The 119,085-nt window shown below is 48.4% G+C and overlaps 4 protein-coding genes across 6 annotated transcripts; 1 reads left to right on the top strand and 3 right to left on the bottom strand.

The window, feature by feature from the left end:
• The first annotated feature begins 25,234 nt into the window (after positions 1-25,234).
• Positions 25,235-40,332, top strand: DRC2 (dynein regulatory complex subunit 2). 2 transcript variants are annotated; one of them, XM_028721376.2, is made up of 10 exons: positions 25,237-25,411; positions 27,472-27,596; positions 28,317-28,456; positions 30,535-30,702; positions 31,171-31,340; positions 31,456-31,594; positions 33,119-33,316; positions 35,119-35,337; positions 38,668-38,820; positions 39,905-40,332. In XM_028721376.2, exons 3-10 carry the CDS (start codon positions 28,325-28,327, stop codon positions 40,196-40,198), a joined length of 1,473 nt encoding a protein of 490 aa, XP_028577209.1. In that variant the 5' UTR covers positions 25,237-25,411; positions 27,472-27,596; positions 28,317-28,324; the 3' UTR covers positions 40,199-40,332. The 2 variants fall into 2 exon arrangements, with proteins under 2 accessions (XP_077779920.1, XP_028577209.1); XM_077923794.1 differs by lacking the exon at positions 35,119-35,337 and having other exon boundaries at positions 25,235-25,411.
• Positions 40,333-41,533: 1,201 nt separating this feature from the next.
• FKBP11 (FKBP prolyl isomerase 11) lies at positions 41,534-48,312 on the bottom strand. The gene is given in 9 exon segments (XM_028721375.2): positions 41,534-41,773; positions 43,986-44,056; positions 45,350-45,383; positions 45,905-45,992; positions 47,489-47,554; positions 47,894-48,034; positions 48,036-48,173; positions 48,176-48,219; positions 48,222-48,312. Coding segments are annotated over 9 exon segments (891 nt in total). The 3' UTR covers positions 41,534-41,555.
• Positions 48,313-64,427: 16,115 nt separating this feature from the next.
• Positions 64,428-77,667, bottom strand: ARF3 (ARF GTPase 3). Its single transcript, XM_028721372.2, has 5 exons — positions 77,539-77,667; positions 73,244-73,454; positions 71,075-71,185; positions 68,592-68,716; positions 64,428-66,349 (listed from the first exon to the last, which is right to left on the bottom strand). The coding sequence occupies exons 2-5, from the start codon at positions 73,389-73,391 to the stop codon at positions 66,188-66,190; spliced, it is 546 nt and encodes a 181-aa protein (XP_028577205.1). The 5' UTR covers positions 73,392-73,454; positions 77,539-77,667; the 3' UTR covers positions 64,428-66,187.
• An 8,787-nt stretch (positions 77,668-86,454) lies between these two features.
• WNT10B (Wnt family member 10B) lies at positions 86,455-108,273 on the bottom strand. 2 transcript variants are annotated; one of them, XM_077923793.1, is made up of 5 exons: positions 108,043-108,273; positions 106,448-106,601; positions 101,091-101,353; positions 93,462-93,796; positions 86,455-91,029 (listed from the first exon to the last, which is right to left on the bottom strand). In XM_077923793.1, exons 2-5 carry the CDS (start codon positions 106,510-106,512, stop codon positions 90,571-90,573), a joined length of 1,122 nt encoding a protein of 373 aa, XP_077779919.1. In that variant the 5' UTR covers positions 106,513-106,601; positions 108,043-108,273; the 3' UTR covers positions 86,455-90,570. The 2 variants fall into 2 exon arrangements, with proteins under 2 accessions (XP_077779919.1, XP_028577203.2); XM_028721370.2 differs by lacking the exon at positions 108,043-108,273 and adding an exon at positions 107,462-107,515.
• Between the last annotated feature and the right edge of the window lie 10,812 nt (positions 108,274-119,085).

Genomic DNA, 119,085 nt, shown 5'->3' with positions numbered 1-119,085 from the left:
AGGGAGTAGGGTTGCCCGGGGCTTGAGGAGCCGTCGCCGGGAGTTGCTGCTGCTGCTGTTGCTGCTGCTGCCCGGACATGCCGGCCTCCTCCTCGTCCGCTGTCTCGCGCTCCTCCCTTTTGCACGCGCTGCCCCGCCGCCGCCCCATTGGCCGGGTCCTGTCAGCTGATCCTGTGTTATTTCCTGTGTGTGTGTGTGAGGGGAGAATGGAGAGAGAAACCTCGGCACCACCACCACGGAGCCGCCCCCGGCTCGACGCGGATCCTCGCCGCCGCCGCCCCGCCTCTCGCCGCCCGACTCGCCCGCCTCCCTCCCACGGCACACCAGGCAACGTCTCGCGGCACACTAGTGTGCCGCGGAACACCGGTTGGGAAACACTGACCTATTTATCTACTTGCACTTTGACGTGCTTTCGAACTGCTAGGTTGGCAGGAGCTGGGACCAAGCAACGGGAGCTCACGCCGTCGCGGGGATTCGAACCACCGACCTTCTGATCGGCAAGTCCTAGGCTCTGTGGTTTAACCCACAGCGCCACCCGCGTCCCTTTGATAGAATTATACAGGGCAATAATATCCAATGCTGGCTATAATCAGAGCAGTGGGCTTAAGTCCATTCACCAGTGGGTGTACTCTGAATATGACTTAGTTGAATATCACCCACAGTTCAATGAAAAACATTTTTTTAAAGTCATGGTTGGTACTCCCTTTGCTCCAGATGTTCCCAGATAATAATTGTCAATATCTGAGTCTGTATTTCAGACGAGAAAGAATCTTTGTAGGTTCAATAAAATAAGTTTGAGAAAGACATTCAGTTTTCCCTGTCGTTTCTCTAAATGTTGAGAAATTTATACAAAATTTCATTTCAGCTCTAAGAAAAAAAGGAAACAACGCCCCCTGTAGGAAACACATAGAAACAGCCGAGTGACACAAAGCGAAACTGCTACGTGATTTAATTAGTAGATCAAGTCCTGACTTGTCCTGTTGCTGCTCTGGTTAATGCATACCAGTTTCTGTGGCAAGCTAACCTACTTGTTACATTATTCTTTTCTTTTCTTTTATCAGTCTTGTTCCTGTCATAGAGGGTGGGGCCCAATCTGATGCTGACCTCCTGATCCAAATTGGTCCCAGCACCACTTTCCCACCAAAAATTGCTCTTCCTGGTGGCAATTGTTTGCTGAATGTGCTGTTTATAGTATATAGCAAAGGCACTCATCCAGGTCAGGAGTGTGTTCCCCCATGCCTGCTTTTGGTTAAAAATAAAAGTATAGTGTGAGTGATGTGCCTCATCCCACATTCAACCAATTTTTAGGTTCCATACCCTCCAACATTTCTCCAATGAAGATAGGGATGTCCCATTCCATAATGAAAAATTTACTATTTATACCCCACACATTTTATTTGTTTGCCTCAGCACTCTGGGAAGCTTGCAACGTATATAAAAACATCAGAAAACATTGAACATTTAAAAAAAACAACCCTTCCCTATACAAGATTGCCTTCAGACAGCTCAGGAGTTGGATAGCTCCATACCTTCAACATTTCTCCAGTGAAAATAGGGACATCCTAAGGAAAAGCAGGGATGCGGGTGGCACTGTGGGTAAAAGCCTCAGCGCCTAGGGCTTGTCGATCGAAAGGTCGGCGGTTCGAATCCCCGCGGCGGGGTGCGCTCCCGTTCTTCGGTCCCAGCGCCTGCCAACCTAGCAGTTCGAAAGCACCCCCGGGTGCAAGTAGATAAATAGGGACCGCTTACTGGCGGGAAGGTAAACGGTGTTCCGTGTGCGGCTCTGGCTCGCCAGAGCAGCGATGTCACGCTGGCCACGTGACCCGGAAGTGTCTCCGGACAGCACTGGCCCCTGGCCTCTTGAGTGAGATGGGCGCACAACCCTAGAGTCTGTCAAGACTGGCCCGTACGGGCAGGGGTACCTTTACCTTTTAAGGAAAAGCAGGACATTCCAGGATCAAATCAGAAACTGAGATGGCTTCTCTAAATCAGGGATGTCCCTCGAAAATAGGGATACTTGGAGGATCTGAGGTTCCCAAGTGCGCATATACCATGAGAAACTCTATGCTCTATGCAGACTCATGGTCACTGGTGAATGATGGTCAGATTGTGGCTAGGAATGGTGAATCAGGTCAGTATTTTAAAATAACTAAGTGTCCCAACCTTTTTTGTTTTGGGGACCCGTATGTGAAGCAGTTGAAACACCTTTACTGGACCTTGGGTCAGTGACTGAGAAAACACAGACTAACATGGTAACCCTCTTCACTGTCAAGGAAATTCTGGACGACCTGGTGATTAAGGGCCAAGCTGCACCATTATATTATGGCCACGTGTGTAATGTTAGCCATTTCTGTTGTCACACCAACAATTGTCAGGCAACCCCCCAAAACAAACCCTGATTCTTTGCCCCTCCAAACAATCCGTACCGTGACAAATTCCACACCTGCCTCCCGCAAAGTCACCTCTCTCTCAGGCATGGAAGCAGATTGCTCTAATAACAGGAGAAGCAAACAGACTTTACTGGGAACTTATGTGGGGCTTGGATGGCAAACAGGATATGAGCCCCAGCAGCAGTAGCAGTCCTGAGGACCATACACATAATTAAGTGTAATATGACAACATGGCAGATGATGGCACATTGCTTTGAACACATTTGCCTAAGGGGGGGGGGGCGTGTAGTTTTCAAGCTTGCAACTTCTAAGGACCAAGTTGGCTCAGCAAAACATACCGTTTTAGATGTGTTTGTGTCTTAAATGGCTCCAGAGTAAATATGATGATGTAACTGCCCAGGAATGGGCAGGGATAAACAATAAGACCAAGACCCGGAATGGGATCCTGCCTCTAATCTAGGGGGATCACACTCATCCTATTCCCAGCAGTGATCTAAGAATGTTGCCTTCTTATACTTGTCCACAAACTGTGACTGAACCAATCTGAGTTTTGAAGGCTGTGGTGGGCATTTGGTTGCCACTTTTTAGTCAGTGGTCCCAACGCCACTGATGTTTGGTGAACTTCTCACCTTGCTTAATGCTTGTGAACTGACCAAGTATCTTTCCGGTGAGAGGGAGGTAATCTTTGTTGCATTTCTAATAGATAGTTTTTACATTCCCATGTTCCAGCAGAGAGGAATCCAAATTTGGGTGATGTTTGCTGGACTCATGTTTGCTTAAGTGGCTCACTGTCTGAGCTGTGGAGACTCACTAACTAAACTGAGTAATTTGAGAATAATGTCACCCAATTTAAAGAGCTGTCTTGTGCGAGTGAGTGTTTGTGTATGCTTAGGATCGCTTTTTTTTTAAAAGATATTTATTAAGATTTTCAAAATATTACAAAATGAAAAAATAAAAAATAAAAATACAAAATAAAAATAGTTAAAAAACAATTCCATCTTTCCATCACTTATCTTTCATTTGCTTGTTTCCCGGACCTCCACACACCTCCCTTTTTGTATTCCAATTCAATTTGTTAGTTCAGCAAATCCTTTCCCTCTTTGTTTATCCTAGTCTTTAATCTTAAAATATTGTAACATTAAATTTTTACCTGTTAATAATCCATTTTTTTCATATTCCTTATAGCGTTATAGCTAAAAACCACTTAACTTATGCTTAGGTTCTCAATAATTTACTTAGGCTTTAAAATGCAGCTAGATTCTTTCAACTAGAGATTCTCCTACGAAGTTCCCTTATATATGGCAGAGGGAGAAATCATCTGGTCCCATCCACCGTCCTGAGAAGGAGAAGCTATACAGAGTTTTCTTTCAACATCCCTGTCAAAAAGAACACGTAAGTACCAACACACAGTTGCCCTGGGCCTGTACATACAAGAGGAGACTGGTCAGTTTCCCAGTCTCACAAAATCTTACTCAGTTATTATCAGTTATTGAACAACAACACTTGTTGGCATCCAACAGTCTTGAAAGACAATGAAATGCATCTCCAGGAGTGAAGTCAAACTGTTGGAGAATCACAGTACCTTCTGTGGCTGCAGAGACCGCTAAGCTGTAACTGCTGCCTCCCTAGTGGTTTTTGCTGTTAGCAGCACCGAAGTGACCTCTCTGGGGCGCAAGCCTAGGCAGTGCATATGGAGGTCCAAGGCTGCCCAGACAACAAGACCCCCTCTAGAAACTGCATGCTAAGGAAAGCTGGAGCTGTTGAGTGTGTGCTGGGCATCAAGCTGTCAAAGATCATAAGAACAGAAAGAGAGTCCTTCTGGATTTATTTGTTTGTTCTGAATTAAATGTCTACCCTGCCTTTGCTCCCAAAGGTGCCCAGGGATGGGGTCAGCAAACCTTTTCAGTAGGGGTCGGTCCACTGTCCCTCAGACCTTGTGGGGGGCCAGACTATATTTTGAGGGGGGAAATGAACAAATTGCTATGCCCCACAAATAACCCAGAGATGCATTTTAAATAAAAGGGCACATTCTACTCATGTAAAAACATGCTGATTCCTGGGCTGGATTTAGAAGGCGATTGGGCTGGATCTGGCCCCCGGGCCTCAGTTTGACTACCCATGGATTAGACTAATGGCACATCTAGTCTGGCCAACCAGTTGCCTCTGGGAAGCCCAAAGACAGGACATGAGCCCAACTGTACTCTCCTATTTCCCCAACTACTGAAATTCAGAGGCAGCCTCAGATACTGAAAGCCCCTGTGACCAGTAGCTTCTTATTAATGATGTCACATATCACTGCTGCTCACTGATGGCACCCAAGGGTGGGGCTGGTGGCTAAGCGAATTGCACAATAGCGTACAATAGCCAGCTGCAGAGCATTGATTTGGGTTATTCCCCCCTTAAGTCCTTAGCCTTAGGTCTCTCACGTACGTTGCAAGAGGCAACTCCCTCCGAGTTTGTTTTGTGACCCTGTCCTTGAGGCAGAGAGGCAGCAGCTCTGCCCATTGCCCTGTGCAGTGACATTTATTATTTAGGAGTGAAGGACCCTTCTATAGGGAGGAAGGAACAGAGGAGAGAATAAGTACAGACCCTCCAAGTGTCCCTTTTTTCCAGGGACAGTCCCAAATTTAAAGAAGCCATTCCGATTTCTGATTTGATCCCAGAATGTCCCACTTTTTTACCTTTTTTATAAATATTTTTATTAGTTTTTACACATATTTTATTATGTTTTATTATGTTGGAAGCTGCCCAGAGTTGCTGGGGCAACCCAGTCAGATGGGCTGGGTAGAAATAATAAAATTATTATAATTATGGAATAGTATGTCCCTATTTTCATTGGAAAAATGTTGGAGGATGTGTAAGGGGCCACCCACTTTCACCAAAAGTAGTGGTTGCCAACACCAGACATACCCTCCAACTATGTGCATGTGTTGCAGTGAGGTTAAGGGTGCAATCCTAAGCATGCTTGCCAGGATGTCTCATTGCACATTGATACTGGAGATGGACTGCAGTGCCATGCTAAGGCAAATGGAGAAGGCTGTTGGTTTCATTCCTGGCGTCTTTAGTTACAAGCTTCCAGGAGCAAATATTATTATTATTATTATTATTATTATTATTATTAATTATTATTATTATTATTATTAATTATTATTATTATTATTATTATTTATTATTTGTACCCCGCCCATCTGGCTGGGTTTCCCCAGCCACTCTGGGCGGCTTCCAACAAAGATGAAAGATACACTAAAATGTCACATATTAAAAACTTCCCTGAACAGGGCTGCCTTCAGATGTCTTCTGAATGTCAGGTAGATGTTTATCGCTTTGACATCTGGTGGGAGGGCGTTCCACAGGGCGGGCGCCACTACCGAGAAGGTCCTCTGCCTGGTTCCCTGTAACTTGGCCTCTCGCAGTGAGGGAACCGCCAGAAGGCCCTCGGAGCTGGACCTCAGTGTCCGGGCAGAACGATGGGGTAGGAGACGCTCCTTCAGATAGATATACTGGACCAAGGCCGTTTAGGGCTTTAAAGGTCAGCACCAACACTTTGAATTGTGCTCGGAAACGTACTGGGAGCCAATGTAGGTCTTTCAAGACCGGTGTTATATGGTCTCGGTGGCCGCTCCCAGTCACCAGTCTAGCTGCCGCATTCTGGATTAGTTGTAGTTTCCGGGTCACCTTCAAAGGTAGCCCCACGTAGAGCGCATTGCAGTAGTCCAAGCGGGAGATAACCAGAGCATGTACCACTCTGGCGAGACAGTCTGCAGGCAGATAGGGTCTCAGCCTACGTACCAGATGGAGCTGGTAAACAGCTGCCCTGGATACAGATTTGACCTGTGCCTCCATGGACAGCTGTGAGTCCAAAATGACTCCCAGGCTGCGCACCTGGTCCTTCAGGGGCACAGTTACCCCATTCAGGACCAGGGAATCCTCCACACCTGCTCGCCTCCTGTCCCTCAAAAACAGTACTTCTGTCTTGTCAGGATTCAACCTCAATCTGTTAGCCGCCATCCATCCTCCAACCGCCTCCAGGCACTCACACAGGACCTTCACCGCCTTCACTGGTTCTGATTTAAAAGAGAGGTAGAGTCATGTGGGAAAGACCTCTGCTCAAGACCTTGGAGAAGACCTGCCAGTAGACAATACTGGACTTGGTGGACAAATATTCTGGTCTGGAATAATGTAGCTTCCTGTGTTTCTATCTCCGTGGGGCTTTACTGTGAGTAAACAAGCATAGGATTGCAATGTTCATGACTGTCATTTCAGGATTTTTGGGCAGGAAGAAGAAGTTCAACGGAGGTGCCAAGTGAAATGAAAAAGAACTGCCCATCTTCTTTTCAACGTAGAGAGAAAAGGCCTATGCCCCATAGGAGAGAAAGGGCGATACTAGTTGCAATAAAAATAAAAAAAAGATTTAGTTTTCGTTTATACTATGAATTTTTATGCTCGAAACAGCTTACGAAATAGAACAGTGAAACCCAGCAACCCCTTGTTAAAACATTTTGTTACAGATGACAAAACAATAAAGAAAAAGAGAATAATGCCAACAACCAAATAAAACATATTAAGTGGTTCTTCATCCACCCACCCCTGACCCAAAGCCTAGACTTGTTTTCTTAAAATTCAAATAGACCTGGCTCAGTGGATTTCTTTTGGGAGGGAACCAATGTTGCTGCAGAGAGCAAGGGGGGGGGTTAGTCCTGGCCACCCAATATGCTGTGGAAATTCCCAGTGGCTCTTCCCTTTAACTGAGCCAGAAAGCAGAATTCCAAAATAGCTTATCATGGATAGACACTTGAAACAGATTTGGCCCTCATGTGTCAAAGAGGTGTGACATCTTCCACTTTCTGTTCTAGGTGTTGATTCACAGTCTAGTTCCTGTCATTAGCAACATCAGATAATTCACATCACTTTTGCAGCTGGGCTGCAAATCTGTCTGAGCATTTGGGGATGAAAAGAGCTTGCTCTCTGCTGTTCAAACAGTTGAGCTTATGAATCGCCTTTCATAGAACAGATAGGGAAACTGAGGCACAGAGCTATAAAAGTGATTTCCCTACAACCCACAGGCAATAATTTGAGATCAATTATACAGACACCTGTTACCTATATCTTTAGCCCTTGGACCCATTTCGAAGATGGGCAAGGAGAGAAACAACCCTGCCGGCTCTCAATCTCCTTTGTGTGACCAACAGTGGCCTTTGACCAAATGGCACACTACAGAAATCATCTCGTGTCCCATCCCTGTTGATTCAACTTTTGGATACCTTGTGCTGTATATGCAGCCCATTTAATGATTTTAATGTAATTTAAATACAAGCTGATCACAGTTGCATACATTGATCTGATCACAATTGCTTGTGTGTGTGCACCCAGTTCTCAAACAGGCATTGATTATGTAAATAAAATAAAATAAATGAACATCAGTGGAATGCTGGCCACACTGGTTAGTGTCACCGGCTTTACAAGGGAAAATTAACGATTTGGACTACAAGTGGGACCTGCCACAAAATGCGTGGAATGCTCCTGTTCAGTATTCCAGACACACAACCTTCTTCCAGGATACTTCATTCCTTCTCTCTCCCAATCTCTGGGGTTTTCCTCCCCCTACCCCCCAACATTCACTGAACATGTTGTGTCCACTGAGCATGCTCAATGCTGATTGGGTGGTTCTGCAGCAATCCCTCCCCTTAGTTTTTCTTTTTCTTACAGGGCCATCTTAAGCATATCCAGCGCCATGGTGCAAAGATGCCTCAGGCGCCCTTCCCCACCCCATTTCCCAGAGTTGTCAACCTTTTCCCAAGCCCACGGAGGCTTGGGAGGCAAGCTGCACACCTGCCAGCCATATAGTTGGCGGGGCGCAGCTGGCGGGCGTGCAGGGAAAGGGGAGGCCGCCGGCAAAGCCGCGCAGCTCCCCCACTCGCTGGAGCGCCCCTGAGAGGCCAGCGCCCTGGCGCAACGCGCCAGTAAGCCCAATAGGAAAGACAGCTCTGCTTCTTGCACACAGTACTTTTTGTACTCCTGCAAAACCTGGGGTTCCACTGAGCCCACTGATACCTCCCTCATGTGTGTTTTGGGCTGCATAAGGATGTACACTCTGAACTTAGGAAATTGTCATCCTCCAGAAGGTGCCCTCAGAGACTTGGGTCCTAGCTGCAGGAGGTATAAGCCTCCAGGGCCGGATTTAGGTTTGATGAGGCCCTAAGCTACTGAAGGTAATGGGGCCCTTTATATGTCCAGCTGTCCTTTCTCAACCACAAATTGTCGCTGTTTCTTGTGTTGAATATATGCTATATTACCGGTGATATTTTAGGGAGCAGGCTAGCAGGCGGGGCCCATTACTTACATCATAGGAGCCTACACAACACAAAATACTGTTGCTGTATGTAAGTTTGATTTTATTTGTTTTTTATCTTATATTTTGGAAATGTACATGCAGTTCTTTTTTCCTTTAATTTTTTGGGGGGCTTCAAATAGAGTGGGGCCCTAAGCTATAGCTTGTTTAGCTTATATGTAAATCCGGCACTGTAAGCCTCTCACCTAAGCACACACCGACTCAGGAAGTTCCCAGTGCAGTGCTCTCTAAATCAAATAAAGGTTAAGTGCAGGGAATCAGTGTAGGTCCAAACATGATTAGAAAGCAAGCTCAGGAACCAGTCCAATATCAATATCACAGAGAGTTTGTAGCACCCTGCTTGTGGTTAACGCTTAGCTGGAATGAAATATTCAACGCAGCAATAGAGAAATTAAAATAATAATTTATTTGTCAGACAAATAAATGAGAGGCACAGTGGTATATGGTTACCAAGCTCTGGCCTGGCCTCCTGCCATTATGGCCAGCACTTATATTCCCTCAGCCCAGCTCCCTTGCTCCTCCTTTGGCTGCCTCTGTCCAATCAGCCTGGTTGAAATTCCTATTGGCTGCCTGCTATATCCAATCACAAAAGATACACCCATATCCTCCTGTCCTTATATGGAACACAAAGAGCTATATATTGTTACATCTATAAATGACAAATAAGTAGTAATATATCTTACATGTGTCTCAACAAGGAATCTTAATTACCAGCTCACCTCTTGCCCTCCTTGCCCTATTGCCTTCTAAAACAAATGGTTAATCTTAAATTTTTATCTTAAACATATGTCAAGGATCTTGAGTTTCACATCAACATTGAAAGATCTCCTTCATTTGAAGGTTTCTAAACAAATGCCTGACAACTATATATCAGGAGTGCTCGATTGGCGTCTCCTGTCTGGCAGGGGGGCTAGGCTGGTGGCTGACTTAATTTCAGGATAAATACAACTCTTACAACTATATGAAATAAGAATCTAGCATTTCTTAAATCCTTTGCATAATTACATCTATGCCAATATACTTAATACACAACACAGGTAGCCTCTTAAAAGGAATAAGGCCTTTGTAAAGTAGAAAAAGGAACTCAGTAAAAAACAGCTTCAAAAGAAGCCTCTTCAGTCTACACCCCCTCCCTCAGCCAGCTGCTTTCCCCATTAGCTCTTTCCAACATTTATTGCCCTTCAACTCTCTCAGTTTAAGAAAGAAACAGCTTTTAAAAAGACTTCTCAAAAATGCTCTTTTTCTGCCAGCTAGATGCTTCTCCATTGCTCTTGGCCTTTTAACCTTAGGAAGAAGATCTGGCTCATTTTACTGGGAGGCACATTGGTATTATTTTACTATTTACTCATTCCTAATTATGTTTATCTCTGCTTTTTTTATCTTCTGTAACATGTAGGGTCAATGTCCTCGCTCTTAGCCTGTAATTCCCTTTTTACGACTTTGAGAATTGTTTTCTGCTATAAATCAAGGGGCCCCTTGTCTAGGAGGAAAAACATTGCCAAGGTTCTCTAAGCAGCTGGTCTTCTGCCTGGCATGAAACTTTTGAAAATCTAAGCCCATTTAATTTAGGAACCTGATCAAGATATAAGCCAATATAAGTCTTGATTAAAAATGCAGTCTATATTCAGATGCCACAAGTTCAGTCAGGCAGGGGAACTAGACCAACAACTTGAAGGCTCAAGAGGGAGGAGGTGCAAAAAAGAGAAATGAATCTCACAGATGGCACAAAAGGGATGGGTTCTTTAGGTGTTTCAGCCAAAAATGCCTTTGCCAACTTTTGGCTTATTCCCTTGTTTCTTACCAGACCAATCTCAAAACTTTCCGTTAAGAAAGAAACAGAAAGGGTAACCTCTAAGAGAGAGGACGCCTTATGGACTCTGGCCTCCTGACCTCAGGTGCTGGTCAAGGAGTTTCAGGGAATGCTTACTCGCAAGTAGACTCAGGTCTGTAGAGGCCTACTATGTCATTGCTCTTCAGCCTGAACCCAAACCTTTTGGCGCCAGCATCCTTGAGAACCAGAGGGGTGGTTCCATTTCCTCCTCCACAGCTCCAGGGATTATCCAGCAGGTCTAAACAGCCCCTGGGGTGCCACAACCAGGATTTACAATGGAGCGTGACAGGTGGAGGGGCACCAGAATTTGGCGCCGCACAGGGCGCTGCTGAAATTTAAGACCCCAAGACTTGCCACTGCCTCAACACTGCCTTGTCCACAAGGTTCTTGACCTGTGGGGTGTTGGGTTTGTCTTCAGAGGTTTCCATGCCTGGTAGCAGGTCAGAACAGGGCAGAAATAAAGGAAATGCTTTGTTCCAGGTCTTCAGTAAATAGCTGAGTAGAGAGCCCATGAAAACTATCTGATGAGCTGGCTCCCCCAGCAGTCAGCTGGGCAGCTTGTCACTAAATTTGGCTCTGGACATTGTTCCTGAGTAGTTCCACATACATCTCCCAAGGCAGAACAAGCACTCAGTAGTCTTGGTTCCCTGCTACCAAAGGTGATCCGATGGTAAGGTTGGTTATTGGTTCCCTGCAAACTGCATTTCAAACTTTTGTGAAAATAAAGAAATAGGAACTAGTAATAACCAACTTCATAACATCAAAACTCTGCCGTCTCAACCCTTCCTTTTTATCTTAATGGTTCAAATTCATTTTCTCCCAAATTTATTAGCCTTCACTTCCAGCAACATTGTCACCAAAATACACGTTATATTTCTCATACTATAAAGAAGAAACCCAAATCCTGCTTAAGCCGGCCACTTTGATTTTGAATTTAAAAAAATAACAGCTGGGGGTCCCAATCTAGAATGGGCTCTCATTCCAGATTGGGGCCTTGCACCTGTTTCCTTGTGAAAAATGCTGACAGCCTGGATAGCTCAGTTGGTTAGAGCTTGGTGCTGATAAAACCAAAGTCGCAGGTTCGATCCCCATTTGTGACGGCTGCATATTCCTGCATTGCAGGGGGTTGGACTAGATGATCCTGAGGGTCCCTTCCAACTCTACAATTCTATGAATCTATGATTCCCACCTTCTGTTTGTGTCCCCCCCCCCCCGCAAAGGTAAACAGGAAATAGCATCATTAGGGGCAAAAAATATATATATAAAAAATAGGGGGGATTTTCAGCAGAAAACTCACTGTGTTCAGCTCATCTTGAGTTAGGGGTAGGATTTTCAAGCTGATGTAACTTCCAGGCAGACTTAAATCCTGCTTTGTTTGAGTTCAGAGCCTAAGCCTTGCATGGTTTACTCAGAATTTCATGTATGTTGCAATGTTGTCGTTGAACATTAACCAGAGTAGGAACTCCCCACAGAGAGAAAATCCCCGAGCTGTACAAACTTTTCCTTCCTACATTCCAAGATAGTTCTTAAAATGTCAGTGGTGTGGGAGAGAAATATGGTTAGATTAATAATGGGGGAGGGGAGGAAAGAAACTAGTTTAAGCACCACAGTACTGTCAATATCTCATTTGCTTCTGTCCCATAGAAGTGAAAGGGAGCTAGGAAAGCCTTGGTTACATTTGTGATATTTTGGTTGGGCTAATAAAGGTTTTAGTTACCCTGATATAGATTTAGGGATTTTTCTTCGGGTCAGCTCAGCTATCTTTAATTATTTTAAATTTTCAAATATATGAGGAAAAGAAACAGAATAAAATCCACAATCCAACCGAAACCAACCCTTCCTCTAACAAAGGATGCCAGAGATCAAGGTCAAGACATATATTGCCAGTAAATCACATTTCAACCTCCAGCATGCAGGAAGAATTACTGGTAAATGATGCATATAAGAAAAACATATGTAATGAGTTCCATACTGATAAAGATGCAGAAGAACATATAAACTCACAACATATTGCTTAGAATTTATCTATCTTTGCTGATCCATTAATAACTCTGATATTCCAAGTATTTTTTCCCCTATTATTGCAATATTCCAGGTACAGTGGTACCTCAGGTTAAGAACTTAATTTGTTCTGGAGGTCTTTTCTTAACCTGAAACTGTTCTTAACCCGAAGCACCACTTTAGCTAATGGGGTCCTCTCTGCCGCTGCGCTGCCAGAGCACAATTTCTGTTCTCATCCTGAAGCAAAGTTCTTAATCCGAGGTAATAATTCTGGGTTAGCGGAGTCTGTAACCTGAAGCGTATGTAACTCGAGGTACCACTGTATTAGTCAGCTATCTTTACTTTTTGTGTTACATTTGTCTAGCAGAATATCCCTATTGCAACCACAGCATCACACTGCCCCCCCCCCTTTGCTCCCTCCCCACCTCCCTGCCTTCCAGCCGGAGTCATCAAAGGATTGTGAGCTCAGTTTCTGAGAAAACAAAAGCCCACTGTCTTGTGCACAAACAAATCCAAGGCGAGGTTGATGACTTGGGATAACAATTTCAACGCAAACTGTTTGGCAACCGCCCCTCTCTTTTCTCTAACTCCACCCCAGCAAGTAATGCAAAGAAGCTTCAAATTTACAAGCAGGGATGTCAAATACTCTTCTCTAAGGCTGGGTACACACTACTGTTTATTCTGGCTCCAATGCACTCCTATCGTTGGCATTGAAAACCGAGTTTGAATCCTCTGGTTTCTTGAGAAATGCAGCTGATTGGTGTACTGTCCCTGAACCCAGCTTCCATTCAGTTTGAAAATGTAAGGTGTGTACGTACATCTGAGACACCCATCACATATGCTCAGATGATAGCTTCATTGAACAGCAGCTCACGGGGGTTAAAGGGAAAGGTAAAGGGACCCCTGACCATTAGGTCCAGTCGTGACCGACTCTGGGGTTGCGGCGCTCATCTCGCTTTATTGGCCGAGGGAGCCGGCGTACAGCTTCCGGGTCATGTGGCCAGCATGACTAAGCCACTTCTGGCGAACCAGAGCAGCGCACAGAAACGCTGTTTACCTTCCCACCAGAGCGGTACCTATTTATCTACTTGCACTTTGAGGTGCTTCGAACTGCTAGGTTGGCAGGAGCAGGGACCGAGCAACAGGAGCTCACCCCATTGTGGGGATTCGAACCACCGACCTTCTGATCAGCAAGTCCTAGGCTCTGTGGTTTAACCCACAGCGCCACCTGCGCCGGGGAAACAAATCAGGCAGTCAAGTGCTGGTGTGTGCAGCAATGTTAAACATGACTTGAAATGCACTAGAGGAAAGCGGAATGACCTTGATGCATTTGCACTCATGTGCACATGGCTAAGTGTGTCTGCACCAAGGGACAAGCCCATCTGGGCACATGGAAGGGGATCCATTGCGTCCCCATCTTCATATTCTCCAGTTGCCCCTGTTTATGAAGCACAATCCCTGTTTCCCTTGTAAAAACACTGTCCTGGTTTTACCTTTTCTTGGGGGAACGATGTGTCTTTAGAAGTCAGATCTCTCAGATGCAGATGCATCTTAATTCAAGTTAATACACATGTAAACATGTGGATGGGGAAATGCCACTGCTGCACTGCTTTCCTTCCTGGCCATTTCCCTTAATAGCCTAATTGACAGTGGAATGGAAAATAGCACAAGGGACAGTCGACAAAACAAAGGGAAGACAAATTCCTTGCTTTATTTCTGAAGACTCTGGAGAAGACAAATTATGTGCCTTATTTCCTGGCAATGCTTTCTTGGATTTGGGACCGCACATGGGAATTCTGATGTTGTTATGTGCTGAGTGAGATGTCTTCCATATAAATATGCAATACAGTGGTACCTCGGGTTACAAACACCTTGGGTTACAAACACTTTGGGTTACAGACTCCACTAACCCGGAAGTAGTACCTTGGTTTAAGAACTTTGCCCCAGGATGAGAACAGAAATCCCATGCCGGCGGTGCGGGGGCAGCAGGAGGCCCCATTAGCTAAAGTGGTACCTCATGTTAAGAACAGTTTCGGGTTAAAGAATGGACCTCCAGAGCGAATTAAGTTCTTAACCGGAGGTAACACTGTAGCAAAAAAACACAACACCTTCCTTGCCTGGTAGTGGAGGAAAGGAATGCATGGATCAGAGCCAGCCTAATGAGAAAGTGGGAAAGTCCAGGCTGAGGGTTTTTTATATCATTTACTTAGAAAGTCATGTTCTGAGCAAGTTTAGCAGCTGACAGATGGAACTTGCTCATCAGGAAGGCCCTGGTTAAAATCTCACCCCAGCCAGGAATTCACTAGGCAAGCAAATCTCTCAGCCGCATTTGAAATTTGGGGAGAATAATACTGACCTGCTTTTAAAGGTCATTGTAATGTTTTTTTTAAAAAAGTATTTATACCAGGACAGGGGACCCTTTCAGACCAAGGGCCACATTCATGGGTGTAGCTTGTGGGGGGCAGCTGACCCCATCCAGTAAAACAATAGAAATACTTAACTAACTGACCAGTTGGTTCTCCTCCACGCACAAAAGTCCTGTCCCCCCCCAAACAAAAATCCTGGCTATGCCTATGGCCACATTTCCTTTGGTGGGAAATTCCAGGGGTCAGAAATAGGAACAACAATACATATGTGGTGGAGGTGTGAGGAAATTAAGAAATTTTGAACAGTAATACATGAAGAATTAAAGAGTTCAAGGACACACCCTAGGCGAGTGTTTCTCAAACTTGGGTCCCCATCTGTGGTTGGACTACAATCAGCCCTGAATACTGGTCCTGCTAGCTAGGGATGATGGCAGCTATAGTCCAACAACAGCCGGTGGCCCAAGAATGAGAAGCACTGCCTTAGACAGACAAAAACTCTGAAGGAGGGTGTGGCGTTTGCACTTTCTTTTGAAAATGTCTGTACGGGGGAGAGAAAGAGTTAATAGGTAGACCAATAGAAAAGCCAGAGGCGGAGCCTACCTGTTTATAAAAGGGATTAGCCCTGAGGTTTAGTTAGAGTTGGTTGGTTGGTTGGGAAAAGGCAGCTGGGAAAGCAGTTGGCAGACAGATGGAAATACTTGTAGAGAGACAGTTAGTGCAGTTGGTTCATGTGTGAGGGGAGGTAAAAGAGTTAGAATAAAATAAGATTAAGAGGGTAAAGGGTAACAGCGTTTCAAATGCATTTAAAGTTTATTTGTGTTTGCAATAAACTACGATCTTCATTGTTAAGAAGCTGACTGAGATTAAGTGATTTACCAGGGAGGACCTGGTTGGTGGCAGCGGATTAGTGGTGTACGGGTCAATAGTCCCTGAGACGACGGGGGCTCCGTACGAATGCCGCAGAGGGTGCAAAGGAAAGGAAGATTGGTGGTGAGTCGTGTAAGGTAAAGGTAAAGGGACCCCTGAGCATTAGGTGCAGTCGTGACCGACTCTGGGGTTGCGGCGCTCATCTCGTTTTATTGGCCGAGGGAGCCAATGTACAGCTTCCGGGTCATGTGGCCAGCATGACTAAGCCTTCTTCTGGTGAACCAGAGCAGTGCACAGAAATGCCGTATACCTTCCCACTGGAGCGGTACCTATTTATCTACTTGCACTTTGACATGCTTTCGAACTGCTAGGTTGGCAGGAGCAGGGACCGAGCAATGGGAGCTCACCCCGTCGCGGGGATTCGAACCGCCGACCTTCTGATCGACAAGTCCTAGGCTCTGTGGTTTAACCCACAGCGCCACCCGCGTCCCATGAGTCATGTGGCTTGAGGGAAATCCTGAGAGTCAGATAGAAAGACCTGCTGGGTCACATTGCCCTATAAAAGTTCAGGGCAATTCACAAGAAACATCGAGCACAGCATAACTGTATCTGAACCACTTTGGACATTCAAATGTGCTGCATGTTAAGAAAGATGATGCTCTGGGCAGGAGGAACCCCTGTGTCACCCCCCCCCCCCCCGTGAGTGTTTGACAGAGGTAGAGAAGTATGGGAAATGGTGACATTTGTGAAACACCAACCTGTTCAGGCAGCTGCAGCAGAAAGAGGGGAAGCAATGAATTGCGAACAGGAATCCATGAGAGATGCAGAGATGGCTGAAGAGATGCTGTTCAAGAAGCATGCTGAAACGGAGGATGAAGCAGAGCTCTTGATAAGGGGTTGAGAGGGGAATGAGAGGAATGATTTTTTCAAAAGAAGAATTGCGCTGCTGGGTGAGGACAGAGATAGGTGGCTGCATCCAATCAAATCCCCACCTGTTGCCATGGCAAACTGTGCTCTTCAAAGATGGGAACAAAAGTAAAAAATATGCTCTAATGTGCCACCTCTCAATGATGTCAGGCCTTGAGTGGTGTGCTGGCATTGTGGAGAAGCCTTCTAGCAGGCAGTGCTGTGTTTGGGTGATCAGTGGCTGACAAGTTCTGACGGAAGTGATTCTGGACTGTATCTAGAATGATGCATGTTCAACAAGCTTTCTAAGAAAAATATGAAGGTTCTTGAGTTTATTTTTTGTTTGTTTGTTAAATGTATATACAGTGGTACCTTGGGTTACATACACTTCAGGTTACATACGCATCAGGTTACATACGCTTCAGGTTACATACGCTTCAGGTTACAGACTCCACTAGTCTAGAAATAGTACCTCGGGTTAAGAACTTTGCTTCAGGATGAGAACAGAAATCGTGCTCCGGCGGCACGACAGCAGCAGTGGGAGGCCCCATTAGCTATAGTGGAGATTCAGGTTAAGAACAGTTTCAGGTTAAGAACGGACCTCTGGAATGAATTAAGTATTTAACCTGAGGTACCACTGTACTGCCCTTCATCTGAGGATCATGCAAAAATATATAACATAATAACAAACAAAACAATAAACCCCCAGTTATTTCACACCTCTTTCCCCGACCTGAGATCACTGCCAAAGTCTCCCCTCCCCTTATCCTATCTACATTGGAAGAACATAAAGGCGAGACCAACTTGGCTCCCACCCACAGGCCAGGGAAGGAGAAGCTGCTCCAATGTTTGCTTTCCTCCTCCTTTTTTGCCTTTTGTGTGGTGTATATTAGATTGCGAGCTTGCAGACAGCAACTGTCCCATACAGTGCTTAGAAGATTTTAGGCAATTTTTAAGTGAGTCACATGACAGAGAGAGTTGTCATGAAAGAACTTTGACGGCTACTGAAATATACTCAGAGTCGAGAGTGGATTTCATGCTCTTTATTCAGCTCATAGTGGTGAGGAGGGAATGAAAGTCCCCTCAAAGTATCTGCTTTATATACATTATTTACACAGTGGGCTGCACATGATTGGCTAATTCCGGAATTCTCCTGTAGGCCAATCAGGTTGTAGATTCACTTCTATCTGGAGCTGGATTGGGTGGCTCCTGCTGACCAATCATACTGCTGCATTGTTCTAGGACCAATCAGACTGCTGTATTCTGAATTCTATTGTTCCAGGACCAATCAGACTGCTGCATGTTGGATCCTATTGTTCTAGGACCAATCAAACTGCTGCAGTTTGGATCCTATTCAACTCAGTACATAACAGCTACTAGCCACGATGGCTCTGCTCTGCCTCTAAGTTGAAGGCACCAGCGCTTCTGAATACCAGTTGCTAGAAACCGAGGGTGGCGAGAAGGCTCTTGCTTGCTGGTTTCCCACACAGGCAACTGTTCAGCCACTCTGAGAACAGGATGCTGGACTCGATAGGGCACTGGCCTGATCCAGCAGGCTCTGCTTATGTTCTTATGAACTTACACATAAGGACTGAAAACTTAAACAGACAGTAAACAGTAACCCCTAAGCCAACTTGTATCAATACCATGTATTAACCAACCGTCTCAACAATCCATGGCAGTAATAGTTCAGAATAAAGGCTATAAACAACTAAAAAGTACCATATTTTTTGCTCTATAAGACTCACTTTTTCCCTCCTAAAAAGTAAGGGGAAATGTGTGTGCGTCTTATGGAGCGAATGCAGGCTGCGCAGCTATCCCAGAAGCCAGAACAGCAAGAGGGATCGCTGCTTTCACTGTGCAGCGATCCTTCTTGCTGTTCTGGCTTCTGAGATTCAGAATACTTTTTATCTTGTTTGCCTCCTCCAAAAACTAGGTGTGACTTGTGGTCTGGTGCGTCTTATAGAGCGAAAAATACGGTATTTAAATTCTCCTGCTATCTCTTGCCCTACATTGACAGGAAGCTCTCTTCCCGAACTGGCTGTAGCTGCCTTTGAATGCTCATCATTCTTCCTCATCCGTGTTCTAAAAAGGCCATGGCATTCGTTACTTGTAAGTAAAGCAATGATAGCAACAACCCTTTGAAATATATTTAATGAAGTAATCAATCTGATTAAACTTATAAGGAATAGCTGTAACATAAACACATCCAGAATCTCACACTCCAGGAAGAGCCAACATTGTGCTTTCCAGATGCTGCGGAGTACAACTCTCCTCATCACTGACCATGGACCACGCTGAGCTTTCAGGAGTTGTAATCCAAAACATCTGGAAGGCACCACATTGGCTTTGCACACTTACCTGGGAGCAAGTTCCATGTAGCTGCTTTATAGGGACGTTTCATGGGAAGTGATTAAAAAGAAAGGAAAACTCAGGCAAAGCTTTCTCCTGCTCTTTACCATGCTGGGGAAGCAGCATCTATTGAATTTCTTCCTGCATTCACATGTCAAAGATACACAAGTTTGCCAGAAAAGAAAATGATGGCCTGCAAAAGAAGGAAAACAGCCTGGTAACTCTTAGGACGTGCTGCCACCTTGTGGTTTGTTTTGGCATTTTCTGACACTGGAGAAGTGTGCATGCACACAAAAGCTTATACCCAGAACAAACTTAGTTGGTTTCTAAGGTGCTATGGGACAATTTTTTAATTTTTTAATTTATTTCAAGTGCGTCAGACCAACACGGCTACCTTCCTGAATCTTTAGAAGTCCTATTAGGGCTCAACTCCTGCCTAAAGGTTTCAAATATTGTGAACAGTGATCTCTTATCCTTCTGAGCAGTTGGGGTACAGGCACTGAGATAAGGGGTGGACTAACTGAATCTTTCAGAAAGCTGAGCCTTCATTCCACTCCCTCCAACATTTCTCCAATGGAAACAGGGGCATTCGATTCTCACCACAGGGGTGTATAAGGAAAGGCTTGTAGCTGGGGTGCAGGACACATGTGGGCTTCTGGTTTAGATTTATAGGGGTGCTCAGCACTGGCACAAAGTTCCATAGCAGAAAAAAGCTTCAGACATTCAACATTTCTTCAGGCAGGGCTGTTTCTTGGAGCTGCGGTTATTATGTTCTGCCAGGGGCACTCCTCTCTCACCCTGGTGCTATTTATCCTAGAGCTGGCCCCAAATTATGTGTCATAAAAGTGTGTGCCAGCGATACACATTTTTGGGAGGTCAATAACAAAATTAAATGATCTAACAGAAGCGTAATACAGTGGTACCTCGGGTTACATACGCTTCAGGTTACAGACTCCGCTAACCCAGAAATAGTACCTCGGGTTAAGAACTTTGCTTCAGGATGAGAACAGGAATCATGCTCCGGCGGCACGGCAGCAGCAGGAGGCCCCATTAGCTAAAGTGGTGCTTCAGGTTAAGAACAGTTTCAGGTTAAGAACAGACCTCCAGAACGAATTAAGTTCTTAACCCGAGGTACCACTGCAGTCATTATCCTTTCAATTTGTATACTAACAAACTGTTTTTCAGTCATCACCTAGCATTGCATATTATTATGATATTATTATTTTAGCAGTAGTAATTATTCCTGTTGTCATTATTTCCTCGCCCATGAACATGACAGGTCCCTGCCCCAAGTAGCTTCCAGTTAGAAACAGATACAAGGGAGACAACAGGGGGGAAAGAAAGAAATGGAGGCAGAAGTAAACTGGTGGTGCAAGTGTAATCATTGCAGTTCATATATTTAGTGTTATATATTTACAGCAGGGTGCGGCGACTGGAGTTGGTTTTTTAGTGATTATAAAAAGAAGAAAAAGTACTTTGCCACACCACTCACTATAGAATGCATTTAGCCAGGATGCTGCGTCTGCCCAGGGCCGGATTTAGGTTTGATGAGGCCCTAAGCTACTGAAGGTAATGGGGCTCCTTATATGTCCAGCTGTCCTTTGTCAACAACAAATTGTCGCTGTTTTTTGTGTTGAATATATGCTATATGGTAATTTATGGACTTAATAGGTCCATACACAACACAAAACACTGTTTCTGTATGTAAAGGTAAAGGTACCCCGGGCCAGTCGTGTCCGACTCTAGGGTTGTGCGCCCATCTCACTTAAGAGGCCAGGGGCCAGTGCTGTCCGGAGACACTTCCGGGTCACGTGCCCAGCGTGACGAAGCTGCTCTGGCGAGCCAGCACCAGCGCAGCACACAGAAATGCCGTTTACCTTCCCGCTATAAAGCGGTACCTATTTATCTACTTGCACTTAAGAGTGCTTTCGAACTGCTAGGTGGGCAGGAGCTGGGACCGAAAGACGGGAGCTCACCCTGCCGCGGGGATTTGAACCGCCGACCATGCGATCGGCAAGCCCTAGGCACTGAGGTTTTACCCACAGCGCCACCCGTGTTTCTGTATGTAGGTTTTATTTTATTTGTTTTTTATCTTATATTTTGGAAATGTACATCCCGTTTTGTTTTTCTTTAATTTTTTTTTAGGAGGGGCCCAAAAGAGTGGGGCCCTAAGCTATAGCTTGTTTAGCTTATACGTAAATCTGGCACTGTGTCTGCCCATTGTAACAACTTCACAGGGAATAAGCTCCCACTCCAGTGCTTTAACCTATTGTGTTCATCATCCAAGTTCCTACATTCTGATGAAATTGAACAGAGCTTGTGGTCTGACAGTGAAAGGAGGACCCCAGGTTATTTTTAGACAGCTGTTACCTCAAATGGGCCAGGCTGTGTCTGGATATCCAATGTTGGGTACCACAGGCAGGTTCTGTTGTCATGACAACTGCAGTCTTTCATCTCCAAAGAGGCTCCAAAGCAGGACATTGCTCTTAGGCTCTGAAGAGAGTCTAGGGATGCCTTAGGTAAGTGGGTTGGATGGATTAGCAGGTGCGGGGATGCTTCAGGACAGGGAGTCTCGCCAGGTGTTGCTGGACTCCCAGCTCCCATCTGCCCCAGCCAGCATGACTAATGGCCAGGAATGATGGGGGTTATAGTCCAATAACATATGGAATGCCACGGGTATAACGTAACAGCCTTAGGCAACTGGACTGCAGAGCATCTCTGCTAATAACATAGGGGCAAAGACCTGGTTGAAAATTGAATCCTGCTACCAACCAGCAGCTTTTCAACCAGGTCTTTGCTCCTTTGTGGACTGCAGCACTCATTTTATTGATTTCTTGAAAATATTTCAATCCCACATTTTTAAAGCTCGGAGCAGCTCACAAATGAGTGTTAAAATTGAAGCAAAACAAGCCCCTGTTCAAAACTAGCAGACCAATTTCATTGGGATCCTCATACCCTTTATTTATTTATTATGTTTCTACCCCAGCTTTCCTCTAGGGAGCTCAAGGGGGCGAGCATAGTCCTCCTCCCCTCACATTTTTATCCTCACAACAACCCTGTGAGGTAGGTTAGAGCAGACAGCAGCTGCAAGAGAGAGAAAAGAGGGCTTTTTCCAGCCTCCGCTGTGAGGCTGCTACACTGGCTTCTCCAAAATACTATCCCCCCGAACCCAATTATATGGGACCCCCCTTTTCTCCCCCCTTTAAAAACATCTCAGCTAGCTGGCTAAACCAGATGAGAGTAGCCAATGGGTCTCAAACCCTCTGTGAGTTAGGGACTTGCCCTGCATGCGAAGACAGGCACTTTCTGCATGTGATGTAGAGGGACGTGAGGGATGGATGGGGCTCACTGGAAAGGTAGCCTATCTCAGAGAAGGAAAACTCTGATCCTAAACCTCCTCTGCCTTGAGGGATATCATAGAAGAAAAGGCTATGGAATAAACCCTGCACAAAACCAGAGTGGAGTCCCTAAGACAGTTGGGTGGCAACTCCTGCAGCCAAGCTGGTGCCAAATATCTTGCTCCTTTGGACCACATCAGTCTTGTTGTCTGGGCAGCGCAGGATATGTCCAGCTGTCCTTTGCCAACAACAAATTGTCGCTGTTTTTGTGTGTTGAATATATGCTATATAGTAATTTATGGACTTAACAGGTATCTCAAGCCATTTGCACATAACAAAAGACGTATTTTATCAAAGTAACTGTTGAACTGAAATACAATTAAGAAGAAGTATATTAATAGATAAGATAAAACTTTATTCGCATTAGCCAATGGCCATAGCAACAGTAAAACATTACAGTATATGCAGAAAAGGAAGTTTGATACAAGAGCACAATTTAAAGTCCTGAATCAGCCGCCAGTTAGTGGCCCTTATTCTGATTGCCTTACAAACGAGGCCTTACAAATAGCAAACGAGGCCTTACAAATAGCGGGGGAGAGAAGGCAAGCAAAATGCGAGGGAGATAGTGAAAGATACAGGAAATTGAATGCAGATTTCCAAAAAATAGCAAGGAGAGACAAAAAGGCCTTCTTAAACGAGCAATGCAAAGAAATAGAGGAAAACAATAGAATGGGAAAAACCAGAGATCTGTTCAAGAAAATTGGAGATATGAAAGGAACATTTTGTACAAAGATTTCCATAATAAAAGACAAAAGTGGAAAGGAGCTAACAGAAGCAGAAGACATCAAGAAGAGGTGGCAAGAATACACAGAGGAACTATACCAGAAAGAAATTGATGTCTCGTATACCCCAGGTAGTGTGGTTGTTGACCTTGAGCCAGACATCCTGGAAAGTGAAGTCAAATGGGCCTTAGAAAGCATCGCTAATAACAAGGCCAGTGGAAGTGATGATATTCCAGCTGAATTATTTAAAATTTTAAAAGATGATGCTGTTAAGGTGCTACACTCAATATGCCAGCAAATTTGGAAAACTCAGCAGTGGCCAGAGGATTGGAGAAGATCAGTCTACATCCCAATCCCAAAGAAGGGAAGTGCCAAAGAATGCTCCAACTACCGCACAATTGCACTCATTTCACACGCTAGCAAGGTTATGCTTAAAATTCTACAAGGCAGGCTTAAGCAGTATGTGGACCGAGAACTCCCAGAAGTGCAAGCTGGATTTAGAAGAGGCAGAGGAACCAGAGACCAAATTGCAAACATGCGCTGGATTATGGAGAAAGCTAGAGAGTTCCAGAAAGACATCTACTTCTGCTTCATTGACTATGCAAAAGCCTTTGACTGTGTCGACCACAGCAAACTATGGCAAGTTCTTAAAGAAATGGGAGTGCCTGATCACCTCATGTGTCTCCTGAGAAATCTCTATGTGGGACAAGAAGCTACAGTTAGAACTGGATATGGAACAACTGATTGGTTCAAAATTGGGAAAGGAGTACGACAAGGCTGTATATTGTCCCCCTGCTTATTTAACTTATATGCAGAATTCATCATGCAAAAGGCTGGGCTGGATGAATCCCAAGCCGGAATTAAGATCGCCGGAAGAAATATCAACAACCTCAGATATGCAGATGACACAACCTTGATGGCAGAAAGTGAGGAGGAATTAAAGAACCTTTTAATGAGGGTGAAAGAGGAAAGCGCAAAATATGGTCTGAAGCTCAACATCAAAAAAACGAAGATCATGACCACTGGTCCCATCACCTCCTGGCAAATAGAAGGGGAAGAAATGGAGGCAGTGAGAGATTTTATTTTCTTGGGCTCCATGATCACTGCAGATGGTGACAGCAGTCACGAAATTAAAAGACGCCTGCTCCTTGGGAGAAAGGCGATGGCAAATCTAGACAACATCTTAAAAAGTAGAGACATCACCTTACCAACAAAGGTCCGTATAGTTAAAGCCATGGTTTTCCCAGTAGTGATGTATGGAAGTGAGAGCTGGACCATAAAGAAGGCTGATCGCCGAAGAATTGATGCTTTTGAATTATGGTGCTGGAGGAGACTCTTGAGAGTCCCATGGACTGCAAGAAGATCAAACGCATCCATTCTTAAGGAAATCAGACCTGAGTGCTCACTGGAAGGAGAGATCCTGAAGCTGAGACTCCAGTACTTTGGCCACCTCATGAGAAGAGAAGACTCCTGGAAAAGACCCTGATGTTGGGAAAGATGGAGGGCACAAGGAGAAGGGGACGACAGAGGATGAGATGGTTGGATAGTGTTCTCGAAGCTACAAACATGAGCCTGACCAAACTGCGGGAGGCGGTGGAAGACAGGAGTGCCTGGCGTGCTCTGGTCCAGGGGGTCACGAAGAGTCGGACATGACTAAACAACAACAACATTCTGATTGCCCCTGCTATGAACCTAGCAACCTTTGCTGTTATCGGCTCATTTTGATCTGATAGAAGAAAGGACGTTGTGGCAGTGGCTGTGTATATTAATAGTGAAATACAATTAAGAAGAAGTATATTGGGGGGGGGGGGCAAGAGAGCTTGTTTAGCTTATCCGTAAATCCGGCGCTGCTCTCGAGACAGACGGAGTCCAGCAGCAGCAGCAGCAGCAGCAGCAGCAGCAGCAGGTACAGCAATAAAACTGCCAGCAGCTTTGCAGCGCAAAGCAGGGTCCGGCATGGTTGCAAAGCGGACTGGGGATCCTGCGTCGAGATCCCTGCATGGCACGGGGTTGGATGAGACGGCCCGCCCCTCAGGGACCCTGGAAAAGTCTCCGGACGCTGCTGGCCGCGTCGGAAGGATCGTCAGAGGCCGCTTCGCCCAGCGGGCCGCCCAGAGAGGGCGCTCCGACTCCGCCCTCCACGGCTGCGCCGCCCTCGCTCTGGCCGGGGAGGCAGTTGCTAGGAGACCGGAGGGACTCGGCCGGCAGCAACAAGGGGGAAACAGAGAGGTAGGCGCGGCGGCGGGGTAGCGAAGCCGGGGGGGGGTGCGCGGGAGGGGGGGCAGGTTTAACCACGACAGGAGACTGGCTGGGAAGATGTTTTGCGCCGCATCCAAGATCCGAAGTTCCTGCCTGCCTGCCTTCCTTTCAGGGGGTGGTGCCACATCACCATATCAAAATTAGGACTGCGCAAGGGGGAGACAAACCTAGACAGCATCTTCAAAAGCAGAGACATCACCTTGCCAACAAAGGCCCGTATAATAAAAGCTATGGGTTTCCCAGTAGTGATGTACGGAAGTGAGAGCTGGACCATAAAGAAGGCTGATTGCCGAAGAATTGATGCTTTTGAATTATGGTGCTGGAGAAGACTCTTGAGAGTCCCATGGACTGCAAGAAGATCAAACCTCTCCATTCTGAAGGAAATCAGCCCTGAGTGCTCACTGGAAGGACAGATCCTGAAGCTGAGGCTCCAAGACTTTGGCCACCTTATGAGAAGAGAAGACTCCCTGGAAAAGACCCTGATGTTGGGGAAGATGGAGGGCACAAGGAGAAGGGGACGACAGAGGACGAGATGGTGGGACAGTGTTCTCGAAGCTACCAGCATGAATTTGACCAAACTGCGGGAGGCAGTGAAAGGCAGGAGTGCCTGGCATGCTCTGGTCCATGGGGTCACGAAGAGTCGGACACGACTAAATGACTAAACAACAGCTAAGGGGGAGCATCCAACATGAAGCATTTCTGTTGGATCCATGTGGTTTTTTTTTAAATTAAAATCATGCATCGTCATCCGTATACCCAAAAAGCCTTTTCCTCCACCTCATTTATGTAAGAGTGAGAATTACCCAGGCTCAGGGGAGCTGTGTGTTTCTCCTCAGCTTCAGGTGCCTGGAAGCAGGTGATCCCAGAGGAGCGACTCATGCAGAGATGCAGCCCTCCTTCCTTCTCCCCAGAGGCTGGGTAATTGGGCCTAGGGCAGGGGTGGGTGAGCCAAAGGCATCTGATGGAGAGACGCCACAGAGAGAGACGGGCACAGTGAGCAATCTTTGCTTGGTGCTTTGGGCTCTCAGGAGCCCTTGATTATGCCAATATATTTCCTGTGGCCATTAGCAGTTATGTCAGGCCACACCTTTTGGGAATTAGTGCTTTAAGAGCTTCTGACAACAGGTGTCGTATGCTTTGTTGATGGGAGAAACCAGAAGATAGTCTCGTGAGCGTGGGTTAGATGGCAAAACTGATCCCAGGAGGGAGGGATACTTTACAGGCAGGATAACACATCTAACAAGAAAGAAAAAGGGATTGTCTCCAACTTATTTGCCACTTCTTTAAGGACAGAGGCTCTGCTCCTTGAACAGATGCATGACAGGTAATCATTTAAAATGGGAGCATTACCTGGCATGAAAAAGCAGTGACAGCAGGAGACACGACTTGTTGATTTCTGACCTCTACACACTGCTTTAAAGAAAGCACAGAGCATCTGTCCGTAAACAACGTGGCAACGCTACTTTTTAGGAAGTGGGGCCACCCAAAGGACAACCAAGTCAGGTGTAATGGTTCTAGGGGTTGCTCGTGCGTAAGCAGGTGCCTATCTCCCCGGCTGGGTGCAAACACCTGGCTGGGTTGTCAAAGTGAACCTTTTCTGTCTGGACAGCCACTCACCCGTGGCTGACTCAATCGCTGGAAGAATCCGTCAGTGGGCATTTCTTAAACTTCTTCCAGCAAAGAAGTTCTTTGACGCCTAGTCTCTGCCTACCCTCTCTGCGCGGAAGCCTTCTGCACAGGGAGGGCGTGGGCAATGGAGGACCCCTACTCTCCCCGCTGGTCCCAGGCAAGGAGTCATGAGACCACCTCGCCACTTCCCCCAGCTGCCCCCCTTCTCCACTGGTGCTACGCTGATTCTCTGCCCCAGAAGATGGGCTGCTCCTCCCGATCCCTGGACGCTCTCTGGAATCCCTCTGGCTTTCGCTCTCCCCCTCCAGTACTGATGGCAGTTCCCTGACATCAGGCCACAATGATGTTTGATTATTTGCCATTTCTAAGCTCATCCATGCTTGCTTCCTCTCCTCTAATAGGCATTCCTGGCAATTCTGGTCTCATCAGACGTGTCCCTCACAAACCTTTGGTAGTGTTGGTGGAAAAGCCTTCATAGCTAGCCTGTGAGGCAGTGGATTGACCCAGATTTGAAGCTTCAGGCAAGGTGAGTTCTAAGAATTGCGATAAAAAATAATGGTGAGGGAAGGAAATAAAAGGCAAGAAAGAGAGAGCTAGTAGACTTAATCTGAGGAGAGCCAGGTTCAAACAGGGACTTCGCCATCAAGCTCCCTGGGTGGCTTTGGACCTGCCATGATTTCTCAACCTAATCAGTGTCACAGGATTATATGTGGATGAAAGGGGGAGGGACCATGCACACTATGCGTGGGGGATCTGTGGCCCTCCAGATGAGGTTGGACTACAACTCCCATCATTCCTGGCCGTTGATCATGTTGGTGGGGGCTGATGGGAGTTGGAGTCAGCATCTGTAGGGCTACAGGTTTCCCACCTCTGATGTTCATAATCCTGAGATCCTTAAAGCAAGGCCAGGATAATAAAGAAGGAATGGGTATGGACAACAAGTGAAAGGAGGCTACAATAGAGCCATATTGGTGTGTCTATACCAGTGATGGCCAAACCTGGCCCTCCAACTGTTTTGGGACTACAACTCCCATCATCCCTAGCTAACAGGACCAGTGGTCAGGGATGGTGGGAATTGTAGTCCCAAAACAGCTGGAGGGCCAAGTTTGGCCATCACTGGTCTATACTGACAAAAGAGGTATAGGTACAGAAGTGGTCTGACAATTAGAGCTGCCCCCCTTTAGCATAGACCAAAGGGGTAGGAGGAGGCTTGGGTTCCTCCTCTTTGTACTTTCCTCCATTATAGGTGCAGTCATGCCGAAGAAGCGAGGGCGCAAGCGGGCGGCCCTGACTGATGAAGAACGGCTGATTATGATGCAACAGAAGCGGCTGGCTGAGGAAGAAATGACGAAGAAGAAGGAGGACATGCTGGCCCAGTTCCTAAAGGTACCATTTGTTTGCCTGGACATAAAGGGGTTTGTGCTACAAGGAAGCATGAAGATATGTGGCATGTTGTGGGGAGAAGAGTGTCAGCAGACCTGCTCACAATTCAGAACAGTACTCCAGGGGTCTTGTTTCCAAATGTGAGAGAACAGGGTGAATCACATAATCTTAGGGTGTTCTCAGCAGTGACGCTAAGAACATCTTTTAGTCTGCAACGTGCCACTTGTAAGATAACGCAGGATGGAAAACAGAAAGAGTTGTTTTAAAATTGTATTCTCTGACCGCAGCATTTTATGCAGCCAGGAGGTGAAAGAGCTTGAATCTAGCATGGCAGATTGTAGTGAGAGTTTATATGTAATCTCTGGAAGGCAAAAGGTCAAAACTAGGTTAGTGGTTTGGAGGCAGACACAATCTTTATTGGGAAATCCTAGAATCTCAACACATTTTGAGCTCAGTGCTTTTCCCCAGAGGAGAATTTCTTTGAGAGCAAAATAGATGTTTAATTAAATGGCTGCCTGTATTGCTGGAGTTTATCTTAAAACTACTTTGAGGAAGTCTTTCAAGCTCAACACCTTTGGGATTTTTCTATAATTACTGTTCTGTACCATTTTGGGGGCCTTTGCTTCTGTTCTGCTGTAAGACGGAAGACATAGAAGGCAGGCAGATGGGTAAATAGCTTGATGTAGGCAGGCAACAAGTTACTCAGATGGAAGAATAGTGAAAGGCCTTGGAGCCTATATTGGAGAAAGTGAGCTGTGGATGATTCTCATGGTCACCTGACTTCTTAACTCATGAAGATTCAGACCAATGAGCAGAGTTACAGTGCAGCCCTTATTGAAGCTTTTGATATTAAATTGAACTGATTGCTGCTACAACAAGCATATACCCCGCCCTCCCCAGCCAAGGCTGGGCTCAGAGCGGCTAACAAGCAATAATAAAAACAAGTTGAATGAATACAACTTAAAAACAAGATTAAAATACCTTAAAATATTGAAGCATTAAAATATTAAAATGCAGCCTCATCACAGGAGGAGAAAGGAAAGGAAAAAGAAAAAAGAAAGAAAGAGAGGGAGGGAATCAAATTGGCTCCAAGCCAAAGGCCAGGCGGAACAACTCTGTCTTACAGGCCCTGTGGAAAGAGATCAGATCCTGCAGGGCCCTGGTCTCATGAGACAGAGTGTTCCACCAGGCCGGAGCCAGTGTTGAGAAGGCCCTGGCCCTGGTTGAAGCTAATCTAACTTCCTTAGGGCCTGGGACCACTAGGGTGTTGCTATTTATGGACCTTGAGGCTCTCCGTGGGGCAGACCGGGAGAGGCGGTCCTGTAGGACCCTATGTGTGCAATAGAGGGCCATGGCAACGGGTGAATTTAAATTTAGTACCGGAAGCTTAGATTGTGTGTCACTCTAGTTTTTATCATATCTCTTTTCTTCTGACCAAAGGTTTCTGCCAATTAGCCTGAAATGCTTTCAGTTCCTTTTCTTACCAACTGACTTGGTAGCATATTGAGTATGAAACTGGAATTGGGTCATGTAATGAATAGTTTCAGGTAAACATGGCAATAGAGTTGGAAGACCCCAGTGATACAAATCCCTAAATTTAAAGTGGTCCTACAGTGTCTTCATGAACACCTCCAAAGACGTTTCACAAGTCCCCCAGTCTGTCTGCTATATTGACATGACCTAAGGGGCTTTACATTTGGGAAGTCTTTCCTGATGATCATTTAAAGGCACTCCCACATCACTCTGAAAGGATCAGTGCTATTTCAATGCAGTTGATCAGCACAGAACATGTTCAGGGTGCTCAGTTGACACTGGGGCTAATATGTGACCAGTGTAAGTGGTGTCTGACTTGTGGAGAAGGTTCCCATCTTAAGAACATAAGAAAATTCCTTTTTTATCAGACCAAAGGCTCATGTAGCCCAGCATCTTGTGTTTATTGATCAGTCACTAGTTTTGTGATCAGAATGGTTTTAGGAAACAAATTTTACTGCCTCCTACCTCTATTCTTTGTCTGGTTCCTTATCTTGCGATGTCTGGGCTGTGTTGGGCTTGCCTGGGTAAAGTTGTGGCTCTCAATGCAGGAAAAACTGGCCAAAGAGGAGCGCAACAGTGAACTAAACCTGCACAAGATCACCCTACAGTGGCGCACGGTGCTCCGTGAAGTCAAGGCCAGGGAGCTGCGTAAGGACATCGAGATTCTTAGCCAGACCTTTGAACGTGTGGTGGACTGCAAAGACAATGTCATTAAGGTGAGCCCTGGCTGGGAAAAGCCCTTGGAAGGAGACTGTGAAACTGTGAATGGCTCTCTTAGAGATTGGAGAGGGAAGTCACACAGCTTCTGAGACTCACTGCAGCTCTGTGACACTTGCCAATAAGGAGCAAAGGGGAATAACAAAGGGCACATCTGTATTGTAGGCAAAAGTGGTTTGCACTTTGTACAATTCTGCAATGACCTCTTAACAGTTCTTTATTATTGCTATCAGTGGGTCCCAGTGGTATAAGAACTGAATGCAGTGTGGAATGCCAGGGCCAATCCACAGCAGATTCAGTTCAGAAGCTTTATGTGTGTTTACCAGCTTAATATAAGTTATTTCAGATACCACAATTTATTATTTTAGGTCTTAGCATTCTCAGTATTTTTAGTGTGGAATTCTTTAGCTCTTTAAAACAGATTGGTCTCCTGCTGTGGTTGTCTAATGCATCTCTGTCCCCTCCAGTCCCTCGCTAAGGACCTCACGGAGGCAGAAGCTCAATATGCGCATGCTTTGCGCAGCCACTTGCACAACATAGACCAGCTGTTGGAACTCCAGCGCTGCCGCATTGGCTACTTAGAGGAGGATTACCAAACGGAGCTGCAAGCTCTGCAGAAGGAGTTTGACACAGAGAGGTAGAAGGGAAGGAGGGAGGGAGGCGGGGCTGGGAAAGATGGTGGCTCAGCAACTGTGGAAAACTGTGTTTCGTTGGACTCTTAGAACTCACGTGGCTTTTCATATTTTCACCAGGAAGATAATTATAGGTCACCATAATCTAGAGAGCCGGTACCTGCAGGATGTGCTGCTGGCCATGGAGCAAAACTTTACTGACAGTGAATACGAGGCCAGGCTCGACTTCCAGAGTACAAGAGATGACGTCAAGAACAAGGTCTGGGTTAAAACTCAGGGAGGAACTTACGGCAATTTCTAAGTTTGCTAACGAATGGGAGGATTTATCATATTTTGAAACGGACAATATCCTCAGGAAAAAATATATGCACGTTTTAGCAATGGCGTATCCCTGAAACCTGCCTTTCATAGGTCTTTTAAAAGTTATTTAATATGCAAGTTGGGGCCTCATCCAGCAGGCTCCTTCAGTGTTCTTATGCGTCTGCTTTGTGCCAATATGTTTATATATTGGTTAATTTAAAAAAACAAAGGAAGAAAGAATGTGGGACGGGTAGAAGCTACATGGAGATGTTCAACGGAGGTTTAGTCATGCCAGGACTTCCTTGAAATTATAAAGGTTCTAAATATATCCTGCACCCAATATCGGGCATTGGCACCTCATTTGACTGGAAGCCTATGTGTATTCCTTCAACTCTTTGTCTGTTAACACTCATCATCATATACTTCGTTTGGGTTTATTTCCCCTCCATTGATTTGTAGCTGCCTCTGTGATGAAGGGCCCCAGCTCAAACACATTTTATGTAATCAAAATACACCCATTACCATCCCTGTGTTTTCTTGCACATATAGCTGTAGTCAGTGGCTGAACTGGTCTACAGACAGAACTAGACACTGAAAGAAACATGGAACCACCTCTGCTGTATATTTCTTTCTCTCTTCTTCCCAGTAATGTGTAGCGAATCAACTCATGACCTGATTTTGTAGCCCCTTCACACACACCCCCCCCACATAATTGGCTCGCAGGCTGGGGGAATGCACAGGCGCATGGCGTCATTTTCATGCATTGTGTTATGCCACACATTACTGGGCGGGGAGGAAGAAAGAACCCACAGAGCTGATGCTGTAAAAACCAGTTCCATGTAAGATCCCAAGAAGAGCCATATGAGAGATTCTAGTGATTGGGGAAACAAGACTGTAGCTGAAACTATGTGCAGGTCCTCCTTATTTCTCCAGGTACAAGGTTTCTTGTTGCTGGAGCCCATACTCATGATTTTAAAAACCCCAAAGAAAACCAGTTGGGCATACTAAGGCTTTTTATTTATTTATATTAAATTTCTGTACTGCTCTTCATCCAAATATGACAGGGCAATTTATAATCTAAAATTACACAAATATATAGCATAATAACAAACAATAACTTTTTTTTAAAGGGCAGATCCTCCACACCGTACATTTAGAGCACATCCAATGCACATTTAAAGCTCACGACTTCCCCTAAAGAATCTTCCAAAGTGTAGTTTCCTCCCATAGAGCTACATTTCCCAGCATCCTTAACAAACTACAGTTCCCAGGATTCTTTGGGGGAAGTCATGAGCTTTCAGTGTGCATCTGATGTGCTCTAAATGTATGGTATTCTTTTGCTTGGGAAAGGAGTTCCTGGGCAGGCAGGCTTATCTAGGGTTAGTCCAAAATCAGTCAGTTGACTGGAAAACTCCAGAGCAGACCAGAATAGGACCGGCTGTTCTGCTAACAGAATACTAATCTGTGTTCATTTCCGCCCCAGAACTTGGAGGAGAAGCATTACCTGCGCATGCAGTTGGAGGGTAAAGTGGAGGAGCTGTGGAAACGCTTCCAGCAGGCCTTGCGTACTTACACAGAGGCAACGGAAGACCGTAAGTTTGCCTTTGAAGGCCTCAAACGCAGAGATGAGAAGAGCACCAAGGAGATTGAGATGCAGATGAGGAAACTGCAGAAGATGCAAGTGAGTGGCCCTGCTTGGGCTGGTCAAACCAGGGAAACATTTGGGCTTTATTCAGGCATTGTTTTCTCCTGCAGCTGAGATATTGCTGTGCTGTCCCTTCTACGCAGTGGTGTTCTTTCAAAATGGCAGCATTAACAGCCTGCCCAAGTTACCTTCATTGACCTATATCCCCCCACCCCTTGCAGTTCACCATCAAGAGAGATACCTAACCGGTGGCCCAGTTTCTAGAATTGGCAGTCCACTTGCAATGATCTCCAGGAGTGTGTGAGGTTGCCACTTGGCTCACAGCTTAGTTGGGTTCCCATGGTGAAGACACTCTTTGCAGGGCCTTTACCTGCATTGGTGATTATCATGGCCTTATCTTGAAGTGTTGCTGTTGATTGCAGGAAACAGGGTGTCTGTGGATTAATTTATATGAACTATCCCCTCTATGTAAGGGACGCGGGTGGCAAGTGGCGCTAAACCACTGAGCCTCTTGGGCTTGCCGATCAGAAGGTCATCAGTTCGAATCCCCGCGACGGGGTGAGCTCCTGTTGCTCGGTCTCAGCTCCTGCCAACCTAGCAGTTCGAAAGCACATCAAAGTGCAAGTAGATAAATAGGTACCACTCCGGCGGGAAGGTAAACGCCGTTTCTGTGTGCTGCTCTGGTTTCGGTGTTCCGTTGCACCAGAAGCAGCTTAGTCATGCTGGCCATAAGGCCCAGGGGGGGAAAACTCTGTGGACAAACGCTGGCTCCCTCGACCTGTAAAGCGAGATGAGCGCCGCAACCCCAGAGTCGTCTGTGACTGGACTTAACTGTCAGGGGTCCTTTCCCTTTGTATCCCCTCTATGTGGGTAGATCCTGGTCTGGCTGCCATTCCAGTGGTAGCCGTGGACGTCATGCCCGATGGAGGGAGCACTGAACATTTGATTTGGGCCTGCAAAGCTCAGTGGACAGAATTGGAAGGCTGGAAAAGATAAAAAATTCACCAGCCTCCAGCACTCTTCTCCATAAATCGACCTTCTCCCCCTCATCCCACCAACAGAAGAACCTGGGGAAAAATAGATTCTTTTTTTTAATTTTCCCCCCCAATGCATAATCATAACAAAAATTACAAACATTGAATCCAAAATAATACTATACAAACAAAAAAGAACAGAACATACAAAAAAAAGCAGAAAAAAGCAAAAAAAAAAAAAAGCAAAGGAAACAAAACAACACTAAACAAAAACGAAAAAGCACACATCTACAGAAAAAAACCTTATCATTACGTACATATACACATATTGGGGTTGTGCTAAAGAGTATATGAAAAAACATTGTTCTGGAGTAAGTATATTGGTATGTAATGAATGATGCTTTACAGGGTTAAAGGGGGGGGGGGAAATGGTGTTAAAAAAAAAAAAGTACAAAGATAGATGTAATCTAACCAGAAACAACAATATAGTAAGAGTAAAATTTCTGAGGTCTTAGAACAAAGGAAGGAAGTCAATATGTGTATATGTACGTAATGATATGGTTTTTTTCTGTAGATGTGGGGAAAATAGATTCATGGGCAAACGTCTGGTGATGCATACCAGTGGTGGGCGGAGCAACAGATCCTCCTGAAACCCCGCCCCCATCTCCCATGCCTTATAAATATCTGCAGTTGTTCCTCATCCCATTATTAATCTGAACCCCCACAACAGTAAAATCTCACACCACCAAAGCTGCAAACCAAAATGGCCACCTAATCGCACCTCTTCCTGCAGCCATGAGTTTCAGTTTATAGTTGCCACAGAAGCCCTCCTGTCGGCTGGCTAGATCCCTCTCTTGTCACCAGGACCTCATTGGCATCCTGAAGAACAAGATTGCTCTTCATGCACGGGAGAGCGAGGAGCAGAACCGGCGAGTCCGCGATGAGAAGGAGGTGGTGCTGAAGCAGCTGCAGAAGCTGAAGAGCGAGATGAACCGGGCCAGAGCCAAGGCCCGTAGCAACCTGGCTAAGCTGTCCAGGGAGAGCAGCGGGGCTCTCAAAGTGTTGGAACGTGTTATGCAGAAGGTAAAACTGTATGCACTTTTGGTTAATCATGGTCTACCCATGTGTGGTGTAGAGAGGCAGTGTGGTGTAGTGGTTAAGAGTGGTAGACTCGTAATCTGGTGAACTGGGTTCCCGTCTCCACTCCTCCACATGCAGCTGCTGGGTGACCTAGGGCTAGTCACACTTCTCTGAAGTCTCTCAGCCCCACTCACCTCACAGAGGAAGGGAAAGGAGATTGTTAGCTGCTTTGAGACTCCTTTGGGTAGTGATAAAGTGGGATATCAAATCCAAACTCTTCTTCTTCTCCTCAGGCTCCTTCCTCCCACAAATTGAGAAAGTACATAGGATGGGGAGAACGAAGTTGGCTGAAACAGTGGCGTCGCAATGGGGGGGGGGGTGATGGTGCGCCAGTGTGCCCCGGGTGCCATGTCTTGGGGGGGGGGTGTGAAATGAAGGCACCTCATGGCGGCGCAAGCAGCCATTGTGCCATCGCCACATGTGGAGGATCCTCAGGGGCTGCAGCTGAAAGCAGAGGATTCCGGTGCCAGTGGCAAACCGCTATGTACAGCGCACATGCGTCGTCGCATGCATGCGCTGTATGTAATGCCGCCGCACATGCACTGTACGTAGTGGTTTGCCACCGGCGCTGCTTCAGCGCCGTACGGATGGCGGTGGGATCCCTCCACTACCGTCGCAAACGGAGAATCCTGCAGCCGCGAGCAGAGGATCCCAGCACTGTCTGTATGGCGCTGGAGTGGTGCCAGCAGCAAACCGCTATGTACAGTATACGTGCAGCGTCGTTACGTACAGCGCATGCATGTGCCGCTGCACATGTGCTGCACATAGCGGTTTGCCGCCCTGGGTGTCACGACCCCTTCGTTCACCCCTGGCCGAAGAGAACATGCAGAAATCAAACTTTTGGTGGTCTCTGGTAGCCCTTGGGATTCCCAAAATGGAGTTCAGATCCAGGAGAGTTCTTGCAGATTATGTGCAAGCACAGCTTTGGTCTATAAAAATAGCACCTGGTTGGCTCCAAATAAAGCTGTTTTAGTGGAGACTAGCTTTCGGGGGGGGGGGGCTACCGCCTCCTGAATGAACACAGATGCCTATACTGCTGACATTTCCAAGGCAGGGAGGAATGAGCCAGGTTTTACCTCCCTTGCTGAGAAGCTCCCTTGCTTAGAGGAATTGCCCTTTGTTTCCCATGTTGCATATGAGATATATTACACTCGTGAGCAGCTGAGGTAGAATAATAGGGTTAAAAACCTCCCACCTATTTCCCCCCTACCTTTCTTTAAACTATTTTAAGAAGCAATGGCTACTCTGTGTGCATGTGCTCCCACATCACCTTGGAGAGCAGCGGAGCTTGACTCCTGCCTCTCTTAGTCCTAGCCACGCTGGGACAGAAAGCACTTCCAGAGGAGGAGCAGGGAGGGAGCTGCACAGTCTATTGGGGGCAAAGATAAGGTGTGCTTGACTGGGGAAAGGAACAAACAGTGGCTGGGACTGTTCAAACAGAAGAGATGGCTGGGAATTCCTGCAAAAATAAGAAATGGTGAGAGAGAGAGAAGCAGCAGTAGTGAAGGCTTCACCTTATCCTTCTAGGCTACATGGAGGTTTTTAGCATGTGGTTCCTTTTAGCCACCACCCCGTTGAATGCATAGCTTTCTTGTGCAGGTTTACCCTGATTATTAAAGTTGGACCCTTTACTTTTCTATCCTATGATGCTCTGTTTCATTTTTCAATTTCAGATCCTGGTTCGTTTTTAGTGGTTTTATATCAATGGGGGTTTTTGTACTTGAGTTTTTGTACACTTGAGATCATCTATCTATTTATCTATCTATCGGTTTAGAAAGGTTCTTTAAAAAAAATAATGCTGGTCCTCCCAGCCTCAGATGGCAGGAGAGGATGCAAGCCTTCCCAAGACTCCTTGTCTCCTCTGTCTTGAAAGGATGATGTTCTTTCCAGACACTATGGACAGCATCGAAAGCACTCATTTGATCAGCACAAGGGAGTTTTGGCTGTCCTCCTCTCCCTGTGCATCCCTTAAGTCTGTTCTGGGATTTCCCCCAACCTTCTGGAGCAGATTTGGGGTGGGTGCAGGGCATGCATGCGGGGGGTGGGGATTCCATTGTGCAAACCTAATTCCTTGCACTATAATAGAACAAGTGCTTTGCATACTATACCGTGTGCCTGTAAATCTTGTCACATAATCTTCCCTCGCCAAGGAGCTGCCCGCAATTCTGGCTCTCTTTTGAGTGTCCCGGTGTGACAGACATGTTGCCACAGATGTGTTCGTCCCAGTCACATGATATTTTAGTGTACATTTAAATAACTCCAAATCTTAAATCTCTTCATGGTGCGGGGAACCCATATGGACTCTTGTGTGAAAATTGTGCATGGTTCTCATTTTGTCACAATAATCCGCTTAGAACCCAGGGTGCTGAGCAGCTTTCAGAGGACAGTTGTGTTTTCTCACAAAGTGGTGTACATGTCCCTTCTTACACAGATTACTTCAGCATGGGGGGGGGGGACATCATGTGTGGTGACTCTTAAAGATACAGGAGCCCAGGGATGATTGTAATGTGGCAACGAGATACAGGCTGTGTTCACGCTGCACCCATGTGCTCCCACCACAGGTTAGAGAAGTAGTGTGCACATGGCATTATCCACAATTCATATCTATGTGGTGGTTTCTTACGAAATACTGTGCTTTGTTGTGCTTCCCCTCAAACCAGCTTCAATCTGGATTGAGAAAAAGAACAATTTAGCTGCATTTTGAGCCATTAATGTGTACACAGCCTATAGCCTCTTCTTCCCAAAGGAGCCATGCATGGCTTGAAAGTGCCCTGACATAGTGGTGGAAACTCAAAACTCCCAGAGAGCAAAGCAGATTCCGTGCATGCTGCTCTTTTAGCCGAGATGTACAGTTCAGAGTTTCCCTCATGTGACTGTAGGCAACTAAACCTACATTACAAACTTTTATTGGTTTTATACTCATTTAATTGCCATGGCTTTCCCTAAAGCAGGATTGAGGAACTTATGATCCTCCAGTTGTCAGAACCACCAGTTCCACCACTCCTGACCGCTGGCCAGGCTAGGAGTTCTGGGTGCTAGAATCCAGCAACAAACATCAGGAGGAGCAGAAGCTCCTCACCCTGCTCTAAAAAATCCCGGGAATTGTAGTTTGGTAAAAGTGCTGAAAATCCTGTGAAGGCATTCCTAGCCCTCCAGAGAACTAAAACTCCCACTTTAGAACTATACAGAGACACTCCAGTGCAAGACCCAACCCTGGGAAGTGTATCCTGTGCCAGATAGAGGAAAACAAAGTCTGATTATTGTTCCCTACAGGCAGAGCTGATCCTGCGCCTGGCTGAGATGTGCCGCAGGCTAGAGTCGGAGGAGGAGAAAGTGCTGCCATTTTATGCCAGTTCCCTGACCTGGGAAGAACAGAAGACTGTGGATAAGGTGGTCCTGGAGAAGCCGGAAGAGCCACTAGCCCAGGTGAATTGTCTGTGTGTGGAAAGGGGAGGAAGGCATGTGTGCCTGCTTCACCAGCAGAGGAGGAAACAGTTCTTTTGCTTCATTGTCAGGGTTATTCTGTGTCTCCAGTTTAGCATTCAGGGCTGTTCGTTCCCAGAAGGAATGGTCAGATTGAGGCAATACAGCCCTGGCACCAATGGGAACACCCACCCCAAGGCTAGCAGCAGCAGCTGGGGTGGGTTTTCATTCAGACCATGGCAGGGGCAGCATTAACCCCCATGTCACATCCCCAATCCTGATCAGGCTCCCTATGTCTGCTCTTCACAGCAGGGGAACCACCATGCAACTTCAAGTGATGCACTTAGCATCATGCAAAGTTTTCCCCTTTGCCTTTGGTACTTTCCCAGAATGCATTCTGCCTGCCTCTCTATCCAGGCCCACCTGACTTTGTGGCGTTTGCTTGCCACACAGCTATAAGAAATACCGTATTTTTCGCTCCATAAGGCGCACCTGACCATAAGGCGCACCTACTTTTTTTTGAGGGGGGGGAATTCAAGGGGAAAAAATGTGACTCTTGGGGGCTTTCGCGGGAGGTGGGGGAAGTGAGAGAGCCTCGCTCTGTCCCTTCCCCCACCTCCCACAAAGGCCAGGGATAGCCGCGCGAAGCCTCCCCAGGGCAGTGGGATGAAGGCTCCCCGCTGCCCTACGGAGGCTTCGTGGGCTACTCCAGAGCTGCTCAGGAGCTTGGCGGGGCTGGCGGGGGAAACCCGGATTTCCTCCAGCCCCAGCCCCAAAGAGCAGGTCAGGGCTGGCAAGGGAAGCCCGCCCCCCCCAGCCCCAGGGACCACACATTCACTCCATAGGACGCACAGACATTTCCCCTTAGATTTTAAGAGGAAAAAAGTGTGTCTTATGGAGCGAAAAATACGGTAATCTTTGCTACAAGACCTTTGGGTGCTACATTCACAAGAAGCATTTCCCGACTTAGTGACTGCTCAAGAGCGCTTTGTTTCTCCCAATGGAGCCACTGACTCAAAGCAGGGATTCTTGTCCAAAGACAGCGATGCAGCTCCTTAGAACCAACCCAGAAGCCTGTCTTTTCCAGATGATGCATGATTACGTGGGGCTGGAGCGCTTCTGGCAGAGATACAACAAGGTGAGGCTGGAGCAGCTTTCGCTGGAGCGGACGAAGCAAGCGCTGCTCCAAGACAACCTCAGGCTGAGGCAGCTGCTCAAGCAGTACCTGGATGGCATCTCGGTGAACGACGAGGTTCTGAGCCAGATCAATCCACTGATGATTGTCAACCAGCAAAACATTGCCCCACCTTCGTCCCAGCCTGCCAAGCCGCCCATCTATAACGTGGTCGAGGCAGCACTCGAGGTCAAGCGGATCCTCTAAGTCAGCGGCGTGTGATTTCAAACTATCCTCCTCTGTCATGTTAACAGGCCACTGGGCATAAAGAAGAGTGAGGCCTGTTGGGGGGCCTTTGGGGAAGGGCCAATACCTGCCATTAAACAGCTGAACAGAGCTGAGCTGATGCGTACTAGAGCCTTTTCTTCCCCTCTGCAAGCAAAGCCCCCGAGGCCGGTATATTGGGAACTCTCATTTATGGTGGGTCTACTGCCAGTGGTTTCTTTTATAGGCTTGTGCACAGGCCTAAGAGCTGTTTGCAAAGGAGGCGGCTACGCACTTGCGCAGGTGCCAACTTTTGTGTGTGATTCCTTTCCAGCGTGCTAGCTTTTTATTTAATTCTCCATCCTAGAGTTCAGAGGTAGGTTTTAAAGGTAAAGGTACCCCTGCCCGTACGGGCCAGTCTTGACAGACTCTAGGGTTGTGCACTCATCTCACTCTAGAGGCCGGGAGCCGGCGCCGTCCGCAGACACTTCCGGGTCATATGGCCAGCGTGACATAGCTGCTCTGGCGAGCCTGCACCAGCGCAGCACACGGAACGCCGTTTACCTTCCCACTATAAAGTGGTACCTATTTATCTACTTGCACTTTAAGGGTGCTTTCAAAGTGCTAGGTGGGCAGGAGCTGGGACCGAAAGACAGGAGCTCACCCCGCCGCGGGGATTCGAACCGCCGACCATACGATCGGCAAGTCCTAGGCACTGTGGTTTTACCCACAGCGCCACCCGCGTCCCTTAATACCCCTGCCAAATGCTGGGAGATCAGATCTATCACGTGTGCTGCAAAAAGCCCTTCACTTTGCAGGACTACAATTCCCAGGGCCTCCAAGGAAGATGTAATTAGTTAAAGCTCATTGTGCAAATCAAGGATGCCCTTCAGATGCTGCTGGGCTTCTGCTCCTGGAGTACCTGGCCTTTGTCCATGCTGGCTGGGACTGGTGAGAGCTGGAGGCCACTGACGTCTAGAGAACATATTGCAAATATACCTGAAGGATTGCAAATGCACCACTCTGCCCCCTGTTGCAGCACAATCTAGGCCATGGGAATTTTAAACTTTGTAAAACAATACATGAGTCCTGCTCAATGTATATTCTGAATGGCCTGCCAGTGCTTTGCTAGACGTGACTCTCAGAAATAGGCAATCTTCGATTGACCAGCTCGACTGAGCTGCTTATATATTGCAGTAATACCCCCTAGATACCCTTCCCCGGTTAAAGACTGTTCTACATCCTAGGAGGTGAGACCTACCCCTACCCTCCGCTTTTTCGTGAAGGTGCGAGCACAACAGAGCAGAACCCCACAAGAGAAGCAACCGCAAAGCCATGTCCAAAAAGATGAGGAGGCACTTTATTTCTTCTTAGCCTTGTTTCTCTTCTCCTCCTTGAGTTTCTTCTTGGAGACACGGGGTGCCCGGGCTTTCTGGTACAGGTGGTAGCCAATGAGCCCCAAGAGCGCAGGGACAAGCCCGATGCATAGCAGGGGCAGCACGTCATTCAGCATCTTCTGCCAGTAGGTGGCTCTGGACAGCCCCACCAGCTCCACCTCAAACTGCAGGACTGCGTCAGCTGGAGAGAGAGGAGGGAGTTGGGTGAAGCAGCGCTGGGGGACAATTCAGGCAAGGCAGGTCCCTAGGAAACCTGTCCTGTCAGTGTTAAGCATCTATGGCAGCTGGAGAAGCACAAACAAGGCTTTGCGCTGCTCAGTGGTGCTGTCAGGACTTTGGGGGCTCACTCAAAAAAATTAGCAAGAGGCCCTCCTCGATATCATAGTGCAAACTGCACCACTGGTGCTGCTGCAACTAAACGTCATTTCTAGCATGGGAGAAAAGAGAAACTTAGTTCTGCTTCCCTGTGCTAGGCAATTGGTCCCTCCAGCCCCATATCCTGTATTGGCAAAAGGTACGGTAACTTTTGCAGAAGGACTGTGGCTCAGTGGTAGAGCACCTCTTTTGCATGCAGAAAGAAGCACACCCATTCCCCAGCCTACACAGGTAAGGCTGGAAGAGAATCCTGCCTGAAATCTTGGGACAGTCACAGCCAGTCAACGTAGACCACACTGCGCTTCCTAGGTTTCTCTGAGGGTCTGTATTGTTCACAGGATGCTCCATGCGAGGGTTGCCTTCACCCTCTTTATGCCGGCATCCCTGCACTGGTGCAATTGATCAGGGCACAAAAGCCAGCAGAGCACGGCCAGCAACCTGCATGTGCACGGAGGCTCAAAATGCATGGCTCTGCAGGCTACATGAACTGCCAGGCCAAGGGCAGAACGTAAGCAGGGCCACGGCTGCTTGTCTAACTGCAAACTATATGCAAACTAATTCCTAGGGGAGCATATACTTTGCCCAAGCTGATACCTGGATTGCAACCACATATGCCAGCCACACTTTGGGGGCAGCCACAGATCCTTAAAGCAATGGGGTTAATGTGGGGTGATGAGCACAGGGCAGCTTCAGCTGAGGATGCCATCCCATTCAGCCCCAATGCCAGCAGCTAGTAAGCAAACATCCCAATTCTTTACTGAACTGGCCAGATGCTCCATTGTGAGCTACACAGGTTGGCCACCATGTTTTCTCCAGAAGTTGTGGGCATTCAGTGACACTGCAACACCTGTGGATGCGACTCTTACCTCACATGTTCAAATGCAACTCTGGACTTTCCACACGTTTGTGTGAATTTTGTCCCATTCAGTCAACACGCCTGAATTCGCCTTATGTTAGGGTGCATTTTCACTAGAAATGTGAAACCACGGCTCAGCCCAGAAAACCTTTTTAAATGCCTTGTTTCGGCCCAGGACATTATGAAGTAATAATAAAGGAAAGAGTGCTTCTGAGTGTGTGCAGAGTACATTTCACCATTGCTTAACTACAGCAATTCTTTGCAGATCTGGGTGTAGGAACATAGCCAGGGATTTGCTGCAGCAAAACTAAAAGCCCTAACGGGGCCATTGAGCTCTGCTTCAGGCAGGAAAATCTTGAACCAACACGGCTTCTGTGCAGGATTCAGGCTCGGCTCAGCCCTTTTTAGAAGTTAAACCCACTGCTTGCTCCTGCTGCTGCTTCGTGATAAGCAGGAGATGAGAAGGGAATGGAAGGAACTAAATATATTGCATTTAAAAAGAAAACTGATGGAGAAATCCTGTCTGCCAATACAGTGGTGCCTCGCAAGACGAAATTAATTTGTTCCGCGAGTTTTGTCGTCTTGCGGTTTTTTTCATCTTGTGAAGCACGGTGTCGGGAAAGTTTTGGAAAAGCTTCAAAAATCACCAAAGTCTTTAAAAACCTCAAAAAAGGCTACCACACCGTGTTCTATGAGTTGCTCCTCGAAGTCAAGTCGCAACTGTATTAACGGTGTTAAGAAAAAGGAAACAAACTTGCAAGACGTTTTCGTCTTGCGAAGCAAGCCCATAGGGAAAATCGTCTTGCGAAGCAACTCAAAAAACCAAAAACCCTTTCGTCTTGCGAGTTTTTTGTCTTGCGAGGCATTCGTCTTGCGAGGTACCACTGTACTGTACCAAGCACCCCACACCGCCTCTTTCTCATGCAGTCACCCAGTGGTAGTTCACATCTAGCTATCCCACAGCATCAAAATGCTGTAAGCGACCACCCCGCTACAGTCAGTCACTTTCCAAGCTCCCCTTCTCAGTTCCTCAACCCCAAACCAGAGCCCATGTGCCATCTGTACATCCAAAGGCAACAGAAGCAGATAGACTAGAAAAACACTGCCTGCCAAGATGTCCTGCCGAATGGCCATCAAATAGGTGCTAGTCACTGGATCGTACCTGGGACAGCGGGTGGGGAACCTCGTTTGCCGTATGCCAGGTGAGGGGGGATGATGACTCTGCGTTTTTCCCTGCCAGGAAGAAGGAATGCCATGTCAGCATTTGAGGACAGGACACGGGTGTACAAAGCTGTTGACTTCAGTGGGGATTCACTGGGCATTAAAAAAAAAAAACCCCTGGGCAGAAAATTGCAGTCATCAGTGAAACAATCTAGAAATTCCTTGGCTGGAGGGAGCAGGATTCAAATAAATGCTCTATAGATGCTTCACACCAATTTTTAAAAAGTTGGATTTCCTTTTCACATTTATACATAAAATATTTGTATGCTGCTTATTGATATATAGAAATAAATCATAGTGGTTTACAACTCTTTAAAATCATAAAGGTAAAGGGACAGGGACCCCTAACAGTTAAGTCCAGTCGCAAATGACTCTGGGGTTGCGGTGCTCATCTCGCTTTACAGTCCGAGGGAGCCGGCGTTTGTCCGCTCCGCTGACAGTTTTTCCGGGTCATGTGGCCAGCATGACTAAGCCGCAGCGGAACTCCGACACCAGAGCAGCGCACGGAAACGCCGTTTACCTTCCCACTGGAGTGGTACCTATTTATCTACTTGCACTTTTTGGGGTGCTTTCAAACTGCTAGATTGGCAGGAGCTGAGACCGAGCAACAGGAGCTCACCCCATTGCGGGGATTTGAACCGCCGACCTTCTGATCAGCAAGCCCTAGGCTCAGTGGTTTAGACCACAGCGCCACCCGCGTCCCTATCATAAAACCATACAGTAAAATAATAAAAAATCAAAACCATCCTAAAGTCAAAACAATTTAAAGCAAACATCTTAAAACCATCAGCCAATCAATCATTTTATTTGCACGCTGGCTTTCCAAAGTTAAAGCTCAAGGCGGCTTACAACATATTAAAAAATTACACAACTACAAAAATAACAAAAGTAGTCATAAACAGTAAACAAATGAACAGGAAGTGCACAACCAAACTGAACAACTTCCACATAAACCAGAAGATCCAAAATAAAGATCCAAAAAATTAACAGCAGCAGCAGCAACCCTCTAAACAATACTCCAGCCCAAGATATGTACTCTTAATCACCTGCATAGGCCTGGCAGAATAGAGAGGTTTCCAACAGGCACATTTATGGGACGAGACCAAGAGTTCTTACACTGCCTCACAGGGAACCTTCCCAAGTTAAGAAAGGAAGGGCTGGGGTATCTTGAGTATAGCATAGGATGAGACGCATCAGAAGGTGAGAAATTGTGGCTTGCATTAAGCTTGTGAAAGGTCCATTTTAGGGAAGGGGTTCAGAGATGGTAACACAGACTACAAGGCAAGCACACTGAAAGTTACTTACCCAACACACATATCCAGCAGACCCTGTTCTAAACCTGAGCAAAAGAATAAACACAGGTAAGAGTTAAGTATGGCTTACATTCAGCACTGTTTATATTTAACAGAGAATGCAAGCCGCACTGCTTTCAGCCAGGGTCAGAGTCACTTGTGAGCTGCTGAGTGCATCAGTAGAGTAGCATGCACTCAGTGCAGAACTTAAATGACGCCACATGCAAGCAACATTTGTAAGGGAGCAACAGGAAAAAAACGGGCATCCAGTTTAACTTGTTAAGTTTTTACCTGGCACCTAAAGATATGTAATGAAGGGGAAAGTGTGTCCCTTTTTTCGGATACAACCCATTTTTTTGGGAGGCCCCATTGGTGAAAGCGCGCCTTGGGTTACAACCTGTTTTGGTTTACAACAGGACCTCCGGAACGGATTATGGTTGTAAACCAAGGTATCACTGTATTGGGAAAGGTCCAATAATGGATAACGTTCCTGCTCCAGTTCTTGTCCAAATTGCGTGGGAAGTTCATTAGCCAAATTGGCCTCAGAGTGCGAGTTCCAAAGATGTACCTGGGATGACTTGTCTTTTGCCCAGCTCCACTTGCAGTGGGTCACGGGACAGAGAGCTGTCAATGACGCGGCCATCTTCAAGGGTACCCTGCAAAGAAAGAAAGCTATGAACCAGCAATTCAGCTGCTGCCATCAGTGCTGACAGCTGCTAGATCTGACCAAAGCCCCAGTCAGTCCAGCATGGCAGCTAAGTAATTTCTTAAGGGAAGCCCACAAGCAGTTGCTAAACTGCATGGAAAAACAAAACTTGCAGGAAGTGTGGAAACTTGTGGTTCTGAGACAAATGGAGCAATACGGTGTCAGGAAAAAGGCTGGTGGTGATTTCCACCATGATGTCATTTTCCATTATTATTTTTTAAAAGCCAGATTTTTAAAAAGGAGACACATTTGCTTTTCTCACACTGGCAGGAACACCTCTTCTATGGTGTTGTGGTGTGTGCATTATCTATCCCAGCAACTATGAAAACATGCTTCCCTCCTTTCAGAATACCTGTTCGACTTTCAAGGGACACTTTCTACACCCAGGGGAGCCAATGAGGTCAGGGGCAGACTTCGGTAATACAGCACCATGAATGAGGACAAAATCTGGCACCTATTCTTATTTTCACAATAATTCCTTTTGGTGCAGTTGCTTCTTAATGGATTTTCTCAGTAGGCTGTTGGCATCTATCTTGAGAGTCAACGGAGTGCACCTCCAGGGGTGAAGGCAAACTGCTGCAATAGCAGCACAAAGGTGAGGCCCCTGGGGCGCAAGCCTGGAGGTCCTCAGCTGCCCAGATCACAAGACAGGCCTTGCTGATGTGGTCCAAAGGAAAGTAGAGCAACACATTTGGAACCAGCTTGGCTGCAGGAGTTGCCTAAAGGAGGTAACCATCTTAGGGACTCCACTCCGGATTTGTGTAGGGTTGCCGCCTTAGCCTTTTCTTCTCCAGAATATGTCCTTGCATGGCAGCCGAGGTTGAGGATCAGTTTCCTTCTCTGAGATGGGCAACCTTCCCAGGCGGATGAGCCCCATCTGCTCCTTAAGTAAGTGTATAAACCTGGGTTTTGTTGTTGCTAATATATTATTTTGTGTCCCCTGGACTGGGTGCACTGCCCTAAATCCCCTCCATATGTTGGGACTCCCAGCTCCGCCAGCCGCTTGCTTGCAGGACCAGCGGTCGAGACTGACGGGAGCCAGAATCCAGCGCCATCTGGAGGGCACCCGGCTGCCCCACGCGGGGTCTGCACCAGCCTGGCTGCAACTGAAGCCTTCTTCCTCTGCCCTTTTGCTGGGAGCCCTTGCGCCCCGCAGAAGCTGGGCTCCAGGGCTTGTCCCGGTGTCCCTGTGGCAGCCGAGCAAAAGCCTATTGGGCCTCGTGACGCGGAAGGCTGCTCCGAAAACACGCGTGCCCTCTTCCAGGGCGGCACAGCTCGCCTTTCCAAAACCAAACGCGCCCCGCGCTCCCGATCTTCCCTGCCCAGCACCCGCGCCGACCCGGAGGGCGGAGCCGCGGGAAGCCCCTCCCCAGGCGGCCGGGAAGCGCCGGTGCTGACGTGTTCGTGCGCGGCTTTCCCCGCGCCCTCCGCCCGGCCTCGGCTTACCGTGTAGTGGATGTGGAGCGTGTCTCCCAGCGCCGAGCGCTCCGCGCAGTCCTCGGGGGGCTCCACCTGCGGAGAGCCGAGAGAGAGAGGGGAGGGCGTCAGCGGGGGGCCCGGATCCGAGCCGCACGTGGCTCTCCATCCGTGAGCCAGCAGCGCGCCAGCGGGGGGCGGCGGAGGGGCCTCTCCAAAGACTCCGCTGCGCCCCAGAGCGCGCGCCGAGAGTCAGCGGCACCGGCGCTGCTGCTTCGCCCCTCCTGCCGCGCAAGAGGCCCGGGCGAGGACCAGGCGCGCCCCCGGGCTGCGTCTCTCCCTCCCCGCTTCGCCGGCGGCATCTCGGAGGCGCGCCGCGCACTTCTCGCCGCCGGCGGCCGGGCAGAACACGCAGCTGCGCCCGCGCGCCCTCACCAGGGTTTCCAGCTGCAGCTCCCGGGGCGCACTTTCGCCCGGGCTCTCGGGCTCGTCCTCCGCCCGCTGCGCGCGGATGCCGGCTGCGCACAGGAGGACGAGGACGAGGCCGAAGCGGAGAGGTAGCATGGCGAGAGAGAGGTGGCCCGCGGAGCCGGAGCAGCGGCGACCGGGCTTGCACCGCAGGGCAGGGCAGGGTGCCTCCTCCTGGCGCCGCCCCCTGCTGCCCGCTTCCCCGCCCCGGAGGAAGGAAGGAGGGCCGGAGCGAGCGAGCGAGCAAGGGGGCTCTCCTGGCACCGGAGAGGTGCTGCTCTCAGGCCTTCGAGAGACACGTGCTCAGCAACACCGAACGGGGTGCAAGTAATGTAGGAATGTTGCTGGAGAAGAATCGTGGAGTTGCAAGGGATCCCGAGGATCATCTAGGCCACCCCTTTGCCATGCAGGACACCCCCCCCCCATCCAGTTTGAAACCATACATGACCCTGCTTAACTTTGCAAACGTGCTAGCAGTTTCATTGCTGCAGAACAGGTGCCTCCTTGTTTGTGCCCATCTGGCTGCTGTGGGAAGGGGAAGGTGGGCTAAGCAGGCCTCTTCTCCCCAGCCCCATCCAGGGCTCTGGTGAAATCCTGCAGCAGGGAGTTCCGCAGGTCAGCACACTGTTCCCCACAGCACCCACACATTGGCGCCCAGGAAGGTGCCCACCCTCTCTGAAAACAATAATAATAATTTATTTATACCCCACCCATCTGGCTCTGGATAGCCCTGGGAGGAGGAGCACACTCTGCATATGCTCGCAGGGCGCTTCTTCACAAATTGGAAGACTCGGCTTTGGTGTGGGAGATTAGCAGCCAAAAGCTAAGAAAGGCATACTGTATTCTTGTCAGCATGAGAAAGTGCCAACCCCACAGAGCTGTATTGCTGATAGGCAGATGCTCAGACCATAGAAACACAAATGCTAGAAAGAACGCTGTGTGATGTCATTTCCCCTCCTTTCCTGGAGAGGAAGTTACACTGTAAATAAAAGTATTTTGCCTGCATGGCTTTAACTGCTGCCATTGCTGTGAACCAGTGCAACTTCATAAAGTACTGGTAAATAAATTATACTTTCCAATTTACTTCCCAATTTGTTGCCTGATTGTTTGTTAAGCTGGTAAGAATAGGAGAGCCAGCTTACTTCAAAGTTGGACTTGCTCAAATCAAGGTTTTACAGCCTAGGACATGGGTGGGCAAACTAAGGCTTGGGGGCCGGATCCGGCCCAATTGCCTTCTCAATCCGGCCCACGGACGGTCCGGGAATCGGCGTCTTTTTACATGAGAAGAATGTGTCCTTTTATTTAAAATGCATGTCTGGGTTATTTGTGGGGCATAGGAATTCACCCCCCCCCCAAAAAAAAATATAGTCCGGCCCCCCACAAGGTCTGAGGGACAGTAGACCGGCCCCCTGCTGAAAAAGTTTGCTGTCCCCTGGCCTAGTCCCTATGCATTTTAATTTTGCTGCCAAGGATGGTATTTTAAAAAACTGTTCAAACCACACACTTGGGCACCTGGAAGGATTAATTGCAATCAATATATCCTCTCTTACCTCTAAAAACCCACCCCACATTTGAGAATGAGAGCTAGGGCCTGGTCACACGGACTGCATGACCATGTGGAAGTTCTGTCCGCATGCGCTGACATCCCTGCCTCACACTATTGGACTAGGCCCACAAATAACCCAGAGATGCATTTCAAATAAAAGGACACATTCTACTCATGTAAAAACACGCTGATTCCCGGACCGTCTGCGGGTTGGATTGAGAAGGCGATTGGGCCGGATCTGGCCCCCAGGCCTTAGTTTGCCTACCCATGAACTATAGCCCACTGAAGGTCTCCTACTCTCTTAAATTATCTCTCCCTGTTCTTCCAGGGCTGCTGATCCTTGCATGTACTGTTGCATTCACAATACATAAACATGATCCCTGCTCTATCCTCTTCTTCAAAACCCACCTTTTCCACATTGGTATGGCTTTTCCTCTTAATCCCAACTCATTCCTAATTACCAGCATACTTTAAAAGAGGTGTCAGCATCTGCCTTTCCTCCCTTTGTTTCTTCACTGTTTTAAACTGTAAGCTCTGTGGGCGCAGGGACCTGTCTGTGTTGCTTGTCTAGCTCTATGGTGCTTTACACACTGGCAGTGAATAATTATAATGAATAATTATAATGGCTGTGAATATGCACAGATGTGCACTGGTTTGGAGTGGCCAGGTGGAAAGGAGGACATGGGACTTCTGAACTTTGACTAATTGTTTCCAAAAGGAAATGTGTACACCTGCAGCTTCGCATATCCTGCAGAACAAGCTCTGCCTGCCCAAAGGCTGTTTGTGCACCGTAATGAAAAGCGCAGAAGCCTGTCCGTTGCACCTAATGATTCAACCTCTAGCCCAGATATGGAGAAGCCTACCAAAATGGATATAATGTTTGTTTGCACACTTGCAAATGCATGTGCAGATGTGTACACAAACTGATGGTGGCACAAGCAATGTGGACACTAGCACACAACTTTGAATACACAGAGACACCTCAACTTGCAGTTAAGATTGACTACAGAAAATCTTTAGACCATTACACACACTCAGCTACAGGGTTCTTTGACCATATGGAATGGAAAGGACTGGACAATTCTCAGGCATTTGCTTTCACAGGTAACTTTGCCTATTATTAAAGCTGACGTGGAAAGCAAACATGCCTGCCACTTCCTATCAGCAGGGACTGTCACCTTGAGCGTGCTGCAAGAGCAGTTGCCAAAAAAGATAAGGGGACTTCTCGAAGATGAGGAAAGATCTAGTATTGGTGGTGTTTGGAGGGTCTAAACAAAACAGATGTAATACAGCAATGTGTGTAATTTCACATTTCTAGAAGAAAGCAGACTGTAAACTTTTCCAATACGCAGTAACAGCAGCAAGAATATTATTGGCCCAAAAATGGAAACAGGAGGAATTGCCGACGCTTTAAGAATGGAGAATGAAATTGATAGACTATGCAGAACTGGACAAACTAACTGGGAAGATTAGATATTTATGAGACCAAAAGTTCATCGAGGACTGGGGAAAATTTGTAGAGTATCTGAAAAGTATATGTGATCAGCAAACAACGCTGGTGGGTTTTCAAGAAGCTTTGTGAAATTTGAGGAGTATTGTTAAAAAGAAAGTTGATCGGGAGGGTATATTTTAAGGCAATACTAAATCAAGGAAATGCGTAATTAAAAAATGAATATGGATGATTGGCAGAGAAGCTGAAGGAAGTCCAAAAGAGATAATATGTGAAAAATTTCGATGTGGATGATGTATATTTGTATTGAAAATTAATAAAAATTATTTAGAAAAAAGAAAAAAGAAAAAAAAGAAAGCGAAGACAAGTCTGGATTTCAAAGTGAAACCAGACAGTAGAGGAACAGCTGTTGTAACAAACTGTGAATGACTGGGGGGGAAATACGTTGCATTCTTCAGCAGCCGCCCTGTATGTTTTCCTAATTTCTAGGTGCCAGCACCAAAGTCTGAAAACTCTTTGAGTCACCAGCATCCCAAGATTCATCTGAACATGAACATGGTCACTGCCCCCAATCACAGAGCAAAGTACAGTGGTACCTCTGGTTACAAACTTAATTTGTTCCGGAGGTCCGCCCTTAACCTGAAACCGTTCTTAACCTGAGGTAACACTTTAGCTAATGGGATCTCCCGCTGCCGCCGCACGGCCACCGCGCGATTTCTGTTCTCATCCTGAGGTAAAGTTCTTAACCCGAGGTACTACTTCCGGGTTAGCGGAGTCTGTAACCTGAAGTGTTTGTAACCCGAGGTACCACTGTATAATTTTGTGGAAGAGAAAGCTAAACAGCAGAAGGCACTCTTATAAGCCATTGGCATGTAGCTAACGAGAGAGCTTTCATTTTAAAGGGCACATTTGCAACTAACTTGCTACCTATAAATTACCATCAGCTTATGTATTGCATTAACTTGTACAAAACAGATCCTAGTGACTCTTGTTTGCACAAGCTTGTTCAGAACTATATTGATTCAACTGGAGGGACGTCCCATGATTTTGAATCTATTTGGGCGGCTTAAAATGTTTAAGTGTTCAGAGAGGGGCATGGGAGGAGGAAAATAAATCTGTGTTTGCAAACACATGTGACCTAGGCACATACCTCAGTGCTAGAGTACATTTTGCATTCAGAAGATCCCAAGTTCAGTCCTTGACATCTTGAGGTAGGAATGGAAGAGATCCTGTCCGAAATCCTGGACTGCTGCTGTCACTCAGTATTAGCAGTATGGAGCTAGATGAAATAACTATCTGTGCATTCATGATAATATTATGATGGTTATACATGATCCCACTTTCAATACAGTCTGTGCCTGTGGAAGTTTTGGGGGAGACATACTCCTTTGCCTCTCATTGGTGCACGTCCTGTAGCTTCCTGTTGAAATCCTGTAACCCTTTTAATAGCACAAATGTCCAGAGATCATTTCTATTTCTTGGGATCTACTTTTGTTGTGCAAGAGTGCCCCTCTGTATCACATTAATGCAGTGGCAATGGGGAAGCTTTGCAGAGCAACTAATAACACAGAACAATGTGTGGACATTCTAGCATATATCCACCATTAATGCATTATTATTGTGTCAAAGACATGTTGCAGGAAAACACACACACACACACACACACACACACGTTTGGATGTGCCTTTAAAATTTCAGTACACAGTTGAAGGGGTGCCTGGCGTGCTCTGGTCCATGGGGTCACGAAGAGTCAGACACGACTAAACAACAAAGCAAAATAGTGGCAGTTCAGAGGCATTCTTATAAATTACAAAATTCTTATAAATTCTTATAAATTACAAAATGCAGATTTTGCAAAGGTGCAGTACATTGCTGTCACCACTGTGTGGCAGCAAAACATCACAAATCCTCTTTCCACCCTACCCCCACCCCCCGGAAAATAAGCACCCCGAGGTTATTAATTCTAAAGGCCTAAGTGACGTCCCTTCCCTCTAGCCATCCCGGTCCCTGACAAGACAGGTCTGTCTTCCCACTGGAATGCATCCAGCATGAATCACAAGGAACTAGCTCACTGTGCTTTATTGACTTCACCTGGCTGCATTTGAAGGGCACTTGGCAGCCCTAGAGCATTTTTACCCCCTTGGGAAAAACTCCTTATGAACTATCAAAGGTAGCAGTCTACCAGGTGTGCAATGCACATACGCCCAAATTCGAGTAGTTGTGTCAGGTGGACTTACCTGTGTTGTAACCCATCCTTTTACAAAACACCCAGGTCTGTTGGCTTCCAGGCATTGTCAAAGCCATACTCCCCACACCAGTCTAGAGATACACAGATGGGCGAGGATACCTGGCCTTCAGGCATTGCCACAAATCCACTCCTCCCCCACCAGGGATCCCAAGATCCTTACTTAAAACCTACTGCTCTTCCAGTCATGCCTGGGGATGGATGGAAGGAAGGAAGGAAAGGAGGAAGAGAAAAGAGAGGACAGCTCGGCTTGCTCTTGGACTCTTTCAACTTGATATGCAGAAGCCCAGTAGGGAAGCTTCCCAGAGCATGTGGAGACAGTGATCTGTGCATATCAAGCTGCTCTGAGCAGCACAGCTTCGGGGGCCAGCTAAAAAGTTGGCAGCCTGCGTCATCCGAATACTGTAGCCCCACACCCCTGCCAGCTAACTTGCCCCGCCCTCAGAGATCACGGCTTTGCGGCATCTGGATGGCGCTGTAGACCACTTGGCTAAGCAGGCCCAGACTGGGAATGGTGCTTAAGAGCGCTCTGGAACGGTGCCTCCAGAAGGCCGGCTGGGTGCCCCCGGTGACGGGATAGGCATGCCAGCTATTTCCCCTGCTGTGTTGCTGCCCCCATTGTCATTCCAGGGCTCTGGCTGCCCCCCTCCATATTGACATACCAGCCCTCGTTGCTGTGATGAGCCGAAGACGGGCTGGCGGCATTTAATGGGATTATGGGCGCTTCCCCCTCCTCTGCCCAGAGACAATGCAAGATGGATGAGCCCAGAACTGGTGAGAAACCAGAGGCAGGCTCCAGCTCAGGCTGGGGGTGGGGGGTGGGGAGAAAAGGCACTCTGTCTCTCCCCGTCAGTGTTGTCAGCTTGCTCCCCTTCTCCTCCATGATGCCAAAGAGCAATGGCTTCTCCACCGGTGCAGCAGGATTGGGTGCTGAGACTGGCAAGCCACAGGGACAGGCAGCCCCAAGTGCATCATGGGCTCCTCTGCTCTCGTCCATTATCACCATTCAGTCCTACTCCTGAGACTTCAGCATAGCGCCAGCCTGTTCGGAACTGTACACAGAATGGGAATGACCAAGGCTGTGCCAGTGTTGTCTCCAGGTATTGGATAGCGCATGTGCAAGATGGCCTCAGGGATGAATGAGCCCTCCATCCATCCGTTTCCCTTCTTCCTCCAAGCCTACTTTGCACCTCCACCCAGAGGGAGAGCACAGGGCAAATGGAGAAGGATGCTGCTGTTCTGTTGCTCCTTCTTGCTTGTCATAGCTCCCATGTTAGAATCATAGAATCATAGAGTTGGAAGAGACCACAAGGGCCATCGAGTCCAACCCCCTGCCAAGCAGGAAACAGAGGGGCAGGTGATTGCAAGGCGAAGGGCTTGGAGGTTCCAGGGGTTGGCAGCAGGCCCACTGGGTGGGGTGTGGGCCTCATGCCAGTGCCCAGTAATCCGGGCCAGTCCAATACATTTTGCCGCCCGAGACAAAGCAGGGCACAACACCCTGCCCTGTCATTCCTTGCTCAGAAGCTGGCAAGACTGGCAGCTGAATCTCACTCCAGCACTGGCTGCCACCACTGTACCTGCAGGACTAGGTTAGGGGGCACAGGGCAGGCCACATGGCACACATAACTCTGCCCTCCCACACCAAACTACCACTACCTACTTCCCAGCACTTGTTGCTTTGCTCTGCCCTAACGGTAGGGCTGGTCCTGCCAGTGATGCTAACCTCCGATTCCAACCCTGGATTGTTTTCTGCTTCTGCAGCAGTTAGACTATAATAAAATACATACTGAGTAGCAACCAGCAGGGAGCATGACGTAAGAGAACCCGAAAAGAGAAGCGTGATTAAAATGTCAGCTTTTGGTGGCAGTTTTCTTTCACATGAAAAATGGAAGCAATTACCTTTTCGTGACTGGATAAAAACGGGGTAGTAGAGTTACAACAGATCAGGTGAAATTGTTTCCTTAGCAAATCTGGCTCACGGCCTGTCAGATAGCGAACTGTGGAACATAAAGAAAGAACACGGCTTTCCCAGGATTCAGACTCCACATGATACGCCGGAGAGAGAAGCCTCCCTTCAGATGTGCTGAAATGGGCAATGAGGCTACACCCCGCCATGTCTCCTGGTCCTGCCCTCTGACATTCACAGCTGGAGGGGGGCATCTGAGAACAGGGCGCCTATGCATGTAGCCGGTGCTCTGCAGGTATAGGCAGCCAGTGGCATGTGTAGATTCTCTGGCTCTGGGTGCCCAAGCTCCATGTAGGGGAAGGCAGGGCAGCAGTGTGACTTCGGGGGGGCGCATACTAATTACATGAAGCTGCTTCATGCCAACATGGCAGCGTGGAGCCTGGAGGTGCCAGTGTGCCTGCCAGTACCTCATGCAAAACAATATACCCCCTCAAAAATCCACCACACACAAGAGGCTACTTGTTCTTCCTGCCCAGTAGTACCTCTTTGGCTGGCTCGGCCTCTCCTACATCAAACTACAGACCCTTAAGCATTCTTACATTACACTGGAGGCCAGAATTAGACACCCACTCCCCTCTGAACAGAGAAGAGCAAAGGGCTTCTCTATGGGAGGGGGGCATGGCAGTGTCGGGTGCATGTGCTTTCTCTGCATTGATGGGGCAGTCGCCAATGCCGGCACAGTTCTGTGGGCCCGTTTCTTTTTCTGCTCTTTTAGGTGTGGCAGCCATTTTGTGTTATGCCCGGCCAGCCATCCTAATGGCAGCCATTTTGTGGCTTGCGCCCAGAGCACTCAAGATTCCTGATGCCAGTGGCCCCTCACCCAAGGGCTGCAGATCCTACGTAATGGCTATCAGAGGCTCTCCAAGGTTTCAGCCCCACCTAGAGATGCCAGAGACTGAGGTGTTCTGCATGAAAAAGAAGTGTTCGGCCACCGAGTTGTGCAGCCTGTCCCAAATGCACAACTTTGTACTCTTATCTGGGGGGGAAATGCACGTTCTTATTTCATTTGCTTAGACTTTCAAAACCACCCAGTGACTGATCCCTAAACTTTCCCAGCAGGAGGCAGCACACATAGAAATATTTTATCACTGGCCGGGGACGCACAATCTAAATAGTGGGACTCCATTTAGATGCCAAGCAAGTGTGACTCTGTTCCCACTTCTCTTTGTAACATATGTGTCCGTTGTGTTCACTCTCCCTACCCCACCCCACAACGCACATGTGTGCTGCTGCAACTGTAGGCTTGATTCTCCATGACAGAAAAGTTTACACCTGCTCTGGATCGTGGCCATCACACTTCCTTCATGGCTTTCTCCTCATCCAAGTTGCTTCTTGCCTACTCTCCCCATATCAAACTGGAGCACCCCCCGAGTAACAGACGAGATGCAGGAGAAAATGTTGGCATAAGGATCCACGAAAGGGGAGGAGGGAATTCAAAGGGGATTCATTGATTATATCTTAATTGCTCTCTTTGTTGTTGTTTGTAAACCTGAAAACCCATAAATAAACTAATATAATTTTGGGGGGAAGTGGAGTATCAGGGGAAAGAGTGTGACTAGCTGGCAGGCAACCTGAACTCCACACTGCAACTTTCCCCCAGGTCCCAGTTACTATATCCTCCTCTCTTCCGTAGAACTCAAAATGGCATTCACACGGGATTCCCAGTTACCGGTAAGTCTGCCATGCAGGCACTGACCAGACTCAGAACAACTTAACCTCAGCAGTTTGCTGCGTGCACCCAGTTTACTGTAAAACACCCATGTGGCATATATAACCCTCCTGCTTTGTATGCATCTTCACACATTTGAACTTAACGATTCTTCAGTCACACAATATATTGCCAACATTGGGCATCATACTCACTTGTGTTTTGCAAATGCCTCTTCGCTGACCAAGTGACAGGCATTAGGGAAAGGCAGATAGATGACTTCAGATCACACTGCTAAATGCCATGCAATTGCTTCCAGAGCTATACCCAACCTAGTCCTCAGAAACCTAGCCTTTGTGCACAAGGGCAAAAGTTCAAGGCCCTGAGGGTGATTGAAACTTAATAGGATGACTGTACTGTGTGCTAAAGGATGAGAGACAAAGGTTTGGGAGGAGTTGACGGGCCATCATGAGAGACTTCTTGGTTCCTTAGTGTTCCCCCTGCTCCCTCCTCTGTGGGCTTCATTCCATATATACTGCTCACAAGCCAGGCTGTCTCTCAGCCATAGTTCCCTGCCTGGTCTCCCTCAGTGAGAAGATGGAAATAACAGCAAAACAATTCCCCTGAAGTCAGTTTGCTGCACTACAGCGCTTCCACTATAAAGGAAAGGAACAGAGATAGATGTCACTTCTGGTCTCATTCACACCTGGCTGGGATGGCACATGACCAGAGAGCGCAGTCTCATCCACAGTGAGCACAGTGGTAGAGCACATGCTTGCAACATTCAGAAGACCACAGGTCCCTGGGATCTCAATTTAAGAGGATCTTTGTGGGGGGAGCAGGCAATGTGAGAAGACCTCTCTGGGCCTGAGACCCTGAAAAGCCACTGCCACTTGGAATGAACCAGGGATGAGGAACCTGTGGCCCTCCAGAATTTGCTGAACCACAACTCTCCTCATCTCTGCAGTTAGCTATGCTGGGTGGGACTGATGGGAGTTTGAAGCCAAACATATTCGGGAGGGTTTCAGGTTAGGCACCCTTGGAATAAACACTAATGGGAAAGATGGCAAGAGAGCTGCCATATACCAGGCCAGGCTTTCTGCAAAAGGGCTTAAGATAAAAAGCTGGTAATAACATAGCACTGGAACTCGTGGACACCTAATGCAACTGAACGTTGAAGGTTCAGGACAGATAAAAAGAAGGAAGGCACTTCTTCAAGCTGTACTCAGTTCAGCTATGGCACTTGGTCCCCCAGGAGGCAGTGATGGCCACCAAACTAGATGGCTTTAAGAGAGGGAGAGACAAATTCATGGAGGAGGAGAGGGCTATTGAGGGCTACTAGTCACGACAACGGTGCTCAGAGTCCACAGTTAGATGTTTCTGAACGTCAGCTGCTGGAGAGGCTCTTGAGATCGGATCCTGTTTGCAGGTTTTCCACAGGCATCTGTTGGACTAGATGGGCCACTGGCCTGATCCAGCAGGCTCTTCTTACCTTCTTATGGAACTCAAGAGATTTTGCATTGTTTCCTTTGCTTTCAGCGTCGGACATGCAGGTTTCGTGACGGTACATGTTGCCGCCGTGGGAAGACTGGGCACATTGGTCGAGTCTGCTGCTCCAATACCTCCGGAGCACGACCCAAGCAACGTGTCCACAAGGCCTACATAGAGGAGGAGTTACACTCCACCTCTCCAGCCAGGGTACTTCAACTTCCGTCCCCGGGGTCCAATAAGCTTAGGGTACAACTCAAGATAGAGGGAACCCCGTGCACTATGGAGTTGGATACCGACTCATCCTGCTCCATAATATCTGCTAAGACTCTGAAAGAGCTTTGCCCTAACGGTGGTCCTCCCCTCCGCCCGGCCCCCATAGTGCTGTGGGACTTCCAGAGAAAAAGAATCCAGCTGAAGGGGATGGGCACCTTCAAGGTATGGTTTAAGAAATACACAAAGAATTTGAACCTCATCATAACTGAAGGCCCATTCACTAGACTTCTAGGCCTAGCATGGTTCGGGCCGTTAGGCTAAGGTATTTCAGGGCTTAATCAGATTTCCCCAGGGGCAGATTTCGAATTGATCTACCAGGAGCTTCCATCAGTCTTTGATGGAACCCTGGGCCTGTACAACAGACCCCCGATTTCCCTACGGCTCAACCCCATGGTACAACCCATTCGGGTCAAGGGCCGTAGAGTCCCGTTTGCTCTTAAACCCAAGATTGATGAGGAGCCTGATTGCTTAGTCGCCCAAGGGGATCGCTTAGTCGCCTTAGAGCCGGTAGCTTCGGGAACCTGGGAAACCCCAATCGTCACACCGGTTAAGCTGGACAGCTCAGTCCGTATCTGTGGCGATTACAAATGCACCCTGAACCGGGCCTTACAGGACCATGCGTAGCTGGTTCCAGTGGTGAGCCGCATGTTAGGCAATCCTGGCTGGAGCCAAGATCTTCGGGAAGCTGGATTTAGTGCAAGCTTATCAACAGCTAACCGTTGACAAGGCCACCGCAGATGCCCAGACAATCGTGACTCATAGGGGTGCCTTCAGGGTCAAACGCCTACAGTTTGGAGTTAGCGTGGCCGCAACCCCAGAGTCAGTCACCACTGGACCTAATGGTCAGGGGTCCCTTTACCTTTACTTTACCAGGGTTATTTCAGAGCCTAATGGACCGTCTCCTTAAAGGCATCCCTGGAGTCACACCATTTTTCAACGATGTGCTGATAGCTGCATCATCAAGAGAGGACTTTGCCGCCAGATTACGGATGGTGCACCAATGCTTCCAGGTGGCAGGACTTAAGGTAAAACAGAAAAAGTGCCTGTTGGGAGTGAATAGTGTGGATTTCTTGGGGTTCCGGGTTGACACGGACGGTCTCCATCCAGCAGAGGACAAAGTGAGCGCCATTTGCGATGCCCCAGACCAAAAGAGCAAGGCAGAGTTACAAGCCTTCTTGGGACTTCTTCATTTTTACCATGCCTTCCTGCCCCACAAGGCAGCCGTAGCTGAGCCTTTGCACGGGCTCTTGGACAAAAAAGTGCCGTGGGTCTGGGGCCCTCGACAGGCCAAGACGTTCCGAGGGGTCAAAGACTTGCTTGTGTCCAACTCAGTGTTGGCACACCTCGATGAAAAGCTTCCGGTGGTGCTGGCTTGTGACGCTTCCCCTTATGGAGTGGGCGCAGTACTGCGCCACCAGCTTCCGGACAGGAGGGAAGTCCCAGTGGCTTACTTCTCCCAAACTCTCACCTCGATGGAGTACAACTACTCCCAGATCGACAAGGAGGGTTTGGCAATAGTTAAGAGAGTCAAAAACTTTCATGACTTTCTTTATGGTCGGCCTTTCACTATTGTTACCGACCACAAGCCACTCCTGGGACTATTTGTGCCCGACCACAAGACACCCCAGATGCTTTTGCCACGAGTATTGCGCTGTTCCATTTTCCTGACCGGTTACCAATACTCGCTACAGCACCAATCCGGGAAAGCCATGGGTCACGCAGATGCACTCAGCTGCTTGCCGTTGTCAGAGAGCAGCGCTGACCTTGCTCCTGCCCACCAGATCCTGCGGCTGGAAGACTTACCGGACCAGCCCTTGCATGTGAAGGACATTGCCGCCACAACCGCAAAGGATAGGCTGTTGTCCCGCGTCTCGGACTGGGTGGGGATGGGGTGGCCCAAGAAGCTGGGTCCAGAATTTTCATGCTACACAGCCCACAAAGACGAGCTGTCTACTCACTGAGGATGCGTGTTATGGGGTAGCCGTGTCATAGTCCACCCCCCACCCCACCCCCGTTAAGGAAAAAAGTTTTAGGACTGCACGTGTCTCAGCCGAGGACCGTCTGGATGAAGGCATTGGGCCGTAGCTATGTGTGGTGGCCAGGCATAGATGCGGAGATAAGAGGGCTGGGTGAAACATTGCGAGCCCTGCCAAGTCTCCCGGCCGGATCCACCCAAAGCACCAGTACAGTCCTGGAAGTCCACACAATTCCCATGGTACCGGGTGCACGTGGATTTCACGGGGCCTTTTCAGGACCAACACTTCCTGGTTGATTCTCAGTCCAATTGGCTCGAGGTGGTGCCGACCTCAACCGTGTCTGCTAGAGCAACTATAAACACGCTCAGGAAGCTATTTGCGATACATGGCTTGCCAGACACACTGGTGAGTGATAATGGGACCGGTTTTACATCGGCGGAATTCAAAGAATTTGTAACCAAGAATGCAATCCGCCACATTCGTTCCGCTCTTTTTCACCCAGCCACTAACGGCCAAGCTGAACACATGGTCCATACTACCAAAGATGCGCTTAGGCGCATAGTGCATGGAGACTGGACTCTCCGGTTAGCGGAGTTCTTATTGAGACTGGGCTCTTGATCAACTGCCACCCATTGTGGTGCGGGGGGCTCCAAGAGGGTTCTCTCCTGGGGACACTGTGTACGTCCGGAACAATGGGCCCAGACAGGGTTGGGTCCCTGGTATCATTGCCCGCTGTACAGGTCTGGTTTCCTATGAGGTAGGGTTGGAGGGGGGACTGCTTTGGAAGAGACACCTCGACCAGATCAGAGCCAGGGCACCTCCGAACATGGAACTTCAAGTGGAACCAGAGGACAGAGAAATGGGTACTTCAGGAGAGTCTGTGCTCAGGCCAGGGTGACAACCAGATGGGTTGCCGGTGACTGAGTTACCCCAGCAGGGCGACTTCAGGCCGGAATCCTCAGTGGCTCCATCGGTAGTGACCCCTTCGGAGCTGGCCTCGCTGACTGCCCCACTCAGACAGTGGGTACCGGAGGAACCTCCTGGGTCACCCATTTGGGCACAGGAACTGCGACGATCCCAGCGGGAGAGGAAAAGGCCGGCACACCTTGAGGACTATGTTTGTTCCTTGTGGGGGAGGAGTGTTATGTATTGGGTTTAACACATTTTATGTTACAAGGCGCGTTCTAACCAATCGTAGAAGCGTTGGTAGACGAACGTTCTAATGGCAAGTAAGCGCATGCACTGCCAACTGCCAACGGTCACTTCATGCTTGGCATTATTATCGTGTTGTCCAGTCAGTTTGGTTCTTGTGTTCCTATGAGTGAGCTGTTGTCACTGACAAATGTTGAATAAACTTAGTTGAGGAACTTATACTGCCTTGGGCTTTTGACTTTTTCCGAACATTTAACACAGTGCAATTTCTGTTGGAAAGTTGGGCCTAGAGATTCAGGGGTCTACAGACTGCTTTTTTCTTTTCTTTTTTTAACTCATCAGGGCCATCTCTCTTTACAGCCACTCTGTATTATTCTCATCACATCTATTAAAGATTTGAGGTAAGGCACTTATGTAGAACAAGAGGGTCTGGGTAGGATTTTTAGACCCTGCTATGCGCTTTATCCCTTTCAGAGGAGGAAGCGGAACGGAGCCCAATCTGATGTCGTCAGGGTGGGCAATCTTCCCCCACCTTTTCTTGGATTAGCAACTAATGGGATTTAGCTGCTCATCCAATATCCCCCTTCAATACAGGAGCGGAGGGGGCTAAATGCCACTTCGGATTAAAAAACACACCCCTTCCTCCATAGAAAAGTGCAGCTCAGTTAAGCTGTTTCTAATTAAAGCCAGCCCCTACATGTCCATCACCCCTCCCTGAGCAAGCCATGGCGACCCCAGCCAAAAAGTAGGAGCTTGTAAATTTCATACGTTTCATCAGCCAGCATGGAGACTATTCAGGGGGTCAGAGATGGAAGACACACTTCTTTTTCAGGCAACAGGTATAAACACCACCCCTCTCCTGCTCTATGCTCACAGGCAGTTAAAAATGAACTAACCACCATTTGCAAAATGAAGAAGCCAATTTAGACCAAGTTAGGGCCTTGGGTCCATCTATCCAGTTTTGTCTACAATGACTAGCAGGGCATCTCCAGGACTTCAGACAGAGATGTCTCCCAACCCAACTGGAGACGAGGGGGATGGAATCCGGGACTTTGCATGCAAAGCAGATGCTCAAACCATTGGGCCAAGGCTGTTCCTCACATCGTCAACCCCCCGATCTGTCCTGAGAAGAGGGAGCAGGTGTATAGACGCCATTCCAAAGGGCAAGCACCTTTTACTTATGCGCTTTTTGCTTCTCCTTAATTTTTTTTAGCATTCTTCGCTCACAGAAAAAGATGTCCACTGTAACTCCTACACAATAGAATCATAAAACCGTCCAACCCCCTGCAACTAGGCCATCCAAACTCTGCTTTAAAACCTGTGATGGAGTTTGTCACCTCTGGTGGGAGTCTGCTCCCCTGTAAAACAGCTCTTTCTAAAAGAAAGTTCTTCCTGGTGTTTAGTCAGAATCTCCTTTCTTGTAACTTGAAGCCGTTATTTGTTTCCTACCCTCCAGAGCAGGAGAAAACAAGCTTGCTCCATCCACCACGTAGCAGCCTTTAAGGTGGCTGAAGATGGCTATCATATCTCCTCTCAGTTCCCTCTTTACCAGGCTAAACATACCCAGCTCTCTCCACTGTTCCTCACAAGGCTTGGTTTCCAGACCCTTGATCATCTTGGTTGCCCTCCTCTGCACACCTTCCAGCTTGTCAATATCCTTCTTAAATTGTGGTGCCCAGTGTGGTGTCTGACCAAGGCAAAATACAGGACGACATGAATCACTGTTCTGGCATGCCTCTGAGAGGAGCTATAGTTCAGTGGCAGAGGACGTATTTCTGGTTCAATCCCACCTAGCGTCTCTGGGTAGGGATGGGAAAGACCCCTCCCTGCCTGAAACCCATTGCAAAGCAGGCGCAGCAATGGAAGAGGCAGCTTCCTCTTCCTAGAATATCTAGGGGTGGGGAGGGGAGATGAGCAGCAGAGGTTATGACATCCACAATAAACCATCCTTGTACCTTTGTGTTATTGACAGGCAGGGTACAAATGTATTAAATAGCTAGCTGTTGGCATCCGTCTGCTTCAAGAAACAATTGACTGCGTCTCCGGGAGCGAAGCCAAACCGCTGAATTAGCAGCACCATAGTGCCCTCTCTGGGGAGCAAATCCGGCCAGTGTGTATGGAGGTCCTGAGCTGCCCAAACAAGACCCCTCTCTCAGACTCACTGATGTGGTCCAAAAGAAAGCAGAGCAAGATGATTGGCACCAGCTTGGCTGCAGGAGCTGCTGGAAGGAGGCGTACAAGGAACCACCCCACTGTTTTAGGGACTCCACTCTGGATTTGTGTAGGGTTTCCTCTTTTGTCTTTTCTTCACCTGAAAATATCACACAAAGCAGAGGAGGTTTAGGATAAGAGTTTTCCTTCTCCTAGATGGGTTATCTTTCCAGGCTGATGAGCTCCATCTGCCCCTAGCTTCCCTTTACAGCACGTGCAGAAACCGCCTTCTTGACCACTGGACCCACTTTTGGTCTCATCCACTCAATCCACTGCAGCCTGTCTTCACATGCAGGGTAAGTTCCTAACTCCCAGAGGGCTTGAGACCTAACAGCTACCTCTCACCTGGTTTAGCTGGACAGTCAGTCATTCCCAGGTTTAGGCCACTGTCGCACGCCAAAAGCTCCTAAATGTACCTAATCCTCTTTGCCACGTTGTGCGTGTGAAAACAGTCATCAAGAAAGGCAAGCTCATATTGAGAAAGCTGCAGAACATATAAATCACCTGCCCCAACCCCACAAACACCAGTCTAGAGCCAGCAGCTACATAAAACAAGTTTAATATCCAATGGGAGTGCACAGAGGTCGTGGTGCATCCAACTGTTCAGAGAGGGGGCGAGAAAATCACATATAGGGAGCCATGGCCCAGAGAATGAACAAATCAGAAGGGGGTGGGGGAGAGGAGGAAACCACTTTACACCAAGCAAAGGAGGCTGAAGCTGGGTAGGGAGAAGAGAAAAGGAGGAATAAATACATATTTGCCAGGATGGGGGAAGGGAACACACAGTACCAACACTGTCCAGAGGCAGGGAGTGACCAGAAAGTTGCATGCAGTGACCTGGGTTTAACCCTAATACAATCATTATCCCCTAAAATTAAAAAAGGGGGGGAAATACAACTCTTCCAACCTCCCCCATCATGGAAAAGGAATCTTGCAACAGAAGGAGGGTTTCGGAGGAAGGATGAAATGTTCTGTCCAACTGGGAGACATCCACGGAGTAAGCAGCAACATTACTAAAGAGCCAACCTGTTGAAGCTGCCAAGGGCCGGGGCCGGGGGCACCCTTGCACATGCTCCCCTTGGCTGGAAAGAGCAGGCCAAACCAGGAAAAAGTGTGCAGTTAGCATCATGGGCAGCTTGACGATGTAGCATTGGTCCCAAATTTACTGCGGCAGCCTGCACCAATCGCCATCAAGCCCTGGTCTGTTTTCCGGGAAGGGAGCAAAACAGTAAGGAATTGATGGGGCTCAGGAGAGGTGCATTATCAAGGGCTCCAGTGCCATTTGGTCTAAGAAGTTGGAGTGCAAATGATTCAAGTCCATCAGCAGCATTAAAAAAAAAAAACTAACCGTCCCGGGCCGCTCATGAGGTTGCTGTTAACAGGGCGACGGAATCGGGGAAGGAAGAGCAAGGAGGGAGTTCAGTATTGCTGCAATCTCAATTGTTGCCAGCAGGGGTCACTGCCCAACAAAAAATATATATATACAGGGACAGAAAGAATACAATTGGTGGGTGGGGGACAGAATGAAGTAGTAGCACTGCTCTCCCTCCAGAACATTGCCCCAATCTGGGAAGAGAAGGAGAAAGGGGCCTTTGATCACCTGCAGACCCATTTCCTAGAATGCCCCCTCCTTGCACTAATCGGTCTCTGTTCCCTCCCCCCCCCTGCACATATTGCAGATATATATATATACATACACACACACACACACACACACACACACACACACACACACCCTTTTTAAGTCCCCGGCTTCACCACCTAGGTCCCTTCGCTGCAACCCAAAGCGCAGCACACAAAAGCAAGAAAGCAGCAGCTGCCACTGAGTATTGGTCACCTCCGGTCAAAAAAATAAAAAGAGAGAGAACCAAGCTTCACAGACCACCAAGAAAATACAAAACTGACCAACAAAATAGAAAGGGAAACGAAAGAGAGAGAAAAAGAAAGGCCACAGAATCGGCACCCGAACCCCCCACTTGCCCCAACCCTCCCACCACACCCATATATTTTATTATCTCTATATATATATTTATCACACACACACGCGCACACACAGAGACCGTGCAAAAAACCCTGGCAGAGCCAGAATATGAGAAAAAGAGAGAGAGAGAGAAACCAAAAGTTAACCCCAACCCCCCCCCCTACCCACCCCAACCCCCACAGCAACCGGTGCCGGCAAGGAAAAGCAAACCCAATAGGGGAAAGGAAGTTGGGGAAGGGGAGAGGGGGGTTGGGGAAGGGGGGAATCAACCCATAATGGAACCAACAAGTGAGGGGGCTTAGCCCCACCACCACCCCTGCACTCATTTCTTGTTCTTCAGCTGGTTGGCCAGCCAATCCAAGCCCTCGTAGAGGCCATCTCCGCTGGTGGCACAAGTGGCCTGGATGTACCAGTTGCGATGGCGCAGCGAATGCAGGCCCAGCTTGTCCGTGATTTCTGCCGCGTTCATGGCGTTGGGGAGGTCCTGGGTGGAGAAGAGGAGGCAGAAAAAGACCAGAGAGTTCAACTACCCAAGATGAAAGGCAGGGAGAGGAGGAAGAGGAAGCCAGCCTCAAAGAGGCGTCCTCAAAAATCAATTTAGGACCCAATGTGGGTTTGAGTCAGTGGCAACTGACCCAGTGGCGTTGAGGTGGCGGGAGCATTTCCAGATATTACAGCCCTGGTAAGTAGTGTCCATTTTTGCTAGAGGCACCATCTAGCTGCCCCTTCCTTCCTTCAAGCCTCCTAAGATCGCTGCTAGCTCTTCCCACAGTAGCCAGACTCCATACAGGAAGAGCTTAAAATGCCTGCCTGGCGACGAAGCCCTCCCCACCCACCCACTTTTCAGATTTCACCAAGTGTTGCCCACAGGTTCTGCCTGCTCTGCACTAACAAGTATGTACATAAGTTAGTAAACTGGCTACCAAGCTAGTCAAAATTGAAACAGCTGCCACCCCTGCCTGCTCCTGTAGAAAACCTCTGCTGGCATCTGCCAACGGCCTCCTCCACATGAGGCAGGTTGGTGACCAGAGGGAATATCTTATTAGTTGTGGTTCCCCACCTCTGGAACTCTTACCCCACAGAGGCTTGCCTAGTTATCTTTTACATCCCATTTTACTCTCCCAGACTTTTGAAAAGAGTTATAAGGACATTTACAAGCACGTTTGATGTTTTTTAATGTTGCTTTCAATCGTATCAATATTATTCTCTTGTTTACTTGGAAAACCCACCTGAAAACTAAGATTGAAGGGTGGCATATAATTGTATTTAAGTACTATTTTGCACAGTTCATTCTGCTATTCACAGGGAGGAACAAGTGGAGTTGCTTCACAGAGGAACTGATGCATCAGTCAAAAGGAACTCTTACTGAACAACTCCTTTGGACTCCTTTGATGTAACCAGGCCGGGCCCACACACTTCCTACTCCATTATTGCAATCCAAAGGGCTAGAAATTCGCTTTGGACACACAAAAATCCAGGAGCTGGGGTTCTTAGGAAACAGAATTCAAAACCCATACCACTATCTTACGTGCACTCCCACAGAATCACAGTGCACACGCAGCCTTGAATTATCCATGCACTTATTTTTGCAGCCACGAAAGCACATGATTTGTTTTGCTCAGTCCTGCACCCAACAATAGCCCCTCATCTGCACAAAATGCACATGGGCAAAAGCAGCAACTGCGCTTTCCTTCTGAAGAGCTATTGTGAGGTGCTGCATGGAATCCTACAACCAAAGTTTCTTACTATGGGAGAGGTTCAACAGCATGGCAGTATACACCTTTCCACACCCCACAGTTTGTAGGTTTCAGTGCTGCTCCACACCATGTATGATGCAGGTGTCCGTTTGTCCCAATGGCCCACGGGAAAATCTTAGCTACCTAAAGAGAAGCCAGCATGTTCCACAGAGTCCTTCTTGAGATTATACTGGTTCATGGCTGGGTTTTCAGCCAAAGGCTCTAAAGTTCACTAGAGAAGGGATGGGGAACCGGTGTCCCTCCAACTGTTTTTGAGACTCTGAACTCCCATTAGCCCCAGCCAGCCTGAGAGAATAACACCCAGGAATAATGGGAGTTAGTAGTCCAACAAACATCTGCAGTCACAGGTTTTGCACCTCTGTCCCAGAGGTGGAGTGGGCAGACTTCAGGGATGTCAAATCTCCTTCATTTTTTAAACTAGAACTTGAAGATCTACTACCATGAGTCAGGTACAAGAGACACACAGTTATAATTAAAGGACAGAGTGCCTCTGAGCACATTCAGAGCCTAGGAATTTGCTTTCAACACAAGAGATGAAATGAGTCCACAGTTCTTTCGTACAAACGCCTGGATAGTTTCATTTCCGCAGCAAGGCGGGGGGGGGGGGGCAGGGGACAACGGGATGGACAATTTTGTTAGTGATATTGTTAAAAACACCGAGAGTTAGAAACTCTTGCCAATCTCATGCCAAGATATTTACTTGTAAATCTTGCTTCTGCCTGCCTCTGCCCTACAGCATGGGTCAGTAGCACTTTGTTACTGAACTCCCCAAACAGTCAAATGCAGTCTGCCAGCAGGCCAATATATTACCATGCATTCCTCATCAAACTGCAGTGCCAAAGGCATGTTTGCTTACCAGAGGCAGGCAGGCAGAGAGACCTCAATCAGATCAGCCCATCAAAGAGGCTCAACTGACTCCCCGCCAATCTCCGATGTTCTGGAGCACCCCACCTTTCACTTTGGACCAACCTGTTTGTTAGCAAAGACAAGGAGAACAGCATCTCGCAGTTCATCCTCTGCCAGCATCCGCATCAGCTCCTCACGTGCCTCGTTCACCCGCTCCCGATCATTGCTGTCCACCACAAAGATCAGACCTGAAAGCAAGAAAGGCTGAGGATGAAGGGACACAAGGTATATGAGGGAGACAGACAGACATCTTGCAAGCAAAGTATGAGGATGTGGAGTGGAAATGGGATTAAAGAACGTGAGACCAGCGGGTATAGGGAGGTATACAAATTTAATAAATAATAATAAATAATAAGAATAATAATAAGAATAATAAACACGTGAGTAATTCTGGAGACTGCAAAGGGCAGGCCAGCTGCTCAAAAGATCCAACCACCTGGAAAGGCAGAAGTGAGGATGCAAGCCAGTCCTCAACCCCATTTTTTTCAAGAGAAGATGGGAGAAAAAGGTTACCCAATGGAAACTCACAGCCCTTCCTCTCAAGGAGAAGTGAAGTCTCTTAGAAAAATCTCAGGCTTTGTGTGGCCTTTGCAACCACACAGCCTGATCAGCAACTCTGCAAGGCCTTTTCTCTATGGTTTTTTGTTTTGTTTTTTACTCCCTGCCCTGCCCTACCAACACATAAAAAGGTAAAGGTATCCCTGCCCGTATGGGCCAGTCTTGACAGACTCTAGGGTTGTGTGCTCATCTCACTCTAGAGGCCGGGAGCCAGCGCTGTCCGCAGACACTTCCGGGTCACGTGCCCAGCGTGACGAAGCTGCTCCAGCGAACCGGCACCAGAGCAGCACACGGAAACGCCGTTTACCTTCCCGCTATAAAGCGGTACCTATTTATCTACTTGCACTTAAGGGTGCTTTCAAACTGCTAGGTGGGCAGGAGCTGGGACCGAATGACGGGAGCTCACCCCGCCGCGGGGATTCGAACCGCCGACCATGCGATCGGCAAGTCCTAGGCGCTGAGGTTTTACCCACAGCGCCACCCGCGTCCCTTACACACAAACACACATACACACAAAGAAATGGAGGGATGGGTTTGTTTTCAAACTTGAAAGCTAGAATTCATGTCCTGAATGAGCACTCCAAGTTTTAAACAGATCTCTCAATTGTCCAGGGGCATTGTCTGACTAAAAACAAGAAGCACACGTTAAACCAAGGCCAATTAACCCCACCGCCTCTTCAGAAAGGCCTCCCATGCAAGATGCTGAATCTCAGGGAAACCAGAGGCTGCCTGATAGCTACAGAATCTTGATAATATGGTCCCAGAGTCATCCTACAATGCCAGCACTGCAGGGCTGAAATTCATCCGGTGTCATGCTGCCCCGCTCCACCCCAGGCCACATTCACACTGTACATTCAAAGCACTATGTTAGCACTTTGAAAAGCCATGACATCCCCCAAGGAATTTTGGGAGCTGCAATTTGTTAAGGATGCTGAGAGTTCTTAAAAGGTAAAGGTACCCCTGCCCGTATGGGCCAGTCTTGCCAGACTCTGGGGTTGTGCGCCCATCTCACTCAAGAGGCCGGGGGCCAGCGCTGTCCGGAGACACTTCCGGGTCACGTGGCCAGCGTGACAAAGCTGCATCTGGCGAGCCAGTGCAGCACACGGAACGCCGTTTACCTTCCCGCTGGTAAGCGGTCCCTATTTATCTACTTGCACCCGGGGGTGCTTTCGAACTGCTAGGTTGGCAGGCGCTGGGACCGAACAACGGGAGCGCACCCCGCCGCGGGGATTCGAGCCGCCGACCTTTCGATCGGCAAGCCCTAGGCGCTGAGGCTTTTACCCACAGCGCCACCCGCGTCCCTGCTGAGAGTTCTTAGGAGACCCTAAAAAGTACTAGAGCCCCACGTGAATTGTGTCTAGCTGTTAACCCAAAGGTTGGTGGTTTGGGTCCACTCAGAGACTGCTTGGGGCAGGATTCCTGCATTGCAGGGGTTGAGCTAGATGACCCTCGGGGTCCCTTCCAACTCTACAATTCTATGATCTCTGGAAACTGTAGCTTTAGGATGGGAATAGGGATTTCCTAACAACTTTCAGGCACCCTCAACAAACTACAGCTCCCAGAATTCAATAGAGCTCAAAAAACAAAAAAAAAACAATTGCAAGTGGCAAGGGACCCCAATCTCAACTAAAGCATGCAGGACAGATGGCCATCCAACCTCTGCTGAAAAACCTCCAAGGAAGGACATACCACTCCCTCCCAAGGGAAGTTCTCAGCCACGCAGTCTTGATGACCCTTTGCTTGCAAGTCACTTTGTTTCTCTTTGGAATCGTGAGATCCACACCTCAGAGAGGCACCTGCTCCTGTTTAAACATCCTGGGATGAGAGCAATAAAGCACTCTGGCCAAGTTACCTCAAGTCAACAAATCAGGGGTTTAACTGAGTCCGGGGGTTGCTGTTCTCAAGACATCCCAAGGGTGAAAACAAGCCCAGAGCCATGCCAACCTGGAAGGTGATGGGGAGAGAGAGGAGCTTGGTAAATCCCATACCTTGGGTGTTTTGGAAGTAGTGCCGCCACAAGGGCCGTATCTTGTCCTGGCCACCAACATCCCACACGGTGAAGCTGATGTTCTTGTACTCCACCGTCTCCACGTTGAACCCTGAAGAAGAGCAACAGGTTAAGAACCAAGTTTAGCACGACAGGGGACTCAGCCCTCCCTCTGAGCTAGAGACAACCAAGCATTCCACATTTAAAGACAACACACCAAGTATTAGCATGATTTTGCATAGGCCCCAGAATTGGCAGGCCAGCCTGTCTTGCTTCCAGTTCTAGTTCAGACTTCAGTTGGCAGGTTCTTTGGTTGACAGCAGAAAGGCAACAAGTATGGCCATTAGAGGTTGCCATAAACTGAGGCTATATGCTGCTGCATGGTTCAACTATTTTTTGGTTCTCATTTTATGCATTGGTAATGCCAGAGAGGGATATTCTAAATGTTTTTAATTGTACTTTGGGAACTGCCCTGCGATCTACGGGTGGAGGACGGTATACAAATTTAGTAATAATAAAACCACTTTATGAGGCAAGATTTGTTCTCAACAAATAATTTGGCAAAATTAAATCAAAAAGGGATCTTAGTTTGCTCTTCAAGCTTCACCAGTAAGGTGTGTTCACCAGTGCACGTTACCATGAAGAAGATTAAGCACATGTTGACCAAATTGACTTGTTTCCATGTAGAACCTTAGCTACAGTCCAACAGTGGGTTCAAGAAACCACAGGGTTGTATCTAGGGAAGTCACTGAACACACAGAACTACTGCTTGTGCCACGGAACATGTCCTCCCACTCCTCTCTCTGTGTGCCCCCCACATAATCCCAAAATCTGTCCTGGGGTCCGTATGTCCTTCCAAAAAGGAGGGGGCAGGTATCTCCGGGGGGGGGGGCGCACACAGGGGACAAGAGGAAGGGAAAGTTCTTTAGTGCAAACAAGAGCCATTCTGCTCATGTAATTACCTTGTTGAATTTAACCCATAGGCTCCAATGTGACTAACTCTTTAAAATATTCTGAATAATGAGTCACCCTTTCCAACATAGCTGGATAAAAATCAGATGGTGCAATCCAGGGAACGCTAGTGCTCCACAATCTGTTTCCTTCCACAGCACAGGCACCGCTGATGAATGGAGGTCGCGCAGCAACAGCGCATAACCAATTGCACTCGTAATGGCCTCACAGAGGGGCCCCCACCCCAATTTTCCTTGTTTCTGAGCCATTAACAACAATGCTATAAATGTTTCCAAACTTCCCTTTCAAATCCATAAAACCAGCCATGGGGTTTTTTTTGTTTTTTGTTTTGGTTAAAGGTTGAGGAAAGACCAAACCAGCCAGTCCTGTTGTGATCCCGAGATTACAGTAACATATCAGAGGCATAATTCATAGCTGAAATGGAATTTCTACATTTGAGGAGGAAGGTACCTCTGGAAACCAGCCGCTGAGGGAAGGTTGTTCTCCTCCTCATGCACTGGCCAGACATTAGGCTGGCCAGCCACTGGTGGACCAGAAAGACCCTTGGTCTATCTGGGCTCTTCTTAAGTTCCCGCGGCTCCACTGGCCTTCGAGATAAATGTGCTTATGAGAAGTGCAGAAGCAACAGCCATCTCTGCTTAAAGCCTTCCAGCCCACTCAATACCACCCCAGGAATTGAGTGAGCTGGCAATATTCTTGTTCCTGACCAGGAACAAGAACCTCAACTGCTAGGGAGACCCTGCCCCAGTAAGGTGCCTTTCCAAAGCTGGAGATGGAAGCTTGGAACGGCAATAATCAATCAAATTTGGGCAAATTGCTGGCATGGCAGGCAGGGTTCCGTGTGCCATGTGCATGTTTACGAGTTCTCCTCTGGATCTAGCGGCTCCTAGTTCTGTGAGTCACCCTAATTAAGCCTGCTGTGTGCTCCGTCAGGGAGGGAACGGACTAGTACAAATGACAGAGAAATTGTTTTAACTTAGCAGACACCCCTCAGCACACTCACACACCGCTTTCGTAGAACTGGGACTCAATCCCTGGGGCAGTAAGGAAGACGGGATGCAATGGGTCCCATGGGGGAGCAAGGTGCTTGCTGATACTGCTGTCCTGAAGTGACATCCTATGGCCTGGCTGCAATTCAACCCTTGGAAAAGGAAGGGGGCGGGAAGCAGTTCCCCATACTTAAGGCAAGAGACTGTACCGATAGTAGGGATGGTGGTGACGATCTCTCCCAGCTTGAGCTTGTAGAGGATGGTGGTCTTCCCAGCAGCGTCCAGACCCACCATGAGGATGCGCATTTCCTTCTTGCCAATCAGGCTCTTGAGCAGGTTTCCAAATATGTTCCCCATGGCGGCAGGTTCAACAGTGCAGGACTTGGCTTCTTCTGTCCAGTCGGTGTCAAAGGACAAGTCCTGTGACAATGGAGAAAGGCTATTAGTTGGAGGAATGGCAGCTCCCAGTAAGAACGACCACCAGAACAATGCTCTTGAGACTTGCGCATCATGGATTTCCAGTCTCCCCAAAACTGGAGCCCGTCAGATGTTGTTAGACTCCCAACTCCTACCATCATCGCTAGCCAGCATGGGCAATGGTCAGGGTTGATGGGAGCTGGAGGGCACCAAGCTGGAGAAGACTGGACTAGCAAGTCCTACAAGTAGAGATAAGCCTGAAGCAATATGATGAGATTTGCACCTTCCTTTAAGGCTGGGCTCACACACGCAAGCACAGAACACCTGGCCACACATTCAGCAGTCAACTGTTAGAGTATATAACTTGTGCCTCTCCAGATGCTGTTGGACTCCAACTCCCATCAGCCCCAGCAGACATGGCCAATAGCCAGAGATTACGGGAGCTGTAGTCCAGCAACATTTGGAGGGCTACAATTTCCTTACCCCCTGCAAGAAACAGACTCCACAGGAAGTATGGAGAAGATAGTGAAGTTCTTCCCGTGGTATTGAATCTGCCTGCAGGTTATTCACAAACGCAGGGTAATTTGATGCGTGGATCTAAGACTCCACTGGAAACCTCTTTCGAATGGAATCTTCTTTCAAGCAGGAGGAAGGCTTTGCTGAACTGAAAGCCACACCTTCTGCAACTTAAGCAAGCCCTACAAATGAATATCACAAAAGTTAATAACTGACTACAACATTTTCACACAGCCCACCCACAAAATTTTGTTTTTCATTTGTGACACTGCAACTGCCTGAAAGGATATGATGCCAATTCTTTTTCTCGTCATCAAGACCTGGCTGGTCTTCTGGAGGCAATGCTTGCTTAAGGTAAAGGTAAAGGGACCCCTGACCATTAGGTCCAGTCGTGGCCGACTCTGGGGTTGCGGCGCTCATCTCGCTTTATTGGCTGAGGGAGCCGGCGTACAGCTTCCGGGTCATGTGGCCAGCATGACTAAGCCGCTTCTGGCGAACCAGAGCAGTGCACGGAAACGCCATTTACCTTCCCACCAGAGCGGTACCTATTTATCTACTTGCACTTTGATGTGCTTTTGAACTGCTAGGTTGGCAGGAGCTCACCCCGTTGCGGGGATTCGAACTGCCGACCTTCTGATCAGCAAGTCCTAGGCTCTGTGGTTTAACCCACAGCGGTTCTTCAAAAGCCCTCCCGCTGATGGTAATGCAAAATTATTCCCGCCTGAAGATCCTTCATGCAGGCTAAACAAAGACCCACTCTGGTCACAACCAGACCATACATTCAAAGCAGACAGCTTCCCAAAAAGAATCCTGGAAACCAAAGTTTACCAAAGCCCCTCACAAAGCTACAATTCCCAGCACCCTTAACAAACAACAGTTCCCAGGATTCTTTTTTGCGGGGGGGGGGGGGGGGGGAGTCATGTGCTTTAAATGCGCATTGAGTGTGCTTTAAATGCATAGTGTGGATGTGATCATAATCTTCTCTTACCTTTTCAATGAGAACCATCCATTTCTACCCCTGAAGAAGCTCACAACTTATAACCAACTTGACGAATCCCACAAACATACAAACAGCAATGTATGACGGGGTTCCCCCATGTCTTAAAAGAACAGTATCATTTCATAAAATTTGTCACACAATACAGTAAATGGATACGGAAACTGGGCAGTTTCGAAGTTGCAATTGTCATCTATCCCAAACAACCCCAACAAACCAAGGGCTCCATTTTATTTGTAAACGGGGTGGTGTTTAAAACCAGAGATTTAAACACAAGGCCATACAAAATTCAAACCCAATTAATTTTGAGCCTCGTGAAGTTTTCCAGTTGAAAAACATCAAGAAAGCAGAAATACTGCACATCCTCAACCCCCTATATTGTTGAACAAGCATGTTATGAGCAATTATTTCCTCTACGCAGAAGAATCACATTATCTGAACACCACCTGAATGTCTAGAAAATTCAGATAACCATGAGCACCCCCAGATTCTGATCAGATTATTCCTGATCATATCTAGTGCCCCCACAGTTGTGTTACTTTCCTCCAGAATTTCTGTTTCCCCCCCAATGAAGATCAGGCCCCTACAGTTTAGAAAGGAGACAGCTTGAGCAAGGTGACTCAATGCAACTGGTCCAGCCCCAGCCCCCAGTTGCCAAACTAGAAACTAAAGACAACGGTGGCCATAGGTAACAAGACAAATAAGGCTTTATGACTCTGTATGAAAAGGCTTTTGTTTTATGAACCTTTAAGGAATGCAGGCTACTTGAGACAACAGCATTTGGGTATGAAATTTGTTTCCCAAGCCCTAACATGATTCTTACAAGTTGTGGAAGAGGACAAAGTGTGGAAGTAAGGCAGGCTCTATATCATCAGGCAAAGGCTGAGGAGGGGGATAAAAACTATCAAGCGTCCCCAAAATTTCTGAAGTTGAATAACATGGGATGGGATCAAGGCACTCACACCTCTTTTCTTCACCAAGTACATGAGGTTAAGTAGCTATCGTGTAACAAAACGGATGAGTAGAAGCAAACATAGCTGTGCTACTAGTTTGCTACTAGGGACTACAACTCCCAGCATGCCTTAGTAGGTGGAGGTATGCAGTTCAGCAAGATGGGAAATGCTTCAACATCAGATGATGTGGCTATGTTTGGGGAAGAGTGCAATGCCTTCTAACCTGGGTAAATGGCTTATTGCTGCTGCCGCTGCCCAGAAATCACCTAAATTCTAGCGTCCCTATAAGGAAAGCTGCATTTGGTGAGTGAAGGATGCCAAGCAGGCCTCATGTTAGATGGGGAACAGTATCCTGATTGAGAGCTAGCGTTGGGGGCAGGGTGGGATCAGCATACCAGTGCCAGCAGAGACCTATAAGGGATCCTTTCTCCTGCGTCACAATAATGAAAGGCAAAACAGAGGGAGGGGGGAAAGAGAGCACATGTGCCAGGCACTGCCCGTCACATAAACCGAGCCACATATGGCAGCATTCATCATTGCTAGACAGCTCAGTCGGAAGCCACATCCGCGGAGTCAACAAACTGAGCCCCACAAAGTCTTCCTGCAATTTGCCTTGCTATTGCCCTTGCCGTGAGACCTGGATGATCTGTTTCAGGCTTTGACCAAACACAGCCTTGGCCCAACCCACTGGGATCTGCTTCTTTTCCAAAATAAAAAAAAAATACCCAGGTGTCTTGTCCCTTGATTTAACCAGGAAGCTTTGTGCGTGGGAAGGCGCTGACACATCCCAGAATCCTGCTTCTGCCGGGTGCTACTGGCGCCCCCTTCAGCCGAGAAACAGTAACTGCATCTCCCACAGCACCTTCTCAAGGCCCAGGTGGCCTCGCAGGCCCGACTAGCAGGATGCCCCAGGCCAGGTGTCACTTGGGGGGCGAGCCCACGAGGGCGCGCGGCCCCCATTCCGAAGCCTTCCTCTCCAGCGCTCAGGAGAGAAGGCACGACGCCTGTCCTCGCCGCCGCGGCCACCCACTCGAGTGCCAGCCACCCACCCACGCGCGCGCGCGCGCTGCCTAGCAAGCGCACGCACGCATCCCGCGGCTCTCCCCGGCACCCCCAGCCCCGAACTGCCACCGGGCCTCGCGAGCCGGGCGCCGCCTGCTGCCCCCACCCCCGCCTGCCCGCCGCAGCGCAAGGAGCCAGCCAGACACCCCCACAGCGCAACGCGCGCGCTCTCGGCCTGCACACTTCCCGGCACTCCCCCCCCAAACCCCCGCACCCCCTTTAAATATTGCAACACCCCCTCAGAAAAACAACACCACCCCACCCCCGCGCCATCTAACTTTGCCGTCCCCGGCCTTCCCTCCAACCGGGCAAAAGCGGGGGGGGGGGTGAGGAGGGGGGGGAAGAAGCGCCTCCCGGAGACCCCCCCCCCTTTCCTGGCCAACGCGCGCACCCCCCGCAAGAGGCTCTTCCCGCTGCCGCAATGGCCCCTGGCGCTGCCCTTGGCGCCCGGCCTGCTTCTGCTCTGCTCGCCCGCGGCTGCAGCGAGGGCTCGGCCGGCCCTCGGCTCCCCTCCTCCCGGCCCGCCCGCCCGCCCGGCGAACGGGGCCCGGGCGCCCACCTGCTCCTGCTCCTGCGCGCGCCTCCGCCTCCTGCTGCCCAGCTGACTCTGCACTCCCAGCCCCGCTTGCCAGCCGGAAGCAGCGAGCAGGCAGGCCCGTGGACACGACGCTCTCGCGAGAACGCCTGCACCCCCCCCCTCGGGCGCTACACACAGACACACTCGCTCCCAAACCTGGGGGCGGCGAGTCTCGCGAGATGCCCCGCGCCACCGTCTCCATGGCAGCAGCTGCGGCGGTGCAGGTGGGCAGGGCGGGGGAAGCGGCTCCTGGGCTGCCTCGGGCGGCAGAGTTGGAAGGGGTCCCGAGGGTCATCTAGTCCAGCCCCCTGCAATGCAGGAATCTTTTGTCCAACGTGGGGTTCGAACCCAGAACCCTGAGATTCAGAGTCTCGTGCTGTATTGACTGAGCTATCAGCACTCACCCCCCCCCTTCCTGAGAGAGCCGGCACCTTTTGTAGGTGTCTCGTTCGTCTCAACTGGGGTGCAAGATGATTTGCCGGAGCATCATGGCTGCATTTTGGAATGCACCGGTTTTCATGTCCCAGATTATGAAGCACAGTCAGGGCCAGCCTGCAGCAGGAAACGGGCTGAAGGAATGGGGCTTAGAGAAGCACAAAGACAGTCTATACAAGTGTGCAGGTATAATTTTTAGTGTATCGATCTGAGATTATAACTTTTTAATACATTCAGTTTGGCAATGAAGGACCAACTCTGGTTTGAAATACACTGGGTTTAGCAGTCATTAAATAAGGGGGAGAGAGGTTCCTCTTGTGGATCAGGAATTGGCGAAGTGGTGGGAAGCAGAGAGTAGGAAATAAATGGACAGTTCACCAAATGGAAAGCTGTAGAAAGCAGAGTCCCTCAAGGGGACTTGTTCATAAACAAGCTAGAATTGGGATGAACAGTGACACGGCCAGGTTTGCAGATATATTAAATTGTTCAGGGCCAAACAAAAAATGTGAAGAGTTCCAGAAGGACCTCTCCAAACTGAGTGGATGGGTGGCAAAATGGCAAATGTAATTCAGTGTAAGCAAGTATAAAATATTTTGGGGACGTGTTAGGGCAAAAATCCCCACAAAAACCTTAATATGCTCATGGAGTTTGAACTGGCTGTGGTGACTGACTGGGAACACAACCTTTGAGTCAATGAAGATGTTGACCCAATGATTATACAAATCAATGGGGCAGCCACATTTGGAATATACAGTGGTACCTCTAGTTAGAAACTTAATTTGTTCTGGAGGTCTGCGTTTGTAACTCGAGGTACCACTGTAATGTACAGTTCTGGTTGCCTCACCTCAAGAAGGATATTGTAAGTTGGAAGAGGTTCGCCAAAGGGCAACCAAGATGATCAAGGGGATGGAAAAACCCTATGAGGAAAGGCTGGAGCATTTGGGACTTTTCTTTTTTAGAGAAAAGTTGAGAAAGAGGTAACATGGTAGAGGTTTATAAAATTACGTTTGACATGAAGAAAACAGAGGAGAGTTGTTTTTTCCACTCATAACTCTGGAACTCATGGACATCCCAGCAAAGCTGAATGTTGCAAGATTCAAGACAGATAAAGGGAAGTACCGTATTTTTTGCTCTATAAGACTCACTTTTCCCCTCCTAAAAAGTAAGGGGAAATGTGTGTGCATCTTATGGAGCGAATGCAGGCTGCGCAGCTATCCCAGAAGCCAGAACAGCAAGAGGGATTGCTGCTTTCACTGCGCAGCGATCCCTCTTGCTGTTCTGGCTTCTGAGATTCAGAATTTTTCTTTTCTTGTTTTCCTCCTCCAAAAACTAGGTGCATCTTGTGGTCTGGTGCGTCTTATAGAGCAAAAAATACGGTACTTCTTAACAGCGCATAGTTAACTCACTACCATGGGAGGCAGTGATGACCACCAATGTGGATGCTTTTAAAAGAAGATTAGACAAATTCATGGAGGAGGAGAGGGCTATCCATGGCTCCCAGGCACAATACCTGTGTTCTACCCTCACTGTCAGAAGCAGTATGCCTCTGAATACCAAGTTGCTGGGAACGGCAGGTGGACAGTGGTCCTGTTTGCAGGTTTCCCTCAGGCATCTGGTTGGCCACTGTGAGAACAGGATGCTCAACTAGATGAGCCACTGCTCTATCCAGCAGGCTCTTCTTATGTGAATAAGCTTATATCAGTATGATTATACAGACTCTCTTCTTACTGTATTCATCTGGGAATTTCCATCTTGCTGGACTCCCATCTTGGAGAAGGAGCAGAATGGCAAAGATGCCCCAGCCTTGCAGAGCCTGTGCAAAGACCAGCAGAATAATGATAGTGGCTTGCAATCCAGCTCTTGTGGCACAGAGCTAATGAGTCATGGCACAGTGAGTGCCCCAAACAAACTGACCTCCAGCTTTTTGCCAGTGCAGTGGAAACCTTAAGGACAAACAAGGCTAGCAAATGGATTCCGTGGATCAAATCCAACAATTAGTTAATATATTTAATTATGGGCATTATGAATATGAAAGGTGAATTCGGTAGCAACTGAAAATACTAGTCCTTCCCCATATACACTGTGCAGCAGGCAATTTGGGACATGCCTACCTCCCCCCATGCCTGTTGTTTTTGTCCATGGAGTTTTCCTGGCAGGGATACTGGAGTGGCTTGCCGGTTCCTGCTCCAGGTGGATCACGTTTAATCAAAAATCTCCATTATGACCTGTCTGTCTTGGGTGGCCCTGCACAGCATAGTTCATAGCTTCTCTGAGTTCTTCAAGCCCCTTCACCATGACAAGGCAGTGATCCATGAAGGAGTAAGAAGGCTGATCGCCAAAGAATTGATGCTTTTGAATTATTGTGCTGGAGGAGACTCTTGAGAGTCCCATGGACTGCAAGAAGATCAAACCTATTCATTCCGAAGGAAATCAGCCCTGAGTGCTCACTGGAAGGACAGATCCTGAAGCTGAGGCTCCAATACTTTGGCCACCTCATGAGAAGAGAAGAATCCCTGGAAAAGACCCTGATGTTGGGAAAGATGGAGGGCACAAGGAGAAGGGGACGACAGAGGACGAGATGGTTGGATAGTGTTCTCAAAGCTACCAGCATGAGTTTGACCAAACTGCAGGAGGCAGTGGAAGACAGGAGTGCCTGGCGTGCTCTGGTCCAGGGGGTCACGAAGAGTCGGACACGACTAAACAACTAAACAACAGCAACAACCTACCCCATACCTGGCTTTGCTGAAGGCAGGGGGTTGCTGGCACTGCTCATCAGCAAAGCCCTGTGCAAAGAGCTCTGAAAGAACCAACAATGAGGGTCCTTTGCTTTGCAAGGGGCTCAGCAATCTGCCAGCTCCCTTGCTAGATAGCACTATGCAGGGGGCATAGGAGCCAATTCCTAGGAGCCAAGGTCCCTTCGGCCCACCCAATAAAATATTTGAAGGGGCCAGCCCCGTCCCCCAAGTTAATGGGCATTACCGTTTAAATGGTGTGTGTGCCCAGCGTCATGATTGATTATGAAGGGCTAGACTTAGCTGGGTCCCCCAATGTTTTTTTCAAGTTGGCATCAATGGGCTTTGCAAGAGACCCTTGGAAAGTGCCATCATGCAGAGTGCTTTGGAAGGAGCTTCACAAGACCCAATAATCAGATAACTTTTGGGTCTTGTGAAGCCCTTTGCCAATCACTCCACAATACCCTGTGGGCAAAAAAGTGAAATAATGTCAGACTTGGCCTGGGAAGGATGGGAGAAAATAATGATCTGATTCACCAGCTAGATCCAGCTCCACACTTCCACATGAATGTACTTTGGTGTAAGCTTTCATGGGCTGCTGTTGGCTTTCTCCGTGCTGAGGCCTGGAAAGTTTGGTAGATAAAGTGGTGAGAGATTTAAATAAAGTTATGCTTCCATATTGGGGAGCTGTATATTTTCAGAGAACTAATGGCAGATTAAAAGAGGGATTGCTGTTCATGTTGTGTGCTATCCCGCTTTTACCTGTGGTAAAAACATATTGTTGAGACAACGCAGAAACCTGCAAAACATGTTTGACTAGAGATGTATGTTAGCTATGGGAAATGATGTCTCTGTCAAACCAGCGTCAGCTCAGAAAAATCTGTCTTCTGCCTGAGCTGTCCTCTTTCCAAAGAAGCCTAACAGTGCAAGCCCAGTGGTATTATTTCATATTGGAAGAGTTTCTGAGGGTCATCTAGTCTATGGTTACCAGATTTTTTTCAGTGAATCTGGGGACACTCCCCCCCTTTTTTTTAAGCCGAGTAGCAACAGGGAGTCAGTAGTGGGGATGGTGAGGCAAAAGTCCCTGGGCCCAAGCACGCATGCATATTGTATAAAGGTGCAAAGCCCTTCTTTCGCACCCTGTGAAACATAAATGCGCAGAGGTTTTAAAAAACTGGGCAACGGCCAGCCACCCGCAACCCCTGATCAGTCAAAACAAAGGGGGAAGGGGGCAGGAGATCTGTCCTGTCCCTGGTTCCCCTTTGGCAGTGGCGGGAGTAGCGGCAAGTCAGCAGCCCTGAGCCAGCCTGGTAGCGCAGTTGGCTCTGGCTGGCTTCAGGAACTGCTTGCTGCTGTGGCGCCCGCCATTTTTCCTCACTGGAAGTCCCCATATAATGTGTCTTTTGTGCAACACATCATATGGGGACTTCCGGCAAGGAAAAATGGCGGGCGCCATGGCAGCGAGCAGCTCATGAAACTAGCCAGAGCCAACTGCGCTACCAGGCTGGCTCAGGGCTGCTGAGGCTGCCACTGCCACATTTCACAGGGACAGATTGTAAATCTGGGGACATTCCGGGGACGGAATTTGTCCGGGGACAGATTTGCAAATCCAGGGACTGTCCCCAGGAACTGGGGACATCTGGTAACCCCAATCTGGTCCAACCCCCTGCAATGGAGGAATCTCTTTTTTTTGAAAATAATATTTATTACTTTTCCAACAATTTAAACACTACAAAAAAACAACAACAAAAAAGAACAATACAATACAAAAACACTACATAACACTAACACATTAAACTAACAAAACCAAACAAAGTTTAAAACACATCAAACAATTTCAGTATCTTATCTTTCATTTACTTATTTCAACGACCTCCTCACACCTCCCTTTTTGTATTCCACTTCTGTTAATTGTTTCAGCAATTCCTTTCCATCTTCCTCTGTTTTCTATCCTATAATTATCTTAACACATTCTAACCTTATTTTTTCCTTTAATATTCTATTAATCTATTTATACCTAATTCCTTATAACATTTCTACTAAAGCCATATAACTTCATTCCAACATTCTTCTAACATTCATTAATTTTACAGTATTTCTGTAAATAGTCTTTAAACTTTTTCCAGTCTTCTTCCACCGACTCTTCTCCCTGGTCTCGGATTCTGCCAGTCATTTCCGCCAATTCCATATAGTCCATCAACTTCATCTGCCATTCTTCCCGGGTGGGTAAATCTTGTGTCTTCCAATACTTCACAATGAGTATTCTTGCTGCTGTTGTTGCATACATTAAAAAAGTTCTATCCTTCTTTAACACCAATTGGCCGACCATGCCCAGGAGAAAGGCCTCTGGTTTCTTCAGGAAGGTATATTTGAATACCTTTTTCATTTCATTATAAATCATCTCCCAGAAAGCCTTAATCCTTGGGCATGTCCACCAAAGGTGAAAGAATGTACCTTCAGTCTCATTACATTTCCAACATTTATTGTCGGGCAAATGGTAAATTTTTTCAAGCTTGACTGGTGTCATGTACCACCTATAAATCATTTTCATTAAATTTTCTCTTAGGGCATTACATGCCGTGAATTTCATACCTGTGGTCCATAACTGTTCCCAGTCAGCCATCATTATGTTACGTCCAACATCTTGTGCCCAGCAATGGAGGAATCTCTTGACTTTGAGGCTCAAACCATGATCCTGAGATTAAAAGTTTCAAGCTCTACTGCCTGAGCTATCCCAGTCAGAAGTGCTGATAAGCATGCATGTCTCACTAATGTAGTGTTTACTTCTGAGTAAATGTGCACTGTAAATCTGTGAAGGCTACCTTTAACTTCCCATTACTTGTGTGGTGCAGAACTGCAACAAGCATGGCACATGCTAGTATTCAAAGCCAATTGCCATTGTTGTCAGTCTATGGAAAGTTCTCCTGTAGTGATGAAGATGAAGATGATGAAGATGAAGATGATTTTAAAAGCCCTAATGAAAACTGATCGTCATTTTAGAATGAATTTCTCCTGGTATACCAAATGATTGTAATTGTATTCTCATTTTTGCAAAGCTTATTTTGCCTAATATTTATATTTCCATAAAATTCATGTTTTTATGTTTGCATTTCTATGCACACTTTATCCCAGTATAGGCATTTTTGTACACATTACTTGGCTGGAGAACTGCATTGCAGAATTTGGGGAAATGTGAATTTCAAAGGATGATTGTGCTTCAGTTTGTGGATTGTTTCATAAAGTGTGAATTAAGAAGCATACAGTGGACGCTTGGGTTGCGAATGTGATCCGTGCGGGATGCATGTTCACAACCTGCAGTGTTTGCAACCCGCAACGGCGCGTCTGCGCACGCGCGGGTTGTGATTCTGTGCTTCTGCGCATGCGCGACCACCAAAACCCAGAAGTAATCTGTTCGGGAATTCTGGGTTTTGGCGCGTCTGTAACCTGAAAAAACGCAATCTGAAGCGTCTGTAACCCGAGGTATGACTGTATTTGCCTTTAAATGTGAACCGAAACACATTTATCTCTGGTGCCTACTGCTAACACACATTTCAAGCAGTTTGAGCTAACCTGCCAAATCCTACTTTTGCTGTGAACATACTGTGAGGTGACATGGACAGAAGTTCACCCTGCCCAGTGGCCAAATGCTGAGCCCCCCCTCAGTGGCACCCACACTAACACACCTCTCTCCCCTACTGCTTCCCCTCTCCTTCCACCCACTGTCTCACACATGCAGTTGGCTGAGCTTTCCATGTGTTCAGATGCAACCACTCCCTGTTGAAGTGCACAGAGAAGCTCAGCACAAGTGAAGTCATGGCTGCGGGTGGAGACCAAGCTGAGTTCAGCAAGTAGACCTGGTCCAGCCTGACTCACAGCTTGTGGGTCCCTCTTGGGCTGGGACCAGGATGAGGACACTGGCAAATGGCTGGGGATCTCTGCCTTCAGATCACAAAAAGCTTAAACTCAGCCTCTGTGATCTTTCAGGTGCACTGGAGAAGACAATAAGTGGGGCAGGATATCCCGTAATTGAAAGCTCTAGTCAGCAACTAGATTTCCTGGTCTGCTACTATGAGAAGCAAATGGGGAAAAGGGGAGAAGTGCTTCAGTTCCCACCCCACAATTCCCACCAAAATCTGTTGCCACTGACACCAGTTGCACCACTTTTTTTTTTAAACACTTTCAGGATGGCGAGAGGGTGGCAAAAAGCACCTGCCTTACCCAGGCACATTTTCTGAACTCCCAATTGTGCACTATGGTGCATCCGAACTGGGATTGCAGGAAGGTTGTGGCTGTGAAAATGTGCCAACTGGATCTGAAGATGCGTTCGGACCAATGTGTGTTGTGTTTGTGCCATTTGCTGTAGCAAATTGCAGAAGGTGGTCCACTCCATACCACAGTCCATGATCTGCCACTTTGCTTTCCCCTTCCCGATCCCCCCCCCCCCACGCAAAAAACATGAGGGAGGGAAAGAGACATGAGCTTTTACCTGATTGGCTGGAAGAGAACCACACTGTTCCGTTTCATAGACATCTCCCCCCTTTTCCTTCCTCATTATCTGATTGTTTTAAAGAGTGATTTGCTCCATTGCAACTTCCAATCATTCACCTACATATTTAAAAGCTGTGTTTCACAGTGGATCTTTTCTGGCAATCTAACGGTTGCATGCTTCTGTAAAGAGTGTCAGAACACGTCGAAGGAGAAATAGAGCAAAAAGGTTCTTATAATCCGAGTCTCGGAACATTTACAGATGCTGCTTTTAACCCTGACACATCAGTAAAAAACGAATCTTGAGTTCCTTTGAGCATGTGAAAAGTGCCTTTCCCTTAGCCACAATCTCAGCAGTGACATACACGACTGCAAACAAGGGGCAAAGCTTCCAGAAAGGCCTTGAGGTCTGGAACCTCTCCTTAGTAATTAACTACTGGAAAGGAAACCAGAAGGAAAGCACTCTGAGCTCGGAGGCAGCTACAACTTTGTAGAAGCCCACTGGGTTAAGGAAGCCCGACTTGGAAGGATCTGCTGGAAAATCTCCGTGGTGTCCGTATCATCAGGCAAGGCGAAAAAAGTGTCATAAAGGGTGGCGATGGGGAAAGACAGAAAGTTCTTCTGACCCACAGGACACCATCCACTGGGGAAATTCTGCAAATGCCCATTAAATGAATGGAATGAATGGAATCTATCCCAAACCACACTTCATTTTCACTTCATTTTCAGAGACTGCAAAGAAGCTCTCTTGCATTTGTCCCCAGAAGGTGTGCCAGACACCACGGATCTTTCCTTGCAAACTGCATTGAGATTTCAATACACTCGAATGGTATATAAACGTTGCTATTTTGGGGGCAGGGGGTAAAATGCCATTTGGCTTTTCCACCTCAAAATGCCTTAGGCTGCATACACATCAAAAGTTTAAGGCACCCCCCCACCCAAGAATCCTGGGAACTGTAGCTTGTTAGGGGTGCTGGGAATTGTGGTGTGAGGGGAACTACAGTTCCCAGAAAGCATTGTGCTTTAAATGTATGATGTGTACGCAGCCTTAAGAGCACCCTTGTCCATCCTCTTCTTTCCCAGGATACAAGGGAGGGTATGCATTGTCACTGTTAACCCTTCCTCCCCCATTTGCAAGTAGCCTTTTCTTCCCTCATTGCCTTAGTGGGTGACAGCCAAATGTAGTGAAGCCCCCACCCCCATAATCTTCTAATTCCAAACAAATCCTTGTGCAAGAAAGCAATGCTTTGTTTTAATTTCGGTTTATTGGAAGAATCTCTGAGCATCAGTTCCATCTGGAAAGAAGCATCATCCTGGGGCTGATCTGAGCTGCAACCCTGCAGTGGCCGCGTAGTAAATCACCCCATGGAGCTGGCTGCAGCAAGCGCCTTTCCCCGAGACCAGAGCCAGGGCCTGACAGAAGTCGAGAGGAATTTTGAGAGGTTGTGGTTTGGGTTGGAAGGAGGAGATGTTCTGGCACCGAAACACTGACATACACACATCAAGCTAATTGCAAACACACACGCACACTCCATGCTGATCACATACACTATTATCACATGCGCTTCCCACGCTTACTGGACACTCACTAGGATGTGCCAGTAATTCCTGAGGCTCCACATCTGGTTGCACTATTGAAATAATATATGGTCTGCTTATGACACACACTTGTGTTGACAGTCAGGCTTCCTATATGCACTGGGCTGGACATTTACATTTTGTGACATTTACCTGTAGTAGCAAGTTGCTATCTGTCTTCATGTTACACCAGGGACAGACTGCAGTCTCTCTCCCTGCCAGCACCCCATATTTGCTTGCTCCTTTTCAGGATTGAATGGGACGCAGGTGGCGCTGTGGGTTAAACCACAGAGCCTAGGACTTGCCGATCAGAAGGTCGGCGGTTCGAATCCCTGTGACGGGGTGAGCTCCCATTGCTCGGTCCCTGCTCCTGCCAACCTAGCAGTTCGAAAGCACGTCAAAGTGCAAGTAGATAAATAGGTACCACTCCAGCGGGAAGGTAAACGGCGTTTCCGTGCACTGTTCTGGTTCGCCAGAAGCAGCTTAGTCATGCTGGCCACATGACCTGGAAGCTGTACGCCGGCTCCCTCGGCCAATAAAGCGAGATGAGCGCCGCAACCCCAGAGTCGGTCACGACTGGACCTAATGGTCAGGGGTCCCTTTACCTTTACCTTTCAGGATTTAAGTCAGTCCTTTTGCAAGCTCAAGGAACCACACTGAAGCAATTGCTGAGGAACGCCTGTGTGTTGTGAGCAGTCCTAGGTGCATCCCACGTCAAGCCACAGGCCCGTTGGAACTCACACAAACTGGGAGCATGGCTAATCCTCTCCCAGGGCGGATTAGGCGCTGCAGTGCAAGACTGGTGATGGTGGGCAAGCTGTCTTCCAATGAAGCTTGCTGATCCCACCCAGGAACTTGTTGAGCTTCCAAGGTGTCCAGGAACAGTCTGAAAAGCAATGATTTAAGTCATGGCTCCAGCAAGGCCACCATCGCAAACAGCTGATGCTGGGGGCAGCAACCCCCTAGTGGTTCCTTGCTGCCTTGGGTGCAATGGAGGACACAAGCCTGTTGTCTGCCAGTCCAGTTGGCCTCTGTACTTGGGATGGGGAGAGGCACCTTCAGCTTCAAGACTAATGCTCAGAGCTCATCCATACTATCGTTTAATCTGGACAGTAAGCTTCCTGTTCGTTCACTAATTCTCGGCTGTCCACACGACTTTCTCCTCCAGTCGGTGCCTTTCCACTCTTTCACCTCCCTTAATCTGCATTTTCTCATACCATCTCCTTTTCAGAGTATCCATGGAGTAAGAAAATCCAGATTGAGGGAGGAGAAAATGTGAGAAGGCAGTGATTTGGAGGAGAAGGTCATATGGACAATGAAGAATTATAATCCACATTAAGCAACTGTATGGTTGAGCCCTCAGTCAGAAGAAACAAGAACAGGGAGGGAAGACTTTGAGCCTAAACAGAGTGGCTTTTCCCTTGCCACTGAGTGACTACATGTGGGATTAGGGAATGAGATCTGAGTTAGAGGAAGCAACTTGCATGAAAGTCTGGGTTTCAGCACCTTCCATTTTGGGAACTAACTTTAGTCCTGTGTATTACTTATCTCCAGACACTTATTATGGATAGGATTTTAGGTATGGTATTTAGATTTCAAACATGGCAGAAATCCATTGTGTACATTATTCTACAAACATAGATTACGTGACATAGAATATTGTCTGGGGGTTGACAAACAAAACTGAGTCATGCCGCAGCCTAAGGTAACGCCAGCAGAAGAACCGCCATTTCGTAAAACATGTTTTCAAAGAATAAGACAAAGATTAATATATAATGGTCTCTCTTTTTTTGAAAAAGTGGGTCTCATGTTGCAGGATAGGATTAAAGCTGGCACCTCACCTTGTTTCTAACACAGACAGGCACATACTCTGCCACATTGCACATCACACCCATAGCATACACAGCAACAGGTGTTTATCTCATTCAATACACAAAAGCTGCATAGCCAAGATCACATACAAATGTGAACATCTTCCATGACACACACACACACTCATGTATAAATGAATATACCACGGGGGTAACTGCTATTCAAAATTCAGATCCTGTTTAAAATTCAGAGCTTTCTTTTTGGAGTCTGTCTGTTGCAATGGGCCGTACGTTCCTGCTTCCTTGTTCTCAGGAAAAGGTGTGTACTGGCCTCATGCAGGTTGCTCCCAGACTCCAGAGCCTGACTTTGGAAAGTGGACTTCTCGATTCCCTGTAGGGTAAGAATCTCTCATTAAAATAAATAAATAAATAAATAAAATACATATCTTTTAGGTTTTGAATGCCAATCGAACTGATTTCGTAAAATTATGATTTGTGGTTTTTGGTTTTTTTAAAAAAATTGCATTCATGTGTCTGTGGATTTGAATTTCTGTGCCTACCCGTGTTCTTAAAGGCATTGGTGTGTTATGGGTAAACAGATGTTTAGGTTTTGTATACAGTCCCTACTTGCCCTCGTTCTACCAGAGAACCAGCTGTGGGGACAAGGTTGGAAGGTGGTCAAAAGGTGTTGTTGGCTTACACCGAAGTCTCCCCTTCATACTACAAGAGGTGCAAGTGAGGAGGGGCAAACAGAACTTTCACCCAGGGCAGCAAAATAGATTGAGCCAGCTACGGCTGACATGTACCACACACAAAAACCCACAGAGGTCTACAAAACAAACGGACGTTGGGCCAGTGGAAAGATGCAGCTCCCCTGGATAATGTTATACCTCCATTAGCCATATGAAATGGCTTCACAAACACACTTCAGTAACAAAGCAAAAGAATAAATTAACCCTGCAGTATGACACCCCACTGTCATTTTTCCGGTCTTACTTTTGCTGGGTTGGTTGCCACTGCTATTACAAACGACTGCAAGAGTTGCAAACCTGTCTGTACATTTTGCCTCCTAAAAGGACAGTCTGAGCTTCTTACGCCTACCACACGCATGCACATGCGCACGCCACCCTGAACAAATGTTTAGGCTGTGCACACACTCCCGTTTACTCTGCATCCAGTGCACTCCCATCTCTGGTTTGGGAAGCAGTGGACACAACACAACATGACCCACAATCCTATCTATCCCGCTGTTTCTCATGGGGTACTACTGTGTTTTGATGCATTCCCCCACAAACTAGCTTCAATCCGAACTGAGAGACCTATCTGTGTGTTAAGCTGGCAATGCACACTCAGCCTTTCAGTGTCCCAGCCCCTTCCATTGGCTGCACTGGGGCTCTGAAACAACCAGCAGCTCAGCTGGGGTCCCACAACTCATCCCTTGCACTCGCCTGCAACAGCCCTGATGCAGGATTTTTGCCAATAATGTTAGGTGTCTCCCCCACAACAGGTATTTGAAGAGCAACACACTGGGACACAAAGCCTTCAACATGTCATGCCTGCTTCCTCGCCGCCACCAACCCCCAAATAATCCTTGGGTGGCAGTTCACCATAAAACAAGGCACTAGGCACAGAGAGTCTGGCACCACCATGGGGAAACAGGCCGACGGAAGGCTACAGCTTCCATGCTGGGCTTAGAAATCCATCTGCGATCCATCCATTTGTACGTGTGTTTCCACACTGCAGCAAATCCTTCCTGTCATGGTGTTAGGAGAGGCCCAAGCATGGCATGTTTGGGATGTGGCAGAAGAACCACAGTAAGCATGTTCCGCGGAAGGCCTAGTCTCGTGGGGTTCTGGGCCCCCTGAAACGAGGTGCCCTTCAAAAGCAGCTCATTGGCACATGGCGCCAGGCCCGCGCCATGCAGCCATGCCCCATGTAGCAAGGTCTCTGGGAGGACAGGGCCTCGCTTTACATCACTTGCAGACGTTTACCCACTCTGTGGCCGGGCACTCCTCGCACTCCACGTGGCAGCACCAGTGGAAGCGGCAGTGGCAACGCTGGGCATGCACCTCCTGCAGCACATTGTGGCCCCGGCCGCAGCACAGGCTACTGCAGCCGTCGGGCCGGACGCTGCCCTTGGTGCAAGGGCGGCCATGGGTGCCCGGCGAGCCCAGGCTGGGGTCAGGCTCGCAAAAGTCAGGCGAGGGTTCGTAGAAGATGAGGTGCTTGGCCAGGCGCGAGCGCTGGAGGCGGGGCCGGAAGGCCCCCGAGTTGCTGTTGTGCGGCCGCAAGAGTATGGCGTGGTCCATTCGCTCCCTCAGGTGAGAGCCCACACGGCGGAAATCTGGTGCTGCCAACCAGCAGGTCCGGAACTGGCAGCTCCCTGAGGGGCCGTGGCATTTACATCTCCGCTGGCTCAGCTCTGACACAACCTGCCAAGGACGGGGTGGGAAAGGGACAAGAACGAAGCATTAGCTGCAGGAAAACGTGGGGTATTTAATTGCAGTCCCACCAACAATTCATGTTTTGCCAGACAGGGGCACCAAGAGGCTGAGGCTCACAGAGCATTCCTGTAAATTTCCTAGAGAGAACTCTCTGAGATCGTTTCCCTTGTGCCCTGACAGGAAGTGTGTGTAGTTATACAACCTCCTCCCTGCCTCTTCTCCAGCATGCCAGCAATGTGAGAACGTCTGCCAACGGGGGTGCCAACTTGAATTGGGGGGCAGTTAAGCCCTGTCCTGCATAATTGATCACATGATGCGGTGCACGCACACCATTTGAATGGCAATGCCCAGCAACTTGGGGGGGCAGCCCCCTCAAATATTTTAGGGGGGGGATGAAAACCCCTTGGCGCCTAGTAAGGTAAAGGTAAAGGTCCCCCTGCCCGTACGGGCCAGTCTTGACAGACTCTAGGGTTGTGCGCCCATCTCACTCTATAGGCCGGGGGCCAGCGCTGTCCGAAGACACTTCCGGGTCACGTGGCCAGCGTGACAAGCTGCATCTGGCGAGCCAGCGCAGCACACGGAAACGCCGTTTACCTTCCCGCTAGTAAGCGGTCCCTATTTATCTACTTGCACCCTACTTGGCGCCTAGTAGTTGGCTCCTATGTCTGCTAAGCTCAGACTCCATTTTTAAGTGAGGCTTAAATGACAACTTACGAATTACCATTTTAAGCCTACTTGAACAAAGTTGCTGTACTGTATCTGTTACTCTTCAAGAGGCATACTGAGCGAATAAATGTTATTTTTACATTTTACAAGGGTTTATGCGATGGTTAAGGGGGGGGGAAGGGGTCAATACCAGGAAAATACAGTCTGTCTTAAAAGCTTAAAACTTCCCTTTAAGCTGCAAAGGGATAGCACTCTGCTGAACTCACAAACATGAGGGAGGAAGGTTCATATCTATTAAAAAATCTTCTCCAGCATCTAATCACAACACAAAAATGGAGGCGCTTCCTGCTGCAGGGAAAGAGAAGTTACCAGAGACACCAACCAACTCAAATCCAGTTTGATTTCCGATTAAATCTCTGAATCACCACAACAATCTATAACTATTTCATCTAACTCATTTTTTTCTTTACTATTCTTTTTTGGGGGGGGGCAGCCAGTGCATAGAGGGCCGCTCCGTGTGTGCAACTTGAATGGCTATAAAACAGCATTAGACCAATTCATGGAGGAGAGGGTTATCGATGACTACAAGCCATGATGCTATGCTTTACCTCCAGCAATGCTTCCGAATTCCTAGAGCTCTCCCAGCTGCGTGGGGAGACGGAGCCTGCAGAACCAGTTGCTGGAAACAGCAGGAGGGGAGAGGGCTCATGGGCTTGAATCCCGCTTGCTGGTTTCCCACAGGCAACTGAGCACAGTGAGAACAGAATGCTAGCCCAGATGGGCCCCTGGCCTGATCCAGTAGGCTCTTCTCATGTTCTTATGCATCTGCTTCTCTCCTGAATCACACAATTACACAACACCCTTTCAGGATGTCCTTCTGAATGTTGTGGGGTTATTGCATCTTCGGGGTACACAAAGCTCACGATGTTTTCCATCTCAGAAAATGCATCTTTTCCTGCGGGGAGGGAATCCCTGCCTTCAGGATAGGGTAAACTTTATTCTGCTGTTAGTCTTACCAATTTCATTTTGTTAACAATAAAACTATTCAGTCTTTATGTACAACCTCAGCACTGAAACATTATGCAAAACATTATACAATTTTGTGTGTGTGTGTGTAAGTAACAGACTCCCTTGGGAGGTAGTGAACCAAACATCTGTTGCATTTGCCATAGCGACATAAGAATAGAGGAATGCCGCTTATCTGCATCCACAAAAAGTCAGGGTTCCAGTGGTGCCCTGCCCTTCAAGTTCTATACTGGAAGTTCACGTGGTGAGTCACCCGGACCTTTACTTCATGCCTATGCCAGGATCCTGCACACTACAGCCCCCTAGTGCCCACAAAGAGTCTTCGAGAAGAGAACAGGAACAAATCTGGGAACAATACTGCAACTCAAATACCTTCCAACTCAAATTTGGTTATTTAAATACAACACACACAGGAAAACGGAGGGATTCCTAGGAGAGCCCACCTGCTACAATGACATTGGGTGGCCCATTTTTGCCTGCACAATCAGCTGATCGATCCATAATCATGAGCGCTGCAGACTTGCAACATGAATCCTGAGGGTGCCACATAGCGCACTGCATACCGGATTATATACTTGCCTGTTTACTGCTGCCAACACAAAAGTGTGCGTAGACCTTCAGGAATCCAGCCCCGTGGGGGACCCTTTCTCCCTGCTAACTCCAGCCCGGCCCTTTAGTTACACCAGATACTCTGGCTAGCAAAGCCCTGCCCCAGGGATGCCTCCTACCTTTCTGCCTACGCGGTGACTGTGGAGCTGCATCCGTGCATGAGCATCGCGCGGTTTCCCTCGAGGGTCCAAGAAATGCCGGGCAAATTTCTGGGCATAGTCAAAGTCTGCACTGCAGCCCCCCCACTCCCAGGTGTCCTGGGGGCCAGGCTCCCCCCACAAGGAGGCCTTGCCGCGGCTCAGGGTCTGCAGCTGGCTGAGTTTCAGCTTCTGGTTCTCGGTGCCTTGCCTGGCGCAACCACAGCTCTGCAGCTCCCCAAGGCTACAGGCTGTGGCTACCGCATGGGTCACCCCAGCTGCCAGCAGCGAGAAGGCAAAGGCGCTTTCCCGGAAGCCTGTGGGGACACAGAGGAAGGAAGAGGGTGAGTTGGAGATGCAGCTGGAAGACAGCTCAAATAACCAAGCGAGGAAGCATTTGCAAGGACACTGGTGGGTGGGGGACAGGGAGAGAAAGGATGCCTGGCTATATATCTAGCCGTGCACATTTCGGGCATGTGTGTGTCCAACAGTCATGTTGATTGTGGCGCCTGCCCTGTGGAACGCCCTCCCTTCAGATGTGAAGAAAATAAGCAGCTATCTTCTTTTTAAAAGACATCTGAAGGCAGCCCTGTTTAGGGAAGTTTTTAATATTTAATGCTGTATTGTTTTTAACACTTGATTGGAAGCCGCCCAGAGTGGCTGGGGAAACTCAGCCAGATGGGCGGGGTATAAATAATATATTATTACTATTATTATTATTGATTTATTTTTGACATTTATATACCACTGATCAACCATGTCCTCTGAGAGGTTCACAAATTTAAAATCAGTTACATGCAGATGGAAAACACAATTGATGCAAAAGCTGCACCCAGCACAAAATTAACGTAAAACCAGCATAAACCCACATGGATGCATTTTTTTTAAAAAAGCACTAAAACCCAACAAGAGGAAATAGTTTTTAAATACCTAGTGTTTGGTATAGGAGGCCTGGGAGAAAGAGAAGGTCTTTATCTGGCACCGAAAAAAAGATCCTGACATAGTTGTCAGGTGAGCCTCTCTGGAGAGAGCATTCCACACCCCAGGCTGCAGCACTGAAAAGCTTTTCCAGCAAAGGGACTGACTCATCTCCTGTCTCATTGTGTGACCTCTGAAATCAGGGCTGCCTGTGCTCTGCGCTACCACTACTGCCATCCCTGCCACACACACAGATCCAGGACTAAGCTAATCCAGAATTGGACCAAGACAGACAAATTCTGCATCTGGTACAAATCTAGTCAAGCTTTCTGCACATAATTGCTAATTTCTCATCATTTCTTTCCCTTATTCTATTCAGGGCAGGAAAGTAACAGAAACAGCTATGCAGGACACTCCTTCTTTAGCCACTAGAATTCCTGCTCAATCCCTCATTGTCTGGCTTCTGTGATATCCTCAGGTATTACCCACCCAGTTTTAACCCTTTCAGAGTCCTGAGGGCTAGGAACTTTACTTTTTTTATTTTTTAGTCACACCAGCAAATTCAAGTTGTGCAATTATAGTTGATTGGGAGGTCTTGAGCGGCAGAACATCTGCTCTAGAAGGCTGGACTTTTTGGGACATGGAAAGTGATGGGGGAAAGCACTGGAAAATGTGGGATAACAGCTGCTTTGATGCAACATCATCTAACCTCCCCGCAAACAAATCAGAATAAATGCTCATTAAACAGCCATTGTTGTCTAATCTGTTAGCAAACTAATGCTCAATAAACAGATCATCTGGAGGAGTCCAAAAACAGAAAGCAGAGCTTTTCAGGATTAAATTCTGTGCTTGTGCAGTGAGGTCACAGTGTATATAGAGCCATGCTTAGATCAGCTGAGAACGTCATCTTAGTAATGCCATTCGTATGCCAAGTTAGAATGTCAGCAGCTACCCTTCCCTGGGCAGGATGCCAAAATCTTCCAGTATTTTCAGACCACCACAAAGGGTTTTTTTACTTGGGCTGGGCTGGGATTAAACTGGTTGGGGTTGTGTGTGACCGTGATTTTAGCAACTAACTACTGTGACCATTCACAATCTTTCAGGCTGGGCAGGTGCACCTTAAAATATCTAGTTATTTTAAATTAAATAGGGTTGTGCATGATCCTAGAAGTGACATGTTTATGTCACTGTCAGGGCTTTCCCAAAGAACCCTGCAAGGATGGCAGTTTGTCCTGGAGTTGGAAGATGCCCAGCTGTCCCCTCACAGAACTACAAGTCCCAAGGTTCCCTGGGGTTATTATAAATAAGCCAATCCATAGTATAGGTTTGATCTTCTACAGTGCAATGCTAGACATGTCCACGTGGAGTTCAATGGTAAATGTGGGTTGCAGTCCTAGGGTGCTTATAAAAAAGGTAAAGGTACCCCTGCCCGTACGGGCCAGTCTTGCCAGACTCTAGGGTTGTGCGCCCATCTCACTCTAGAGGCCGGGGGCCAGCGCTGTCCGGAGACACTTCCGGGTCACGTGGCCAGCGTGACAAAGCTGCATCTGGCGAGCCAGCGCAGCACACGGAACGCCGTTTACCTTCCCGCCAGTAAGCGGTCCCTATTTATCTACTTGCACCCAGAGGTGCTTTCGAACTGCTAGGTTGGCAGGCGCTGGGACCAAGCGACAGGAGTGCACCCCGCCGTGGGGATTCGAACCGCCGACCTTGCGATCGGCAAGTCCTAGGCACTGAGGTTTTACCCACAGCGCCACCCGTGTCCCTAGGGTGCTTATAGGCAGTCATGATTCTCAGGCTGGATTCAGTCATACCCCAGCAAATTAAGGCAGCGCAATTAAAGCTGATTTGGAGCTTGTGTAAAACATATCCGCTTCCCCAAAATATCAGACTTTTTCCAACAAGAAAAATGACTGTGGGCGGGGGGGGGGGGAGGATGCACTGGAAAGGGTGGGATTAACACTCACGTGACACAATCTCCCCACAAACAAATCAAGCTGAGGGCTCATTAAACTGGTCGTCTGGAAGCAATCTTAGATCCTGATCTGTTCAGGCTTAGCAGTATTGGTATTTTCTTAAAATCAATGCAGGTTTCTTTTGTAGTGGAGATTAGCCCTCTTCCTTCAAGTAAATTAAGCCTCTTCCTCATCGTCCCATCATCCAGCCCTTCGTCTCCACTAATCCTGATTTACCTTTCCGGTTTGTTTCTTGATCAGCCAAAGCCTTTCTGTTATTGATCCTGACTTTCCTACCGTCTTCCCATCTGATGCCTCCTGAGATCCTGATGAGCCGGGCCAAACTCCCACCGCCACCCTCCATGACACATCAGGCAAAGGATCAGAGCCCAGGTGCAATGGGTTGCAGCTTGATGAAGCTCCTGCCCGCCCAGGGGCTCACTTTGATCTTGGATTTAAATTTGGAAATGGCTCCTTCAAAGCTGAATTAATCAAAGAGATCCAGAGGACCAAAGTAAGGCGCTCCCGGCCAACTTGCCTCTAGGGTCAGGTGTTGGCCACTACATCTGCAACCAGGGAGAGGTGCAACCAAGAAAAGGTGCCTGCAGTAGGTTCAAGGGGAAAGAGCCAGGCGTGGTGCTCACGAACACAGGCAGGGAGGGCAGAGCAGACAGGATCTAAGTGTATTGGCGTGTGTGTGTGTGTGTGTGTGTGTGTGTGTGCGCGCGCTTGCGCTTGGGAAGATGCACTCAGATGCTTCCCACCACCCTGTCCCACTAACCAGGTCGCTGCCTCCTCCTCCATATCAGCTGCACAGGCAGAGAGGGCAGGCATCAGTATCATCTGCAGTTTACTGTTGCCAATTGTCCGCCCGCCCCAGTGGGCAAGTGGCTAGGAGCATCAGTCAGAAAACCAGGAGGAGTTCCCTTTCCTTAGTTTTCGCTAAGGCATCTGCTACAAATCACCCCTTCACTCAGGATTAAAGGTAAAGGTACCCCTGCCCGTACGGGCCAGTCTTGACAGACTCTAGGGTTGTGCGCCCATCTCACTCAAGAGGCCGGGGGCCAGCGCTGTCCGGAGACACTTCCGGGTCACGTGGCCAGCGTGACATCGCTGCTCTGGCGAGCCAGAGCCGCACACGGAAACGCTGTTTACCTTCCCGCTGGAGTGGTACCTATTGATCTACTTGCACTCTGACGTGCTTTCAAACTGCTAGGTTGGCAGGCGCTGGGACCAAGCAACGGGAGCGCACCCCGCCGTGGGGATTCGAACCGCCGACCTTTCGATCGGCAAGCCCTAGGCGCTGAGGCTTTTACCCACAGCGCCACCCGCGTCCCTTCACTCAGGATTGGCACCCAGCTATTAAGTCGTAACAATAAATGTGCCTTTGAGTTAAAAGGCAGGAAGAAAAGTGAGCAGCCAGTGGCAGAAAGGAGCAGGACTGGGCACAGTGGCAGGGCAGTGCTCAGGGGAATCGGCCGAGTGAAGCAGGGCCAACTCCCCAAGGGATGCCCAGTCCCCATCAAGAGAAGAGAGCACGCGGGCGTTCATTTACCGGTACTTGGAAAATTTATAAACCTCTCGTTCAGGAAAAGTTATTCAGTGATGATGCCACCCATCTGACTGGCTTGCACCAGCCACTCAGAGCGCTCCCAACAAAAAACAGTAAACAACAACGCCCACTAACAACTTCTCTGGACATACAAGTGGTGTACAAGCCCAATTCTATTTTTAAAACTTGACTAAAAAGATGGTTGCTCGTCCTTCTCCTCCTCCATAGTGGCAGCAGGCTTCAGGAGAAGCCATATTCAGGCTCTGAAGCCTTAGCAGCTGTCCAAAGATGCTAGCTCCTCACACCAGCCCTGAGGCAGACCCTGGCTCATCCCAGGCGGCAGGTGTGGAGACGGACAGCAAGGTAAGGGAGGACAGAACTGCAGTGGCAGCACAGCCTGTAGTGCTCCAGCCCCCTCCCCTTGAACTAGCCTATTGTCCTCAGGTCTGGGACAGGACACCACCCAGTCACTGTCAGGGGCTGGAGTGAGGAGGAATGGTGGGGACTGCCCTCCCCTTCCTGCACCTTCCCGAGGAGGACAGTATAGATTTACAGCAGCGTTTGCAGAAGGTCATAGTTCAGAGGCTGCAGAGGGGAGAGGCTGGGAAATATTGGGAGAGCAGCAGGAAGCAGCAGCAGCAGCAGCAGCAGCAGAGAAGAGACAGCTGACAGACTCAGTGTCTTTGGAAAGCATTCCTGACACCCCCCCTCTCCCAGGACCCAGCGTGCATTGAGAGTAGGAGAACAGAAAGCTCAGAGGCAGAAAGCACTGATCAGGCAATGCAGGGATGCCATATAATAGGAGAGACGGAGGGAGTGGGACTTTACTCGGAGCAACGTCATTATCTGAGATAGATGGCATTTCTATGTTCTCTGTGAATATTGAATAAAATACTTGGTAAGAATTGTTCTTGCTTATCTGCTTCTTGGCTGCCACCTTGGGAGGAATCCGATTTCCCGAAGCCTGACAGTCACTAGGGTTGAATTCAAATGCAAGCCCGGTCAGCTTCTCTGTGTGGACTTGGGAGCAGGGGGTGACATTTTGTTCTTTGCCTCAGGCAGTAACATGTTTGGGGCCAGCCCTCTCACCACCACCCAGTCTGTTCTTATCCTTAAGGTAAAGGGTAAAGTGACCCCTGACCATTAGGTCCAGTTGCGGACGACTCTGGGGTTGCAGCACTCATCTCGCTTTATTGGCCGAGGGAGCCAGCGTACAGCTTCTGAGTCATGTGGCCAGCATGACTAAGCCGCTTCTGGCGAAACCAGAGCAGCGCAGGGAAACGCTGTTTACCTTCCCGCTGGAGTGGTACCTATTGATCTACTTGCACTCAGACGTGCTTTCGAACTGCTAGGTTGGCAGGAGCTGGGACCGAGCAACGGGAGCTCACCCCGTCGCAGGGATTCGAACTGCCGACCTTCTGATCGGCAAGCCCTAGGCTCTGTGGTTTAACCCACAGCGCCACCCGCGTCCCTGGTTCTTACCCTTAAGGTACATTTATTGTTACTCCTGGCCCAAGAATTCTCTTGAGGGAGAGAGACTTCAACCACAGACAGTTTAGGGAATGGGACCTCCCTCCACTACTGATTTGTTGTTGTTGTTTAGCCGTTTAGTTGTTTCCAACTCTTCGTGACCCCATGGACCATAGCACGCCAGGCACTCCCTGCCTTAATTTGGTTAATTGGTTTTCGAACATAATCTGTTCCAGAAGACCGTTTGACTTCCAAAATGTTCGAAAACCACAACTCAACAGCCGACAGCTAGGCTTCAGGGCCTTGCACTAAGTGGAAGTCGTGTTTCCTGTTTGACTTCCGAGGTGCATTCGAAAACCAAAGCAGTCACTTCCAGGTTTTTGGCGTTCGGAAACCAAAATGTTCGACTTCCGAGACGTTTGAAAACCAAAGTACCACTGTACTAGGAATAACAATGTCAAGCAAATCAGGTCTAAGCACCAGGAATCCCTGACTACTGGTGAACAATGGATGATGATGATGATGACGACGACATCCTGTTCTCCTGACATGATGGGTGTAGCTCAGTGTTTCCCAAACTTGACACAGCTGGAGTACTCCCTTCACCCCACAAATTAAAACTGGAAGCACATGTCACTTTTATAGCCAGGGCACACTTGCACACCAGGACAGAACTGCTGGTGCATCGCCAGAGGAGCCAGATGCCGTGCCTTTCATGTGTCAGTGATCTGGCGCAATGCCTCCCAATTTGAAGGAGGAAAGCCCAGAGGTGACATGCAGAGCTGCTGGGTGCAGCCTCCTTGATGAGCGATAAGTTCTGCTGTGAATCCTGCACCGCGCGGAATTAAACGATCCAACTGCACTCAGTGCAGAGAAGTAGCAGGATCAGTGCTTTTATTCTAGAAAAAAATGGTGCTGGTATAATAATTTTCTTCATAATAATAATTTATTATTTATACCCCACCCATCTGGCTGGATTTCCCCAGCCACTCTGGGCGGCTCCCAACAGAACATCAAACATTACAACTTCCCTAAACAGGGCTGCCTTCAGATGTGTCCTAAAAGTCAGGTAGTTGTTTCTTTCCTTGACATCTGATGGGAGGGCGTTCCACAGGGCGGGAGCCACTACCGAGAAGGCCACTCCCCATGAAGTTGTTACACTAAGTGCCACCCTTTCAGCCAGTGTTTTTCTCCTAGAAAAAAAGGTGCTGGTACCGCGTACCCCTGAGTAACCCCAGAAAAAGAGCACAGAGCAGAATCACCATTCACAGCAGAGGCTGGTTGATGAATCACACAGGGATGCAGCAGGCAGCCTCTTCTGTGACTGGGCTCTTCTGGCTCAACCAGCCTTTTGCATCCAGTTCATTTATTTCATGTGGCATGCTAGCAATGATTTCATGGCACACTGTTTTGGAATTACCACTGTAACTTGCTGGGCCTTCTTTGGCCCTGTGACTTGCCAAGGGACAGCAAGACCTTCTTTGGCTTTCCCTCCATTTGTAGTGACCCTGTTTGGCTCCATTTCTGTTGTCACAAGAGGGGAAAGGGGGCACTGAGCCAGCTCCTAGAGGAAGGGTCAGTGGGGAGGTGAAGGAGGGTGCAGCAGTGATAGCAAGGCATGAATCAAGTTCTGGTTTTATTGCTTACAGACTCCAATAGAAGAAGAGGAAAGTGGCAAACCACACCACACGGCAAGTATCCTCTCAAGCTCCTCACCTCTCTTCAGAACAGCGCTGTTGAGAAGCATGGTGCCACTGCTGCTCAAGTCCGAGCAATCCCACCGCCTCTCTTGCAGCTGATGCCGGCATTCATGGATGGCGAGGTGGACGCCTTGCAGAGCTGAAGCCATGGCTTCTGGGCTGCGGGTGCAGAGCCCAAGCTGGCGCCGGCTCAGCCAGGGGAGGGTCATGCAGATGGTGTTGGGAGTAAGAACAGGTTCAGCCAGCACCCTTGGGCCTAGGAAGTCATGGCCCAGGATCCTGTAGGAGAACAGAGAAATTAAGCAGGAACTTGGCTTTGGGAACAAAAGAGGAGGAGGGGAGAGAGAGAGAGAAAGGCAGAGGCTACTTACTGCCTCACCCACAGATCATAACAGACAGGAGCGAACACAGTGGGCAGAACAGAATGCTAAACGATGGAAGCTCCATAATGGAGATTGGGTGCCCCTTAGATAAAAGTACACCCATCCATCTGGGCATGGAGTAAGCTACACAAGTCCTTGGCTAGACAAAATCAGCTACAATGGCCTAAAAAAACCGGGCAACAGCACGAGGTATCTACAAATTCTCTGGGCCTGTGTCCATCACTAGCACCAGATGCGGAAGCTGGAGCTGGAGTCAACAATGGAACTGGAGCAAAGAGACCAGAGGATTAAGGAGCTCTGAAGAGAGCTATGAACCCAGCAAAGTCCAGAGGAGACTGAAGGACTTATGTAGCCATTGTCTCTACCAGGTCCTCTGCAGGGTCATTCTCCCTCCTCCTGGGCAGATCCTTCCTTCTGAGTACAGTGTTACCTCTGGATGCGAACGGGATCTGTTCCGGAACCCCGTTCGCATCCTGAGCAGAACGCACCCCGTGTCTGCGCGTGTCGCAATTCGCCACTTCTGCACATGACGTCATTTTGAGCGTCTGCACACGCGCGAGTGGCGAAACCCGGAAGTAACCCGTTCCATTACTTCCGGGTCGCCGCAGAACGCAACCTGAAAACGCTCAACCTGAAGCGTCTTTATCCCAAGTTATGACTGTAGACCCTTTGGGTCAGAGTTGTCTGGAATCCAAACAGGCTCCTGTGGCTTTCCCATCAGCTTTGCAGCCTTCCTTTGTACCCAAGGCTTAAAGGATGGTAGGAGAGAACTGCAGAGGAAGGCAGGGCTCAGGATGGGGTCATGGAGTGGGGATGTGGGGGGGGGGGGCAGGATGTGTCCAGGTGAGGCATCTCAGAGATGGGGCTCTACAGGTTGTCTTTGGATTGGTTTCTCTATGTCTTCGGTGGGAACGGGGTTTTGTGTGGGAGCCCCTATATGCCCCTTCCTCCAAGGAGGTCTCTCCAGAGTCTGGATCAGCCAGGATCTCAGTTCCATGCGTCTCTGCAGGAATGCAGGGTAGGGGAGACCTCTGAAAGAGGAGGGGCTTCTGTGCAAAATTCTGTGGACACCGCCAGAAATTTGGGGGTGCCACCATATCTGTATCTATCCCCTGAATCATACAGATCCATTCCCTTTCCACCACATTCAGATATATATATAGCTTCCAATTTAGAGCTGGGAATGAAGCTAAATTGTTCTTTTTTCCCCTTCATTGAATTATGTATGCTATTCCCCCTCCCTGCCCGCTCTCTGACCCATTGAACACCTCTTTCTTCCCAGCCAGATGCAGAAGAACCCACCTTAGCCCCTAGGACTTCAATCTTTGCGCTACAACCTCTCCATTTCATTCCATTCTCAGGTAAGGTGGGAGGGAGAGAGGGAATGACTAGGAAGCACAACTCCTACGTTTCTGCTAAACCTGACGGGTCCCACTCCTCAAGCAGAATCGGGGCCCAATGCATTTCATCATACATTTGTGGAGGGTCGTGCAAAACCCTTGTGGCAGTCCAGCCCAGCTCTATTGCCTGAGGGAGAGATCAGTGCACCTGGGTGGGCGAGTATCCAGGGGGAAATTCCCTGCCTGCCCCCCCACCCCCCTCACTGGCACCAGATGAAAGCCAGGTTGAAGATCAAAAGCATCACCCTGCGGCTCAGCACCCAAAGAGGGGGTGGGGGTGGAGGGGAGGGAGGGAGATGTTCCCCTGACAGAAGCAGAGGAGCCCCTCCCAGATCTAACACAGGGTGTCTCCGTGGCAACAGAAGGAGGAGCAGGAATAACCCCGGCAGTGGCAGACACAGACGTGTCGATGTGGGAAAGGGAAATGGAGCCAAGTTTCCTGATCAGAAGGGGCCACCATAGCAACCACCCAGTGGAGAGGGACACCCTCAGGTCATTTTCACGTGCAGCTCCAGCTATTGCTCCCAGCTGACACAGAGAGATCAGTGGCAGTCCCTCCTATCACACACCCTCTCCCGGAAAATTACCCCAGACAAACATCCAAGCATTTTTCACAACAAGCCCCACGGGGAAGGAGTTTTCCATAAGTGGGGCACTTGTCTTAGGGCCTCTCATCACAAGAGGACCAAATCAGCCCCTAAGGGCACATGATAGATCCTTTGGGCATGCTATCATCTATCTATCTATCTATCTATCTATCTATCTATCTATCTATCTATCTAATCATACTCAGAAATGATTAGAAATATGGGAGTCAAATATTATAGAAGGTTCTCTCTATACAGAATTGGGGCCAATTGATTTCGTCATCCATGTGTGCAGGGTTGTTGCCACACTAAGCCCTTGTGGCTGTCACATGCATCCAGTTTACGATGCTCAGAGGGACATTCTTTTGAACCTGTGAATCCTTCCTTCCTTCCTTCCTTCCTTCCTTTATACCAACAAGAACCACTACTGCAGCTTAGATACCAACTCGGAAATCCTGTGCATGTTTACTCAGAGGTAAGTTCCACTTGACAGTATCCTAAGCGAAGTGGGCAAGGGACTGCAACCTGGAGGAAAGGCCTATTAAACAACAGCAGAATTTACTTAAGAGTAAATGTGCATAGGATTGTGCTGGGCTGCTGTAATAATGTGCATAGGTACTTGGGAAGAAGCCTTGTTAAATTTGGTGGGATTTACACCAAAGTAAACATGCTTAGAGTTGTACTGTGCCTGGCTGATTGTGGCCTGGGGCGATCCTCACTGATTCACAGATAAGAGCCTACATCTCCAAAACATCTCTCAGGGTCACTTTGCATCAGGAATGAGGAAGCTGTGGCCTTCCAGATGCTGGTGGACTCCAGCTCCCATCAGCCTCAGCCTGCATGGCCAATGGTTGGGGGTGATGGGAGCTGGAGTCCAGCAACAGCTGAAAGGACCCAGCTTCCCCGCCCTGGTTTTACATATTGCCTGTAGTGGCATGGTAGCTGCCTCTGCTGTGGCTGTTCCCAAGCCACTCTGGGAATGCATAAAGCTTCCACCCATGTTACACAACATGCCAATGACACACCACCCAAAAAGGCAGGCGTTGCTGGCATGTTATGTCAACGTACACTTTATGTCTATATGCTGCTGTGTCAGGGCGAGCACAGCCCTCAGTCCGCATACACATCTGATAAAGCAAGGCTACAAAAATGCAAACCGCGATGAATCAGTTTCCAAAGGGCTGCGATACCATCTCCTTTCGTGAACATGAAGCGTCCTCAAAGCATCTGAGCATAAGAACATAAGAGCAGCCCCGCTGGATCCAGGCCAAAGGCCTCTCTAGTCCAGCACTCTGTTCCCACGCAGTTCACCCAGACACCTCTGAGAAGACTACTCTCATTCCACGCACAGGTGTCCACTCGTTCAGCTACTGTCCAGCTGAGACCCTCCAGCACATATTAGCATAAGCTTATACTTAGCCCCTTGCTTGGTCATCTACAACGAGTAGAGAAATGCCTGCAGGTAATGACTCTCTCACACCCCACCTAGTCATAGAGAATGTTTGACTCTTGGAGGTTTAGAAGAGACCCGTGCCACCTCTGACGCACAGGCCGCACTGCCTAACACTCCTTGTCTCTCTTCTGGCTCCTGAGTTGTAAGCCCTCAAACTGCAAGAGAAAAAGAACCGAGCCTGCGCTCTGAACAGATGAAGCTGCCTCACATCTAACCATATCATTGACCCACTTAACCCAGTTCTGTTTACTCTGGTGGGCAGCAGCTCTCTAGAGCAGGGATGGGGAAGATGTGACCCTCCATATGCTATTGAATTACCCCTCCCCTCATTCCGTGACCACCAGCTGGAGCTGAGGTGAGTTGGCATCCAAAAACATCTGGAGATCCACAGTTCCCCCATCCCTGTCCAAAGGTTTCGTGAAAGGGGTCTTTGTGAATTCTGCTGTCTCAAAGTCCTGGAGATGCTAGGGTCTGAGCCGGGGAGGGACCCCGTGCCTGCAATGTCACGTGTCTCATAACTGAAGTATGTTGCCTCCCTTAGCTCAACCTCAGGTATGGGCAATGTGTGGCCCTCCCCATGTTGCTGGACTACAACTCCTATCATCCCTGATCAAAGGCCATGCTGGCTGGAGCTGAAAGTCCAAAAACATCAATAGGGCCACACGTTCCTCACCTCTGGTCTAGCTTGGGCAATGCTGCTATGGCATCTATTTTAACCAACTTAATACCTAAGTTGGTCTTAAATCTAGTGAAAGCTAGCATTAACTTGCATATAAAAACACATGGCACACAATTCTTGCTGTGGATTAATCTGGAGTAACTACCACTCTTGGTCCCATACACAGAGCTAGTTTGCATGTAATACTGAGCCAAACCATGTCTTAGTGTGAATATGCAGACATGCAAGCTCTGTTTGTAGTTTGGCTTAGCATTACGTGCGGAACCAGCTCATAATCACAAACAATCCAGGCAGACCATCATTAACTCATCCTGAGCTACTGGTCTTCAGCTGGTGGGCTGTGCCATGATCCCAGCTGGGGCACAACAGGAGCACTATCCTCACACAAGTAGATGGCATATAAGAAATGGGTCCCCAAATGCATGTTTGGGTTAAAACGCGGCCCTGGATCCAAAAAGAGTGAAGAGACATGTCCTCAGCGATAATCAGAAATGTGTTCCAGGAGTTCCGCCTACATCTTCCCTCAGCTTTAACCCTCTAAACTCACTGCTTTCGTGGAAAATCCAGGCATCACATTTTAAAAATCCAGTGGGAAAGCAGGGACAGAGGAAGCTGACTGGGGAGAGGCTACAGCTGGACAGTTTGTCCTTGGCATATTGCTTGCTGCACACTGATGTAGTAATGAAGAAGCAAGCACGATGCCAACTGGGCAGATAAATGCCCTTCCACACCAGGGACCCTCATTAGCCCCACATAACCACACCAGTGCCATTCTCCTGGCTGTTCAGCATCTCCACCAGGACAGGGGCAGTAATTTCTGGGACAGCTCCATTCCCCCCACCACAGCACCGCACCTCAGTGAATCACTTACCCTCTCCAAAGGCAGAGGTAGGCAGCAAAGAGAGAAGTGGCCACACAGGGGCTCATTGGAGCCATGCCAAGCTCTGACCGGGCTGCTCTCTAGTTTGGCTGGAGGTCACCCTCTCCCTCATGGCCCTCCCAAGCGGGGCAGAAGGAGGAAGGTTCTGGAATAAGAGACAGTCAGTAAGTGGGGTGGGCAGGGGGGAAGCGAGCCAGTAACCCTTTCCCAACATCCTCCTGACTCCTGATTCCCTTGGAGGAATTTCCCCAGCCCCTGACTCCTTCGCCTACCCCAAAATATGAGCCGAATCATGGCCTCCCCGTAGTTTAAAGCATTTTTTTAAAGGGCAACAGCTAAAGGGATGAATACAAAAAGTAAAGAGGCTGCCATGTGAGCACAGCTCCTGAGAGAAGCTCCCTCAATTTGTTCGACTCTGCCATCTCCATCCCACCCACTGCAATCAAGTTTCAAGGGCTACGCTGGGTATGAACCTGTGAGGAGGAAGAGCGACCTGTGGGTATAGGGCGGTATATAAATTCAATTAGTAAGAGTAATAATAGTAATAGTAATAATAATAGCAGCACAGGTCAGAAAGGGCAGAGAAGCTCAAGCTTCAGCAATTACTTTCCTCCCACAAATTCCTTCCTGCAGCTGGAAAGGCAACCCGGTTCAAAACACACACACATTTACAACGGGGCACTGACCTAGGATTGCCAAAAGCCCCCTTGCCCCCTCCAGCGTGAAAGAGCGGCAGAAATCCAATGCTCCATTATGGAGATAGAGCACTATCAGTTGAATTTCTGCCTGTCTGGCCATAATGAAAGATACAGGTGAAGGCAAGGATGGCAAGGCTACGCTGAACCTAGCGGCATGGCTTCAAACTCAGTGACCCCAGATCCCCAGCTTATGCGGGAACAGCTCACAGTCCCCCTCCCGAAGCAGACCTGCCTTCACGCAACCGAGGAGTCCGCGCTCCCAAGTGAAGAGGCTGGTTTTCTAGCGCAGCGCCTGCCCCAAGCTTACCGTGGCAGCCCGGAATCCCCTCCCCTCTCGCCCCTCGGCTGCTCTCCCTCTTCTCTCGCTCATCTACCTGCCCCTTCTCCCTCTCCCTCTCCCCGCGGCCGCTAGAGAGCCTCGCCTGGGCGAGGTTTTCCCCTCCCCATCCGGGGGCAGCTGGAGCCGGGAAGCAGCTGTTCAGTTCGGGTGCGGTTCCAGTGCCCACACCCACGGGCGTGAACGCCAGCCCGCCGTGGGTCCCACGGGCAGCGCGCGGCGCCTCTCTTCTCCCCAGGCGCAAAGCGCCGACCCCACCTTCTCCCGCAGCTCCTCGGCTGACCAGGAGACGACGACCCGCCCGCACCCCCGCCGCCCGCCTTCCACCGGAGAGAACCCAGGCGTCCTGGCGCCCCAAACCCCGATCCCGTCTCCCCTGAGCGATTGGATCCCAACCACTGGATCCCAGCCTCTCCCTGCTTTCAAGCCTCTACAGGTTGCCTTCCCGCAGATTGATAGAGAGGATTAGAGCAAAGTTTCTGTTCGGTTCTTTTGATTCCCTCTCCTTCCTTCGCCCCCCGACCGCCCTTCTGTCTCGTTCCTCCTCTAACCTCGCTCGCCGGCCTTTTTTCTCCCTCCGTCCGGACCATCCGCTCGGGCGCTTCTGCAGCCGGCTGCCAGGGTTCATGTCTCCACTCCCCTTTTCCTAGCAGGCTCCGCTGCCGTCCCTCCTGCCTCGGGCGTCCCAGCCCCACACGCTCGCGTGGGTCGGCCTCGCTTCCTCCCCCCCTTTTCCTGGGGGCGGGTGGGAAATCGCGCGGGAGGAAAGAGAGATCCAAAGGCCATCTAGCCCAGCACACACGCGCGCACACACACACACACACACCGCACGCGGGGAGCGCGCACAGCCCCAAGGCAGAACGACGCACCCGCCCCTCCAAACTAGCCCCCGCGTGTTACGGAGAGAGCAGGTGCACCTCCCCAAAAACAGGAGCCGGGCGCGTTCGGGACTCTAGCCAGTCTTCAAAGATAAGCCCCGGCAAGGTTGCAGCATTGGAGCAATAAAACTGCTAGCCTCTGTGCAAAGCTAAGCAGGGTCCGGTATGGTTTCAAATCGGATGGGACACCGTGTGTTGAGATAGGTAGTTGGTTGGACTAGATGACCCTAGGGATCTCTTCCAACGCTATAATTCTGTAATTTTGTGGTTTAGGATTCCGCAATTCCCCTTTCCTAAACACAGGGAGGCCCTTCAGAAATTGCCGGACTGCAACTCCCACCATCCCTCACCATTGCCAACGTTAGCTGGGGCTGATGGGAATTGGAGCCCCAACGCTGTGAAGCCGGGGGGGGGGGGCTCCGTCTCGAGATCCTAATGCCCCACAACTGAATGGGTATCCCTTTCATAAATGCTGCATGCACGACACTTAACTGCAACCCCGTTATATTCTTGGGAGAATGTTACCTATGGTTCCTCCCAATTAGCCCCATGGGAGGAGAGGCAGCATCGATTGGCCTGGAGAAATTTAATTTGATTGTTGGCCAAGCATTTAAACCTTTATCTTCGCTCCTCCAATACAGTACTGTACTGAGTTCCGGGTATAGAGTTGTTGCAAGGTCGTTCATCAACCCGGGCGCTCCTTCTCAGATTCAATTGCATTGCTGCACGAAGACCTGAGAGTCTGAGACATGTTCGGGGCGGGGGGGGGGGAGCCCCTCTTTAGCGCGTTGTGCCGGGTGGCGCGTGGACTCTGAGCAGACGGAAGCGCTGCTGAGCCAGTCGGTAGCGCAAGTTAGACGGTCCGCCACGCAGCGAGCGAGCGCCCCAAAGGCGGATAATAGCAGCCCGATGCGATGCAGACATTGCGAACCTAACTCTAAAGATCGGGCTGCAATTCGGGTGCGCTGCCTTGCAGAGAGCAAGCATGCAGGGCTTGCGCTTCAATTGCACGGCGCACTTGGACAGGATGCCTGTGTTGCATGACTTTCCTTGGCTCGCTTAGGCTCCCTTCGAATTATTGCACGGGCAGGCCGCTCGCAAAGCTGGAAGGGGCGCAGGCAATCGCTAGTGGGGAGGAAAAGGCGGCGATCTCCTCTCCCACCCTTCCCTCCAGGCATAAATCAGCCCTGCACAGAGCAACTCCCACCTATAGGATTTCGCGCACAATCCAGCCCCCGCGTTGCAGTGTTAGGTTCTGGGGCCTACAGAGCGAGCAAACCGGGCTGGCTGCGCAAGCCAGCAGGCGCCCTAAGTAAGAGGAGCATTATGCACAGCGGGGTTTGGGGGGGGGTGAGGCTACAGAGCCCCACCACCAGCTGGACTCGTGTTCTCCGAGCCCTGCAGCCTGGCGGGGTTGCTGCTTGCTTCCATCACAGGACACTCCCAAGTTTCCAGTCCGCTGGATGCCCGCCGCTTCCTTCCCGCCCTGGCGCGCGGCTCCGCGATACTGCCAGGGAAGCCGCCCCGCGAGCCCAACTCGCGTGCAAGAGAGGGACTTTCCAGGGTGGGGTCGCCTGATCCGCAGGCTCGGTGGGCTTTGCCTGCGCCCGTTCCCCGGGACCTTCCCGGACTGCAGCAGGGGCGGCGCGCGAGGCGCTCGGATGCAATTGCACAGCTCGCAGCGGTTCCTTCCTCGCGTCCGCCCTGCTTTCTCCCCGCCCGTTTATCTTGGCTGCAGGGGACGATTATGTATGAGTCAGTCGGAGGGGAAGGTGAGGCGCTGAGGGTGGGATTGAGCGGCGGACGGGCTATCCCTCTCCCCGGGGGTGGGTAACCACCAGGCTTTGGGCGCCAGGCCTAGTCTCGGGTTCTATTTCCGTCTCTGGGAGGAAGAGGACTGAGGTCTGGAGGGTTAGAAGTTGAACATGAGGCTGGGAAGGAGCCAACACGTTCTCGGCTCTTGCCTTTGCTCTGGGAGAGATGCACTGGGGTTCAGAAAGGAAGGCTGGCTCTGAATCCTGGCCAGGACTCCCCGAGAGAACCTGTTTTGGGATCTGGGGGGTGGAAGGACATGAGAAGGGCCTGGAACTTGAGAAGAGTGCTGTTGAGAATGTGCAGAGTGCATTCTCTCGCCACCAAGGATTTGCCACAACAAAAAGCCATTTGCAAGTCCACTGCCCCCACCCCCAAACTTGGCAGGTTGTCACACGATGTTGTGATGGCCATTAAATGGTTTGATGGGTGGACATTGGAGCCAGATAGGTCTATCAGGGGCTCCCAATAATGACATTATATGGAGCATCCATGTTCAGAGGGAGTATACCACTGAATAACAGCCGCTACCTTGATGTGCTACCTGTGGGGCTTCTCAGAGACATCTCGCTGGCCATTGTGGGAAAGGATGCTGGGCTTGTCCATATGACCTATTATTGAGCTTTCACCCTGAGTTGCTTGCACAATACTTATTGTGGAGGTTTGATTAGAACCTGTCTTTACTGAACGTTTGTTCTGGTTTGTTTGTGGGACAGTTATATGGCAAGGAGCATTTGTCCTGCTTTCATCCTGATTTCCATCTGCACTGTTTATATGTCATTCATTCATTCCACATTATTCAGTGTATTTTACATTAATTTTCCTAACCTCTCAATTTTTATTATTTTTTATTTTAGAAAAACAAAAGGCGACAGAGCCTTTTAATCTATTTTAATGGCACAAAGCTAACTTTCCCAGTAGGTCAGGGGTCAGCAAACTTTTTCAGCAGGGGGCCGGTCCACTGTCCCTCAGACCTTGTGGGAGGCCGGACTATTTTGGAGGGGGGCAAATGAACAAATTCCTATGCCCCACAAATAACCCAGAGATGCATTTTAAATAAAAGGACACATTCTACTACTCAGGTAAAAACACGCTGATTCCCGGATCATCTGCGGGCCGGATTTAGAAGGCGATTGGGCCAGATCCGGCCCCCGGGCCTTAGGTTGTCTACCCATGCAGTAGGTCCTTGAATCCTTCCTGCAAAATACAGTCTGGAAGCGCCAGAGGTTGATCTGATCCCACAGTGTATATATAATGTTTGATTATTTCTGTAGCACCATCAGTACACATGACATCTTAATGCAATGTACCCTCACAGAGAAATTCATCCAAATTTCATTCAGTTTCTCCTGTTCTGGAAAAGTGTCTCTTTCTTCTGCCAGAAACAGGGCAAAAAACAAGTGTGGCAATCTTAACAGCCATCACTTATCTGATGTTTGGGATAAGGGTGTGTACTTTCCAGAGAAACGTAGCCTGGCCATCTCGTTTTTGCAGTTTAAAGCACTGTTGAGGGTGCTGGAACATCAACTACCAACCTTGAGACAGATGTACTGGGTTCTGGAGAGAGAGAGAGAGAGAGAGCAAAAGATTTCTGCTTCATAGGCACACCTTGGTTACATTCTGTGCCAATGAATCTGAAATGACTACCAGGCTGCAGCAAAAACAGCAAAAGTGTTTTGTTTTTTATTGGGTGCTTTCATGGGGCAGAGTCCACTTCGTCATGCAAGCTTAGGCTGAGAAACATTTGTTGCTCTTTAAGGCGCCATCCGACTCCTCTGCTGCTTCAGATTAACATGGTTACCCCTCTGGAATTTGTCCGCATGTTGTGGTTTGAATAGATCTGTGCAGTGTTCAGCCTGCACTAGAGCTCTGTTGTTACTGTTGGTGGATAGATAAGAGGCTCAGGCATCCAGGAGCTGTTCTCCCTTCCTCCCATTGGACAGACTTAGCAACCAGCCACAATGGTGGTGTTCTACCTCCACGGTTGGAAGGCAGCATGATGAGTGGCACTTGCTGGGAATCACAGGTGGGGAGTGTGGGGTGTGAAACACAGAGCAGTCAAATACAACATTCCTAGAGTGGACATGTTTAGACATGAAGAGGGATGTTTGTCCAGCCAGTAGATAAGCTTCCTGTTTCCTCCTGTGCTGGGACAAACTTTCTCTACATGTGACCAGAGGTGGGCATGGCCTCACCTGTGCAGGTAACGAAAGCAGAGGACTGGCCACCACATCTCTCTCGTTTCCATTTTGCTTTTGTCGAGCCTAAGATGCTCTCTTGGAAAGGAACTATCTCCCTATGGGATAGATTCCAGGTGTACAGTATATATTCTGTAACTTAAGTCTGCCTTCTGGGATCCATCTGTGAACAGAATGAGTAAGTAAACTATTTTACACTTTTATACAAGACTGTGTTGTGTCTATTTCTTTTTAGGAGGGAATAAAAGGGGAATTACCAGGAAACTTATTTTAAGCCTGGCAAACCTATCCGCTGTGTAAGTTTAAAAGGGGAATGTTACTCTGCTAAATTGTAGAACTTGTTAACACAAATTGGGAAGGATATAATTAAACTATATCCTCTCCTGCCTCCCTGAACATTCCCACAGAGAGAGGGCAGTTGCGTTCACGTCCTGTCTGCCTGCGTCTCACAAGTATCTGATTGGCCAGTGGACTAGATGAGACGTTGGCCTGATCCAGGAAGGATCTTCTTAGGTTCTTAGAGAAGGGATGACTTGAGTTGACTTGCGGTTCCCAGAGCAAAGGCTAGGTGGGGAGAAGTGCTGAGGAGAGATGCTGGAGGGATGTTGCTGCCTGTGTCCCAGTGGCATCACTGCTATTGCTGTGGCTAAACATGCACTGGGAACCAAGCGCCATACCGTGGGGGCAGGAATGAGGCTTAATGGCAAATAGGCTATGCAGGGACCCCCACCGTGCTAGTCACCTGGAACCTGGGACGTTAATTGTTCTTCAGAAAAGATTGTGCGTGCGCAGAGGCACACAGACAGCAGATGCCTCAGAGGGCAAATGTTGTGCGCTTCTATGCCAAAAATAGAACTCTTCTGCTGAAATCCCACCACCTATTTATTTATTTGTTTGTTTGTTTGCTGCCTTTCATGCCAGCTCACAACAGATTAAAAAACACTACAAGCTGAAAATCATAATGTAAAACACAACACATCTAAAAATACAATAGCAGCAGCTATAAAAGTATAATAGCAGCTCGGCACAAGAGAATGCCACCTCAGCACAAACAAACTATTTTGGCTTTTCTCACAGGCTGCTCAGGATCTCTGTGGAGCTCTGGCGTTGCAGAAACCACTTTTCTTTGAAGCCTAACCCCTACCCAGACATTGTAAAGAAGGGTTAGCCCAAGCGAAATGGACCATTAGCTGATGACAATTCCTGTTATAATGCAATGAAGCAAGTTTTAAGATGGGCTATACCTATTTATGACACCTGAGGCTCAATTGCAGAGGTATTTATGTTTGCTCTGAGCTGAGTACATTAGATCTGGCTCTGTGCACACTCTGTGTTTGAAGCACATTTGAAAGCACATTTCCCCTCTCAAAGAATTCTGGGCACTGTAGTTAAGGGCTGCTGAGGACTGCAACTCAGAGAGGTAAACTGCTGTGCCCAGAATTCTTTGAGGCAATAGATGCTTCCAATGTACTTTAAAGTTATAGCGTGTGTGCAGTCTTTGTACGGATTCTAATTGCACAAGGGCAATTGCACAATGCATTTGAAACCTCCTGTGCAACTCTCTGCAGGACCTGGATGATGCATTTTGCCCCATGGATCTGTCTGTCACCCACTCCATTGCCCTAATCACATCCAAACCAAAAGCCACCACTTGAGGCAGGCGCCTCTCCTTACATCGTAATAGAGCTACTTCTGGAAAGGGCTGTTGCTACCGAGATGCCCTTAATAACACTTGTCCAACAACATGCTCCTTAAACACCCAGGTGGCAGGTTGGATACATTCAGACACCCTCCCAGGTGATGGGTTGAGTAAGGCACCCTGCCCCCCCTCTCCTAAATTCCATGTGGCTCCGCAGCTAGAACAGATGTGCCAAGACATGCTGCAAAGGTGCAGAACTCCCCTCGGGAGGAGTTAATATTTACTCACCTTGGAAGGAGGCAGCCTCTTCTGAGAGCAGCTGCTGGAGTTGGAGGGGGGCAGAGAGAAGATGGGGGATCTTCATGTTTCAGGAGGCGAAAGACAATTGCCTCTGGTACTGAATCAGAATATTTGCCACCCCAGGCTGTAGGAGGTGCTCTGCAACCTGAGAGGGCGTTAGGATTCCTGGATGTTTCATGCAAGCCTCTTGATAGCATTAAAACCATTAGAGCCATGGAACGCCTATGAGTCAAGCCGTGATCGCTTTGCCTTTGAAGGGAAAGTGGTGGTAATGACTGCCTAACCCCCCTGAGTTCCCTCCCAGGTAAAAGGACCCGTTTATGGGCATTGGCTAGAATCAAAACACACTTTTTGGCTCACTTTGCCCTTGTGCATCCCAAAATCAAAAGGCAGTTTTTACCCAGGCAAGTCTATCCTTGCTGTGCAATAATGATTCTATAAGGCAGAGGTTTTCAACCTTTCTGAGTCCATGGCTCCTTTAGCCAACTACCTTCTTTCTGTGGCACCTCTGTGGGGCTCAGGAGCCCAGTTAAGTCACCCCTTGCCTGCAAAGATGGCAGCCTCTCACCCTTTTTCCCAACACCCTCCCTTGTGGATTGTTCCCTCAGCCTCCTCTCCTCTCTCCTCTCCTTGGGAGTCGTCCAGGCACCTGCTGCTTCCGCCCCTGGCCTCTGAGCTGCCCCCCCCGCCCCAAATAGAGGTACGTCCCAGAGGCACCATTCGCCTGCAGAACTTATAACCAGGGCTGCTGCAATAAACAGCTGTGCATGTCTTTGGAAGGCAGAGGTGCAAGAGGGCCTCAGAGGAGGGAGGAAAGGAAAGAGGGACAGTGTTGCCCATGGCACCCCTGACCATCATTCAAGGCACCCCAGGGTGCCGAGGCACACTGGTTGAAAACCACTGCTATAAGGAGACACGCTACAGCCAGCTACAGTAGTAATAATAATAATAATAATAATAATAATAATAATAATAATAATAAATAGTAATATAGTTTGTTTGTACTGAGGTGGCATTCTCTTGTGCCGAGCTGCTATTACATTTTTACAATAATAATAATAATAATAATAATAATAATAATAATAATAATAATAATAAATAGTAATATAGTTTGTTTGTGCTGAGGTGGCATTCTCTTTTTTTTTTTTTTTTTTTGAATAAATTTTTATTAGTTTTCCATAAGTAAAAAAGAAACAAAGCAAAAACATAAACATAAACAAACACAAAATCGACTTCCCCGTACCACCCCTTTTCTGCATTCTTGTTTCAAGATTTTTCAGCAACCCTTTCGCAATAAACTTGTTTATATTTCATAAATTTGACTTCTATAAGTTATTAATACAACTGTAGTTCTTTATCTCTTATTACCCTGAGCCCCTAATTTTCCAAATTACAACAGTTTTTAAGATAAACTTTGAATTTGTTCCAATCTTCATCCACCGCCTCTTTCCCCCGGTCTCGAATTCTGCCAGTCATCTCTGCCAGTCTGAGGTGGCATTCTCTTGTGCCGAGCTGCTATTACATTTTTATAGCTGCTGCTTTTGTATTTTTAAATGTGTTGCGTTTTACATACTTTTGCAGTATCTGAGGCAAGGAGGTTCAGGAAACTGAACTTTGGGACCCTCTCATCACTCATATGGCAGAGGTTTTCGCTGTGAATACACCAGATGTTCTCTGAAGTATATGAGACCAGCACCTTTCAGGCCTGGGTCTGGTCAGTGGGTGGGTGGGAGACCTCTTGGAAACACATGTATGCCACATTGGATTCCAGGGTGGGAAAACAGTAGGATATACATGTAAGAAAATCAAACTGGACATGCTGTCCTCCAGTGCACATTCACAGACACATTCTCCTCGTCACATTAAGTTATTCATGCAATAAAACATGTCGGGGGGGGGGGTAAAATATGGTTCACCCCGGGGCTTATTAGAATTCTGAAAAACCTTGTCCCTTCAAGTTTGCAAAGATATGTTTGAATAAATAAAGACTAAAGGGGGGACAGCAGGGAAGCAGGCAGTCAGAAGCCCACCTCCAGCGAGTATCTCAAGGTCACGGTGTCAAATATTCTCAAAGGTTCAGAATGGTGCTTTTTATGGGATATGCACTTTGCATGCAAGCAAGTTCTGCCCCCCCCCCCCGCATCCACATTATATTATTGGTGTCAAAATGCCAGCCTGTATTCCCGCCCCCATTTAATCCTGATTTATCCTTTCCAAGGGAAATCCAATAAATAAACCGGTTGCCAGCGCTCTGATTGCAAATTCTTCAATATCTGGAAGCACTCACTGGCTGCATGCAAACCATACATTTCATGCACACACACATAAGAGTCTTGGGAACTCTAGTTTGTTAAGGGTGCTGGGAATTGTAGCTCTCTGTGAGGTAAGTTACAAGTCCCCGGGGGGGGACTTGTGTGTGTGTGGGGGGGGGTTCTTTAAATGCACTTTGGACGCATGGTCTGTACACAGCCACTACTTTGAAGTACCGTACCTGCGTGCACATTATAAAAAAGAAAATCCCACCAGAAGTTAGAAACATCCCACTTTTGCTGTTCTGAAAAGTGGAGCCGTGTATTTTACTTCTGCTTAGATTTATATATTATTTGTACTTCCAGGCTGCCTTTCCCTGGATTATCCCACAGCAGGTTACTAAAGTATCACAAATAGAACAAGCATCAATTATATATAAGTCATAGAATAAAAGCACAAGACCAATGACAAAATTAATGGAACAGAAGAGCGATGCAGGAGGAGGGAAGGCGTCAACAACTCATCCAAAGTTCAGTTCAAAAAGGTACGCCTTCTTGACCAACCGTCAAAAAATATACAGTGCACATTTCTACCTTTGGCTGAGCTGATGTCCTCGCTCCTCTGCCACTGCTGTTCCGTGCTCCTGTTTTATGTGGCTTGAAATTGCATACTGAGGTGGTGTTTGCTGCATTTAGCATTATGGTCAGGCAAAGTAATCCCTTTTTTTCCTGAGCATAAGAAGGTGGCATCAGGGGAAGCACCTGATTTTTCCATTGTATACTGGCTCACATTCGATTTCAGTAAAAACACATTCATAACCACAAAGGTAACAAATTTGTACCCACCCTCTGGCCCCACATGTAGGCCTCCATCAAGCCTGTTACTTGTAAAGTACCATGCACATAGATGCTGCTATGGACATAAATCTACCTACCTGGTCACTAGGTGATATGATGTGCTGGTTATATTGCATCTCCAGGTCTATTTCATATTCTACAACAACTTTGAAAGAAGCAGTAGTACTGTCATGGTGCTGTGCACATGAATTGACTAGACTAATTCTAGGGAGTTTGTGCCAGCGGTTAAAGAAAACACCTGTGAAACAATGGTTGCAATTGCCACAGTATCTTCCATATGGACTCTTACAAAGCAGTCTTATACATGTCTACTCAGAATCGAGCCCTGCTCATTTGAATGGCACTTATAGCCAGGTAAGTGGGTATAAGACAGCAGTCGTAAGTTTTCAAAAATCTTTTGTATGTCGCTCAGTCTTTTGTATTGCCATTTAAAGCCTTGCACCCTATTGTATTTTCATTGTAGTGTTTTATGGTATATTTTAATTTTGGGTGACCGTGTTTATATTTTAATGTTTATTTATGCAACTGGTTTTTATACTTCGTAAAAATCTAAAACTCTATTTTGGTAGAAAGTGATGTAATAATAATATTAAAGCTTAATGCATCATCAAAATAATATTATATCTATTTGCTGTATACTTCAGTTACATGATCACCTCACACTTGTTTCTGAGGGGATGTATTGTAGCCCTTCCGTTCAGTTTTGAGGCTTTCCTTGTCATCTGTCTCTTTTTAAACTTGCGGGTAAGTAACCATACAGATCATTCTCTTCCCCTGTCCTTCACAGTTTGACAGGTAGACAGACGTCAGGTGACCTGTTTTTGCCACTCAGTTTGAAATTGAACTGCAGGTGGGGGTGCAAAGGCAAAGCACTGACAGCCAGGGTGACCTGCAGGTCTGGCAAAGCCAAGCTGAAGGCCATCATGTAAATGCCCCTTTCTGGCTCACAGTTTGGGCTTAAGCACATTATGGCTACCCTTCTGAACCATTTGCCCCATCGGCCTTCCTGCCCCACCTGCATTTTCTCCTCAGGTCACCTCCCTGCAAGGGGCAGTTCAGCAATCGAAAGCAGCGCTCCTGGCACCTTGCTTTGTTTGTTTGTTAGCAGTGATCTGTCCTGCTGCGCCCTTGGCAGAGGAGGCAGGCTATAAACACATTTGAGGGAATCAATAGAAGGGGAAAGGATGCTGGACTGTGTGAAAAACATGGCGCCTGCCCCACAGGGCTGTCTGCCCACTCGTGAAGAGACAAAAGGGGAGCTCCCAACTGGCTTCTGCTTTGGATGCCAGGTAGAGATTTGCGGACGGGCAGCACTTTGTTTCAAGGGGCAAACAGACCAACATGGCATGCATTTATGCGTAAGGAACACTTTGCGCATTTCTCAGGCCAGAGGGGTATGTTTGTGTGTGTACACATATGTAAACACCTCTATATCATAGACGTATGTCATAATAGTCGATCCTGCAACAGCCCCTGCTGGCCAGGCCTGGCACTGAACTACGAAACCAATTTCAGTGTCTGGGGAACTTCAGTTCGGAGGTGAATAACTTCTTACATGCCAAGATGCATTACCAAGGTCCAAGGGCACATTCCAGCCTGGGAAAAAGCATTCAGGGGAACATGAAGTAGGTCGGGTGAGGGGTGTGCTTGAGGAGTAGGT

The sequence above is a fragment of the Podarcis muralis genome, chromosome 2 (genome assembly GCF_964188315.1).
Source record: "Podarcis muralis chromosome 2, rPodMur119.hap1.1, whole genome shotgun sequence".
NCBI lineage: Eukaryota > Metazoa > Chordata > Lepidosauria > Squamata > Lacertidae > Podarcis > Podarcis muralis.
This window is presented reverse-complemented; position numbering and strand designations above follow the sequence as displayed.

Coding starts and splice junctions, on each gene's coding strand:
- DRC2 (XM_028721376.2), top strand. CDS start 28,325: ATGCCGAAGAAGCGAGGGCGCAAGCGGGCGGCCCTGACTGATGAAGAA. Junction 28,457..30,534: donor TGCTGGCCCAGTTCCTAAAG/GTACCATTTGTT, acceptor CTCTCAATGCAG/GAAAAACTGGCCAAAGAGGA. Junction 30,703..31,170: donor GCAAAGACAATGTCATTAAG/GTGAGCCCTGGC, acceptor TGTCCCCTCCAG/TCCCTCGCTAAGGACCTCAC.
- ARF3 (XM_028721372.2), bottom strand. CDS start 73,391: ATGGGGAACATATTTGGAAACCTGCTCAAGAGCCTGATTGGCAAGAAG. Junction 68,717..71,074: donor CTACTTCCAAAACACCCAAG/GTATGGGATTTA, acceptor TCTTGCTTTCAG/GTCTGATCTTTGTGGTGGAC. Junction 66,350..68,591: donor TTGTCTTTGCTAACAAACAG/GTTGGTCCAAAG, acceptor TTCTCCACCCAG/GACCTCCCCAACGCCATGAA.
- WNT10B (XM_077923793.1), bottom strand. CDS start 106,512: ATGGCTCCAATGAGCCCCTGTGTGGCCACTTCTCTCTTTGCTGCCTAC. Junction 93,797..101,090: donor CAGCGCTGTTCTGAAGAGAG/GTGAGGAGCTTG, acceptor GTGTCCCCACAG/GCTTCCGGGAAAGCGCCTTT. Junction 91,030..93,461: donor GTCACCGCGTAGGCAGAAAG/GTAGGAGGCATC, acceptor CGTCCTTGGCAG/GTTGTGTCAGAGCTGAGCCA.